The sequence below is a fragment of the Andrographis paniculata genome, unplaced genomic scaffold, assembly GCF_009805555.1.
Source record: "Andrographis paniculata isolate CXL003 unplaced genomic scaffold, ASM980555v1 Contig70END, whole genome shotgun sequence".
In the NCBI taxonomy this organism is placed as follows: Eukaryota; Viridiplantae; Streptophyta; class Magnoliopsida; order Lamiales; family Acanthaceae; genus Andrographis; species Andrographis paniculata.
The window spans coordinates 804,187-928,158 of NW_026137607.1; the positions used below are offsets into that span (position 1 = coordinate 804,187).

The 123,972-nt window shown below is 30.7% G+C and overlaps 13 protein-coding genes and 2 non-coding genes across 29 annotated transcripts; 7 read left to right on the forward strand and 8 right to left on the reverse strand.

Moving 5' to 3' along the window:
- Positions 1 to 6,739: 6,739 nt before the first annotated feature.
- LOC127264544 (protein NTM1-like 9) lies at positions 6,740 to 9,134 on the reverse strand. 4 transcript variants are annotated; one of them, XM_051294132.1, is made up of 6 exons: positions 8,953 to 9,132; positions 8,787 to 8,842; positions 7,807 to 7,982; positions 7,479 to 7,705; positions 7,292 to 7,399; positions 6,740 to 7,214 (listed from the first exon to the last, which is right to left on the reverse strand). In XM_051294132.1, the coding sequence occupies exons 3-6, from the start codon at positions 7,955 to 7,957 to the stop codon at positions 7,038 to 7,040; spliced, it is 663 nt and encodes a 220-aa protein (XP_051150089.1). In that variant the 5' UTR covers positions 7,958 to 7,982; positions 8,787 to 8,842; positions 8,953 to 9,132; the 3' UTR covers positions 6,740 to 7,037. The 4 variants fall into 4 exon arrangements, with proteins under 4 accessions (XP_051150089.1, XP_051150088.1, XP_051150091.1 ...); XM_051294131.1 differs by having other exon boundaries at positions 8,787 to 9,131; XM_051294134.1 differs by having other exon boundaries at positions 6,962 to 7,198; positions 8,787 to 9,134.
- A 5,994-nt stretch (positions 9,135 to 15,128) lies between these two features.
- LOC127264285 (methyltransferase-like protein 2) lies at positions 15,129 to 18,930 on the forward strand. 3 transcript variants are annotated; one of them, XM_051293731.1, is made up of 10 exons: positions 15,129 to 15,271; positions 15,365 to 15,474; positions 15,560 to 15,782; positions 16,069 to 16,196; positions 16,685 to 16,718; positions 16,947 to 17,022; positions 17,124 to 17,301; positions 17,453 to 17,542; positions 18,442 to 18,535; positions 18,625 to 18,930. In XM_051293731.1, exons 1-10 carry the CDS (start codon positions 15,199 to 15,201, stop codon positions 18,768 to 18,770), a joined length of 1,152 nt encoding a protein of 383 aa, XP_051149688.1. In that variant the 5' UTR covers positions 15,129 to 15,198; the 3' UTR covers positions 18,771 to 18,930. The 3 variants fall into 3 exon arrangements, with proteins under 3 accessions (XP_051149688.1, XP_051149686.1, XP_051149687.1); XM_051293729.1 differs by having other exon boundaries at positions 15,129 to 15,474; XM_051293730.1 differs by having other exon boundaries at positions 15,129 to 15,474; positions 16,072 to 16,196.
- A 988-nt stretch (positions 18,931 to 19,918) lies between these two features.
- On the forward strand, positions 19,919 to 19,990 carry TRNAD-GUC (transfer RNA aspartic acid (anticodon GUC)). Its single transcript has one exon. It is a non-coding gene; the product is annotated as a tRNA-Asp (tRNA).
- Positions 19,991 to 25,415: 5,425 nt separating this feature from the next.
- Positions 25,416 to 27,965, forward strand: LOC127264290 (protein BRASSINAZOLE-RESISTANT 1-like). 2 transcript variants are annotated; one of them, XM_051293742.1, is made up of 3 exons: positions 25,416 to 25,577; positions 25,658 to 25,938; positions 27,009 to 27,965. In XM_051293742.1, the coding sequence occupies exons 2-3, from the start codon at positions 25,687 to 25,689 to the stop codon at positions 27,669 to 27,671; spliced, it is 915 nt and encodes a 304-aa protein (XP_051149699.1). In that variant the 5' UTR covers positions 25,416 to 25,577; positions 25,658 to 25,686; the 3' UTR covers positions 27,672 to 27,965. The 2 variants fall into 2 exon arrangements, with proteins under 2 accessions (XP_051149699.1, XP_051149700.1); XM_051293743.1 differs by having other exon boundaries at positions 25,676 to 25,938.
- Positions 27,966 to 41,363: 13,398 nt separating this feature from the next.
- Positions 41,364 to 45,732, forward strand: LOC127264406 (hydroquinone glucosyltransferase-like). The gene is made up of 2 exons (XM_051293915.1): positions 41,364 to 42,028; positions 44,747 to 45,732. The coding sequence occupies exons 1-2, from the start codon at positions 41,457 to 41,459 to the stop codon at positions 45,603 to 45,605; spliced, it is 1,431 nt and encodes a 476-aa protein (XP_051149872.1). The 5' UTR covers positions 41,364 to 41,456; the 3' UTR covers positions 45,606 to 45,732.
- Positions 45,733 to 47,927: 2,195 nt separating this feature from the next.
- LOC127264405 (J domain-containing protein required for chloroplast accumulation response 1-like) lies at positions 47,928 to 51,355 on the reverse strand. 2 transcript variants are annotated; one of them, XM_051293914.1, is made up of 9 exons: positions 50,564 to 51,355; positions 49,764 to 50,485; positions 49,408 to 49,682; positions 49,206 to 49,314; positions 49,000 to 49,067; positions 48,730 to 48,795; positions 48,549 to 48,626; positions 48,252 to 48,428; positions 47,928 to 48,167 (listed from the first exon to the last, which is right to left on the reverse strand). In XM_051293914.1, exons 1-9 carry the CDS (start codon positions 50,980 to 50,982, stop codon positions 48,129 to 48,131), a joined length of 1,953 nt encoding a protein of 650 aa, XP_051149871.1. In that variant the 5' UTR covers positions 50,983 to 51,355; the 3' UTR covers positions 47,928 to 48,128. The 2 variants fall into 2 exon arrangements, with proteins under 2 accessions (XP_051149871.1, XP_051149870.1); XM_051293913.1 differs by having other exon boundaries at positions 49,408 to 49,691; positions 50,564 to 51,354.
- A 1,093-nt stretch (positions 51,356 to 52,448) lies between these two features.
- Positions 52,449 to 55,034, forward strand: LOC127264545 (APO protein 4, mitochondrial). 2 transcript variants are annotated; one of them, XM_051294136.1, is made up of 3 exons: positions 52,449 to 52,815; positions 53,690 to 54,428; positions 54,769 to 55,034. In XM_051294136.1, the coding sequence occupies exons 1-2, from the start codon at positions 52,547 to 52,549 to the stop codon at positions 54,402 to 54,404; spliced, it is 984 nt and encodes a 327-aa protein (XP_051150093.1). In that variant the 5' UTR covers positions 52,449 to 52,546; the 3' UTR covers positions 54,405 to 54,428; positions 54,769 to 55,034. The 2 variants fall into 2 exon arrangements, with proteins under 2 accessions (XP_051150093.1, XP_051150092.1); XM_051294135.1 differs by lacking the exon at positions 54,769 to 55,034 and having other exon boundaries at positions 53,690 to 54,522.
- Positions 55,035 to 57,341: 2,307 nt separating this feature from the next.
- On the reverse strand, positions 57,342 to 59,729 carry LOC127264517 (arabinosyltransferase RRA3). Its single transcript, XM_051294086.1, has 2 exons — positions 59,279 to 59,729; positions 57,342 to 58,762 (listed from the first exon to the last, which is right to left on the reverse strand). The coding sequence occupies exons 1-2, from the start codon at positions 59,453 to 59,455 to the stop codon at positions 57,641 to 57,643; spliced, it is 1,299 nt and encodes a 432-aa protein (XP_051150043.1). The 5' UTR covers positions 59,456 to 59,729; the 3' UTR covers positions 57,342 to 57,640.
- Positions 59,730 to 72,590: 12,861 nt separating this feature from the next.
- On the reverse strand, positions 72,591 to 76,868 carry LOC127264540 (probable protein phosphatase 2C 55). 6 transcript variants are annotated; one of them, XM_051294124.1, is made up of 7 exons: positions 76,677 to 76,851; positions 75,820 to 76,225; positions 75,380 to 75,681; positions 74,942 to 75,266; positions 74,639 to 74,788; positions 73,606 to 73,896; positions 72,591 to 72,916 (listed from the first exon to the last, which is right to left on the reverse strand). In XM_051294124.1, the coding sequence occupies exons 2-7, from the start codon at positions 76,129 to 76,131 to the stop codon at positions 72,887 to 72,889; spliced, it is 1,410 nt and encodes a 469-aa protein (XP_051150081.1). In that variant the 5' UTR covers positions 76,132 to 76,225; positions 76,677 to 76,851; the 3' UTR covers positions 72,591 to 72,886. The 6 variants fall into 6 exon arrangements, with proteins under 6 accessions (XP_051150081.1, XP_051150079.1, XP_051150078.1 ...); XM_051294122.1 differs by adding an exon at positions 76,521 to 76,596 and having other exon boundaries at positions 75,380 to 76,225; XM_051294121.1 differs by having other exon boundaries at positions 75,380 to 76,225; positions 76,677 to 76,850.
- A 32-nt stretch (positions 76,869 to 76,900) lies between these two features.
- TRNAE-UUC (transfer RNA glutamic acid (anticodon UUC)) lies at positions 76,901 to 76,972 on the reverse strand. The gene has a single exon. It is a non-coding gene; the product is annotated as a tRNA-Glu (tRNA).
- Positions 76,973 to 79,825: 2,853 nt separating this feature from the next.
- Positions 79,826 to 84,649, reverse strand: LOC127264438 (putative DEAD-box ATP-dependent RNA helicase 29). Its single transcript, XM_051293975.1, has 11 exons — positions 84,067 to 84,649; positions 82,414 to 83,575; positions 82,275 to 82,332; positions 82,089 to 82,193; positions 81,780 to 81,825; positions 81,352 to 81,425; positions 81,183 to 81,235; positions 80,825 to 80,906; positions 80,698 to 80,754; positions 80,433 to 80,568; positions 79,826 to 80,263 (listed from the first exon to the last, which is right to left on the reverse strand). The coding sequence occupies exons 1-11, from the start codon at positions 84,440 to 84,442 to the stop codon at positions 80,046 to 80,048; spliced, it is 2,367 nt and encodes a 788-aa protein (XP_051149932.1). The 5' UTR covers positions 84,443 to 84,649; the 3' UTR covers positions 79,826 to 80,045.
- Positions 84,650 to 86,309: 1,660 nt separating this feature from the next.
- On the reverse strand, positions 86,310 to 90,168 carry LOC127264488 (receptor-like protein EIX2). Its single transcript, XM_051294038.1, has one exon. The coding sequence runs from the start codon at positions 89,084 to 89,086 to the stop codon at positions 86,408 to 86,410; it is 2,679 nt and encodes an 892-aa protein (XP_051149995.1). The 5' UTR covers positions 89,087 to 90,168; the 3' UTR covers positions 86,310 to 86,407.
- A 159-nt stretch (positions 90,169 to 90,327) lies between these two features.
- On the reverse strand, positions 90,328 to 94,374 carry LOC127264489 (uncharacterized). 2 transcript variants are annotated; one of them, XM_051294039.1, is made up of 10 exons: positions 94,261 to 94,374; positions 94,083 to 94,154; positions 93,939 to 94,013; positions 92,907 to 92,990; positions 92,381 to 92,452; positions 91,801 to 91,870; positions 91,626 to 91,717; positions 91,419 to 91,460; positions 91,237 to 91,317; positions 90,328 to 90,534 (listed from the first exon to the last, which is right to left on the reverse strand). In XM_051294039.1, exons 1-10 carry the CDS (start codon positions 94,285 to 94,287, stop codon positions 90,463 to 90,465), a joined length of 687 nt encoding a protein of 228 aa, XP_051149996.1. In that variant the 5' UTR covers positions 94,288 to 94,374; the 3' UTR covers positions 90,328 to 90,462. The 2 variants fall into 2 exon arrangements, with proteins under 2 accessions (XP_051149996.1, XP_051149997.1); XM_051294040.1 differs by lacking the exon at positions 92,381 to 92,452.
- Positions 94,375 to 95,511: 1,137 nt separating this feature from the next.
- Positions 95,512 to 97,616, forward strand: LOC127264534 (uncharacterized). The gene is made up of 4 exons (XM_051294110.1): positions 95,512 to 95,664; positions 95,743 to 95,861; positions 96,135 to 96,247; positions 97,191 to 97,616. The coding sequence occupies exons 1-4, from the start codon at positions 95,607 to 95,609 to the stop codon at positions 97,333 to 97,335; spliced, it is 435 nt and encodes a 144-aa protein (XP_051150067.1). The 5' UTR covers positions 95,512 to 95,606; the 3' UTR covers positions 97,336 to 97,616.
- A 16,296-nt stretch (positions 97,617 to 113,912) lies between these two features.
- LOC127264450 (auxilin-like protein 1) lies at positions 113,913 to 120,502 on the forward strand. Its single transcript, XM_051293989.1, has 7 exons — positions 113,913 to 114,405; positions 114,891 to 118,173; positions 118,243 to 118,332; positions 118,451 to 118,516; positions 118,885 to 118,974; positions 119,148 to 119,324; positions 120,184 to 120,502. The coding sequence occupies exons 1-7, from the start codon at positions 114,059 to 114,061 to the stop codon at positions 120,217 to 120,219; spliced, it is 4,089 nt and encodes a 1,362-aa protein (XP_051149946.1). The 5' UTR covers positions 113,913 to 114,058; the 3' UTR covers positions 120,220 to 120,502.
- Positions 120,503 to 123,972: the final 3,470 nt, after the last annotated feature.

The window sequence follows — 123,972 nt, forward strand, 5'->3', positions numbered from 1 at the left end:
GGAGTATTAAATATATAGATTAACACGATATATATATAATATTTATATTTTATTTCTTATATTATCAAAATAATTTGTATATCTAATATAAAAAATACATTTATATTAAACCAATTAATAATAATAATAATACTCCCTCCGTCCCACATATTATGTCCACGTTGTCGTTTCTGTCCGTCCCACGTACCATGTCACTTTTTTTTTTGAGAAATGATTATACATTTTAATCTCATTTTAAACTTTTTTTAATTTTATTTTTTTAAAATTTTAATTAAACTAATTAGTTATCTTAATCTTAATTTATAATTATTTATATTATAGAATAATTATTTTTATTAATATATTTTTAATTATTTATTAATTATACTCTTTTTAAAATACCGTGTCTGCTGGACACAGTACATTGAACGGAGGGAGTAATAAAGAAGCCTTACCCGAGAAAGGACACGGATTGTGATGGGGCATGGAGCACCGTCGAAATGAGAGACGGCGATTCTCAGCCGTTGGATCATTTCGGCGCAATAAGATTAGATTATAGCAGGCATGTTCATGTTAATGTTCGTATTCATGTTGATGCAGCATGTGCAATCATAGCAGCGTTGAGTGAGTTTGCTCTTTTGGATATTTCTAGTATTGTAGTATAAACCAACTCCACAATGACAAAATTCTCCAATAATTTAATTTAATTAATATTTTAAAAAAAATATATAGTATTGTTTGATTAATTTTAAATTAATTAATTAATTATTCTAGTAGAAATATCTGTTGTTAGAATTTATAGAAAACTTATGAAATTGTACTATTACAAAAATAAGAGTACAAAAATATATACACTAGTGGGATTGGGACTAAGTATTATGCAACAAAATAAGAATATCGTGATTTTTACTGTTTCAATCTTTCAATTTGGAAACATAATCTGCATATTCTCGAGATGTGAGATCAATATTTACAAGGGGAGATGGAGATATAGATAGCCAGATATCAACGGTGACAATTCACCATAACTTCCTATCAATTAGAAATTTTTTCATAGATTGCATCAGAGATCATAATTATAGCCGGACAAGATAGTAGTAACAGGGGAATGAACTTCTATACGCTCCAAACAAAAACAAAAAACAAAATATGCGAATCACGAAATCAATATTCAAATCAAGAAAGCAGATCGAATAATCCAATCGGTAACAATCGAAAAATGAAATCAACTCCGATAACAAAATCAACCACACCACGATGTAGAGAATCAAAACAGGAGACGGTGGCCGGAGGTGGCTGCACGCACGGCCGGAAGGGCGGCGGCGAAAAAGCCCTTCCGCCACGATTCACGTCGGTAGCACGTGAGGGCGGCACACGTGGTTGGCCGTTGGCGGCTATATTTGGAAGGCTGACCGGAGACAACGAGGCGGTCACAACAGTGGCGGCGGTGTCGACCGGAGCGCGACAAATGACGGCTAACAGTGGCGGCGGCACTACAAAAAAATAGTATATTTGTAACGGAATTCTGTCTGCAAAGTTCATGTAGCTAACGTAATTTCATCCCTAATTATGTTTCTAATGTCATTAGTAACGAAAAAATGGATTTAGGGACGAAAAAATCTTGTTACAAAAATAATATTTCCTTGTAGTGCAGCGACTAAGGTTTCATATTTTTAAAATTGGACTTTGATATCATATTAGATGATGTATATGATTGTATCACATAAAAACTTAAGTTGTTAGGAATATACATCATTTATTTGTTTTTATCTACAAATGAGAGTCAACTAACACGCCTCTCACGGGCAAGGGAATAAATATCACTAAATGAAACTTGCCCATTGAGAACAACAAATGAGAAATGGTGAGACTTGAATTCATACAATGTTAGAATTTGTGAAAAAATTATGAAATTGTATTATTACGAAAATAAGAGTACAAAAATATATATACTAGTGGACTCGAGGCTAAACTAAAATAAATAATACTCCATCCGTCTCAATATAATAGTCTTGTTTACCATTTTTGTCCGTCCCAAAACAATAGTCTAATTTCCATAAATTATCATATCACTATAAAACTGCCCTTACTTTTTTATTATTATTACACAATTGTCACTATTTTTTACACTAATACACTCACAAGGGCAAAAGAATCTTTTACCCGTACTTTTTATCTATTACCAATATAATATCAGTATTTCTTAAATCTCGTGTCAAACAGAACCCAAACTATAGTTTTGGTAAAAAGAAATCTCTATAGCTAATATCTATTTTTTAAAAAACATATATATTTCTAAATTTCATTATATTGGGTAATACAGTATTTTACAATTTTGTGGAGTAGCAGACTGTGTATTTGCATGGGCCACTGGATTTCCATATATTTTGAGGTTCACATTAATCCTCATATTATCTATGTTTTGTTTGCATCTTTTATTTTGAAATTTTAATTTTGATTTAAATAATTTTTTAATTTAATATTTTATAAAAAATAATAATATATTTTTATTAAAAACAGTGCAAATAAATAATACTATCTCCGTCCCACATACCGTGTCTGCTACACTGTACATACGGTATTTTAAGAGGGGTGTAATTAGTAGATAATTAAGAATGTATTAGTGAAAATAATTATCCTATAATATAAATAATTATAAATTAAGATTAAAATAACTAATTAGTTTAATTAAAATTTTAAAAAAATAAAATTAAAAAGTTTAAAATGAGATTAAAGTGTGTAATCATTTTTCAAAAAAGGAAAGTGACATGATATATTGGACGGATAAAAACGACAACGTGAACATGGTACGTAGGACGAAGGGAGTAATATTTTTTATTTGAAACATAAACTAAACACATGTTTTTACTATTAAAAAAATAATAATACTCTCTCCATCTTTCGTTTCGTATTTATATTGCCATTTTAGTTGGCCTTTTTTTTGGGATCTAAGACTAAATTTTTTATTTTGCCATTTTAGTATCCAAATAAAAAATTTCTATTTTTTTTTTATATAAAAGTAATTCTCAATTAAATATCAAAATATCCCTATTTTTTATTTTTTGTTGCATTATTTTCAAATGTAAAATAGATATTATATAATTTTATTACATTAATATATATATATATATAATACTAATTTACCTCGAAAGTCAAACAAAAAATCTATTAATTGATGGAGATAGTACATTTTAACAACATTTTAAATTTTAAATTTTAAATTTTAATTTTAATTAGAGTAATAATTTATCTTAATCATAATATGTAATTATTTATACTTCATCCGTCCTTTAACAATCTATCCATTTTTTTCATTTTGGTTCGTTTCATAACAAAATATCAATTTGATTTTTTTAATAATTGTACTACCTACCTAACATTACAGGTACCATTCCAATTTACAATATATTACACAAATGTCATTACATTTACATCATACAGTACTAATAGGATTAATTTAGTCTATTTACTTTTATTTATATTTTATTCCAATATAATACTAATATTTCTAAAACTTCGTATGAAAAGCAAATAAATATATAAATATAGGAAATAGGGAGCATGATATTACAATTACTTTTACCAATATATTCCTCTTAAAATTTCATGCATATATATATTGGTGCACATTATACGATACACGTAATTGAAGAAGTAATTCTCCCTCCGTCTCGTATATGATAAATTTTTTAATATTCAAACATTTTAATTAGAAATACGGTTATTTAAGTTGTTTAGATTGATAAGTTATTAATAATAAATTATGATATTATTTTATTATTTTTTATATGAGTATTATTATTAATATTTTAAATATTATATTATAATAAAATATATACAATATGAAAATTATTTTATTAATAATAAAATTTTATATCATACAAATAAATAAATACATATACTATTATTTTTTTATAATTAATTTAAAATTAATTTTATAAAAGACGTGAAATTTTAAATACAAAAAAATATTTATTTATTAGAGAGAGATAATATAAATGAATAGATTTTGAATAGATGTAAAAGGTTTGAAATTTAATTTAATTAATTTATATTTATTAAATATATTAAAAATAAATAAATTTATTAAAGGTCAGTGACGGAGGAGAGATTATATTATTAATACACATATTAGTTAATAATACTCCTTCCATTTCATATACCGCATCTGCTACACTGTAGACACGGTAGTTTAAGAGGGGTGTAATTAGTAGATAATTAAGAATATATTACTGAAAATAATTATAAATTAAGATTAAAATAACTAATTAGTTTAATTAAAATTTAAAAAAATTAAAAAGTTTAAAATGAGATTAAAGTATGTAATTATTTTCAAAAAAGAAAGTGACATGGAATGCGGGACGGACAGAAACGGCAACGTGGACATGGTATGTGAGACGGACAGAAACGGCAACGTGGACATAGTATATGGAACGGAGGGAATGATATTTTGATATTTATAGTATAAAATACTCCATTCGTCCCGGTCAAAATTATTCATTTTCTTAAAGACATGATATTTTAGGTAGTGTAGATTATTAACTTATTAACAATAAGTTATAATATTATTTTATTATTTTTTATATGAGTAACGTTGTTAATATTTTAAATATTTTTAGCATTATATATCAATAAAATATATACAATATTGATATCATTTTGTAGAAAATTAAATTTTATATAATACAAAAAAATATATATTTATTTATTTATAATTAACTTAAAACTAATTTTATTAAAAATAAGGAGTTTTTAATATACATAAAAATATTTATTTATTTAAGACATAGATAGACATCAAGGGATTTTGAGTGGATCCTACGTGAAACGTTGGAAATTTTATTTAATTGATTTATATTTATTGAATATGTTTAAGATGAATAAATTTACTAAAAATAAAGAATGACTATCTTTTATGGGACGGATAAAAAAAAAAAAGAGTCCCGGCAAAGGGAGTAATATTCTTCTCATCTAATTTTATTCACACATTTTCTTTATTTTTTGTCATAAACTAATATTTTCGTTACTTTTCAATAAGAAAAATATATTATTTTTTTTTATTATAAAAAACCAAAAATGCATTCGTATAAAATATGTCCCGAAAATGATAAGAATATGATTTAATAATGGAGAAAAAAATATTTATAATAATGTATTTGTAATTTAAATAAAAAAATATGTATATTTTATTATTAGTGTAGTAAGTTAAAAGTAGTGTAATGACATTTTTGTCCTTACTTTTTTGTTTTTGTGTAAAAGTAATGATGTGATGCAAATTAAGAGTATTTATGAAAAAAAGTAGGATATTTAATGAAATGTTAACTTTGTAATTGGACGTCCCAAAATAAAAATATGTAAACATTGTAAGTTGACGGAGGGAGTATAATTTTGAATTTAAAATTACAATCAAACAAATCCTATATAAACACAAATATACAAAGATAAAATTATTATTATTTTAAATCAAAAAAAATCAGATGGAGTGCTTATTTTATACTCTTTTCGTCTAAAAATTATAGTTTGGATTGTGTTTGACACGGAATTTAAGAAATGTTGATATTATATTGGTAGTGAGTAAAAAATACGGGTAAAGATTTTTTTGCCCTTGTGAGTGTATTAGTGTAAAAAGTAGTGACAATTGTGTAATAATAATGAAAAAGTAATATAGTTTTATAGTCATATAGTTATTTATGAAAATGAGACTTATTTTGAGAATGATGAAATAATATATTAAAATTTGTTTTTACCAAAATAGTATACCTCGTTAAGTACTTACACAATTCAGAATGCGTTTGGTTAGCATTTGGATTTTAAATTAGAAGTTTAATTAAACGTAATTTATTTAATTAATAATATTTGATTAATAATAAATACATAATTAAAAAATTAAAATATGTTAAAAATATTTTAAAAGTTATATTTCAATACAATATATACACTATATATATTATGTAGAGAACAATATTTTGTATAATATAAATAAATATAAAACTATTTATTTAAAATTAAAATATATTTATTTTACAAAAAATTGAGAATTTGGAAGATTATATATATATAAATATCTATTTATTAAACAAAAAAGATAAAAATAAACAAAATTAAATAAATTAGTAAGTAATTAAGAAGTGTATTAGTAAAAATAATTATAAATTAAAATGATTAAATAATTTAATTAAAATAAAAAAATTATAATTATAAAAATATAATTAAAGTATATAATTATATTTTAAAAAAACAAATTACGTAGAAAAAAAGGAGAAATATTTTATAAATATATATATATATATATATAAATAATATCAACCAAAATTGAAACAACAACAAAAACACACCCTAAATATTTATTATTCACACAATGCATTTTACCCATTTATTTATTTAGATATGGATGGGTACATAAATATGTATATACTTATAACAAAGATAGGGAGAGATGAAATTTAAAGTCCAACTACCAGAATATGAATAGGCAGGCAGCAGAATTGAACAATAAATGAGCCCACTCAATGAATCATACTAACTACTATTCTATTCTATGCTCATTTCACACACATAGATAATAATAAGCTTACACTTCACCGCACTACCCACTACCACTACTTTGTGTTGAAAAAATTGGCCACCCCACCCCCCCGCCCCACCTACCCTTCATTTAATTCTCTCTCTCGCTCTACATATCTATACATATATATATATATATGTTTTGTGTTGCCTACCGCATTCATTTCATCACACCCAAATATTCATGACGCATTCATACATATACATATATATATTATATATATATACACATAATACATGTAATGCAGGCAGATCAAGAATGATACAAACACTTAACACATATGCAAATAATATATTCAAGAAAATAAATAAAATTTGTAACAATATATATATATATATATATATTTCTAACCTCAAGACTTGTTGATCCTCAGCGCCATGAACATGAATGACAATACTGGGGATTGCATCCTCGTCGTCGTCGTCGTCATTGTCGTCGCCATGTTAAAATTCTTGTCGATGTAATAAAATTAGCAGGCTGCACGACAACCGTGTCATTTCGACAATCCTAACGTGCCGAAAGTGTATCCCGAACTTGTTCTGTTCTCGTCTTCTTCGATTCCCAACTCCAACGCTAATGCGTAAAAGAATTCGTCCGATAAGTCACTAGGACAGTTCGATTGATCTTCTAGATCATTCAATTCGATAAAGTTCCCTGTCCTGATGCATTCCTGTTAGTCCATTCTCTCCATATAAATAATTCCATGCGTAAAATCGAATCGAACAAATATACAGCTCGAAAGTTCACCTGAGTTGCACTTGCAGATTCTTCGCCATTCTCCATTGTCGAATCTGAAGCAATTTTATCGAATTCGTTGTCAATGCAGGGGAAGACTCTGCACAGCATTCTTGAGATCTACAGATTAGGCTTCAACGTAAATAAAAGATACGAGTGTCGATACATATGCTGTAAATGTGTTCGTTCGACTAAGTACCTGTGGCATAGCTTCAACGTGGAATCCATTTTGAGTTATGCTGTACTCTTGCATAAGCCAACCGGTTCTTTTTCCGGGAGGGTGTTTGCCTTCAAAGAAGTCGAGAGTTATTCGCCAACCAGTTATTGTAGAGCTCGAATAAATCTTACAAGCTTCGTCTCTAGCTCGCCAGAATCCATAGTCGGATTCCCTTTCGACATTCTTTCGAACAAGGTACCACATGCCTCCTGCAAGAACACCATTTGTTTTCATTTTTAGCAAGATTTTCGACATCGAAGAATGCTATAAAGCCTTTTGATTCGAAATGGCGAAAGACATAATGATGAACCTGGCAAATTGGAAGGTGGACAGAGGTAAGGGTTCGAATCCGTAAGCACGTCCCTGGGGAGACGGGATCCGGGGATGTATCCATCCAGTAATGCGATGATTTGCTGGTCAGTCCAGTACAAACCAATTTCGTAATTCGCCGGAGGACACATGGATTCCGGAGTTGATGATGCAAGCCTAAACACACGAAACCAAACTTGGATCATTAAGAATGAAATTACGGGAACTTTTATACTGATTGAGGACTAATGCATATTAGTGTTGGATGTATGGATAATAGAACAAGTTATATGATGAATCAAATTTACAATTTCAAACTACTGAAAGCTAGCTCAGATTGGTCATTTGTGTCGTGGTTTTAAAGGAAGAACTTCATTACTCGAGTGAGTGTGTGTTCATGTCCATGTGACCTAGTTTCTGTGATAGAATAAGCTACGTGATGAATCAAATTTAAAATTTCGAACGACAGAAGGTTGATCAGATTGGTAATATGACTTTAAAAGAAGAACGCCATAACTGAGAATCGATTATCAATTCTCGAGCGAGTGTGTATCCATCTGTGTTTATGAGATAGTGAGTGTGTAGATTGTAGAACCGAATAGAATTTGTTGAATGATGTATCAAATTAAACTTTCCAACACCCGAAAGCTTGATCAGATTGGTACCATCAACCATGGTTATAAAGGCAAAACACCATTACTCAGGAATCGATTCTCAATTAATCCATAGAGAAATTTGCAGAACAAAAGTAACCAAAAAAAAATCGATGAACGAGAGCATGTAAATGGTAATCAATTGAATTCTCAACCGAAACCGAAGTGAAAACATTCCAGATCAAAGCGTAACGTCAGCAGTTTTATACGCAGAAATTGAGAAACCAAAAACCACAAAAACAAGCTAACAACAATTCCACAACACCAATTTAAAATTATCCAAACGAAACAACCGATTTTCATTCAAAAAGCAAAATCAAATCCAAACCTCTACCGAAGCAGTAATCCTCAGCTTCCTCCCCCTTCAAGCCTCACCGCCTTTCCCTGCTCCAAAAACAATTCAGCAATCGAATATATATATATATATACATATATAGGGCATGCAAGTTTTGCTAGAGTGATCGGCGGTGACATTCCCCGCGGATCACAGTTACCGGATCACGCTGGCTGCACTGGCCAAAGTCCACAACACTAATAGACCGACTGACTGACGCTCAGGATTGCAGAGGAAGGTATGACGTGGCGTGATCCTAACGGTCGGATCAAAGCCAAGTTGGGGTGAGAGTGGTAGTGGAGTCAGGCATGGATGGATGGATGGTTCTAGAATGAATCTTATTATTAGAGTATGCTCCTCGGAACCAAAATTCGTTTTGATATGCTCTCCCAACACGCCAATGGCGGGACCTTACGCTACTATGACGCAAGGGAGGCAATCCAGTGCTGACGTCATCCCTATTCATAGTTAACAGTACTTCCTTTATAAACTATCCATTTCTCAAAATAACAAAACACTTGATATTGACACATGAATTATTGAAAAAAATGGGGATAATTTTGTAAATAATGTGTGAAGCTTGTTGTTAAAAATGTAAATAAAACTATTATTTTGATACAGACGAAAATAACAAAATGAGACTATTGTTTTATAACTAAGAGTATATAATAACTATTTTTCATCACAAATAATGTTTTTTTCATTATATTTTAATTACTCTTTATCTATAACTTTTTAGGTTAAGACAAATTCAGCATGTTTACTGAACAATTATTAATAAACAATTTTTTATAAATATTATTAAAAAATATTAAATATATACACTAATATAATATATATTACTCATTCATAAAAAAATTAATCATTCAATACAAAATATTAATTTTTATATTATCAACACAATTTTTCGTATCACAATAAAAAAAAATTGACTGAACAGATCTATTATATTTTAATGTTTATGTCAACCTATAATTTTAGTCTGATAAAGTATATATATGTGTATATATAAATAAACTGAGATAAAAAACTTTATTTTATTATAAATATATATATTCTCTCAATTCACTTTGAATATATCCATTTTTGTCATTTTAATCAAATTACGAGAAATTCATACAGGTTAACTTGAGTGATAACCAAATTTTGTCATTATTGCAATTTGCATACAATTTCACAGGGAATTTTATTCGAAAGTTAATGAGTAGGATTTTATAGGAAAATGATCGGATATAGAAATTGTATGGTTGTAGATCCTGAGTAGTTATCACAATTATTTATACTTTCTTTACTGGTGAGTTTCCGGGTTGAACACAAGGATTTTAAGTCATGAATTTCAAAGATAAAAATCTTGAAGAAAGCGACGAAAAATGCAAGAAAGGATCCGCTTGCGGCGGGTCCGAAATTTAACTATTGAAAACGGTAAATAACACAATAAAGATAAGGTGAGCGGAAACGAGCGAAGCGAGAGGTGGAGTGCCAGTGGTAACCAGATGATCGGGACATGAGCGAAAATAGGGACCAGATGATCGGGGTATGGATGAATCGCGGTTACCAGAGGATTGGGGCATGAGTGAGCGGCATATTATATATATATATATATGTATATGAGCGAATTAGAGTGAATGAGAGGTGCTGTGTCTGATCTGTGCGTTACTAAATGGATAGATTTTCCTGGATGAAGTGAGCGAATGATGTAAGTGTGTTATCAGAAGAATATATGTATATTATGGAAATGATAGAAGAAAGGTGTTGTAATCATATAAACTAAATTGTAAAGAACTCATCACACTGGCATTTTGGCATGGGGGATTTACAACAAGACTTCAATGACACCCAGAATTAAGACATTATAAGAAATAAACCATACTGTCACTAGGAATTTCTGCGACCTAATAGACCCCGTCTATATCCCATTAATTTTCCCAATTTCTGCCTCATTAGTGGCTTTACCCTCTGATGTTACTACTATTTAATCAAAATTGAATTTTAGCACAGTAGTTAAGCAGGTCGACAAGGCTCCCGCGTACTTAGCTACATTGAACTACCTTGAAACCGCTTTTGGCGCATAACAAGGCTTAGATAATCAATTCTTCTCTCGCTCTATACCAGTGAAATGAAATTCTCTAAACTTGATTTATATAAGTGTGGAAAATTGTGAAAGAATTTAATTTGAAGAAGTGAATGATATTTCTTTATATACTACGAAAGCGTGAAAGATTATAACTACAAAGCTGTAAATGAAAGCAGTAATCTAATCTAAGAGAGCAGTAAAGACGTGACCAAGGGAGAGGGGAGACCCCTACTCCCTTGGCCATTCCTGTGGAGAACTCCCTTACAGGGTTGGAGCTCTCTGAAACAGGAAGACGACGAATGCTAAAAGTATGCAGAAATCACCAAAAATTCCATTATTTTACATAAAGATATCTGGCCCTATTTATAACAGGTGTAAAGAAACGGTTGCAAGTAGTTGTTAGGCAGTTCCAACCGCTGGGCAGTTAGGCGGTTGCTGGTAGTTATTCTGTTGAAACAGTTGCTGGCCATAACTTCCAGGGTGCCCGCTTCGCTTGCGTTGAAGGTTAAGGGCACAGATCTTCCTCGCTTGCTGGAGAGCTGGAGGGCATCACCGCAGCTCGGCTCGCTTGTGCTGGCTGGAATTGGAAGGGCTGAAACGCTGTAGTTGAAGTACTTAGTTGAAATCTGGTGATAGTCTGCAGCGGTGGGTATCTGGATTGTCGCTTGCAAGTGGGAGAGACTATCGTTTGCGGGCTATCAAGGTGGCCGCTTGCCTCTCATGCTTTAGTATTTTCAAAATGTGTTCTGGGCGCTTGTGAGCGAAGGCAGCTGTTGCTTGCGGCGTCTGCCTTAGCTTTTCTGATTCCAGATTACCGCTTAAGAGGGCAAAAATCGTTAATAATCTCAACAACGAACTCTGGATCATGCCTAGTGATATAAATCAATATTGTATGCCGATTACGAATTATTTTGATGGTTCTTATGCATAAATTCTAGTAATACACATTTTTGTCAAGTTAAGAATATGTTCATATTTGGAGTTATCATTGAGTATTTTTGGAAGGAAAAACCATCTTGATTCTCGTAGAACACAAAGAACCAATACTTTTATTGTTGAAAAAACAGTTGAAACAATTCATTAGCTTTTTTGAACAAAGTGCAAAAGGATTTGAAGAATAAGCTCTCTTACACGGTCAACTTTCACTTGCTATCGTATTCCTAGACAAAAAATTGTGTCATTTTTAATAAACACATGTACAAATTATATTTTAACTTGGATTAAAATGGATCATATTATCTAAATTGGTCATTTGATTCTCTTTTTGGGTTGATTTGTTTTCAAATTTGATTTTCGATGACATCTTTAATCTGAAGAGATTTGGTCTTCGGTTTGACTTTGCCGGACTTTGGAGGGTTTTGGTCTCCATGCGGACGATATGATCGTCGGCTTTGGATTTGATATCCTCTTTGGACGATCCGAGGCTTTGATCTTTGGTTTGGCTTTGCCGCGTTTTGGAGAGTGTTGGTCTCCGTGTAGGCGATTTGATCATCGGCTTTAGATTTGATGTCTTCTTTAGACGATTCGAAATTTTGATCTTTGATTTGACTTTGCCGCTTTTTGGAGAGCTTTGGTCTCCGTGTAGGCGATTTGCTCATCGGCTTTGGATATGATGTCTTCTTTAGACGATTCGAGACTTTGATCTTTGCTTTGACTTTGCCGCTTTTGGAGGACTTTAGTCTCTGTGTGAGCGATTTGATCATCAGCTTTGGATTTGATATTCTTTTTGGAAGATCCGAGGCTTTGATCTTTGATTTGGCTTTGCCGCCTTTTGAAGAGCTTTGGTCTCCACGTGGGCGATTCGATCGTCGGCTTTAGATTTGATGTCTTCTTTAGACGATCTGCGACTTGGATCTTTGATTTGATTTTGCTACCTTTCGGAGGGCTTTGGTCTCCATGTGGGCGATTTGATCGTCGACTTTGGATTTGATGCCTTCTTTGAATGATCCGCGGCTTTGATCTTTGATTTGGCTTTGGGTTTGCCACACTTTGGAGAGCTTTGGTCTCCGTGTGAGCGATTTGATCGTCGGCTTTGGATTAAATGTCCTCTTTAGACGATCCGTGTTTTTTATCTTTGATTTGGCTTTGCCGCATTTTGGAGGGCTTTAGTCTCCGTACGAGCGATTTGATCCTCAACATTGGATTTGATGTCTTTTTTGGACAATTCGAGGTTTTGATATTTGATTTGGCTTTGCTTTGGTCTTTGTGTGGGCGATTCGATCGTCGGCTTTGGATTTGATGTCTTCTTTAGACGATCTGCGGCTTTGATATTTGATTTGGCTTTGCCGACTTTTGGAGGACTTTGGTCTCCGTGTGGGCGATTCGATCGTCGGCTTTGGATTTGATGTCTTCTTTAGACGATCCATGGCTTTGATATTTGATTTGGCTTTGCCGCTTTCGGAGGGCTTTGGTTTCCCTGTGGGTGATTTGATCGTCGGCTTTGGATTTGATGTCTTATTTGGACGATCTGAGGCCTTGATCTTTGATGAGGTGGATTTGGTGCTACTTAACACTTTTGGCGGCGTGTCCCTTTGACTTTTAGATCGAAGAGGGTCAGGTTGATGCTTTTGACGAAGAACGCAACGAACACCTTGAAACTTTGGGATGAACTTGGGAAAATCTTCCTTGGCTTTGACAGATCCTTCAACGGCTTTCGGAACTTTGATCCTCCCTCCGGCTTGAGCATACGGCGAAAAGCATTAACTTCATCGATTCATCAACCAATATTGGATCACTTGTCCAAATCAGTGACTTTCGACAAAGAAAGCTTCGAAGGACACGAAGAACAATACAGAGAGAGTCTAGAGACTTACCATTTTTCTTGAATCCTCGGACAAATCTTTTTATCTGCCGATTTATTCAATGCTGAAATCAGACCTGCTATTAATGTGGGTATCTTCGTTTCCAGAATGGGGTCTGCAGCTCAAATAAAAGCCATGAAACAAGTAGCTGGTAAATTAAAATTGGAACTGGCGCAATTTGCAGAATTAGAAGCCTTTGCACAATTTGCTTCAGATCTTGATAAAGCTACTCAGAATCAATTGGCAAGAGGTCAACAATTACGTGAATTGCTTAAACAATCCCAATCAGCTCTTCTTACGGTAGAAGATCAGATAGTAACTATTTATACCGGAACAAACGGTTATCTTGATTCATTAGAAATTGAACAGGTAAGGGAATTTCTTGTTGAATTACGTACTTACGTAAAAAGTACTAAACCTGGGTTCCAAGAAATCATAATTTCTACTACAAGATTTACTGATGTAACTTCGATGTGTCAAATGAACCGGCCATGGCTCTAATTTATAGGGAATGTGTGGCCTCGGCTTCCTTTTTGAATGGTGCCACGTGACGCGTTCTGATTGGTCAATAGAAATATTTTATAATATTTCATTTTCCATCCGATGTTGTTATCCATTCTTCAGTCTTTTTTTCTCGCCAAAATCTTTTTATCATTGTCTTTTTTAAGAAGATATTAATTATAATACTTCATTTATTGACAAAATTTATTTATTTTGCTGCCAAATTTATTATGACTCTATTTATGCACGCAATATTTGCATTAATAATTTATATTTATTGTACAAAAATTAACATATGTGCATAATTAAATTATATATTTATTTTATTAAAATTTTATCTTCTTTCAAAATATATAATATTTAATTTATTTTAGACATTTAATTTTTTAATATCTACGGTATTTATTATTATTATTAAAAATAAAACAATAATTTTAATATGTGCCTTTAAAAAATACTTTTCAATTTAAAAGCTATTTCTTTGGACAAAAGCCAAATGCAAACAGACAAAATATTTTGTTTGAAAGTGAAAGCCAAAAGTTTATATCAAAAGCCAATGGCAACATAACATAATTAATTTAATTAAGAGTAAAAAGTTATTGATTATAATATCTAAAATATGATTAGCTTATTGATGTTGAGAAATTTTGTAGATATTATACTCCCTCCGTTAATTCTTTAATATTCTATTGGATATTTACACGTATTTTTAAATAATTAAGATTTTTGTTATAAAATTACAAATTTATTTTTGATTTTGTGTATAAAAAGAAAAATAGTAAATAAAATAAGGGCAATAATAAATTATATATATAAAAATAAAAATAAAAATAATTACTAGATATTATAAATAGAAAAATAGGAGGTTAGTTTGTAGACGGACAAATATCTTTTTCAGATTAAATCTCCTTTAATATATTTAGACCTTGAGGGCCTAAAACTAATATCCCAAACCAGGCCCAATTAGAGTGCTCAGTCCATAGACCCAATTTTCTTATATGTGATACTTCAGAGCCTGGCGGCGGCGGAAATGGCCGGCGGCGAATCGGACCGTCGGCTGTCGGACTTCACGGAAACAGGGATTTACCACTTCGACGACGCAGGTGCCTTCTTCGTAGACTCTGTTCGGGTGCTGAACCGATTTTACACCAGGTTTAGGGTTTCTCCTTCCGCTTACTACTCCCGCTTCTTTCCAGCCGCCGACAACGGCAATAATCCTCCACGGAAACGAAAACGTGGTGGGAAAGAGATTAATACGCCTCAGAATCTCAATTCGAGGGAGAAAATTGCCGAACAACGTCATCAGGTAAGGGTGTTTTGCAATTTCCTCTGAATTTACGAAATTTTTTTTTTTTCTGTAGTTTTACTTTTGTATCTCTGGTTGGATGAAGGAGGCGAGACGAGTATTGTTGAAGGCGCATGAGGCGTTCCTTGGCGCTGGTCAGCTGTTGCAAGTTTTGCCGCATTTGAGGAACGATACAGAGGAACGCAATGGAGAATCCTTTCCGCGGAAGAATGAGATTAATTTTGTCGAATTGGGAAGCGTCTGGCAAGCTCCATTTTATGAGATTTCTTTCAAGGATGAAGACGGTAACAGATCAGCTGAAACTGCAGGTAACTTTATCTTTGATGAACACGAACTATTACTGTTTGATTCCGCCATTGACGATGACTTACATAATCATGTCCTGTTTTGAAATCAATCGATGAATGTGTGATGAACAGCCAGGCTTTCGATTACATGAATATATCAATTGTTTGTGTGCTCATAAATGTATTGCTAATTATCAGAAATGCTTGTATTGTCTTTGAGATTTTGCTAAATTGGAATATATCCGAGAATCAAATAGGATTATGTTATGTTAGAATATAATTTGAATATGAACTTCATTTGGTGAAGCAGGTGATGAATCGCGAAGAGTGGCGCGAGTGTTCGGTAACTTTGTTGCTAATGAGGGTAGTGATGATATCGAAGCTGAATTCTTGGGCCACGAATACATCCTACCGAAGGAAAGCTGTTTCTACATGGTATCTTTGAGATATTTTAAATATTTCGTTTTAGATTTAATAGATTTATATTTAGATTTGGTCTTATCTATTAGGTTATTTAGATATAGGCCCTTGTTTTGACGGTCAAATAATACAAATTTTCAATTTTCAAAACAATTTTAACATGATATCATAGCCATGTACCCGTATTGGGTATTGATTTTGTTTGGATTCTCGAGATTATATATGTCTCACATTGGAAAAAATGTGAAAAATCCCTTGGCTGATAAAAGTGATGGCCACTTCATCTATGACCAATTAATTTTAGTTTGGAAGCCCTGATCTTTTCTTGAGTATCGAATTAGATTTAGTTTGAGTGATAATCGTTTATATGGTTGCTAAAATGGACTTTTGTTGTGTGCTTATTATGTTCGGTGTTCGAGTTTTGTATCTCATTCAAATGTAGCTTGGCATCATATTTTACAATCTAATATTCCGAATGCTTTGTTTATCTTTTCACGAGGAAGTCCGATCTCAGACAGATTCACAACCTGATTCCCGGTATGCATCTTCGATAGCATTCGCCATTTATATGAATTCAAGAAAAAGGATACAGAATCAAAATGAAACAACCCTCTCTATGTTCAAACAATTATCGATTACTTCGAATTTTTTGATGTGTAGTTTTAATTACCTTTGCCTAATCTACGGTGTTGATACATGTAACCTACCCGATATTACGGGCTTCGTCACAAATTAGACTAACGATTCGCCGTTGATCTCTGGCAGCTGAATCCGACAATGGCTTCAATCTTATAGTGATCGATCCGCCTTGGGAGAACAGCAGTGCGCATCAGAAACAAATGTACGTTTCCTTTGCTTATTATCTGTTTATTGTTCCATATGTTAATTCAAATTGTGGCGTATTTATCGATTGCAATGTGTTCTTGCTGGATGCAACTACAGATACCAAACATTGCCTAATCGGTACTTCCTATCACTTCCTATAAAGCAACTTACCCATACCGATGGAGCTCTGATCGTTTTATGGGTAACGAATCGGGAGAAGCTACGTAGCTTCGTAGAAAATGAGTTATTTCCGAAGTGGGGCGTCGAACGCATCGCGACTTTTTACTGGCTAAAGGTATCTATTGTATCTTCCCCACGAGTTCGTTTGGTTTTGATTTAAATAGTATTTTTTATTGGGAACGTGTGAATTGAATAGTGTTGATTTTGATTTGGGGTTAAAACCAAACAAACAAACTTTTCGAAAATTTCGTGAATTTCAATGACAGGTGAAGCCCCATGGCTCGATGATCAGCGAGCTGGATCTCTTTCATCACAAGCCGTACGAATGTCTTTTGCTCGGTTTTAGCCGTGGGAAGGTAAGGGCCCAAGCCATTCCATACCGTCTATTATTACAACTGTGTGTCATTACATTTGGTTAAAGTTGTTAACGAGCTGAGCGAGCTCGAATATCGATTGTTCAAGCTCGAACTTGTTAACGGTATAGGTCCGGTTCGTTAACAATTCGAACCAAAATAGTGGTTCGAACCCGGTTTGAATTTTATACGTATTCTATATATTTTTTAATATACAAATGAAATATATTTAAGGTGTGTTTGTTTGAGGTTTGGATTTTGAGTTGACATTTGAATAATAAAATTTTGAATTGGAATAATTGTATGATGTGATATAAATAGGTGTTGATATGATGTTTTGAATGTAAAATTGATTTTAGTATAATATAAAAAATGAAAAATAAATGTTTGATTTGATGTTTTTGGGAGGAGAAAATTTGATGAATAGTGAATTTTTTGCAAAATCCCTCAAACAAACACACTCTTAATTTTATTCATAATTTTTATAATAAAATATTCAATTTTAATAATAAATATAAAATTTGATATTAAAAATTATATATATTATAGTAATATATAAATAATACTACTTCGGTCCGGCTCTAAGGTCTCATTTATTTGTTGCTTGTTAATATTTGAATATTAATTATTATATGAAAACATAGTACCAAGAGCAAAAATAAATAAAAGTGTCTTGTAATACTATTATAATTACATTTATGAAAAAAAAAATTATATAAATATAAAGATATTTTTAATGCTAACTATAATGACGCAATTGAGCTACTCGCGAGCCGAGCTTGAACTTGAGCTCGTTTATAAAAAAGAAATTTGAGCTTGGCTCGCAAGCTGTTCGATTTGTTTAACAGTTCTACATTTGGTGCATGAAACCAAGTTTGATCAAGATCATTCGATCGATGCAGGAAATGAACTCTGAGATGGGAGTCGACCGGATACCGGATAACCAGGTGGTCGTCAGCATCCCTGGCTCATATTCGCGAAAGCCACCTATCGGAGGTAATCTTGTCCAAGCGAATCGGGCTATTATGCTGCTGTTTGTGTCGTTTATCTGATAAATTTGTCGTTTCTTCTTGACATTCCGGCAGAGGTGCTGCTCGACTACTATGTGCCGGAGCTCCGGCGGGGGCGCCGCGTCGAGCTTTTTGGGAGGGAGATGATGGGTGGGTGGACATCCTGGGGTAATGAACCTCTACATTTTCAAGATTCAATATACTTTGTTAGGAAAACATGAGGAGGTACACAAACACTTTCTTCACCCCGTTATTTTATTTTTATCTATACAATTCTCTGTAAATATATATATATTTTTATATTATTAACATAATTTTATGTCTAAGAATTAAAAATTTCACAATAATAAAAAGAAAATCGTGTAATGCATCTTTAGAACAATGATAGGGTTTGTTCACTTTAACATATTTTTTTTTACTGAAATTATTCTTCATAAATATTATCAAATATATATATATATATATTAACAAAATATAATATACTTTATTTACTTACAAAAGTGAACAATTCGTAAAATATTACTCTCTTTGTCTCACTTACAATGTCCACATTGCCGTTTCTGTCTGTTTCACGTCCCATGTCACTTTCTTTATTTTAAAAATATTGTATAATCTTATTTTAAATTTTAATTTTTTTTTAATTTTAATTAAATTAATTACTTCTCTTAACCTTAATTTATAATTATTTATATTATAAGATAATTATTTTCACTAATACATTCTTAATTATCTACTAATTATATTTATCATAAATTTCCGTGTTTACAGTGAGATAATTAATCCTAAATTTTTGTGTTTACAATGACTCACACATCCAATATGGGACAGATGGAGTAGTATTTTTGATACTATCGATACAATTTTTTATATTTAATATAAAATAAATATATTTATCTAAAAACACAAAGTGAACAAACTTTAATGTTTTTTTTTACAGGATGCTCCTTCAACTAAAATACATACAAAATAGCAAGGGTGTGTTTTTTTTTTTTTTTTGAAAAATAATTCTATATATTTTTCCAAAAAAAAAATCAATATTCATACACTTATTATCTTTATATTACTTATACAATTTTCTATACATTTCACATAATTTTTTATTTTTTATTTCAAACCAAAACACAAAATAAACAAACCCTAAAAATGTGTACTTTTTGCCAAAATAAACACACATATTTTTCTCAAAAAATTAATATATATTATTTTTATATTACATACATAATTCTTTATAATTTAAATAAAAAAAATATCCATTCACCCAATTTCACAAAATAAACACAGGTAACTCTTCCCGTTACAGTAATAAACATACAAAAAAAAGATATTTTATAACATTATTATTGTTATTATTAAAAAAGTAAACAACAAGGTCGTTGTAGTATAGTGGTGAGTATTCCCGCCTGTCACGCGGGTGACCCGGGTTCGATCCCCGGCAACGGCGATTTTTTTTTGTTATTATTATTTTGGTTGACGTGGCGAGATCCAATTGGTTAATTTCGTTTGATTCCATGGGTGACGTGGCGAGATGCAATTGGCCGCTTGAAGAACTGTCAATAATGGAGGAGACATTTAGTGGTCCACAAAGGAGACAAGAAATTTTGTCGTGAAACTCGTTGTGCCGCAGCCAACAGCGCTGTCTTTGGCTCTCTTTAATCCCACATTATTATTATAATATTAATTATTATTTTTTATTTTTTGGAATCATTACATCCGAGTGATTATTTTAATTTTAGATGTCTCAATATATCTAGACTTTTTTTATTTATACACTATAAAAATTGTACCGCGCAACAAAATTGGAATTGGTTGAAAATTAGCAATAGGACGATAATCAAGTACTCCCTCCGTCTCAAAATTATAGCATGAATTGGGTTTGACACGAGATTTAAGAAATATTAATATTATATTGATAGTGGATAAAAATATGAGTAAAAAACTTTTTTGTTCTTGTGAGTATATTAGTGTAAAAAGTAGTAAAAATTGTGTAATAATAATGAAAAAGTAAAGATAATTTTATAGTGATATGATTATTTATGAAAATAAGACTATTGTTTTTGGACAGACAAAAATGATAAACAAGACTATTGTATTAGGACGGAGTGAGTAATTTTATTTTATTTTTTTAACAATTTAGAATAATTAATAACTAATTCCTATCAAATCTAGTGTACATATATTTGATAGTAAAAAAAGATGAGATGAAAAAACGAAATATGAAAAATAAAAATACAATAATAGAAATAAGGCTAAATTATACAAAATCTACACGTAATTTTACGAAATTGCGCCCAAATTCTCAATACTTTTAAAACTGCGTCGAATTTCTTCGTGTTTTCATAAACTCTGCGTCCAACCTCTCGAAGGTCTTTATTTAACGGTATTTGACCTAAATGGGCCCAAACTGCGAATAAATTCTCAATTTCTAAACCCCTAAAACTACAAATATATTTATATTTTGCCAAAAATAAATAAGTAAATACATTTTTAAAACCTAAGAAAAATAATTATTTTTTACTATATATATACTATTTTTTTAGGCTAAATATGTATATAAAAATGAATGTATTTGTAATTTTAGGGATTTAGAAATTGAGACTCTAAACTTTATTCGCAATTTGGGCGCATTTAGATCAAATACAAATACAGTTAAATAAGGACCATTGAAGGGGTTAGACGCCAAAGTTTATGAAACCACGAGGATATTTGACGCAGTTTTAGAAGTATAGAGGATTTGACGCAATTTTATGAAATCACATGTAAATTTTGTGCAATTTAGCCTAAAAAGTAATATAATCAATGTCTTTTGAATCGGCATATATTTCTAATCAACTAACAATAAAAATGGATGCAACGCTTACAAAAAAAAAAGTTATTTTATTTCCTAATTTAATTATACCTTAAATTTCGTTCTCGGTTATGTTAGAGTGTGTTAAAGTTGATAAATAAAAATTTTTTATTTCTCTTTCGTAATGAGATAAATGAATATAATTAAGTATGTTTTTTTTTTACTATTTTATTTATATGATTTTTTAAAATTACATTATTTTAATTTTACAAAATTCACATGTAATTTATTATTCAAATATTTAATTTTTATTTTTTATAATAAAATTTAATCTTACAAGATATCGCATCTAATTTATCATTTAAACAAAAAAGTTACAAAAATTACATTCAAACACCGAATAAAATATAATATATTCAGACATCCTTAAATCTTATTCTAACAATAATATTTGTTTCGATTCTATTCCAAAACGGTTGTTTTTAATAATTAGGGCGTTCGAGTTGTCTTTAGGGAGTCGATCTCATTTATTTATTCTTTTTAAAATAAATGAGTAACAATAAATCGATAGTTCGACGATTGCCGCAAGATCCTAGAGAACCCCATCAAGGCTCTACTTTCTTGCGGCAACACCATCATAACCCTAAATGTCATTGCCAAGAGCCTAAATGGAAAGATTTCTAAAGGATCGAATCTCATAAAATTGCCAACTGTCATCGATCCATCCACACATTACTCTACAAAAAAATAATATATTTGTAACGGAATTCCGTCCCTAAAGTTCACGTAGCTAGCTTAATTTTATTTCCTAATTCCGTCTCTAATGTCATTAGTAATGGAAAAAGTAGATTTAGAGACAAAAAAGTTTTGTTACAAAAATAATTTTTTCTTGTAGTGTTAGCTTCATATGCTTAAATAATATTCCATCCGTTTCAGCTATCATATTTATTTTATCATAAACACTGAAATTTAGAAGAGATATAATTAGTAAAAATAATTATCATATAATAAAAATAATTATAAATTAAGATAACTTTTCATCCTCTTGAGAACCAATAGGGAGTCTCGGAACCACTTCTCATTTGGGAAGAAAACATCACTCGTATAAATCATTGTCCACATAATACCACAAGAATTCGTTTAAATAAGTAATAAAATACTACTCTATCTCTTTCAGACATAGTGCAATATTTGTTTTTGGCACGAAAATTTAAGTGGATAGTATTAAATATGATAATTTGAAAATTAAGTGATGCGATGATAGAAAATTGTATATTTATTTGATGAGATAAAATGTATGGTATATATTTAATTATTATATCTTCTCAAAATATTGCACGATGTTTGAAACAAACAAATAAATAAATATTGTGAGTGTTTGGGACAAAAAAAATATAATTTCTTAATTTAGTACTATCTCCGTCCCTGAACTATAGTTTTGACACATGATTTAAGGAATATTTTATATTATATTGGTAGTAGGTAAAAAGTATGAATAAAAGAATTTTTTATCCTTGTTTGTGAGTGTATTAGTGTAAAAAAATAGTGGCAATTGTGTAATAATAATGAAAAAGTAATGATAGTTTTACAGTGATATGATTATATATAGAAATTAGACTATTGTTTTGAGACGGACAAAAATGATAAACAGGACTATTGTATTGGGACGAAAGGAATATAAAAATTCAAAAGACCCATTTAGTTTGGTACGAAAAAAGTATAAGACTAATCAAAATAAAAAAAAATAAATTATTTATTAGTGGACGAAAGCAATATACATCTGCATTTAAAAAAAAAAAAAAAAACCCTTGCTCACCTTACTACCTACACAATTATTTCATTATTAAATTAATTACATAAATCCAGATAAAGTATCGATTTTATTAAAATTATACTGTAATAATAATTAGTTGATATACTACTGCGTATTTAAAATAAAATACACCACTTTATGGATGCAAAGTTCAGGAGCACCACAAAACACATTGGGCATAAAGCGAAGGGAGTCCCTGGAGCAGAGATCCAGCAACAGCCATGTGGGCTAAGCGAAAGCGATCAATGATTTGTTAATTATTCTATTTAGGTATATTCTCTTGCCTTTAATTTTATCATTTTAAAATATTATACTAGTATTTAATAATCACTTTAATATAAAAATATTTAAATATAAAATGAAGAAGAACCTTTTAATACTAAATATTATAAATTAAAATAAAATTTTAATACAATATTCCACTTGTTACTCAATATTATTCATTTTTTTAGGTTGTTATAAATAAAATTGAATATGCAGCATATTCTTCTTTATTTTATTTTAAAATAAAGAAGAATTTCATTATATTAAAAAAGTGAATAATTGCTTTTTTTATTATTTTTTTATAAGCACACAATAAAATGATCGATGAAATATTATAGAAATAAATAATGCTACAAAATTATAAAAATATGTCAAATAAACATGCTCTAAAATAATACTCTATCTATATTATCTTACTTTCTTTTATTACACACTTTAATTTTATTTAAAAAAATTTATTTTATAATTTATTTATTTTTAATTAAATTAATTAGTTATTTTAATCTTAATATGTAATTATTTATATTATAAAATAATTATCTTCACTAATACAATTTTTAATTATTTTTACTAAATTTTTATATCTAAAGTAACTTAAACATACAATGTGGGACAGAAAGAGTATCATTATACCCCTACAAATTTCTACTTTTTTATTTTATTTTATTTTTTAAATTTTAGATATCTCATCATCATTCAAACTTCATATTTTTTATTTTTCATTTTTTTTTTATCATAGAAATATCATACTCTCTCCTTCGTCAACAAACTAATATCTTATTTTTTTTATTTGGGACGTCCAATAATTATTGTCTTTTTTTTTCTTAAAAAAAACACAAATTTTACTTTTTCACCTTTAATTTATTTATCACTTTTAAGCTCTACCTTACCAGATAAATTTGTCAATTCATACCAAAAAATATACTTTAGTACAATTATAAATGGACGTAGAGAGTATTAAATTATTATTTAGAGCAAAATTCAAACTTAAAAAAATCCAAATATATATATCTATTATTATCACATATATTAATTTATTTTTATTACAAATATCGTACTCATCCTATCATTAGAAAATACACTTGCTTTTTTATATGTCTGTAAAAAAAAATAGATACAGTTTTTTTTAGAAAAAAAAATTATATTACTTTTTATCATTTTAATTATTTTTAAATATAAAAAATTAAAAATATACATCACAATAAATTTGTGCCCAAACCAAATAAATTTATTTTTTACATAAAGGATAAATATTATAGTATATGGGTATATAACAAATAGAGTTTGTACTTATGATTCAAATTGAAATCAATATTTTTAATAAAAATATATTATTTTTTTACAAAACATTATATCAAAATACTATTTAAACAAAATTTAAATAAATACTCAATTTCAATTTAATTTTGAATCACAATCAAATTTGTAGTTTTTATTTTATTTTTTTAATTTTTTATGACGTGGGAACTCGCAGCCGCTGCCCGAAAGTGTGCACTGGGTAAACCCCCGGCCGAACCTAATACCCAGCAAATTAGGCCCAACAGGCAAGACACACTAGGGTGTTGCAGCCCACCATTACCCCCACCGGTCCGCCCCTGCCGTTGTATGATGGAATGATGATTTTCTATCCGTATTTTTTGCACGGCGAAGACTTAAAGCAATATTTTTGAAAATATAAAGAGCGTTATGCAACTTTTTTAAAATAAAATAGAAATTTAGATTGAATTTTAAAATCATATAATAACGGTTTTTAAGGTATAAAAGAATTTTATGAAATTTTAAAAATAAAAAAAATTGAGGTTGAGTTTCAAAATATAGTTTTACCTATAAAATTTAATATATAATAAAAGAACACGCACAAAATTTAAAGCCCGGGAAACATCACACACCATTACAGGCCCATTTTATTATATAATATTCACAAAAACAAAACCAGCTCGGCTTATTGAATGCGCGGATGTGGCTGGCGCACTGGTCCAGGACCTCTAACAGACTGATCCGCACCCGGTGCAGAAACTGAACCTGAAACTGAAACACAGCAGCAGGGCCATGGGAGAGAAAGGAAGGTGAAAGTAAAACAACAACTATTGGAGCCTCGGACCTCAAGAAGGATCGTAACCAATACAAATACAAATTCAAAATTGCAATAAGCGCTGCTGTCACTCAGTACTACTACTGCAATTCTCCATTTTTAATTCCTCTCCACAGATCCGACCAATATATATATATATATATATATATTACAGTTTTTTCTCTGCACAAAGGTGAGTAAACAATGTGGGAACCTGGCGGCAGCGGCGGAGGAGACGGCGGCGGAGCGGCGCGCCGGAAGCCGTCCTGGAGAGAGAGAGAGAACAACAGGAGGAGAGAGAGGCGGAGACGAGCCATTGCAGCTAAGATTTACTCCGGCCTGCGAGCTCAGGGCAATTACAATTTGCCTAAACATTGCGACAACAACGAAGTCCTCAAAGCCGTCTGCGCCGAGGCCGGCTGGGTCGTCGACTCCGACGGCACTACTTATCGCAAGGTTCGTCCATTTTCGCGCTTGCTTAATTCTGTGAACTATGTTTCTCGACCTCAATTGATTCCGTCGATTGGATCTTCGTGCTCAGTTTGCTTCAATTGTGTTTGTGTGGATCTGGATTTGAGCTCTCGATGTGCTATTTATGAGCTGATTTAGGTTTGGAGACGATTGATTCCGTGTTTGATTTGGGAATTAGGGTTTTAGCTTTCTGCAGTTTCTGCCCTAATTTCTTCTCCATTATTTGCCCTAATTCCTGAGACAAGTATCAAATCCATAAGATAAACAGCACACTAGGTATCTTAATTCTTTCCATTTTTGAAAATTTTGAGGTGAAAATAGACTGTGAATGTGATATTTCGATTGAAGAACCCTGATAATATATCCCAATCCGGCTCCAAGTGTCTCATTTACTCTTTGTATATTGATATTTGAATATTAATTATTATATAAAAAACGTATAATTTCATCAGTGTTTTATAATAATAATAAAAGAACATTTGTATAAAAAAGTATACAAATGCAAGAAAATTTTTATTGTTAAATACAATGAAGCAAAAGGTAAATGTGACTCTTAGAGGCGGACGGATGAAGTACTACTTTCGCTCATATAAAGAGTACCATTTGCCTTTTGCGTCATTGTATTTAACATATAAAATATTTTTATATTTGTATAATTTACTACAAAAATATCATTCTATTTGTATTATAAGAGACTAATAGAAGTATTTTTGATATAACATACTCTCTACGTGCAAAATAACCCATTGTATTCTTCCTATGCGACGGAGGTAGTAATATTTTTCCGCTTAGTGGAAGTATGTAAGAGTTTTTGACATTTTTGCCATTTGATTTTATATATAAAGTATCTGTATGTGTAATGGTACGTTTGTAATTCAAGTAAGATTAAAGATATTTTGGTATTAATGTATCGTTAATTTTTCTAAAATAAGAAATAGATAGTTCGAAGTAGAACAAACAAAAATGGTAAAAAATGTCTTGGGACTGGAAGTACATATGTAATGCCTAATTGATGTTTGATCATTTGCTTGAGTTCTTGTTGCAAATCGTTGTAGGGATGCAAGCCAATGCCAATGGAGATAGTCGGGACATCGACGAATATTTCGACGAACATTTCAACAAACATTTCGACGAACATTACCCCGGGATCGTCGCGAAATCCTAGCCCTCCATCATCCTACTTCGCCACCCCGATCCAATCGAACCACCCGAGCCCGTCCCGTCCCGATAACCCCAATCAATTGCCGCCAAACCCATTCGCATTCCTCCTTAACTCAATCCCGCCTCTCCGAATATCGAACAGCGCCCCCGTCACCCCGCCGCTCTCGTCCCCGACGAGACTCCCCCAACAGCCCTTCTTGAACATCCCTTTCTTTGCTGCCTCCTCCGCCCCTGCAAGCCCGACTCGTTTGCGACGCTTTAATCCCATCCCGATCCCCGAATGCGACGAGTCAGATGCGTCCACTGTCGATTCGAGAAGGTGGATTAGCTTCCAAACGTACGGGAATGCGGGAGCTAATACCGTCCCGACTTCCCCGACGTTCAATCTTGTGAAGCCAGGCCCTCAAGTGGGTTCGGGTAAGGTCGACGTTAAGGGGAAGGGGGCGGAGATCGATTTTGAGAAAATGGCGGTGAAGGCATGGGAAGGGGAGAGGATCCACGAGGTCGGGGTGGATGATCTCGAGCTCACACTAGGTAACGGGAATACCCGCGTTTAGATTATTTTTTGGATCGTATATCGAATCGAATCTCGATTATTCTTGCATATGTTGTTAGCTGTCTGGAGATTGTGTTTGTGTTGGAATTCTTGGTTTGTTTTGTTGTCTAAATTCGCAGCATGAATCTGTCTCTTGTCCGTTTAGAATTGTTTGGGGAAATTGTTATTGTTGAGAACTTGAAGAATTGCATTTAATTTGTAGATAGACATTTTTCTTGAGGTTTCTGGAAAGTGTTGTGTTGTTATTATACATTAGTTTTTATTTGATGCTACACTATTGTTTTTTCTTTTCTTGGATGATGGTTGTTGATGATATTGCCATATGATGAGTGGTTGGAGTTGAATTATTTCAAAGGCCCCCACAGGGTGGGTGGTTGAGTGGTGGGTTCTTTTATGTTGTAATAATGCGGGGTGGGCTTTTTTATTTTTATTTTTATTTTTATAATTCTATTTATCATAATATAATACTCCATTCGTCAATTTTTAAAGGAGTGTTGCCGTGTAATAAATTAAAAAATAATAATATTTTATTGGTCAGTGAAATGTGTCAGAGATTTTGATTTAAGTAAAAGTTAACAGATATTTTGGTATTAGTATATGATTGTTTTTTCTAAAATAGGACAAAAATACTTTAAAATATGACATACAAAAATGGTAAAAAAATATTTTGAATTGAGACGAAAAAAAGTATGATTTTAGCATAATAAACAAATTATACCTCATAGTATAATATGTAAACCACATAACACATGCTTCTATTTAATAAAATATATGTTATTTGTCAGTGTGATGAAATGATAATTGTCTCAAATTAGTGTGATAATTTGGTTAAATTAATATGATGTTAACTTGATTAAGTGGCCTAACTGCCCGTCGTTATTCCGCAAAAGTATGAATACAATATACTATGTGTTGATGTAATTTTTCAACAAAAATAAAGTAAAATTCAAAGATATAGAAAATATCCTTAAACTTAATTAATTAGTGCCTGAGATTAGGAATCTCTAAACACCGTACGGTACAGAAAATAAACTGGAAAATAAAAGACTGAAATTTAAAGTGGTGATCCCCAAATCTGACTTTGCTTTGTTGAAGTTGATTGAAGATGCCTTTTCTGACGGATTTGAATCCTTTAAATAGCCTTTCAGAGAAAACGGTTTGAACCGTCGTCTGGTCGGTTACAGCAACCGCTGTCAACCGACCACCAATTTCTCCTCTATTGACACGTATTACAACTTCCTTCAACCGTTCCCACCAGTCACAGAACTCAGACCTGCCTCTTACCCGACCTGCCTGTCCACTGCCAAATTTCTTTTGCCCGACTTCGTCCTTCGCCCGACCTGCTTCTTCGCCCGACCTCACTTGGGCCGACCTCCGCATCAGCCGCCCTCCGTCTTTGACCGAAGACCTCCGCGTCTGTCCGTACCTCTTCCTTGCCCGACCTTCCTCTTGACAGACCTCCGCGTCTGCCCGACTTCGCCTTCCATCCGATCTACGGTTTACCCGACTTGGGTACACCTTTTTTTTAGACTCCGCCCGACCTGAATACAGCCCGAATTGCTGATCACGGACAACCATCTCTTGGTAGTACCTGAGTCTGGATTTGGATCAATTCTTGAGATCTTACCTTTCTTCCTTTTCCCGACCTTTATTCTGCCCGACCTCCAGACCTTTTGGCTTTCATTCAGACCCTACCCAGAATCCTACTGCCACTTACTATTATTATTATTTTTTGTGCTTAACAATAAGTCTCCTCCTCAAGACTCCTAAACATCACTTTCAGTGATGTTTTAGGAGTTTGCAGGTCAGCATCCGAGGCTACGTCAGCCTCAGATCCGACCTCCATCTTCTGAGGCTACGTTGGACCCGACCTCCATTTATCGCGGACTGGTGGTGGTCTGCACATTGATTGATTTTGCACTACCATCTCTTCAGCATCTCCCCCCTGACGGAAGTCATGATTATTTTCTGTAAAAAAGGATTCTAACCTTCTTGCCGTGGATGCTAAACTGGCCAGATCTTGAAAGTCGTGGGCTGTCAGGGCCTCGCGAAGTCTGGTATGCATGTTCCTGACCACCAAATTGGTCATTTCGCTTTCATTGATCATCGTAGGACATCGTCCCTTCATCAATCGCATCCTCTCTATGAATTGGTAGCCGGTCTCTTCCGGCATCTGCGTGATCTCCAGAAGGTCTATCAGTGAGACTGTCGGCAGAGGATTAAAGAACCTTGCATGAAAATCTGCCTCTAAATCTTCCCAAGTTTGCAACTGTCCAGGCGGCAGACTGGCATACCAAGAAAAAGCTGTTCTTGTGAGCGACAACCCAAACAATTGTAACTTGTGAAACGGATTGTTGCCTACTTCTCCCAATTGAGCCGTGAAGCGACCCACATGCTCAATGGTAGAGGCTCCGTCTTCTCCCGAAAAAGAATAGAAGTCTGGTGGCCTATAATTTCTCGGGAGAGGATGATCGTTAATGATCCTTTCTGGAAATGGCCTCTGGTAAACCGGCCTGTTCACCGTTTGCGGATTCATTCCGAAATGCACCCGCAGAACTTGAGCAATATCCTCCGGATCTACTCTGGGTGGAATATGGTCGATCACTGGAATGTGATCGTGAGTCTGACCTCCCAATCTTTCTTCTCTGGAGAAGGCTGGTTCGGCTGGGATGGGATTATGAGTCTGTCCCTCCAACCTTTCTTCTCTAGAGAAGGCTGGTTCGGTTGGAATGGGATTATGAGTCTGTCCTCCTAATCTCTCATTCGGCTGGGTATTATCAACCCTCGGTCCCAAAGGAACATTATCTGGGAAAGTTAGAGGAATCTTCCCCATATCTGTTCGGTTGAAAGTTGTGACGCTTGGAAACGTACTGTCAACGTACGTTGGCCCTGCAAACGTTGATCCTGGAAAAATCGCCTGAAAACGAGCAGGTGACACGGCTGGAAGCATGTTTGGATACAGGGTGAATCTGGAGAATGCCTGATCCACCATGTTCTGTATTAGATTTTGTTGTTCACGCAACATGTTCGTTTGTTGCTCACGCAACATGTTCTGCATAACCAAAGTTTGCTGGTTGTTCATTTGTTGAACATAAGACAACCAATCGGTAGGTGGTGGGGGAATCTCCCCTGGATTTGGCATGACTGGTGGTGAAACATTTTCTCCCACCGGTGCTGATGATATTTGAGGTTGTGTGCCTACCATATTGATTTTTCTGATGATTCGGCCAGACCTCAATTGTATGACATTTTGTGTTGATGTAGGATCAGCAATCTTGCCTTTCTCCCACTGTGGTCGCCAATTTGTTGATGTAATTTTTCAACAAAAATAAAGTAAAATTCAAAGATATAGAAAATATCCTTAAACTTGATTAATTAATGCCTGAGATTAGGAATCTCTAAACACTGTACGGTACAGAAAATAAACTGGAAAATAAAAGACTGAAATTTAAAGTGGTGATCCCCAAATCTGACTTTGCTTTGTTGAAGTTGATTGAAGATGCCTTTTCTGACGGATTTGAATCCTTTAAATAGCCTTTCAGAGAAAACGGTTTGAACCGCCGTCTGGTCGGTTACAGCAACCGCTGTCAACCGACCACCAATTTCTCCTCTATTGACACGTATTACAACTTCCTTCAACCGTTCCCACCAGTCACAGAACTCAGACCTGCCTCTTACCCGACCTGCCTGTCCACTGCCAAATTTCTTTTGCCCGACTTCGTCCTTCGCCCGACCTGCTTCTTCGCCCGACCTCACTTGGGCCGACCTCCGCATCAGCCGCCCTCCGTCTTTGACCGAAGACCTCCGCGTCTGTCCGTACCTCTTCCTTGCCCGACCTTCCTCTTGACAGACCTCCGCGTCTGCCCGACTTCGCCTTCCATCCGATCTACGGTTTACCCGACTTGGGTACACCTTTTTTTTAGACTCCGCCCGACCTGAATACAGCCCGAACTGCTGATCACGGACAACCATCTCTTGGTAGTACCTGAGTCTGGATTTGGATCAATTCTTGAGATCTTACCTTTCTTCCTTTTCCCGACCTTTATTCTGCCCGACCTCCAGACCTTTTGGCTTTCATTCAGACCCTACCCAGAATCCTACTGCCACTTACTATTATTATTATTTTTTGTGCTTAACACTATGAATTAAGGATATATACAAAAAAAAGTACATATGACATTTATTATTTTTTATTTTAATATAAAATATTTATACATGCTGCTAGGGTAAATTTGATCAAATTAGCATATTAATTTGAAATAATTAATATTTTATTAAAAGGAAAATAATATATATTGTGTTATATAAAAACATATTATATATGAGTTATATATTGAATTATGCTGTATAATTTGCTTATTATGTTGACATCCCAGTATATTCTTATTGTTTCGAGTTGAATTGTTAACAAGTCGGTTCGAGCATAGAGATAAATGAGCCGAATCGAACTTGAAAATTATTTTTTCTATAAATGAGCCATGCTCGAGCTCGGCTAACAGGTAGCTCAATTGAGCTAGTTGGTGATAATATTTATATTCCCTCCATCCTACACCAAATGAGCAATTTGGAGTTTTATAGTATATTAAGAAATAATATTCCCTTTGTCCTCCATTTTTCTTTTATAGTATTAAAAACACTTAATAATATTTTATTAATTTACTAATATCTTTAGTTTTGTCATTTGTTAATTATAAATTTAGAAGTTGGGCTAAAAATTTTAATAATAAAGATAAAATTAATATTTAATATTATATAAATAAATATTCATTTAATTTTAAAATTAAATTTTATGTAATATATAATAAAAATTTGATGTTTGATTTGAAAATCTATGGCTGAAAAATTAATTAAAAATGAGATTTGATATTAATTTTTTTTTCTTTGTTAAAAAATAAAAAAAATATAACTTATTTATAATACAAAATTATGGACTTATTTTTAATTTCGGTGTTTGACGTAAAATATTATATTCTAATACCGGGTATACAATTCAGTTAGAGATGGTTTGAGATAGTATACTAAAAATATCGAAATATATTGTATACCGTACCAACTTTTTAAATTTATGAAAAAAAGATATCAAGATTGTATCGAATAATCAATATATACAAAAAATACCAATTTTTTTTAATTATCTATATATATTGAAAATATTTTATTGTATATCGTTATCATACAAAAAAAAGTCATATTGTATCGAAATTTTGAAATTTTTCGGGTTTCTTTTATACGAGTATACATGTTACCGTAATTCAGTATTTTTTATTCGCAAATTCGGTATACCAAAATATTTGTACGTTACGGTAAAATATTTTAGCAAAAATTTTGTACCGTACGTATGCGGTGTTGTATTAAATTTGGTATGTCATAACGAACTATTTCTAACAACCAAATTCAAAAAAATTTATGTATTGTTTATATAATTTTTTATCGTATAAATTACATTTAAATTATTAAAATTATTATTATTTATCTAAATGCATGTATTGATTTATAATAAATACAATTATTATTATTATTTTTAAATAATATCAGTAAATAAAAAATTCAATATTTAAAAATTAAAATAAAAAATATTTTAACTTTTAATTTAATATTTTATCAAATAACAAATATTTAATATAACACTTTATTATATTCATTAATCAAACTAATTAACTACATAACACAATATTTCTTAAATTGCGTGTCCAAAACAAACTGGACTAATTTCACAAAATGGAGGGAGTATATTTTATTTTAGTGGAAGTGTGTGAGAGACTTTGATATTGTTGTCCTTTGACTTTAGGTATAAAACAATTATATGTGTAATGATATGTTTATAATTTAAATAAAAATTATGAATATTTTTGGTATTAATATATGATTGCTTTGACTGAAATAGGAAATAAATACTTTAAGTTGAGATGGGGGGTATTATTTATATATTAATATAATATATAACTTTTTAGAGCAAAATTTATACTCCCTCCGTCCCTTAACAATCTATCAATTTTTCTATTTTGGTCCGTCTCATAACAAAGTATTTATTTCATTTTTTTAATTAATTGTAATATCTACCTAACATTACAAATACCCTTCTAATTTACAATATATTACACAAATATCATTACATTTATATCATATAATACTAATAGGGTTAATTTAGTCCTTTTACTTTTATTTCTACTTTATTCCAATATAATACTAATATTTTTAAAATTTCATGCAAAAAAACAAATGAATATATAGATATGGGACGGAGGAAGTACTATTTATTAATAAAAATTGAATATTTTATTATAATAAGTTATGCATAAAATTAAATATATTTAATTTATATATTAAAATATCTACAATATATGTATAAAATTCAAGTCAAACTCGAACTCGAGCTATACGAGCTGAGCATGAGTCATTATTTTGGCTCAAATTCTTAACAAGCCGAATCGAGTATCTACCGTTAACAAGTTCAAGTTAAGCTCAAACAACTGATACTCGAGCTCGTTCACTCGACTCGTTTCACACATATAGTCCAAATCCAAAGTATTCTTTTAAATTTTTGTTGAAAAGTAAAAAATAATAATATTTTATTGATCAATGAAAATATATACAATGATTTTGTCATTTTTACTTTTTTACTCTATATATAAATTAATTGTATATATAACGATATTTTATAATTATATAAAAGTAAAAAAATATTTTAATATTAATATGTAATTATTTTTACTGTATAATAAGAAATTAATACTAGATAAAAATGGTGAAAAAAAAAATGATTCCAATTGAAACATATAAAATATAATTATACTCCACAGTACATGTACAAAATCTTAATAATTTAATACAAATAAAATATTATTTTTTCCTCCCACTAAACTTATAAATATTTTTTTTTTTTGTAATTTACAAAAAAATGTACGTAAACATGACAGAAGACAGAGTAATATATTTTATATTACCGGACACATTTCATTATACTTAATATAAAAAATATTTCAAATAAAAAATATAAAACAAACACACACGTATCAAACAAATAAAGAGTTAGTTTAGTTTGTTTTGTACTTTAATACTAGTTTAATGTAAGTATTTTATAAAGAACAATACAATATTTCTTTTACATAGAATTATAAAAATTACTTTCTCCATCTATCAAATTATATAATTCTTTATTATTATTATTATTATTATTATTATTATTATTATTAGTTTATTTGTAATAATTTTTTTATTTATCTGTAATTTTATTATACAAAGTTCAAATGCATAATAAAAGATTTTTCATCTGTTAGTTAAATCAAACTCTCACTGGTCGTCTGTCAAATTTAATTCGTCTAGTGTAATTTATTTTCTCGTACTTTCTGATTTGTCCAAAACGAACTCGATGATAGCGGTAGTAATAATAATCAAAGACAACTAAAAGCATCTTAATTGGGTTATCCATATGCAAATTTTTAAAGGTGGTAGAAGAAGTTTGCAAATAGACTATTATTATATTAATATTTGCAAGTGAAAATTGGGTTATTATTATTATTATTATTATTATTATTATTATTATTATTATTATTATATAAATATAAAAAATATTTCATCTGTCTGCTAAATTTATTTATTTATTTTTTTAGTTTGTCCACTAAATTTATTTCATTACTAATTTTGGCAAAATCAACAAATCAATATTTAATTATTACCCTTCATTTAACACTTATTTATAACAAATATCACTAACTTTATTACATTTTCTCTTTATTTACTTTACTTTTTAATTAAATATTTAAAAATATCCTCAACTACCTATCACCTTTTAATAAAATATTCATTTTTCTTAATTCTCGTGTCGAGCTCAAATGGGCTAATTTTAATGAACAGAAAAAGTAATATATATTTTATTTATTGTGTAATTTTATTTTGTTAAATTTATATATATAGTAGAAAATATATTCCAAATTTGATTTTTAATCATAAACACAACAAATTTGATAGTATTTAATTAAAAGTACACACACCCCTAATTTTAAAAATGAAAAAGATAAAAATTTCTTTTAATAATTTTAACTGAATAATATAAATAAATAAATAACCAATAAATTCTCATTTTATAATTTTTTTGTAAAAAAAAATAAAAATAGAATTCAATCCAATAATTTATTAAATAAATAATTGATAAACTATTTATTAAAAAAAAATATTATTTAAGGTATTTTATTATTTTTATTAATATAAAATTTGCATAATTATTCGTATGTTTATAATTTAAATATGCTTTTAATAAAATTTCGTTGTTCTCAATTACCGCATGTCAGCATCACTTGGAGCAATCAAAACTGAAATCCAATTCGTCCGATCTAAAGTTAAATAAATAAAATTCAAACCACCAATTCCGGAAACCCTCTCGTCCCTCTTTTCGCCAAACCATCACTTAATTCATTTCTTTATCTTAAAATATGATCGATTGTTATCGAATTGTCATGTGAAAAAATATGAGAGTATCTCCTAAATTTCTTTTTCCAATTTCCATGGATAATATGAATCCCTTTGTAGCCACGAAACCACTTATTTAAAATCGCTTTCTAGGAACATTTTAGGCACTGAAAAATCTCGATACGAACGACCTTTTTTTGGTGATCTGTGTAACTGCTTCCAATTATACAAAAGTAGAGTTCGAGGCACCGATGTATATAGACATAATAAACTAAGACTTCAATTCTTGTCTACTAGATTGCAATCTCCGGCACCTAATTTTCACTATACAGTGAACACACTGGGTTTGTTTCTTTAGTATTTTGTTTTGTTTTGATTTTTTTTTTGTTTTGCTTTACGTGAGATATAGAGAATTGTGTCGATAATATAAAAATTAATATTATATGTTGAATGTTGATTTTTGTGAAAGAATAAAATATATATTAAAAAGCGTCTCATTAAAAAAAAAAAAAAAAGAAAATCAAAAGAACACGCCCAAAGGTTTGCTTAATTTTATGTTTGAATTTGATTTAACTATTATTTCAATGTAATATTTTGTTTAAAATAAAGTTATGCATTTTATTTTTATTTTTAAAAAAAATGTATGAATTTTATAATAAAAAATAATTTGTATTCCAAGACAAACAAACGGAAACAAATATATCAAAATAGATTTTCAATTTTTTAATAATAATAATAATAATAATAGATATAGTATGATGTGAATCAAAGAATATGTGGTTGATAAATTACAAAGTGTTATAAAATGTAAATGTGGAACCAATAATAATAATAATATATTGAAATGATAGATACATTATAATGTAAATCAAAGAATATATGGTCGATGAATTTAATTTAATTTAATTTTTTTTTATGACGTGAAAATTAGCGACTGCTACTCGAAAGTGCGCACTGGGTAAACCTCCGATCGAACCTAATACTATGTAAACCAGGCTCAACGAATAAATGACACTAAACGAACCATGTGTGGCAGGTGACCTCATCCGTGGTTTGAACCCATAAAATTTCAGTTGCATTGAATTTGTTTTCATTCAAATCAATTCTACTCCATAATAATAATAATAATAATAATAATAATAATGGTCAATTTTGGGTGATGGGTTTGGATGTAGTTTCCATATTCATGATAATGTTTTGTTTTATTTATTTATTTTTTTTAAAATAAAATTAAATAAGACATATATAGTTTTATTTTCTTTAAAAAAAAATAAAATTCCCTATTATTTACTTGTAATTCGAAAATTGTATTTATCTTCTTTATAATTTTAAAATTGAATGACATTTCATCGAATTTTTAAACATTGTACAAGAATATTTTTAGAAAATTTTATACAATATTTTAAAAAATACAAGAAGTCTCATACAATTTTTAGAAATTAATTTTATGAAATATTTTCTAAAATATGAGGGAGTCTTGTGAATTACTAACTTATAGAAATATGGTGCCGATTTTTTAAATCAAGTGTGAATTATAAATAATTTTACCTTAAAAACATAAAATTGATGAGGTAATTGAATGCTTTTAATATTATTTAAATTAAAGTAAATAGTTTATTGATATATGTTCCCTCCTTCAAATCCAAATAAATCATTATGAGTTTTGCAGTAAATTAATATATACTAATATATTTTATTAATCAGTAAAAACATATAAAATAATTTTGATATTTTTGCTATTTATATTAATTTATGAATTAATTTAATTACACGTATAATAATATACTTGTAATTTATGTAAAATTTAAAAAGTATTTTTGATATTAATGTGTAATTATTTTTACGCTAATAAAAAATAGATATTTTTGAATAAAATAGACAAATATAGTAAAATGGGTAAGTGTATTTTAAAAGATTTTTTTTTTCTTTTATAAATTTGATACAATTTTTTTTTGAAAAATATGAATTGATTTAATTTTATTTGAATTTGTTTCTTTCTATTTACATTTAAAAGCTAAATAAATAGATATTTGTCATTTTTATCCATCACTCGCTGACATTAAGTGTGCCGGTATCGTGTTTAGCAAAATATAGTCGTATCTGGTCTAGATTAAATACCACATCGAATCTGTTACATTATATTTTTTCTTGTTAATTTTAATGATAAAATAAAAAATAATTAAAATTATTTATAATGAAATCAAAATTAATAAATTCTCAATTTTAAAACTAAAACTAATTATTTTTTGTTTTAATAAGACTGTCTTTTGATTATTTTTCAATTTATTTTAAGTATATAATATTATAAATAAATATCAATTTAATAAATCTCATCCAACTAAACTTCCAACCACAGATCCAATAAGTAGCCAACTGTACCTAATTGTTTGATATTTCTAATATCATTTTTTATTTAATGTTTCAATTTTTACATTTCTTACCAATCTAAGCATATTATATATTTTTATTATTTTAAATACAATTTATAAAATTATTTTCATAAAAATTTAGCAAATTACCTGAATAAGAATGTTTTTATAAAAAAATAATAAAAAATAAATATTTAATGCTATATGTTTTTAATATAAAACTTAATATTTTAATTCTTTGTTAAATTTTTACGTAAAACTTTTTAACTAAAATATGTGCCCACACATTTGAAGATAATAATTAAAACATTTTAATTAATAGCAAACAAATCATACACGCAGGGGCGGATGTATGGGGGCGGGGGGCAACGGGGCTCTCCAGTCTCCTGCCTCCGGCCTCCGGCCTCCCACCCCATCTTCTTTTAATTTTTAATTTTTTGTAATGTATAATATTAAAAATATAATAAATTAATTAAAAAATTGTTAAAAATTGATAAAATATTTATGTAAAAAAAAATTTTAATTTAAATTTTGAATACTAAAAAAATTTATATCATAATAATTATTTAATACTATAAAAATAAATATGAATAAAAAAATAATAAATAATAATTCAAAAAAAAATTCAAAAAATTCTCAATCAAATACACATGAGATGATATTTTTAAAAGCTATTTTTTTAGTAAATGTTTTTACTATTTATCAAGTTCATATAATACAAAATTCATCTCGTAAGATGCAATTGTCACTATAGATTGATATTTTGCAAGATTTTCGAAATATGATAACTCCATTGATAAAATTATTGGATAACAAATAGATTATGATAAATTTGAAAAATTAGCCCCCCCCTCTCATCCCGGTCTGATTCCGCCTCTGTATACACGCATGTTATTTTTTTTAAGATTTAAAGGTTTCATCTTTTGTAATTTCAAATTAAATTAATATTATTTATTTTACAAAATATTACATCAAAATATATAAATAAAAATTTAAAAATACTCAAATTAATTTTAAATCACAATCAACAAATAATATTCAATTATAATTATAATTATAATATTATTTAATATAATATAAAAATAGATATTTGAATTTCTATTTTGAAAAAAAATAAAATTATTTTTGTAATATTACTATAAAATAAAGATGCGTTTATTTTTGGGTTTCATTTTCATTTCTTACTAATGATATTTTTTTTTTTCATAACAAAATTATTTATAATTTACTATTATTCACCGTGATTTAAAAATTATAGAAGATCCCATTATATTTTTAGAAACTATTATGATTAATAATTTTGTACAATATTTTTTAAAATACGAAAATATTTATATAATTAGTGAATTATAAGATATAATGATGCAAAATTTTCAAATCAGTAGACTATAGCCTATAATAACTTTCTTAAAAAATATTGTATATACTTCATTTGTTCGTATAGAAAGCCAAAAAAATACACATCGTCATTTTTATTCATTCAAATACAAAATATATATATATATATATTTACTAAATGTGATCATACTACAAGGTTATAATTATCCTTAAAAAATTATATTTATTTATATCAATATTATTAAAATATGTAAAAAAAGTTTACATATAAAAAATACCACAAATTATAATTTAAGTACTCCCTCCGTCCCAAAAGTATAGTCTTATTATATTTGACATGAAATTTAAAAAATATTGATATAATATTGATAGTTGGTAAAAAATAATAATAAACCCTTGTCAGTATATTAGTGTAAAAAATAGTGATAATTGTGTAATAATAATAAAAAAGTAAGAATAATGTTACAGTGATATGGTTATTTATGGAAATGAGACTATTGTTTTGGAACGAAACAAATAGTAAACAAGACTCTTATATTGGAACGGAGGGATTATTATTTTTAACTTTTACACACACAAATGTAAAACTATTAAGTGAATATAGTAAATAATTTTTTATTTCATAAAATATTAAATTATCATTTAAATAAAAAATTAAAAAAAAAAGAAGAAAAAAACCTAAGAGCAGCAACTTGGGTTTCCTCTACAGCCGATTATAAATATAAAATTATTATTGAATTTCTCTCCATATAAATCCAACAGCAATTCTCTCTCTCCCTTTTTTTCAATCTTAAAATAATTTAAATTATATTTATATTTATATTTTTGTCCTATATAAATTTTTATTATTAAAAAATAATATATATTAATATAATTTTATTTAAATTAAATTTTAAACATGAATTATATTGATATATATATATGTTTTTTTGTTGATGCAAAGGAAAAATATTATGATATAGAAAAAAAAAGTAAAAATGGAATATAATGTAGAAAATGTTCAAAAAGTATTTATGGGTGCGTCTACCGTAAGATTTTGGTTTTGGATTTTGGTTTTGAATAATAAAATTTTAAATTGAAATAGTTGTTTGATATAATATAAATATGTATTAATGTGATGTTTTGAATGTAAAATTTAATTTTAGTATAAAAATCGGATGTTGAATTAGACATGTGATGAATGTATTATATATGTAACATAAAAAATATTCTCTCAGTCCCAAAGATTATAATATCTTCATTTATAAAAGATTTTAAAAAATAAATTAAAGTAATAATTATGAATAATTTAAAAAAATAGAAATAATATTTTTTATAAAATGGGGACTCATTTACTAAATAAAAAAAGTATAACAATTATTTTGGGAAAGACGAAAATAAAAAAACACTCAATTCTTTTGGATAAAGGGAGTAATATTTTATGTTGAAATAGTAACATTTTATAAATGAATAAAATATAAATATTATATATATATAATTTAATAATATTGGGTGAACGAATTCGAACTATTCTAATTATATTAATAATAGTATAATTTAATAATTATAAATCTAAATAAATATATCTACAATCCATCGTCTATAAATTACCAACCTTATTAATCAGGCATGTATTCCCCAGCACGCAGTAAACCACCGCGCACGACGGCGGCCGGCGGCGGCGGCGGAAGAAAATGAAACCACATCTAGTGTTCCTGCCGACCTCCGGCATGGGTCACATCATTCCTCTCTTCCAGCTGGCGAAGAAGCTCGTCCTCCGCCACGGCTGCCACGTCACCTTCCTCGTGATTACCACGGAGGCTTCCGCCGCTCAGGAGAACTTTTTCCGGACGCCGGCGGCGAACGTACCTGGCCTCGCCGTCGTCAACCTCCCGCCGGCCGACGTCTCTGAAATTCTCACCGGCGACATGAGGCTCGTCACTCAAATATCTGTAATCGCGCGGGAATCGCTGAAACCGTTGAAATCGATTCTGACGGAGCTCGGAGAAATCGCCGGCGTAATCATCGATATATTCGCGACTGACGCCATTGACGTCTGCCGGGAAATGTCGATTCCGGTGTACTCGTTTTTCACGGCGTCGGCAGTTCTGCTCGCCTTCACGCTGTGTATCCCGACGCTCGACGGCGAAGTCGCCGGCGAATACGTCGACCTTCCGGCGCCGATCGAGATTCCGGGATGCCGGCCGATGAGGACGGTCGATCTTCTCGATCAGGTCAGAGATCGGAAAAACGCTGAATATGAATGGTATGGTTAAATAGCATTATTTACTTATTTATTCAAAATTTACATTTATTTATAAGAATTATGTCATCCGTTAAATTTATTTTTATTTTTCTTTTTAATTCGTACATTAAATTTACTCGATTATTAATTTTAACAAAGGCAACAAATTAATACTATTTTCGTTTGCTTTTTACATTTATTTTTTACATAATTGTATTTAATATTGAAAATATTATTTGTATAATTTTTTTTGTAAATATCATTATATTAGTATTATAAGATACTAATAAAAATAATTTTATCATTTTTCCTTAATTTCTACTCCTTCTATCCCAACTCAGAATATCATTTTTATCATTTTAGTCTATTTCACTCGGTATCTCTTTCCTATTTTAGTAAAAGTAATCATACACCACTACGAAAATACTCTTACTTTTTACTTAAATTACAAATATATTATTACACATAAAATTACTTTTGATATACAATTACTTTTGACATAAAATCAAATGACAAAAATGTTAAAACGTCTTACACATTTGCACTAACTAATAAATACTATTATTTCTAAATCTACTCCAAAACTCCAAAAGACCCGTTTGGACCGGGACGGAGGAAGTACTATATTTTGATATAATAATTAATATTAAAAAATCAATATACAAAAATAAATATTTTTGATATAAATATATTCTTTTCGTTGTCCGAATCAAATATATCTATTTTTTCATTTTCATTTATCCAAATTAAAAATATTCATTTACTTTTAGTAAATATATTTTTCAATTAAATATCAATATATCTCTTATTTTATTGTTCTTATTTATTATTATTATTTTTTTATCTCCCTAATGACAAAAGTAAAATAAATTTATACTACTTTATTACATTATATGTCTATAAAAAAATAATCAAATTCCAAAATTACAATTTCAGCACAAGACTGAATGTATAAAAACTCATTATCATAATTTATACTCTATCCGTCTCATATTTATATATCCATTTATGTTTTTACATTGAAATAAAGTAGAAATAAAGGTAAAAGTACTAAATTAACCCTATTAATATTGTATAATATAAAGGTAATGCCATTCGTGTAATATATTATAAATTGTAAGGGTATTTATAATGTTAGATAGATAATACAATTATTAAAAAAAATGAATATTTTGTTATGAAACGAACCAGAATAAAAAAATAAATAAATTGTTAAGAGAGAGCGGGAGTATTAATTAGATGATATAATTTTATAAATTTAAGTTGTAGCTATCTCCATTGAGTGCTGAATTTAAATATTCAACATTTAATCCATGCGGATGTATAAAATAGTAAATTGGGTGCATAAGTCGTAGTTGAGGTGAAAAAAAAAGAAATTGTGATGTGGAGATGGTATAGAAACTGTTGATAAGTTTCTTTGATGATAAGTTTCTTCCTCGGATTCTTTCAAATTTTATAATGTATTAAAAAAATATTATTTCTTCCGTCCTAGAAGAATGGTCTTATTTTTTTTATTTTCGTCTGTTCTAAAATAATTTTTATATTTTTTTATTTAGTAATTATGATTTTTACTTTATAATTAAATTATTTCTACTTTTTCACGACTACACATAATTATTATTCTTAACATTTTTTTAAAAAATCATTCAAAAAGTAAGAGTAATTTACTATTTTACATTATACTTTATACCGATTTTTAATTAAATATTATTATTCTTTAATTGTAGTGTCAACTCCCAATAAGACATCTCTTCTGAGACAGATGAATTAATATTTTATTAAATAGTAAAAATATGGATAGTAATTTGGGCCGGCCTGATCTGATTCTAAATCGTGCTGGACAGCACGGTCCAATTTGCAATTGGGCCCGGAAAGGCCGGGCTGTGCCGGGTGCTTTTTTATTTCTAAGTCTTTTTATTTCTAAGTTTTTTTATTTTTTTTAATTATTATTATTTTTTATTTTGAATCAATTTAGAACAGACTTCATCCGTTCCCGTACAATAGTTATGTTTACCATTTTTGTCTGTCCTAAAACAATAGTCTTATTTTCATAAATAATCATATTCCTATAAAACTACTTTTACTTTTTCATTATTATTACACAATTGCCACTATTTTTTACACTAATACACTCACAATGACAAAAAAATCTTTTACTCGTATTTTTTACCCATTATCAATATAATATCAATATTCCTTAATATTCCTTAAATTTCGTATCAAACACAACCCATTCTAAAACTGGGACAAAAGGAATAATATATTTTAATAATAAAAGTAAAAAATTGAACTCAGAACCAAACATCTACAAAATCTAAAACCTTTATCATAAAGTTATATTGTAATTTTTATTATATTTCAAAAATTAATATGTATATATAAGTTTATTAAAATTTCAATATTAATTTTACAATCAGAACGGGTTAGGCACGGTCTGACCTTTGTGACCCCGAACACGGTCCGAAAATTTTTATGCCTATTTTTTGAGGATCAAGAACAATTTTTTGTGCTGTACTTGAATCGAACTTTCGGAGCAGTCGTTAGTTTTGCCAACCCTAAGTAAAAATATGTAAAAATTGGATATTTTTGTTCTCACTTTTTGTATAAACTTTTTGTAGGTGTAATATTATATTTTAATTTAAATAAAAATTAAAAATATTATTTTATACAATTTGATATGATATTTAAAAAAAGAAATTAAATAGCATTAAAAGATTCCAAAATTGTTGTTGTCTCAAGGTACCTTCACCATTCGCGGCGGTTATCGGAAGCTTCTGGAATCTTCTTGAATGTTTGGGAAGATCTCGATTCCGATCGGATTAAAGCACTGAACGAAAACCCGTTCTTCAGGAACCTTCCGGTGCCGCCGGTTTATCCGGTCGGACCGGTGATAAAAGACGGCGAAGATCTCTCCGGAAAGGACGCCGGAATTATAGCCTGGCTGGATTCTCAGCCGCCGGAATCGGTTTTGTTCGTCTGCCTCGGCAGCGGCGGAGCTTTATCGAGCAAGCAATTGATCGAATTGGCATGGGGACTGGAATTGAGCCGGCAGCGGTTCGTTCTGGTGGCGCGCCGGCCGACGGACGGCGTCGCCTCCGCCGCGTACTTCACCGTCGGCGGGGAGGACGGCGGCGATCCGTCGTCGTATCTGCCGGCCGGATTTGTCGACAGGACTGAAGGAAGAGGACTGGTGGTGCCGTCGTGGTCGCCGCAGATGGCGATTCTCCGGCACGGTTCCACCGGAGCGTTTCTGTCGCACTGCGGATGGAATTCGACGCTGGAGAGCTTAGTTCACGGCGTTCCGATGGTTGCGTGGCCGCTTTATGCGGAGCAGAGGATGAACGCCACCATGCTGGTGGAGGAGGCCGGAGTGGCGGCGAGGGTTTCGGCGGCGTCGGCGGCGGTGGGGGGAGAAGTGGTGGGAAGGGAGGAGATTGCGAGAGTGGTGAAGGCGGTGATAGAAGGAGAGGAAGGGAAGGCTATGAGGCGGAGAGCTCAGGAATTGAAAGAAACCGCCAGGGCGGCGGCGGAGGACGGCGGCGCGTCGGATCGGTGGCTCGCCGGCGTTTTGGGTTTTTGTGTGGAAGATAATAAGTGAACGTGGAATAGTAGAAGTCATCGAGTAGCGATACCCCACTTGTTTTGTTCTAGTCGAATTTGTTTGTGATTTTTTTAATTTTATAAAATTGTATTTTTATCAATTTTTATAATTTTAATTTCGATTACTACTCTCACGTGTTTGTTTGGAGGTTTTTCTTAAAATTTGTTCTATTCATCCCTCCCACATAATTTGTCCATATATTCTGTTTTCGTCCGTCCCACATAATTTGTCCTTTTTAAAAAAAAAAATTAATTATACACTTTAATCATATTTTAAAATTTAAAATTTAAATTTTTTTAATCTTAATTAAACTATATATTTATCTTAATCTTAATCTATAATTATTTTTACTGAATAATTTTTACTAATATATTTTTTAATTACTTACTAATTATACTTTATCTTAATTTTCGTGTCTACAGTAATACACCCATAATTTTTTATCAAAACCAAATTAAATCAAATATTTATTATTTTTATTTTTATATTATATTAAAAATTAATGTTTATATTTAAAATATTATATTAATGTCTATTTATATAATTATTCCAATTCAAAATATTTTACTATTTAAATTCAAAATTGAAACTCTAATCAAACGTACTCTTCGTGTATCCAAATTTATGTTTTCCTTTTTTAAAAGAAATTATAATTTTTTATTATAAAAAATATTTTTATTTTTTTAATAAAATTCTTGTTCAGTTAAATAAATATATGTTTTAACTATTTGTTTAGTGCATAATCTGACTCCTTTCTTGTTCAGTCAAATAAAATTACGAAGGTTTGGATTGGGATTTGAATAGTTGTATGAAGTGATATAAATAAAAATTGATATGATATTTTGAATGTAAAATTGATATGATATTTTGAATGTAAAATTGATTTTTAGTATAATATAAAAAATAAAAAATAAATGTTTGATTTGATATTTTTGGAGGAAAAATTTTGTGGAAATAGTAGAAATCCCATAAAATCCCTCAAACAAACACACCCTTAGTGGACTCTATCTTAAAATAGTACTCTAAGTAATTTTTTCGCTGAAATGGTCCTCACGTTGGTCTACCATTGTTGAGGTGGCGTTGATGCAACTGATATATCTGTGCCATGTAGATGCCACATCGAAGGAATATTTTACCGAAAAAAATTTAGTCTATTTAAATATTCTAAAAATTATAATTTAAGTCATATATGAGACTAAAAAGATAGTTTACTACAAAATTTTGTTAATTAAAAAAACATTCATGTGTCACTAGCGCGCATGTACGTGACGATGACACGTCAGTCACGTCAGCAACAGTGGGCCAGCGTGGCGAGTCCGGCATCGAATGACCATTTTAACGGAAAAAATTTATTTACATAACTATTTTTAAATATGGTGCATTTAAAGTTCTAAAATGATAAATGAGATTTTATATTTTGTTTTATATTTTTTCTTTTGTTGTTTTATATTTTTGTGTATTTGAATTTTGATCAAGCCTTGGCTAAATCAATTCGGAGGTTTTTCTAAGTCAGCCGAAAACTCAAGTTTTTAGACTCATACGGCCCTAATCACATTCGCCATCCAAAAACCAATTTCTCCGTAGAACAAATACAACTATCTTTTTAAGGAAAAGAAAAGAACCCAGCCTGTGTCGATAGATGTTATTTTAGTCATTGCAGGAGCTTTTTAGCAAAGATTCAATATAAGCATGTTTTAGATAAACACTTTTGGAGTCGCAGAGTTTTAAAAAAAAAAATTAAAATAGTAAAGAATCACTATATAGCATGATATTTTGTGAGTTGAAATATTCGGGGGTAAAAATAAGTACGATCCGAAAGCTCAATCCAAACACAACATTAAAAAAATCATGTTTGGACCTCTAAAATCAAACTCGATAATTTTTGAGCCTTGCTTAACCCGGTACACTAATGGATCGAGCTATGTCCGGGCTCATAAAATTCTGGCCGTGCATAGCCCGACAAGATTTTTCAAATTAATATTTAATTTTTAATAAATTTATATATATATATATTTAATGTTTGAAATAAAGCCGAAAAATCATACCATGATTTAATGGTAAAAGTTTTAGACGAGATACTTTTTTAAAAATTAATGAAAAATATCAAAATTTTCAAAAATATCTGCACAAGGCAGAACCTTACCTGGCCATAGAGGTAGGTGGTTTCATCTTAGAAGTGTCTTCTTCTTCCCCCGAGAGTGCCCTGAAAGAAAATGTCGATACACACGACTCATGAATTACTAGGAAAATTCATACATATATATATGTTTTTGACAGGGAAGTTCACAGGATCAAACATGGATGCTTTTAACCAGAGGGTAAAAAAACAGCATATCTACACTGCACTGTAAAATGTTATTATGATCAGTAAAGATGTAACCAAATAAACACACAACAAACTGTAATTACAGCATGCTATGCAAACCAGGCAAAGAATTTAAAATTTACTGACAGTAATTTCTGATAAAACAAAGGAGCATGCAATGGAATGGTCAGCTCTTTTGGGAATTTCCATGGCTTTCAAAGTGAAGCCAGAGTGTTGAAATGGTCCCAAGCCTCCTGCGTGTAAAACAAGACAGATGTATTGTGTTCATATTACGTATCTTTTTTTTGTTACTTTTCGATTGAACATTATTAAGGTACCTGAAGAATGTCGAAAATCTTTTCAGCAGTATATTTGTGGTGAGAATCGGCGCTGCTCTGCTGCAGCTTGTCGGGATGCAGGCGCAGTAAAGCTTTCTGATATGCTCTCTTCACTGAATTTGGTTCGATCAGTTCAACGAGAGGTATTGGATTCCATCCGCTTCCGGGCCATAGAACCTGTTGGAAGTGAAGAATTAATGGCAAGACATTCTTTTGTTGGTTTTTTTTTTTACTTGAAAAATTTTTGTAGATAAATTCCAAGTGAACTGGAAATTGGAAGATCGAAGACAGTCTTACATATTGTAGAGTCGACAGCAGTGAACGGATGTTTCCTGTCTTCCCCAGTGACCATTGTTCAATTTTAGCATCTATAGCCTGTCGAATAGTCTTAAGAAATTAAGAATTCTACAAATATCGTGAACTAAGGCAAATACCATAGTTATAATATATATCTTGACAGCAAGTTTGAATCTCTTACATTGATGGTGTCCAAACCTTCACTACCCTGTGTGGCTTCTTCAATATCACCGGACAATTGCGCAACCTGTGGAACCAAAGGTTATTTCCATTATAAGAGATGTCGTTGCATTCGTGACTTATGTATTCGTTAAATGTGTGTAATAAGCAATAAAATTAGTGTGCAACAGCATAGAACACATTGTCACATCTAGGCCAATCCTTATGTTAGAATAATATAAGGTTACGGTTCAATTCAGCATTGTAAATGAAAAATCAAGAAGCTGGATACCCTGAAGTTGTCTTCCAAAGATTCATATGAATTATCAACTGAAGTTGTTGAGTACCGGAGAATTGATTCTGGAAGAGAAAGAATGAAATTTATCAAATGTACTTCAAAGATGATCGATCCCCTCAGAAATAACACGATGTTGAAGCAAATGCATCAATTACAGGCTGAAAGTAATTCTCTTGGTTTATTGAAAAAAAAATGGTAACCTAATGAAGATGCTGCACTTGGATTATTAGAAAGATTGTCACTTTCATCGGTCGTGATCTTCTTTTCTTCACTACTCCGCATTTCATCCTTTTCTAGACAATCATCCGCCTGAAATATCACATAAAAGTAAAATCACCATGAATGAATTTGCAACTTTAAGATATATGGTTCATCTGATCAAATTCAATCAACCAAATTCACCTTTTCTGTATTCAAACAAACATTCTCTTTCTGATCAGTGCCTGTAGCTTTCCATCTATGGCTTCCACTACCGACATGAACATCGCCTTTCCTCTTCCAATTAGGTTCTTGGTTGAAAAACTCAACAAACCCCTTTACCTTTTCTGCAGCCACTCTTTTACCAGGGCCGGCTTCTGGATTAGCATTGCTGTCCTCATGGATTTCAATGCTTTCGATCTTGTTTGAACTCTTACTGCTCTCTGGTTGATCTTTACATGGAGTTGTAATCTTGTTGTCTTCCATTTCTAATAATTTTCAGTAAATTTAAGCTGATCTTCATTTTGTAACTATAAACACATGATCTAAATACACCTTACCTTGTTGCTCGGCCTCAGCAATGAGCAACGAACGAAGAGTTGGCATCACTTCAGACTCGAGAGATTCATCCTTTAGAGAGACTTCTCTTACAAACTTCTCCATAATTCGGATTTCAGCGCGCGACATCCGTCTTTTTGGTTTTATACTTCCTATAGCTCCGCTAGTAACAACTTCTGCACCTAAAGGTTCTTTCTCCTCATCTTTGCTTCCTGAATCTATCTTCTCAGATTCCATTTTTGCATTTACAGGCTCCTTATGTGCAGAAAAATCTTCCATTCTGGTAATGGATGGTCTGCTTTCTGCCCTCTCGTTAAAGCTTGCACACCTTTCAATTCTATCCTTGGATTTTCTTGAACTATTTCTACCCATAAGATTCATCATTGGAATTGCTCTGCCTGAAGCCCATTTATAGATGGAGAAACCATCGAAGCTTTTCCTGTTCTTGTTTGAATTTGGGGAAACTTCCTTTTCATCAGATGTGGCAGTATTTGGTGAATCTTCAAATCTGAAACAAGCCTCACGAGGCAAGGTGCTTTGACGATAAAGACGAGCTTCATTTTTTACCTCATCCTGGCTTCGAACTACTTGGCTTGAAAATCTCGATAAAGTAGTTGAAGAACGCGGACTGATCAGTGCATTTGTAGAGATATTTATCTTGTATGAGCTCTGATTCAAGGAAGCGAAAGGAGGAAGCTCGACTTTGTTCAATTTGGCAGGAAGACTGAAGACAAAATCAAAAGTAATAATTACGAACTGTGCAATGATTTCGATGGCAATGAAAATGGAGATTTAGGAGTACCTGAAGTGTGCAGGGAGTGAAGAAGTACCAAATTGCTCCGATTTAGGCTTGGTAGGGCTTACAAACGTCGAATTAGGGCTCGTACCGAAGAGATTATTCCGATCACGATCGCGATTCCTCGGCGAAGCATAAGATTCGTCTCCTCCAAATATGTCGTCGAAGAAATTGCTGCCGGTGTTTCTCCTTCTCGGCGTCGTTTCCTCTCCAAACACCGGCGTCGACGCTCTGTCCTCCTCGTCCTCCACCTCCACCTCGCCTATCGCCGTTTCAAGGAAACCGCTTCTCCCACGCAATTCCTGCATCGAAAACCGCCGCGGTGGACCACCGAAAACATCGTTGTAATCCATGTCCTCTGACTTTCTTAGCAACGTCTTCGCCGAATTGTAGGGGAAACCTCGAGGAGCGTGTTCCACCTCCATTCTCGACTTCCAAATCAATTTTGCATACACGTTCTGATCCTCAATTCAACAAATCACATATGAATACATACATAAATCCTCCGATTGAATCGCTCAAAACCAAGCAAAAACACTACAAATTGCTTCTCCAATCTCCAAACAACATCAATCCTTCAAAAACCACGTTACTCCATCTCCACTACAACGCGTGCTTCAGATTTCCACGGTCTTCAGAAGATTAGAAACCTACAGGATGCAGATTTCTTGCCTTTCAATGTTCCTGCATGAAAACCTCAGAAATGAATTACAGAAGGAATTAGAGGAAGACGACAGCTAAAAGCGTGTTTCAGTCTAAGAAAGTAAACACGACTATTTCTTAGAATCCAATATAGTCGCATTTTATAGATCAATTGGCGCCACAAGATATATTATATATAAGAAATAAATAAATCAAAATATCCATATAAGACAGTCAACTTATTTAGCAGAAAATATTTATTGGTTCAAATAATTGCAATTTTTGTATAATGGTTAACAGTGAGGACCACTTGGTGCAATGTGTGGAGGAAATTAATAATTTTTTTATTCGTTAATTACACGTCATATAAAGACCTTGTTTTGTTATCCAATTTTCGGATTTCTTTGAAAGAGATTTATTTATTTTTTTTAAATTTCCATAATAAAGCTTGAGATTTAGTTCATGTTTGTTGATAAGATGGGGCCTATATATGAACTATTCGGTATAATTATTATTTCATATTTTGACATTATTCAAAAAGTCTTTTATTATTAATTCTAATTTGAATGTTTGGATTTTGAGCTAGAGATTTGAATAGTAAAAATTTTGAATTTGAATAATTGTATGATGTGATATAAATATGTATTGATGTGATGTTTTGAATGTAAAATTAATTTTTAGTATAACACAAAAAAATAAAAAATAAATATTTGATTTGATGTTTTTAGAAGAAAAAATGAAATAAATAGCGGTATCAATCCAAAATATCTTAGACAATTACCCACTCTGTCCAATAAAATACTATTATTTATTAATTTATTATAAAATCTAAAACATAATTTAGAATAGAATCGAGGGAGCATAAAAAATAAAGATAAATAAATTAAATAAACTCTTAAAATTACTCAGGGAGTATATATATAGATATATATGTATATATATAATATATTTTGTCCAGAATCAATCTATTAATTTTGTTATTTTAATTTGTTTGAAATCAATTTATGCGTTTTATTGTTTAACAATTGTGGTCTTCACAATTAAAATATATACATATATTATATATCTTCACATTTTTGCAATAATGTTATAACTTATTTTAATTCGCTTAAGGCTATAATTGTCCATTTACCTATTTATTGCACTCAAAGCCCAATTCATAGGCCCAATTATCTGATTAAGATCATAAATTGTGGCCCAAACTAGAAATCCATAATAATAACATAATTACGCATACAAACGTTTTTGGGGTTTGAAAACGCGCTTTTGGTAAAGAAACCCTGCAGTTCAGTTCTCTGCGGTGAGGCGTCACGCAGAAAGGGTGGAAGATTTGAGTCGGTCTCGAGCATGGGCGTGAGAAATCCCTTGCGATGGGAGAGCAGGTTCGTGATTCTCGAAGGCATGAATTATGGAATCAGATTTCTCAGTTCAAAACCGAATCCGGCGCTGGATTTGAGGAAGCTCAGGCCGTTGATTCTGCGGCGGATTGAGGAGCGGTGCAAGGATTATCCCGTCAAAGGTATGGTTTCCGTCGCTCGCGATGTTCTCCAGGCACGAGCGAGCTTATACGACGGCGTATCAACTCTCATCCGCCACATTCCTGTCTGGTCTTGCAAGTAATCGAACCGATTTTCCCTTTTCGCTTTTAGAAATTGGAATGATTTTTAGCTCGAGTACTGATAAATATGCTCGCTCCTATTAGAAATTGTAGTTACTGTTTTTTTTTTTTTTTTTTTTTTTTTTTTTTTTTTTTTTTTTTCTGATCATGTGCATTTTTCTGTGATTCAATACATTTTTTAGTACAATCAGTTACCTTGTAGAAAACAACTTTTGCTGAATTGTTGGTAGTTTTTGTTGATTGCATTTCCATGAAAATTAGACAAGTGATCCTCGTTCCTACCGAAAATTTGTTGTTGTTGCTGTTGCTGTTGCTGTTGTTGATGATGTTCATTGTTCTGCAACTGATATCATATGCAAATACTATTAAGTATTTACCTTGTGGAGATCAACTTTTGCTGATTATTTTGTAGTTTTTGTTGTTGGTGTTGGTGTTGTTTATGGTCGTGTGCATTGTTCTTTGATTGAAGTCGTATTCACGTACAAATTCTTACCTTGTGAGGAACAACATTTTCTGAATTTGTTGTACTTTTTTGTTAATTGCATTTCCCTGAGAATCCTATAAAAAATCTGTTGTTACAGTTGCTGTTCTTTTTGGCCACCATATGCATCATTCTGTGCTTGAGATCATATTCAAATACAAGTATAACACTTTATGGAGATCAACTTCTCCTGAAGTTTTTCCTACTTTCCGATTGATTTCCAAGAAAATTCAACAAGTGAAAATTAGTTTATATGAAATAAATTGTTCCATTGTTAACTCCAGCTTTGTTTGATTCAATGCTAATCGACTTATCAACACTTCTAGTTACTATTCCGGGATCAAATCTATTTCATAACACTAAACTTTCTTCGATTGTGTTTCGATTACAGATTCTGCTCAGAAGTCTACATAGGAGAAGTGGGCCATCAAATCAAAACCTGCCATGGCTACCGGCGCCACAAGAAGAACAGCGTCCACACCTGGACAAAGGGAGGCGTAAACGACGTAATAGTCCCGGTCGAAACTTTCCACTTGACGAAAATGTTCCAGGACGTAATCAAACACCGCGAGAGATTTGATCACGATCGAATACCCGCCGTAGTCGAGCTATGTCTGCAGGCCGGGGCGGATTCGAACGATCCATACGTAATAACCACCAATGCTTCCTCCGATGCCGCGGCGACGTCAGCGGACGAGCTGAGATTGTTAGCGACCCGAACTCTTCGGGCGTGGGAGGCGGTGCGGTCGGGGGTGCAGCGGCTGCTGTGCGCGTACCCAGCAAGGGTGTGCCGGAACTGCTCGGAAGTTCACGTCGGGCCATCGGGGCACGACGCCCGGATGTGTGGGGTGTTTAAGTTCGAGGGGTGGCGTGGGAAGCATTCCTGGCAGAAGGCGGGGGTTGACGACTTGGTTCCAAGGAAGATTGTGTGGTTCCGGCGGCGGCAGGACCCGCCGGTGCTGGTGGACGCCGGCCGGGAGTTTTACGGCCACGCGCCGGCGGTGGTGGATTTGTGTAGTAAGGGTGGTGCAATGGTGCCTAAGAAGTATACTGTGTTGATGAAAGTGGATGGCTTGACTGCTCCTGCTCCTGTTGATTCAAGTTAGTGATGGTTCTTGCAGGGAAATTTGGTGAGATCATTATTGGCTTTACTCTTTTAATTATATATATATATATATATTACAATTTCACAAATTACATCATTCTCTAAGGTTTTCATTTACTTTTTTTTTTTTTTTTTTTTGCGTATTATATTTGATTATTAATTATTATATCAAAACATAAACACAAATTTAAAAAAATAAAAAATTGCAAGAAAAATGATATTTGTTAAAAAAAAAAATTATACAAGTATAAAGATATTTTTCATATTAAGTACAATGACACAAAAGCTAAATGTGACCATGAGAGGCGGACGGAGGGAGTATAGTTTTTTTATATAATGCGGAAACCATGACGACTATTTTTCAGGTGCTCTTTGGGTAAATTTCCGGCCGAACTTAATAGCTTGCAAATTAGGTTTTGCAAACTAAGTTCGACAAGGCAAGTAACGCGTTCACGAGTCTATCTCCGCATCACCAGGTCATTCTTTATCATAGGACAATTTGATATTATTGTTACTAGTAAAATTGTTATAGTTATTTGTTATAGTCCCTCAATCCTATTTTAAGGTTTATGTATTTTTTTCGTTTGTAATATCTATCAATTATATTACAAATTATAGTATTATAATTTTTGTATTTTATTTATAGTTATACTCCCTCTGTTCTATCAGAATTGAACCCTTATTCAAGGTGACGATATTTAATCAATTAATAATAATTAGTTATGATTATTATATTATTTTTTTATAATTAATAATTAACATAAATTAATTTTATAAAAAATAGTGTAGTTTTAAATATAGATAAAAATATTTTTGTTTTAGAAGAGAGGTAGAAATAAAGGGGTTTTGAGTGGGTCCATGTTGTATGTTATGTAGTTAATTAATTTGATTTCTATTTGTTAAATATATTTTGATTTAATAATTTTTATCAAAAATAAAAATGTGTCAATGGTTACGGATAGACAAAAATAAAAATAATGTCAATTATGGTGGGACGAGATAATATTATTTTTTAGTAAGAATGTAATATCTTTATACAATATTACTAATTACTACTAAAAAAATTAAATAAATGACTTGATTATCATATTGATTTAAATCAATTAGTATTATATTGATAGCATATAAATTATCAAAATGTAGTACAAATTAAAAATTATTAATTAAAACTTTTTTATTTCTATCACTCTCATCAATAAATAAATATTTTTATCTATATTTAAAACTTCTTATTTTTAATAAAATAGTTTTTAAGTTAATTATAAATAAATAAATAAATTTTTTTATTTATTTGTATTTACATAAAATTTTATTCTCTACAAAATGATATCCATATTGTATATATTTTATTGATATATAATGCTAAAAATATTTAAAATGCCAACAATACTATTCATATAAAAATAATAAAATAATATCATAATTTATTATTAATAACTTACTAATTAACACTACCTAAAATACCGTGTACTTAAGCAAAAGAGTCATCTTGACCGGGAGGGAGGGAGTATTATACAAGAACAACAATAATATTTAAGAAATGTTGCCTAAAAATATTATTCTCTTTAAACCTAATATACTATTCAAGTATTTATTTTCTACTTAAAAATGATAATAATTCAGTAGAGCCCTAAAACAATCTACAATTTTAGAAACATCCCATATACAAATAAACACAGCCCCTAACCCCCAAGGCATGGCACGTTCTTGTGTTGTAATTTCATTTTTGTCCTACCTAATGTAGCACTATTACTACTAGTTTCTATTTATATATATATATATATATATATATATATGCGCGCTTTGTTGTTTCAAACCGAAATTAACATGATTCTAATAAAAATATACTACTTCCTCCGTCCACGAACTAACGTCATAATTTCCTATTTGGAACGTCCAACAACTATTATTCTATTTCATTTTTTAAACACAAATTTTACATTTTTACCCTTAATTCATTTATTACTTTAATCTCTATCATACACTTTAGGGTAAATTTGTCCATTCATAACAAAAAAGACAATCACCTAAAAAATCGTACAAATTTGTATATTTTTTTATAAAATATCTCATCACAATATTATATACAAAAATTCAAATCATTATTCAATTTCAAATTACAACCAAACAAATATATACATTAGGTGCAATTATTTTTATGTGTTTAGGATGTATTTAGAGTTTTTTGAACAGTAATTTGAAGGTATTGTTTTTATATGCAAATATAACACTCCTTTAGTCTAGCAACAAAATATACATATTCCTATTTTGAATAGTCTAATTAGAAAGTAACTATTTTATCAAATATTTCATTTTTCTCACAAATTATTTTATTTTACCGTCACATCATTATTTTTTAACAAAAACAAATTTGTTTTTATACCATTTTTAACTATCATTACAATTAAAATAATATTATTTTTAAAATTCGGCTAAAAAATAAAAATAAAAAAAATAAGATCAAGCTCTTAACTTTTCTTTTTTTTTTTAATGCCAAACATATTTGTAAGAAGCAAATTTGTTCTTTTGTGATTTCAAACTAAAATAAGCTTATTCATTCTGCACAATTTTTAACTTTTTAAAAATGAGATCAAACTCCTAATTTTATTTATTTTGTTTTTTTTAAAAAAAAAAAATACCTTAACATATTTATATATTCTACGTCATTTTCAATAATAATATATTATTTTTCCTAAAACAAATATCACATCAAAATTATATTTAAACAGAAACTCAAACAAAACAAATACCTCATTTCAAATAAATTTAAAGCAATGACTACATAAAACGAGAGAGTGATAGATCCACAAGATATCTTGCAATGAATAAACATGCCAAAAACTCCCTACACCAACAAATTCAAGATCTAAATTATACATACATACATACATATATATATATATAGAGAGAGAGAGAGAGAGAGATGATGAATCAATAATAGTAACAAAAGGTTCAATCAAATAAAGCTACATATAACATACATAATCAATCCACAACAAAAAATAAACAAGGAATGTAGCAAAAAAAAAGCATCACACATAATATATAGTTTCACAAAGTAACAAGACACACATTTCTAACAAGATGATGATATTGATGATCATAAATCATGTACTATGTCAAAGAAAATTTCCCAAAACTAAATGTAGTAAAAGAAAAAAACACAAAAAGCAAGAAACTTTGCACATACCTCAACACAATTCCATTTCGATTCCGACTTCGATTTCGAATTCCCGTCTACTCCGACCCGTCCGGGAACGGGTCGAGCGCGTCCTGCTTCCCATTCACATAGAACTCGACTACAGCTTTCATTCTCGGAAACTTGTCCGGATGATAATTCAGATGAACGATAACCGGCTTAACCTTCTTCAAGTTGGCGTCTTTCCTCACAGTCTTGAAAAGAACCTTACTGTTCATAAATAGGTAGAAATCCATCGTTCGTTTCGATGCGTGAAGCCCGACGTAACCCGGATGCGACGGGAAGAAAAGCTCTTCGTTAAATACAGCTTGATCCCAAGCTTTCTCCTCTCGAGAAAGCCTCCCGGCGATTCGATCCAAAAGCTCAATGGACGGGACGGTAGGTCGAATGTAGAAGAATCCGGAATTATAGACCCAAATCCTCATCGTGTGGGCGTATCGGGCCCAACCCATCGCGGGCTCGTCGAAAACGTCGTTGTACCCGTACGCCGTCATATTGTTATGGCCATCCGACATCGATTCGACGTCGGAATCTCGGTACAAGTGGTTAAACGGGTTCTGCAAGAAGACTATATCGACGTCGGAGAGGAGTACGCCGTAGCCCAGCTGGAGAAACTCCCTCAAGATTCGGAATTTCAGGCCGGAGACGACATGGTTTCCGCCCGATCTTCCGATTCGATCGACGGCGTCGTTCCGATCCCGTTGGTAGTACGGGACGTTGTTCGACTTGCAGAGATCGACAATCGCGTCGTCCAACGCCACCACGAGATAATTCCGAATTCCGACACGTTTGATGTTGGTGAACCACACTTCGAGCATCTCCTTCACGTTGGAATTCGCGAGTGCGACGATTAGCTCGTTGCCAACTGCGATTTCAGATAAGATTTTCGCGAGTCTCGGGTTCACGGATTCGTCGGGAGCGACGGCTGGATTCGTCCGTAAACCCTTGACGGTACCGAACGGCCCGGCCTTTTGAGGCTTACTCAAAACCGAGAATTGCTCCCGAGCAATGTCTTTACCCTGCTCGGCTAACCTTAGCTTTTCATTCAACTCCGTCACCTGCCTTTTCAATTCGACGTTCTTATCTGATAACTTCATAATATCGGATTTCAATCGATTCACTTTCTCAGTCGACTCGCAGGAATCCGAACCCGAATCAACCTATGCACCAAATCCATTAAATCATCAAGTAGTATACTAACAAAAGTTTAATCCTATGTATGCTTCTAACCCCCAAAATGCATATAAAATCGAAAAAACAAGTGATCGAAAATAGCATAAATGTCGACAATGGAGATTTATTGGTAACAGTTTATCATCATCTCCATAGACAATATATATATGTGAAGAACTACATTGCATATTGCAGGATAATCAAATGGTAGCATATTAAGCAACAATCAAGTAGATTAATTGTATTAGATTTAGATCCATCTAAGGTTAACAATAAGCTAAAAAATGTCAACAGCACGAAGTAGATATGAAAATTTTCGCTAGTGTAGAAAAACCGCATACGAAGTTTTTTCAAGTAACAGTTGATTCAAATTCAACGCAATGATCGCATCGGGAAACTGGATATGAACAGAAAATTGAACGGAATCTACGAAAAAAGTCGACGTAAACCCTAGCGCAAGCGATTGAAGCTTAGTTGATAGGAAAAACGAACAAAATCGTCACCTTAAGATTGGTATTCGCCAGGGGACGAATTTGAGCGGCCGGATTTGATGAGAAGAATCCGTGGGGGAACAGGAAAGCGAAAACGCATCCCATGGCTATACCGATCCCAATCGCCGCCACGATTCGTGATCCGCGGACTGACGACGGGTTGGACTTGTCTCTCCGCCCCACCGCCATTGTCGATTACCTCGAATTCTCCCCAGAAACAAGCGAAAAAAGCAAAAAAACACAAAAAAATCAAATTACCATCAACAGTAGAGCAAACAATCGCCTCTAAACCCTAACTATTGCGTATTCTTCTTCTCCGGTGACTTCAACTCTCCATTTCCGGGGATTTACCATGGAAGTGTGTGGGAAGGTTTTACTTTGTCTGTGCTAAAGAACGAAGACTCTCGAGTTGAAAAGAAGTAGGGCAGCCTATAATTAGAATCGGAAATGGGAAAATGGGAAATTATCGGATGCTACACGGAAGCTTACTGTATTTATATTTCCTACATTTTTAACTCCATTCGTTTTAATATTATAAAATATTTATTTTATTATAAAATGTCACTCCTCTGTTACACCGAAAACACTTTATTTAAAATATAAATATTTAATTAGTTAATAACAATTAGTTATTATTATTTTTTATATAATTAATAATTTTAAAATAAAATTAATATATATAATTAAAAAAATTAAAAATATATATTTAAATATTTAAAAATTATATAGCAATTAAAATATATATATAATATTAATATTATTTTATAGAGAATAAATTTTTTTATAATATAAGTAAATAAAAAAATGTATATTTTTTATTTGTAATTAACATAAATCTGATATGTAGTTTTAAATATAGGTAAAAATATTTATTTTTTTGAGGAGAGAGATAGAAATAAAGGGGTTTTGAGTGAATCTTACATCATTCATGATGTGTAGTTAATTAAGTTTGATTTATATTTGTTAAATATGTTTTGATTTAATAATTTTATCAAAAATAAAAATGTGTCGATTGTTACAAGACAAATAAAAATAAAAATAGTGTCAATTGTGGTGGGACGGAGTAAGTATTTTCTTCTTCTTCGTATTAATTTTGGAATATTAATTATTATATCAAATACAAATTTAAAAAATTACAAAAAAAAAAAAAATACTTACATTAGTATTTTATAATACTAATAGGATGACATTGTACTAAAAAATTATACAAATATAAAAATATTTTTAATATTAAAATAGAATTAAACAAAGTAAACATGATTGGTCGAAGCGGACGGAGGAAGTATGATACTCTCATCTTTGAGTTTAAATATATTTAGATTTAATTTTTTATATAAAATTAAAAAATTATACTAATATTTTAATTAAAGTCAAAAATTAAAAATAATATAAATATATTTTTATTTTTATACTTTTTTAAAAAAAATAATAATACAATACTCCCTCCGTTCTAAACAAGGTGCAACATTTGCTTTTGTCACGCCGTTTTTAGGTGGGTAGTATTAAGTAAGATAATTTAGAAATTAGATGATGTGATGGAGAGAGAAATATATATATTTTATTATTTTATTTGGATAATGTGAAGAAATATGTAGGGTAGTGATTAAGTATAATTAATTATTTCTTATTTTGGAAATATTTTATGGTGTTTGAGACATACCAAAAAAGAAATATTGCAGGGTGTTTGGAACGGATGGAGTACTTACTAGAAAAAATAATTACAAATAAAAATATTTACATTTTCTGAGTCGACGGGTAGAATATAAAAAATAAAATAAAAATTTTAATTATTTTTTCTTTTCATGTTTATTTTTTTTATTTCGGTCTTTTTTTTGCCTTTTTTAAAATAATTATACATTTAATCACATTTTTATAATTTTATAATATTAATTAAATTATTTTATTGTTTTATTTTTAATATATAATTATTTGTATTACATAATAACTATATTAATTATTTATTAAGGGTGTGTTTGTTTGTGGTTGGAATTTGGAGTTGAGATTTAAATATTACAAATTTTAAATTGTAGTAATAGTTGTATGATGTAAATGTATTGAATGTAAATTTAATTTTTAGTATAATATAAAAATGATAAATAAAAATAGATATTTGATTTGATATTTTTAGGTGAAATTTTTTTAAAAAAGAATAAAACTTTAAAAAAATCTCCCAAACAAACACACCCTTAAATATACTTCTTCTAATTTGCTTTTATAGTAAAATAGATAATTTGTATAAAATGTAAGAGTATTTTATTTCTAAAAATAAATAAATTTTTGTATAATATACATTATTTAAAATAAAAATTAAAAATACATCAAAATTAAAAAGGTAAATAAACAATCTTTACTATATTTTTAAGATATTATCACCATTCGTTATAATTATATTAGATTTATTTATTTATATCACTATCATAAATTAGTTTTATAGAAATTAAAAAGGTAAATAAACAATATTTACATAATTTCTTCGTATTTTTTTTTTATTTTCGTTCGTCCCACATAATTTGTCATTTTTTTTAGAATATAATTATACACTTTAATCATATATTAAATTTTTATAATTTTTAAATTTTAATTAAACTATTTAGTTATTTTAATCTTAATCTATAATTATTTTTATTATAGAATAATCATTTTTACTAATACATTTCTTAATTATTTACTAATTATACTTACCTAAATTATAGCTTAAACAATAATGCGTCCATATCCGTCTCATAACAAAGTATCTATTTTTCCATTTTAGTCAAAGTATCAATTTCTTTTTTTAGTAACTGTACTGGGTACTTAACGTTACAAATACCCTTACAATTTACAATATATTACACAAATATCATTACATTTATATCACACATACTAATAAGGTCATTTTAATTATTTCTACTTTATTCCTACTACATCATAATATAATACTAATATTTCTAAAATTGTGTGCAAAAAGCAGATGAATATATTTGTTATTTACTATTTGTATATATTCAATGTTTAAATAGGTTGTTGATTTAAACTTGTGTTTATATTTTATTTTGATGTTACAACAATCCAAATCCAATTTTGTAATTGTGTCTAATTTGAAACTTTCTAAAATTTTGTAAATTTTGAGTTATAATTGTTTCTCTTTTATTATTATAGATGTAATATACTATAAAATAAAAAATAAGCATAAAATTTTATATATATATAGACATATTTGGAGTATTTTATATATAATATATATATATGCTTTGTTTTCTTAATATATTTGTTCTTTTTTATAAAATATTACATAATTCTTTAAATACAAATTAAAAATAACCTTTGTTGGATTAAAGTATGTTAGAAAATAAATTATTTTAAAATTATATTTGAGGGTGGAATGAAACATACGATAGCTCGTCAAACTCTGTCGCCAGCGGGTACTGTCCATAAAAAATATTTAAACTTTATGTAAATTTAATACTACTTTATTAATTTATATTTTTTTATTATTTAATTTAGCAATTTCTCGAAACAAGTTGTCATATTTTTCAGCGTCGGAATTATGCCTAAGTCAACTCTGACGTGGAATATTAGAAAAAAATATAGTCCATTCGTCCTATCGAAATATTGTTATTTTTTAATTTCGTCCATCCCAAAATAAGGTTACTATTTTCTAATTTAATATCTGTACTACTTACCTAACATAATAAATACCCTTCCAACTTATAATATATTACACAAATGTCATTACTTTTATATTACACTATACTAATAGGGGGATTTTTGTATTTTTTACTACAATCCAATGTAATACTAATATTAAAAAATTTACGTACAAAAAACAAACGTCACTCTTTCATCGGGACGGAGTGAGTATTTTCTCTATCTATTAGAATTAGTTCACTTCTCATTTGATCACCTCTCTCAAAACGAAACTTTATCCCCATATTCTCACATACATAGTGTATATATATACACATAAGTGTGTATATATATACAATATGTGTATGGAACAGTGGGACAGAATTTTATCTGGAACACACGATCCCGTCCGAGTTCACTTAGATTCGACGGAAATTTTTTTAAAAAATAATTATTTTATTAAAAATAATGATAAAAGTAAAAATAGTAATTGAAAGTATTTTTGAAAATTTATTAAAAATTAAAATAAATGAATATAGAATATAACAAAATAGTGGTATTGATAATAATTAAATATTAATTTTTTCGAATTTTTCAAAATTAATAATTAAATAATTTAACGGATAAATTAAAAATAAAAGTAGAAATAAATTAAGCGTACGGATAAATTAATTATTTAATAATTACAAATAAATAAATAGTCAATGTGATTCCGTCCGCCCTAAAGCTACTACCGAATGCATTGACTAATGAAATGAGAGAGAAATTAAAATTAATTAGACGTAAATGCAGCATAATTAATTAAGAGTGCATTAATTTAATCGTACGGCTGCCTTTTTCTATATTTGGGTAAAATTAATTGTAATTGTTTGCAATTTGGTATTTTATTTATTTATTTATTAATTATTATGAATATTAGTTATTTATTTTGCACTAACAATTAGTATATTAGTGTGTGTTTGTTTGTGTGTTTATGGGATTTTGGATTTGAATTTAAATAATTATTTAATATAATATAAAGATATTTTGATATGATATTTTTATGTAGAATTAATTTTAAATGTAATAATTTAAAAAAAAAAAAATAGATGTGATGTGTGTTTTTTGTAATTTGAATTGAGAATATTAGAATTTTATATTTAAATAATATTTTATTTGATATTTTAAAATAAAAAATATATTTTTTTTTTAAAGAGAAGGAAAAAATCTAAAGAAGACACTTATTATATATATATATATATATTAAAAATCTAATAAAAATTCACAAGCTAACAAACTTTTAAAACATGTTCATTAGGGTTTGTATAGTTATGATTTTAAATTGATTTGAAAAGAAATATTAATATAAGTTTTTATTAAAACAATACTTTTGATTGATATTTTTGTAAAAATAAATATCATATTTTATTAAAAAAAATTATATAATATTTTAATTTAAATTTGAAATTATACAAGAACAAATCCCGCTTGTAATCATAAAATATATAATAAATATATCAATAAAAGTACATAATACATCATTCTCCATAAGACTAGGGCTGACAATGGGTCGGGTCCAATTGAACCGAGATCCGACCCGAATACAGATGGTTGGACCTGAAATATGAACTGAACCCGATTGTACTCGGATTTGACCATACTCGAATCCTGCCCGAATAATACACGATAAGACCCGACGGACCCGACAGACTTGAATTTTTTTAAAAAGTTTTAAAATTTAACTTAAAGTTGGATCCGAACCCAAACCCGACATATATTAAAATTTATATATTTTATTCAAAAATATTATAATAAAATAATAAATAAATAAATAAATAAAACTAAAAATATATTTTTAATATAATTTATATTATTAAAAAATATTTTTTCATATATATAATTAATATATTAGTAATATATTAATCGGGTTCGGGTCGGATCGGATCTCAGGTTCGCAATACCCGAGACCCGACCTGGACTTGATAAAGGTACACAATACCTGAGTCAGACCCGGACCCGATGCTCGTATAATTGGACCCGATCCCATTGCCATCCCTACGTAAGAATAATATTTTTGTAATTTTATTTACCTAAATAATAATAATAATAATAATAATAATAAATCGTAAATTCTAAACAAACCCAGCCCAGTCTTGAGTATTGAAGAAGACGTGGGGTTATTTTTATTATTGCCACTTTTGAATTCCCATTACACCCAAGCATCATTTTGTCAACTCATTTCAAAATAAATAAAATCCACATCAATTACAAAACTAATTTCTAAATTTTATATTTTTTCAGGTTAGACAAAATGAGTGCCCAACTTTATGCAATTTTACCAAACCTTTGTCTGAGCTTGTTTGTATTATTTAATTTCAATCTAATTTTCTTTTACCATTCAATATGATTTTTAATAAAAATATATCATTAATTTTTTAATAAAATATTATTGGTTTGTTCCACCACAAATTTTCTTTTGATATGTGTTGGGATATGAAGTCTGATTATATCCTAAAATCTAGGGATATGATTTGAATATTATATTTTAGATTTTATAGATATGATTTGGATATTATTGTCAAAGGCTTAGGCTATAAATATCCATATATTTTCACTTTAACATGTGCCTGCGTACTTGATAGTAAAATTCCTGGCTTGGCAGCGCCCCCAGACGTAGATCATCGTGATCGAACTGGGTTACCAATTCTTTTGTCTTTATTGTCTCGTTTTGATTTTCTGGAATTTCCGTAACAAGTGGTATCAGAGCCATATCCCATTGATTGAAAATGTCCTCGTATAAATTTGATCTGGAGAAGTTTAATGGGTCGAATGACTTCACGCTCTGGAAGGTCAAGATGAGGGCACTTCTGGTTCAACAAGGATGTGCGGCTGCGTTGGAGGGAGAAGACAAGTTTCCTAAAGACACGAAGGAGGAGGTAAATAAGGAGATTTTGGCAAGGGCTCATTCCGCGATCTTGCTGTCAGTTACTGATGAGGTGTTACGGGAGGTTGTAGATCAGACAACGGCTTTTGGGTTATGGAATAAACTGTGTGAGAAGTACCAAAACAACTCCCTCACGAACAGGCTATATCAGAAGCAACGTCTTTACACCCTCCGGATGTCCGAAAGTACTCAGGTAAAGGATCATCTTGATACCTTTAACCGTATCATTCTTGATCTTCAAGGAGTTGAGGTTAAAGTAGATGATGAAGACCAAGCCCTAATTTTATTGTGTTCACTACCTGGTTCATATGAGAATTTTGTAGATACTATGCTATATGGTAGAACTACAATTTCTGTTAATGATGTGAAAGATGCCCTTATGTCCAAAGAATTGAAAAGAAAGGTTTCTCTGGAAGAGGGTTCTGGTTCAGGTCTGTTTGCAGGTAGGGGAAGACCACATGAGAGGGGTAACGGGAATGGGAGGTCGCGTTCAAAATCAAAATCCTCTAGCAAAGTTAAGTGTTATCTTTGCAAGGAGAAAGGGCACGTTAAAAGGGATTGTCCACAAAAGAAGGGAAATACAAAAGTTGATTCTAGTAACAGTGGCAGCAGTGCTGCTGTGGTACAAGACAATTCTGATGATGGGGACTTTGGTGAAGTTCTGACAGCGTGTAGTGCTAGTACTGCTGACTCCTGGATTATGGATACCGGTGCTTCTCACCATATGACGTTCTCTCGTGATCTACTCACTTCTTTTAAGGAGTGGAATGGAACGGTGAAGTTAGGTGATGATGGGGTTCTAGCCATAAAAGGGAGCGGGGTAGTGCAGATAAAATTGCATGACGGTACTGTCAGGAAATTTGACTGTTGGTATGTTCCTGAACTCAGAAAGAATTTGATTTCTCTTGGCACCTTAGCCAAGAATGGTTTAAAATATCATAGTGAAGGTGAGTGGGTGAAAGTCCTGAAAGGTGCGCTGGTAATGATGAAGGGAAAACTGCAGCATGGAATTTATTTTCTACAGGGCAGTTCAGTGATGGGAACGGCGGCGGTATCTCAGTCCTTGGATAAACACGATGACAGGACAAATTTGTGGCACCGGCGATTAGGTCACATGAGTGAGCTAGGGTTGTCTGTGTTGAGCAAGCAGGGTTTATTTGGTGGAGATGTGATAGGTAAAATTCAATTCTGTGAGGCTTGTGTCAAAGGGAAGCAACGCAGGGTGAGGTTTAGTACCGGTCATCACACTTCAAAACAAATTCTGGAGTATGTTCATTCAGATCTATGGGGTCCCTCTCCGGTGAAATCGCAGGGCGGGTGTTCTTACTTTGTCACTTTCATAGATGATTATTCGAGAAAGGTCTGGTTGTACTTTCTAAAAACTAAAGATGAGGTGTTTGGGAAGTTCAAGGAGTGGAAGACCATGGTTGAAAAACGGACGGGTAAACAGGTCAAGACTCTAAGAACTGATAATGGGTTGGAGTTCTGCAACGCTCCATTTGATGATTTCTGCAAGAAAGAAGGTATAGTGAGGCACCGCACTGTACGACACACACCACAGCAAAATGGAGTTGCAGAGCGAATGAATCAAACCCTCATGGCGCGTGCTAGGTGTATGCGCATATTTGCTGGCTTGTCTAAGCAATTCTGGGCTGAAGCAGTAAACACTGCTAGCTATCTGGTTAATAGATCTCCATCAACTGCAATTGACTTAAAGACTCCTCAAGAGGTATGGTCCGGTAAACCCTCTGATTACTCTAATCTAAGAATATTTGGATGCCCTGCATACGCTCATGTGAATGATGGTAAGCTGGAGCCGAGGGCGGTAAAATGCATATTTCTAGGGTATGCAACAGGAGTAAAAGGTTATCGACTGTGGTGTACAGAAGGTAAAAATCCTGGTAAATTTCTTATTAGCAGAGATGTAACCTTTGATGAATCTGCTATGCTTGATCAGAGTAGAGGTTGTGAAAGTATTGCAGGTACAAAAGATTGTGGTGCTAACCAGAGGGTGGAGTTTGAGACTCCTGACAGAGTTGTGTTAGAGGAAAAGCAGCAGGATAATACTATTGATCAATCCGATCAACCAGATCAGTCAAAACCTCAAGGGAAACCGGTTGAGGGGGAAGCTGATGACGCTGGTACTGGGGTTGAAGATTCCATAGCAGCAAGAAAGGGAAAGAGAAATATTCAGAAACCAGCTAGGTTTGCAGGATGTGTCAATACGTGTGACATGGATTCTGTTGCTTATGCACTAGCGGTTGGTGATGATCTTGGCTCTGATGAGCCAAAGACATATAAAGAAGCTGTGGCGAGTAAAGATGCAGAAACCTGGATTATGGCAATGAATGAAGAGATGCAGTCTCTTGAAAAGAACAAGACTTGGGATCTTGTTGCACTACCAAAAGGGGTGAAGCCAGTGGGATGCAAGTGGGTCTTTAAAAGAAAGGAGGGAATTCCTGGTGTTGAACCTGCTAGGTTCAAGGCGAGACTGGTGGCAAAAGGGTTTTCACAGAAGGAAGGAATCGATTACCATGAAGTCTTTTCTCCTGTGGTGAAACACAAAACCATTCGGGTTCTTTTGGCAATGGTGGGTGCTTTTGATCTGGAGCTGGAGCAGCTTGATGTAAAAACAGCATTCCTTCATGGTAACCTAGAAGAACAGATTTACATGTCTCAACCGGAGGGGTTCTACAGTTCTAAAGGGGACCAGGTATGCTTGTTAAAGAAATCTCTGTATGGCTTGAAGCAGTCTCCGAGGCAATGGTACAAGAGATTTGACTCATTCATGGTGTCTAATGGTTATACTCGTAATCAGTTTGATAACTGTGTTTACTCGAAGAAAGTTTCTACTGATTCCTTTGTGTATCTGCTGTTGTATGTGGATGATATGTTAATTGCAGCTAAAAATATGGCTGTAATTAATGACTTGAAGGCTCTACTAAAGGGTGAGTTTGAGATGAAGGATTTGGGTGCGGCAAAGAAAATACTTGGTATGGAGATCTGGCGTGATAGAGAAGCAAGACGGTTATGGGTTTCTCAAGAAAAGTATATTGAGAAAGTTTTGCAAGCATTCTCTGTTGAGCAGTCCAAACCGGTAAGTACCCCTTTGGCGGCACACTTTAAACTTGATCGAAGCACTATACCGGCTACAGATGAAGAGGTTAGTTACATGAAGACGGTTCCATATTCAAGTGCAGTTGGAAGTCTTATGTATGCGATGGTATGTACGAGACCGGATCTCGCTTATGCGGTTAGTGTGGTGAGCAGGTTTATGGCTAATCCGGGTAAAGCTCACTGGGGAGCTGTAAAGTGGATCTTGCGATATTTTAAAGGAGCGTCTGATATTTGTCTGGTATATGATGATAAAGGCCATGGTGATGGTCTTGTTGGCTATGCAGACTCTGATTACGGGGGTGACTTGGTGAAACGAAGATCACTAACTTGTTTTATCTTCACTTTGTTTGGATGTGCAGTCAGTTGGAAGTCTACTTTACAACCTACGGTTGCATTGTCGACGACTGAGGCGGAATACATGTCAATGACTGAAGGTATTAAGGAGGGTATCTGGTTACATGGTCTGGTGCAGAGTTTGGGTCTGAAGGTGGAGAAACCGGTGTTATTCTGTGATAGTCAAAGTGCTTTGAGTTTGGCTAAAAATCCAGTGTATCATGAGAGAACCAAACATATTGATGTAAGGTTGAATTTTATCCGTGATGTTCTGGAGGAAGACAAGTTTTCTATTCAGAAAATAGCTACAGAGCACAATCCAGCTGATATGTTGACAAAGGCGCTACCGACGGAGAAGTTTGAGCACTGCTTGAACTTGGTGAATATTCGTAGGAGGTAAAGCCCTCTCGGGGCATCTGGCAGGAAGGAGACGACTGAGAGATACTGACAAACCTTTGGCGGTTGGAGAAACTCCAAGTCAAGGTGGAGATTGTTGAAACGTGACTTGGATTTAGCGGTCTACCCAACCCTAAACCAAAGCGAAAGGGCTGTTTCAATTGGCAGGGTTCCTTTTGGGCTTATCCTAATTAATAACAAATAGGCTTAAGGTTTAGGGTGTTTTGGGGTGCTTATAAATAGACAACTATGGTTCTTAGTCGGATGACACATTGTAAATCTCTGAATCAGTATAATAAAATCTCTCCGGTTCCTGCCCGTGGACGTAGGTTGACACACCGTCACCGAACCACGTAAAACCTCTGTGTTCTTTATTTGCTTTCTTTCTCGTTTTTCTCATAACAAGTGGTATCAGAGCCTAGTTCGTTGATAGGGTGGATTGAGAGGAATCGGACGTTGGATCGTCGTGGGAATCCCTTGTGACCTGCGGAGGTGCCTTGTGTCGAAAGTCTCCTGGCGGTGTTGGGTCGGTCCCGACTGGTAGGTCAGGCAGCGAGTCCCTTTGTGATAGGCGGTGCAAGGTTGGCAGGGAAGGATAAGGGTTTCGGAAAACGCAGCGGAGGAGATATCCGATGTGCTCTCATATCAAATGAACCTTGGTTTGTTTGTGGGAGTCAAGATGGGTGATCGTAGTGTTGTCAAGGTATTCGATGGTATGAACTTCGATTTCTGAAATATGCAGATAGAAGATTACATGTATGGTAAAGATCTAGATGCGGTATTGAAGGAGAAATTCGAAGACATGGATGAAGCCAAATACAAGAAGATCGACAAGAAGACGATGAGTGCGGTTCGACTAACCCTTTGGGAGAATGTCTCGACTGAATTTAGATTTGAGGCAAAAAGAAAGGGTGAAGATCAAGAATGGTCAAAGTTGAAGCCGAAGAATAAGGACAATGAAGATGCAAGTCAGGTGGTATATTGGAACTGCAAGGGGCACTTGAAACGACAGTGTAGGGCGCCGGAGAAGGATCAGGGTTCAGCAAACGCAACGGAGGAGATATCCGATGCGTTGATTCTGAGTGTCAGCAGTCCAATGGAGTCATGGATTTTGGTCGAGCATCATTCCACTCATGCAGTGATTCGAGAATCATGGAATCCTATACCACAGGTAATTTTGGTGTTGTCTATCTTGGAGATGATGAGACACTGAAAATTGTAGGTAAAAGAATGATTCGAATCAGAACACCGAATGGTGGGGAGTGGAAATTGGATGAGGTATGTTGAAGTAGAAGATGAAATCAGTCTTCAAGTGGGAGATTGTTGGGATATGAAGTCTGATTATATCCTAAAATCTAGGGATATGATTTGAATATTATATTTTAGATTTTATAGATATGATTTGGATATTATTGTCAAAGGCTTAGGCTATAAATATCCATATATTTTCACTTTAACATGTGCCTGCGTACTTGATAGTAAAATTCCTGGCTTGGCAGCGCCCCCAGACGTAGATCATCGTGATCGAACTGGGTTACCAATTCTTTTGTCTTTATTGTCTCGTTTTGATTTTCTGGAATTTCCGTAACAATATGATTTTCAATATATATTATATTATCGACACGATTTCTTATATTACAAGTTACAAAAAAAATTCAAATCAAAACACTAAAGAAAAAAACTCTATATTAAAACTCTAATTAAATTAAAATCCAAATAATAATAATAATAATAATAAAAAACACAAACTAAACAAACACAACTTTTAAAATTTATAAAACAAACACACCCTTTTTAATTTATATGTACTTAAGTAGTTGTTTATTTATGATCATGTTTGGTGTAAAATGTTGTAATAAAAAAATTATACTCCCTCCGTCCCATGTAATATGGGTGCATTACCATAGACACGATAATTTAGGTAAAATATAATTAGTAAGTAAAGAAGTATATTAGTAAAAATAATTAAATATTAAGATTAAGATAAGTAAATAGATTAATTAAAAATTAAGAAAATTATAAAATTTAAAATTTAAAATGCGATTAAAGTGCATAATTATATTTCTAAAAAAAAAAAGACAAGTTATGTGAGACAGACGAAAATAGAAAATAGAAACAAATTATGTGAAACGGAGGGAGTATTGTGTTAATTATTCTCTCCGACCATGATCTATGTACCCATAAGTGGCAATGGATATATTAACTATTAAAAATATAAAACAAAAATTTAATACAATATTTTTTAAATAAGAAATAATTCCTATTCACGATATGTCAAAAATGTTTAATACTATATTTTTTATTTTTTTATTTTTTGATGACCTGAGAACCAACGATGTTTAATACTATAATTTACCTTTTGCAAAAATAGTTTTCAAAACATAACAAACCAAATGTTTAGACATCTAATTAAAAAGATAATATTGTTTATAAACCACATACTCCTTGTTATTTAAAATTACATGAGACTTACTCAACCTCTTTTCAAAGAGATTTTATGAGGTTTGATAGTGAATTAAAAAACAACATTATTTTATTAATTAATAAAAAATTGTAATAACTTATGATTTTTTTGGCCATTGACTTGTTGCATAAAATAATTATGTGAAAATCTTTATAGTTTTAATAAAAATTTAAAATATTATGATATTCATATATAATTATTTTTTAAAAAAAAATACGGAGGAAAATAGTAAAGAAAAAATATTCTGAATTAGAATGAAAAAATACTGTACAAAATTTCTTTAAAATTGCATAAAATTCTTTTGTATTTTTATAAACATTGCAGAGGATTCTCTTATAAAAATTGTGTAATATTTTTTTAAAACATGAAAAATAAAAAATAAAAAAATTGCAGAATTTTAAATTATAAATGAGTTTTAAATAATTTTGTCATCTAATAAATGTACCAAGATGGAATTCTACTCGGGGCAATCCACGCCCTTCATCCCGCGGGTCCCAACCCGCAAATCAACGGACCTGATTTATTGACCGAAAGGTAAAAAGGGTTGATGAGGAATCCGATACCTCAACTGGACGACTACACAAAATTCAGACAGCAACAACACCTGTACGAGGTTCTCTCACTATTTCTATGGCTTCTCTCACTGTGTGTGTGTAATAATACGTCTCTATATATATACATACAAACAAGAAGATTGAAAAAATAAACACATTTTAAAAAAACAAAAACCTTCGAAAATCCACGTGGCAAATCCAACCGTTGTAACAATTATGTATCTTCTCTAGTTTGAGCTTCTCGCCGATAGGTTCTCCTGCACAAGTCCGGCCTTAAAACATTACCAATGTATTTCAATTTAAATATATATTAAAAAAAAAGAAGCCTACATATAAATTTTATTGAATAATTCATTAGATCATTTTGTCAGATTAGGAGCTTCTGTACATATTTTTCGCTAACACGGAGATAGATATGCAACAAAAAAACATGTCCTCCATCCGTCATGCAAATGTATTCTCATTTGATCGGACACAAATTTTAATAAAAGATGGGACACAAATTTTAATAAAAGTCAGTAATAATTGTTATTTATTTCTTTTATAATAAAAAAAATACAAAAATATAATGATGTTTTACTTAAAAAAGAAACAAAAATATTTTTTTTATGACAATCCAAAAAAAATGAGCAAGAATTTGAATGCTTTGAATTTGAATGCTTTGAATGACGGACAGAGTAATATATTAGTACATTCTAATTCGATATAGAAATTTTTAAAAAATATATTATATTGAAAAGGTGATAAAAAATTAGTTAGAGGTTTTTTTTTTTAAATTTTAATTAGTAATTAAAGAAAATGTAATAAATAGTTAAATGTTCTTCTTTATTTTGTCAAAATTAAAATAAGGTAAATTTGAAGAATTACAATAAAAAATGAAAATAAATTTGATGGACAGACATAATATATATATATATATATATATGGATAGAGAGAGGGTACTTACATTGTGATCACATGTAATGTAAGAAACTACGACAGTGATGTCGTCAAGTTTACCGCCGTAGTAACGGAAGCCGGCTTCTTGTGCTGCCGTAGAGAACGGAGTCTGCCGGTCCTTGTCCTGAGCTCGTTGTCGTGCCAAGGCTGCAATTTTCTGCGCCGTTACCTGAGGGCCCAAGCCTGCTCGCATGCCATGTACCACAACGGCCGCGATTTCATTGTTATACAAGTTGTCGAAAAGCCCATCAGTCCCGGCAATTATAACATCTCCCGGAGCAACAGGTACTTTGAACACCTGCGCTGGATAGTTAATCGAAAATAAACCTTGCAAAAGGAAGCGTCAAAATATATAGAAACAAACATGTGATTTATGTAAACATAATACAAATAAAACTAACAACACATAAAACAGTTTCACGCAACATATGTTACTGTTGATTTAAAAATTATATTCATACATTACATTTACAAATATGAACTAACAACACATATTTTTAAAAAAAAACAATATATATGTTGTTTTCTAGCCTTATATGTGCTTGTTGTGACCGATTAGAATTAGTGATCGAATAACAAACAAAAACGTAAAGAAGACACAGATTTAGTAAAGAGGACGACAATATTACATATTATAGATTTTATATCTCTAAATCTATTTAAATAAACTAAGAGAATACATAAGACGGACTCAATCTAATACCAACTCAAAAGCCCAATGTTGCATACCATGGGCCAGCGTCGGGCCAGGGGCCACTCCGCGCCCCCAGACCCAGGCAAGGGGGATCCCCCTTGACACCCCGAGTCACTGACCGGACAGCAAGACGAGACCTCTGTAAAAACTTAGAGAAGTGACAAACTAAATTCAAGACATATCAACAATGTTTAAGGCAATTCCGCCCTATTCAAGATCAAGTCAAGAAATGATTCGAGAAAACACTAGTCTTGCCAATGAGTTGAACAAGAAATAATCATCGATTTTAAAATTTACTTAACAAAAGGCGTAAAGGCAAATCGATAGAAATGAAGAGTAAACCAACCTGTCCAGAGCTAGGCAAATCGCCAGCATCCCCGTTTGCCAACTGGTAAGTAAAATTGAAATCGTGCTGCTGAACAGGGGATTTGAAAACCGTACATCCATCTCTAACTACCATGAATCCGCTGTCGCCTAAATTAATGGCATGGAGACCCTATGCCGTTTGAGAAATATCGATCGTCAATGCAAAGTTATCAGTACAGATATGGTTTATAAACAAGTTCTTTTTTTTCCTTTTTTTTATCAATGATCGAGCATCTCCTAAGAAGTAAATTACGGTGATTCGAATTGGATAGTAAGTATATACCTGATTAGTGAGAACAATGATACAAGCTGTTGACGACCCTTTAGCTTTTGTGCTAGAATAGGCTTTCTCGAGGACCCGGGCTGGGTCGATAGAGCCCCTAGGTTCTTCCCGAATTGCATTAGCAGAATTAGACATGAGCTCGCGAGCATACTGCCCGGCATCAATGCCTAAATCAGCCCATCCGCCGACACCATCAGCTACCCCAATGGCTTGTTCATCTGTGCAAATGAAATGAGCATCCTCTCCGCCAGTTTCTTCTTTATCCGGATGAGGCAGGTAACACGATGCTGAATTTAATTTCAGAGTCCTGTCGATTGGAACATTCCTACAACCAATGACAAATTAAAATCACCAAGTTATGATAATATAGGAATTATTTCAAGTTACTGTTTTAATGTGACATTCTAGTTTACTTCAACAAAATTAAATGATACATACAGCTCAGGGGGATCAGAACTTGAATGCAGCTCCTCTTTCATCGAATCCATGGATACTTCTGGTGCAGTGCCGGTAGATGAACACGCACGTGACGAGATATGTAAACACTCAAACCCGACACCCAGAAATGAATTTCTGTTGCCTTTCGTCTTTGCAAGACTAACTGTGAAGTAGCCACAGTGCAAGAAGTTATTTAACTTCTCTTTATTACTCAAACTCATGGTGGCTTTTCGATAGTTTTCAAAGCAATTTCGGCTACAACAATTGGAAGTCTGATTCGAACAGAGGCCAGGCTGGGAGGGCTTCCAAGTCAAATTACGAATACCACAGTTAGCGAGAGTTGATCGAGACCCACAAACGGCCATGGGAACCTTACACGAGCTAACTCTCGAAATTGGACTAGCTTCTGACATCAAACAATCAGTATGATATCCACTCACCTGAAATGGAGTCCTTGGGGAAGATGATATAGAAAAGGCACGAGAAACTGGGCAACGAGCCGAAAGATTCCCCGATTGATTGTGTAAGTGCAAACTTGCTTGAGCAGCAGCAACAGCACTGGTCCGAACAAACAAATCCAAATCAGTAGATGTTCCCAAGGGTAAGAAATGTAGCAGCCTCAAATGGCCAATCGAAAACTTCCCCTGGCCAATCAATGCATCTAAATGATCTTGGATCCAAATTTCCTTCCCATATCTCCAAAAACCTCTCGGAATTGTTCCACGGAGTTTTGATAAATAATACGACGGCATTTCGTTCGAGCAATGCAGACCTGATACGCTTACGCAGCAGAAAACACCTCTACTCCCAATCCAACATTTCACCACTACTCATCCAAGACAGAATCTGTATTCAAAGGACAGATAATAATCAGAAAATCCAAACACTAATCGAGGCATTATGCAATTATAGCCAAAGTTTTAATAAAATCAATGAAATAAGTCCATTCTCATACCAAAAAGGAATCAAATAATCAAATCGTTCGAGAAAAACGTAGTGAAATCCAGCAAGTTTCCGCCATTGTTCACCGCATAACAACAACATATCTTACCGCCAATCCAAAAAACAAATAGAAGCAAATATATCACGCAAAAACGAACACGAGAAACACAAACGAACAGCTAAAAAAGGAAAGCACAACCGTCAGCTCCTATCATCGAGGAACTACAGAGCAATCCCTACAGAATCCGTAAAATCCGCTAACAACGCTCCTAAAGCTAAACAAAAGTAAGATATCAATCACAGAACTATCGATCGATCTGCACATTCGTCAAAGGCAAATTGAAAACTGTAGTACCTTCTCGGATGGGATTCGATGAATCGGCAAAGTCCAGAAGCCTCCAGAAGCAAATTCCCTCCAACAAACAAACCCTAATTAGCAGCTGACTAATTTGGGAATTAAAAAATTACTCAACTTTTGCCCAACGGCTACAAATATTTAGTGCCTTCGAGGAGAAGATTTCTGACCGCCGATTTGCTTCCCAACCAACGGCTCAGATTGATCGGAAAAAGAATAAAAAATTCCGTTGCCGGGAATCGAACCCGGGTCTCCTGGGTGAAAGCCAGATATCCTAACCGCTGGACGACAACGGATCGTTGCATATCTTAACCAAAATTAATTTATATAATTATTATAATTTATTATTTTTACATTTTCAAGAAACTTTATCCGGTAAGAAAATTCATTTTTCTTTTTATAATAAAAAAAACTAATCAGTAATATGGATATTTGATTTGGGTATTACTTCGGTCAGGTATTTTATATATTTTCAAAAGAATTGATAATTATTAATAATATTTAAAAAATTATATATTTTATCAACGTGAAAAATCTTTAAAACTTCAAAACTCAAAATGTTTTAAGCAATAGTAATATTTTAATATTAAAATAATATATATTTTTGAAAATTTATTTAAAAAAAATTATAAAAAAGATTGACCTGAGAAGTGAAAAATAAAAATAATAAAATTATAAATAAAATTATTTATTATAAATAAATTATATATAAGTTTAATATGTAGTGAAAAAAAAAAAAAAAAAACTTGCATAATTATAGCAGATGAAAGAAAGTATTATACAATTTTCTATTTCTTTGTTTAAAATATATATATTATTTTTGTTTTGATAAGTTGCATAATACCTGCAAGATCTTATAATTTATTTGTTGCGTAAAATTTTCTGTTAAATTAAAAATATACACAAAATACCATTTAATTTAAAATTGATGTTTAACTGTAAATATGTATCTAATTATGTAGTCTTAATATTAAAAAAAAAAACAGAAAAAAAGTAAAATATTTTAAAGTTTTTAAATTTTAAGTGAAACGAATCCCAAAAATAGTTTTTAAAAATGTAATATATACACAATAACATAATACTCAATTAGTTCTAATTTATCTTTTTGAATTTTCGTCTGTCTCGTACAAAAGTATTAATTTTTAAATTAGCTAAATTGCACAATAAGTTTTATGAAATTGCGTCAAATCCTCTATACTTTTAAAACTGTGTCAAACTTTATCGTGGTTTCATAAATTCAACGTCTAACCCTTCGGCGGTCATTATTTAACAGTATTTGACCTAAATACATTCAAACTGCAAATAAAATTTAATATCTCAATTTCTAAACCCTTAAAATTAGAAATATATTGATTTTTCTTATATTTAGCCTAAATAGTAAAAATAAATTGCACAATACCTGTAGTAAATTAAAAAGGCTAAATTGCATTATTTGACGCAATTTCATGAAACAACAGATATTGTGCGATTTAGCTTTTTAAATTTAATAAAAGTAATAATGCATTAATATCAAACTATCATTAATTTTTACTTAAATTATAAATATATCATTGTACATACAATTATTTTATACATAAAAAAAAGTCAAATGACAAAAATGTCAAAATATCTTGTACACTTCCATTAACTAATAAAATAATACTTCCTCCGTCCCAACTTTTACAAACTACCAATATAATATCAATATTCCTTAAATCTTGTGCCCAACCCAATTAAGACTATATTTATGGGACAGAGATAGTAATATTTTTTAATCTACTACAAAATCCTAAAGTAGATTCTAAATGGATGAAGGGAGAATATATTTTTTACTCACATACAAAAAATCAATAATTTAATAAAAATATTATTTTTTATATCATCAATAATTTTTCATAATATAAAAATTAAACTCATCTATAAAAACACACTCCTTATTTGAATAAAATAAATAAATAAATAATTGACCAATATTTTATTTTATAATTTTTATTTTTCATTTTTCGTAACATTTGGTAGCAATTCGTACAAAAAGATTATTAAATAACTGGTTAATAAATTATTTAATTATTTATTTTATTCTAAAATTACTTCAAATATTTTATTTATTTATTTATTTATTTTATCAAATTTAAATAATTAAGTGTTTGCTTAAAATAAAAAAAGATATTAAGGAGAAATATTATAATTTATTGTCGTGACACATATGTTTTATGTGTCATTTAATGCCATGCGTCAATGTTTTCTATAGACACAAAATCATATACTCCATTTGTTTTTTTATATAGTTTCAGAAATATTAGTATTATATTAAGATATAATAGGATCATATTAGTATATGTGATATAAAAGTAATGGCATTTGTGTAATATATTGTTAGTTGTAAGGGTATTTGTAATGTTAGGTAGATAGTACAGTTACTAAAAAAAAATTGATACTTTGTTATGGTACGGACTAAAATAGAAAAATGAACACTTTTTATTGGACGAAAGGAGTTTGTTAAGGAATCGTTGTATGAAATATATCTATAAATTGGCTTTGATTCCATAAATAAAAGAATATATGTTTTACTCTTCTGTCTGTCTCTCTCTCCCTCTCTGTCTCTATATCTTACTATCTCTCTCTTTCAAATTCAAACACACAAACATAGAAATATATATATATATATATAATATATTTTATCATAAAATTCTGTCTTAACCATACTTTATTATATATATATATATATTTATATTAAGTTATAAATTTTATAACATTTATCATTTTTATTTTTATTAACTTCTACTAAACTGATGTTGTGTTCTCTATTCTTTTGGGGTTTAACAAGGATCTTTAATTTTTCTTTACTTTGAAAAAAAAAAAAAAAATGTAATAAAATTTTTAATTTTATTTTTTTTAAATCATTTTAAAAATTAATTTACTAAAAATATCATATAACTATTTATTTATATGAAATCAGATAATTATTTAAATTTAATTTTTCATTATTCAAAAACTAAACACCTTAAGTGCAAAAAAAATTTTGTAAAAGAAACGAGCCCTTATTTTTCCGTGTATTTAATTACCCACTTTTTCCAACAATCATGTATTTATTAATAAATAAAATTAATATTTTACTTGGGAATAAAATTAGAAATATTTAATTTATGCATTAAAATATATATGAAATAGGCAAAAAAATTTCAAACTTTTCGACCTGCGCTCCAACTTAAATTTGACCCTAACGAGCTGAGCTATTTTCTTCTTTATAACAAGTAAAAAACACGAATTTTCTATCTTGTAATTAAATAACGTAACCGAGAATATGCAAAAACAATTTTCTCCACTGATTTTCTAGAATGATCGATCGGATTGTATTAAACAACAAAAATGTTCCCCAGTATTGTATTTTCACTTTCTTCCACTGCTCTTCTTCTTATCGGACTTCTTTTTCCCTCTGCGCTGCTGCGGTTTGCTCTTGAGATATGAAACTCTGTCCGCCTTCTGTAGTCGATTTTTTGCAACTTTCTCGACATCTCTAATTTCCGAACGGACATGAGCATTTGGAATCGAACTATGTGGTTTCCTCCCTTTGAATCTCCGGTTATCCCCACCAAATGCAGGACGACCTTTCAACAAAAATGTCGCCAAGATAAAATAGAGATTCTCAATATAATTCTTCAAACTAAATAGAGAGCTTTTCATATCTACGATCTTTTTTATTTCTTCGAAAACGAAATCCCTCTAAAGATGTCATAGGAAAAGACTAGAGCAAATGAAGGCATATAAAAATCTCACCTGAAGAACTACCAGCTCCCTCGGCGCTGTCGCCGCCGGTGCCTCTCAGAGATACATTCTTGTGTGTCCGTTGTTTCCACTTCTTGTATATTCCGGACTTCTTTGTTTTCACTTTCGCGCCACTTTCTGTTTTTATCTGTGAACCGGAAATTAACATAAAAATTCGTTAACCCAATCAACCACATATCAAATCAGTCAGAAGACGTGGGGAGGAGAGGAAAAAAAAAAAAAAAAATCATTCATATGTAGTGTCCAAATATAATACCTTCCCGCTGGCTGTCACTCGATCTCCATTGTTCAGCTTCACGTACTTTTTGCTTCTCTGTGACAAATACAAGACATTAAAATTTGAAATATGGTCGCGGCTCGTATTGTATTGCATTGATATGCACCTTATCCCAGTGATACAAAGACTTCTGCTTATGCAATCCTCCGGAGTCATCGGCATTTAGATCAAGAACAGCATTGTCTAACCTGTGCATTAGCTACCAAATGTCAATTATCCGTCCCGATATAAACAGATTCTCCGTCATCAATTCTACAACATAAATGAATCCTTTTCCTGTAAATTAAACTCAAAGATCCTTTTATAAGATAATTAATACTATGAGCCATATATAATATCGCACAAGAAAATTTAGATCTATTGCAAGGCTAAAGGACACCCACGCAGTATATTCGTGATGCTGGAATGAAAAAATGTGGATGCTATATGAAATAAAATATTCTAATATCGATCACCATCCATACCTATTTGATTCAAGGCCTGGTCCAGCTCGAACAGAAAGCCCTGCTTCAAAGTGCTGAGACATAGTTTCCAAATTGTATTAAATTGTATACAACGCCAATTAATAAATAGTGGCAAAAATGCAGAATATACACCCCAATTAAAAATAAATAAATAAATAAAGCAACTCACCTGATTTGTTGGCACACAACTAATGAAATACTCATCATCTTTGAAGCTCTGCGACTTCCTTTTGGTTCCCGAAACTGTCAGCACAATTTGGTAACATTATAATAACTAGCTAAAACTTATAATCTAAATGCTTATAGCATATTGCATCACAATCCAATTGATCATCATCTCCTAAGATAATCACATAACGTTGAAAGGCAGATAAAGTTGATAGTTCCATCTAATCTCATTCAGGAGTCTACGGAAAGTTAGTTATAGGGAATCAACACAAACACCTTAATGGTATCTTCTATTCATCCCAAACATTACTATTTCTCGAACCCTTTCGTACTATTACTAATTGCATCTAATTCATGCTTATATGCCATTTCCTTGTTTCCTATCCAATTCATAGCACATCATTTTTACATATGCCACATTCCAAGTACCTTGCTTCTGCTTGTTACTCGAAGAAATTTGTTCTGGTTCTTTTTCCTGGAACAATGAAAATTCTTCATTAGTAAAATGACGAGAAGCAAACATCAAGAAAAAGGAACTATTCTGTGATTCAATGCACCCACATCTGTGATCTGCATGGTGGCTAATGCAAGATGTGTTCGATAAGACCACAAATTTGTGAAAATATCATAAAAATTGTTAAGAATCACATCGAACAGAAGTATCATTCCATTTTAGAGGAGACAATAATCTGTACTCCACCAATTCTCAACTAAAAAGAAAATGATTGAACAAATTACCTTTGCATCATGATCTTTCGAATGCTTTTCAAGAACTTTATTGATCACCCCTTCATGAATGGCTCTTTTCATCTTCATTATATCAACCCACTGGCTAGAAGCACCCTGAAATTTCATCTTATCATCAAATTTGAATCAATAATGACACAAAATTCAGTAAGGGTTAAACTATACAAGCTGATTTACCTGTTTGTTTTTCGATTTTGCAGCCTCACCTTCAGCTTCCAAGATGGTTTGCTTTGGCCTATAAAAGATAGTTGTGTAAAATCATTAGTTACCTGCGTACTCTTTGAAAACTGTTCTTCAAAGTGGAATCGGTACTCACCTAAATACTTTCAGGCGTTCAGAAAAGGCTAAAGCTGTTAACTCATCACCACCCAGGACATTTTTAAACATTGGATGTAGACCTTCACGAGGCAAGTTCTTTACTCTTTTAATAGATTCTCTAGATGGCTTCGCTTTCGTATTTGTGTACAAGCTGAATGCCCTGGTAGAAGGCTTCAGTAATGCATCTAGTTCACTAGACGAATCCATTATCTCACGAGCTCTGTCTGAATACAGATCAATAGCTCTCTGAGGGAAACGTCCATAAACAGTTTCCCCATTCGCCACAGCTTGATCAATTTTAGTCAAAACACCATCCATATCTCTAAGAACCTCTTCTTCTGATGGAGCAGGTCGAACGGGTTTCGAGAGAAAGAGATGGAGATCTAACAAGTAAGCCATGTCTTCGGATGTAACAAAAGAAAATGCCGTACCAGTCCGACCAGCCCTAGCAGCTCGCCCCACACGGTGGACAAAAAGTTTTGGTTTAGGTGGGAAATCAAAATTGACGACATTGTCCAGCAAAGGTATATCAATTCCCCGTGCAGCCACATCTGTCACTATCAACAGCATAGTCTTTCTGGACCTAAATTTTGATATATGGATTTTTCGGGCATCTTGATCCATATCACCGTAGCAAACAGATGCCACTATACCATCTTCTCTGAAGAGTGTATTAAGAAATTCCACATGATACTTGGTCGAAACAAAAATTAATGTTTGATGATCGGCGCTTATGTGCTCCCTAATCAAATACAGAAGCGCCGCATATTTTTCCTCCTGCCTTAAAGTGAAAAACGTAAGCTTCAGGTCCGGGCTAATTTTCGTCTCCAAATCAAGCCTTACTAGCTGCGGATCCCTTAGACCAGCCTTGGCAAACTCGGCAAGGGCACTCGGTAGAGTTGCACTAAAGAGCAATGTCTGCCTATTCTCCCCCAGCTGACCAAGAATTTTATGTAATTGTTCGGCAAATCCCATGCTAAAAAGGCAATCGGCTTCATCAAAAACAACATATTCTACCGTACGCAATGACATGTCATCAACCTCTTCCAGATGATGCATAAGCCTGCCAGGCGTAGCTATTATGCAATCAGGATTCTGTGCCAATTCTTCGAACTGGCTTTCCATACTATCACCACCAACCAATAAACTAGCACGAAGGTCTACAAATACAAGAAAATAATTCAACAGTCAGTAATACTCGGTGTACTAAAAATTTCCATTTGGACACAACAAAACCAAATTTTAGATATAATATCTTTTCGAAGAATTCCTATCAAAATTTAACTCAAAATCCGATTTTTTTTTTAAAACTTACCCAAAACTTAACGGAATTTATTTATTTTTCTAGAAAGAAATATCTAAAATTTCATTAAATACATCCCAACTAATTTCCATGATTTCTTTAAAATCGAAGGCTAAATTTTCTGTAAATTTACATGTCCAAAATCAACTCCGATACTGAAATTTGATACCTTGGTAATACCTAATGTCAATAACGTGGAGGATTCAGTTATTTAGAAGCTAATAAAGCAACCAAACACAAATGCCCAAGAACTTCTATCCTCATTCTGATAATCCACACATCATAAGCCATAATCAAACCCAACACTTCCAAAAACAATGCTTCTGTAAGATTTTAAACAGTATTTACCTGTAAAGCGACCGAGTTCCTTGGTAAACTTGAAAGTCTGGAGGGCTAAATCACGCGTGGGAGATAGAATCAGAGCCCTAACTCCAGCCTGCGGAACATGATGCTGGAGTCTCTGAAGCATTGGGATCAGAAACGCCGCCGTTTTGCCGGAGCCGGTGCGGGCCATGGCAACGACGTCGTATCCAGATAGAATTAATGGCATCGTCTTCCGCTGGATCGGCGTCGGCACTCTGTACCCCTTCTTCTTGACACCACTGTACACATTAGCGCTCAAACCAAGCGACTCGAAGCCGCCGGACTTGGATTTCTTTGCTTGCTTCTGTTTTTTCTTGAGATCCGTTTTCGAAGCTGCTACAATGGCCCCGCCTTTCGCCATTGCCGCCGAACCGCTTGCAGAATAAATCGTGTCCTTTGTATAGGTTCTAGGGAGAAGGAAGACGAAGACGGCGGCAGAAAAAGGTAAGAGGGAGATGAAGATGTAGACGAAGACGGCGGCGCTCAGGAAGACGATGACGACAATTACTTTGAAGAGATACGGCGGGGCAGACGCTCGAGGGATTAGGGTTTTACTTTTTATTTTTAAATTTAATTAGTATATTGTATATTTATTTAGGAGAAATAGGGTGTGTTTGTTGTGGATATGATTTTTGAATTTGAATTTTTAAATTTGTAAAATTTTGAATTTGAATAATTATTTTATATGATATTATTTAAAATATATTAAAATTAAAGAGTTTGTTTTTATTTTTTTTTAGACTAAATATAAATATTAAAAAATTAATATATTTTTATTTTAGAGATTTAAAAATTAAAATTATAAAATTTATTCAAATTTTAGCCATTATATCTAGTAGAGTTTAGTAAAACCCCTAACTTGTTTCGAATCCGACCGGATCTAAAATTCAAAATCCACAACCCGTCTTGAACTAATTTTTTTAGACCCTTCCCATTAAGATCATGTCTGGAGCTAACTTGTTCCATTTGACATTCTTATCTAAGAGAGTTTGACGCCAATTTTAAAAATACGATAGATTTTGTGCAAAAATATATGTGAATTCTGTGAACAAACTAAAATAATAAGTGGACTCAATTACCAGACTAAAAAACAATTTTTTCTATAATCCAAAATATGATTAATAAATAATATAATTATAAGACTAATTATCTTGCAAACCAGTATGGCAGGTAACCCCACGCTCACAAATCAAACTCTTTTACTAGCAATCCCTTAATGGACGACAAATCATTTATTCTTGATAATGCGATTATTACATCGGATTAAACAAAGAAACCGCACCCTATGAGTAATAATAGTGAAATTTGTATTTTAATTAAATTACAGTCAAGAAAATGGATTCACTTTCACTGTGTTTATGTTTGAATAGAGGCTTTGTTTTTTTTTTTTTTTTTTTTTTTTTTTTAAAGAAAAAGATTACTTCAATTATTTTTTTAATATTTGTTTTCAATAAAAATATATCAATTTTCATACATAATATAGGTTTAATCACTTAAAGAATATTATTTTTTAATAATAATTTTTCATAAATATTATTTAAAAAATACAAAATTTGTTTATAAAAAAAAAAAATTCAACACAAATTTTAATATATATATATATATATTATTTTCTCCAAAAAAATCATTTCTTATACTTTACATATAAATATCAAATAACTAAACAAATAAATCCACGATATACGCACCTTAATACAATATATTCTCTCCGTCGCTCAAATCTATTTTCACTTTTTTTTTAATTGTCATCCAAATTTATTTTCGTTTTTTTAGTAAATACCACTTTTCTTTTTTAAAAAAAGTAAAATTTTTTATTCTTACATATTTTTCTTAAAACTCGTGTCCGGTCAAATGAGCACACAATTGGACGACGGAGGAAGTATATAATACTCCCTTCGTCTCATATCTATCTATCTCGTTTGCTTTTTGGACGAAATTTTAAAAATATTAGTATGATATTAAAGATGTAATAAAAATAAAGGTAAAATGACTAAAATGCCTTAAGATAAAAATTTGTTATAGTGATATATTTGTAATATAGTGTAAATTTAAGAGTAATTTTAGTAGTATATAGATATCAGAATTACTTAAACAAAAAAATAGATATTTTGTTTTGAGACAAATTAAAATAAAAAAAATAAAAAAGATAATGGGAGTATATACTTTATTCACTTAAAAAAAATAAAAAAAATAAAAAAAATTAATCTTATCCAAGATATTATTATTATTATTTATTTTATTTTTTTTCAGCAATGATCGTCTCAACTACTTTACAACATCAAACTCAAATCCAAACCTTGAAAGCAACATACTCTATACGCACATCTCACTTACCTGAAATTCTTCGCCTCATTAATGCCGCGTAAACCAAGGTTTTGCTACCCATCTCTTCCATAAAACGAAAGTATGCTTGTCTAAAACTCTTTTTCAAGACCAAGAATCCAACAAAACCCCAAAATCCGATGACAAAACCCCCAATGACAAATGCATACAACCATATTTTATCCTCTAAATCGATCTTTCCCGATGATGCATCATTTTCATCGTTTGATCCTTTCGGTGCTTCGTCGCCAAGACATCTCTTTGGCAACGGAGCACCGCAGAGTCGAGAATTGCCATCATAAATAGACGGGTCTTCAAGAGTTTGCAATTGCTTTCCGATAGGAATTGGTCCCGACAAATTATTGTTGGACAAGTTCAGGTAGCTCAGAAAATATAGGTTCGACAAACTATTGGGAATTTTTCCAAACAAATGGTTGTTCGAAAGATCAAGAGACTCCAAATACTTCAGATCCCCAATATTTTCCGGAATTCCTTTATCCAAGTGATTATACGAAAGATTAAGACCCCGCAAATCGACAAGATCCATCAACTCCGGAGGGATTTCCCCAACAAGATTGTTGCGCGAAAGATCCATATTAACCACATCAAATAAGCTTCCCCATCTATACTCCATCACCATTCCTTTCAACACTTGGCGTAAACTATCTTGATCCCAATAAAATTGGCCAAGTACATTCTTCTTTATCATGGCGGAGAAGTTCCCAAAGCAACGCGGGATGTATCCATTCAACTTATTGTTCCCGAGGTCTAGAACTTGAAGCCGAGAAGCTCGACAAAGCGTGCGAGGAATCGCACCATGAAACATATTGTCCCTTAATCGAAGAATTTCTATATCCGACATGTTATCTCCAATCCATTCCGGTATGCTACCGGACAACATATTTTCTCCTACATCCAACATTTTTAAACCGGTACAGTTCTGTAAAGTCGGGGGAATCCATCCTGAAAAGCTGTTGTTGCTCAATAGAAGCCACGACAAATCATAAGCCTCTCCAATGGATTCAGGAATGTTGCCCGAAAGCTTATTGGACGACAGTGCAAGAAAACTTAAACCCGGAAAGTTTTTCCAACAATCCGGCAAATTACCGGATATAAGATTCCTCGAGAGATCTATGAAGGTCAAAGCTCTCATCGCACAAAAAGAATCAGGTAACGAACCATTAATGGAGTTTCGCGCCAATATTAGAATGCCTAAAAGAGGTACGTTATTACCAATGTTCCTCGGAATGTGATCGATCATGTTGCCCGCAAGATCTAATGACGTCAATCCTGAAGGAAGCTTCTGGATTGCGCCATGTATGTGGTTATCGTAGAGGTCCAACTTTTGAAGATTCATGGCGCCGAGCCATTTTGGAAGAGTTCCCGAAATGCTACAATTTGCTAAATTCAACTCAATCAATGTAGTCTGAGTTTGAAGCCATGGTGGAAATGGACCTCCAATGTAGCAAGATCTCATAAGAAGAATCTTCAATCCAAAAGAAGGCATCCAACTCGATCCAACTGTAAAATTAATCGAGTTGGAGGTTAAGTCGAGGTGTTCCAATTTCGAGAGCTTGGCAAAATGAGCCTCAGAAATCGTTCCATTGAACGAGTTATACGAAAGATCAATCCACTCGAGTTTTGATAGTTGTCCTAGAAACACAGGAATCTCCCCGCTTAATTGATTACTATTTATATCCAATCTTCTCAATGCCTTCAAATTTCGAAAGGATGATGGAATTGAACCAACTAACATGTTAACGAAAACAATCAATACTTCTAAGCCTGATAAGTTCCCAATAGATTCAGGAATCGGACCGGTAATAAGCATATTAGTAAGTTCGAGATACATCAATTGTTTGATTTTGTCGAACTCGTTAGGTAAATCACCACTAAAGCCGTTGAAACCCAAACTTAGTGTCCTCAAGTTTTGACCCCAACATCCAGAAATGTTCTTGAAAGCTCCCGAGATCTCTCCATAAAAGAAATTATCGAAAAGATCTAACGACTCCAAGTGACATTTATCAGACATGAGTTCGGAGATCCAATTTGATGAACAATTAATAGCATTGCTCCCAAGGTTGAGATCTACAAGGTTTTTCAATCTAGGAAAATGGGTGGGAGAAAAATTGTAGTGATTGTTCGAAAGATCAAGAAACCTTAATGAAGTTATATTATGAAGAAAGCAAGGAACTTCTCCATCAAATGAGTTATAACTAAGATCCAAGACTCGGACACGCGAAAGGATTGTCGAATTTTGGCAGGCATGGGATAGATGACTATTGTTAAGTCCACTACTAGACATACGAAACTTTAATAAAGAAGGGAGCGCAGCGAGTACCTCAACTAAGTCATTATTTCGACTAAGACCAACCCCGCCCAAATCAAGAAGCTCCAATGATGTAAGATTGGAAACCCATGTGATATCATTCGATACAAGGTTGTTATAACCATGGAGATCAAGTTTGACGACGTGTCCTGAAGTCTCATTGCAGGTAACACCTTCCCATGTGCAACAATCTGCGTTACTCCATGAAGACAAACTATTTGAAGGATCGACAAAACTCGCTTTCAACTTGAGGAGAGCAACACAATTAAAAGATGTATTTTTGGCAACACACCCTAACTCCAAAACAAGTAATATCATTAAAAGGAGAAGAAAATTTTCAGATATCTTCATCATATGGCCACACAAACAGAAATGGAATGCAAAAAATATGTTTATGACGAAAGTAGATGCAGCTGCAGATGATCATGAACAAAGAAAGATTCACCGTTATTTATTATAGTTTTTTGGCTACCAATAATTCATCTATAGTGGAACAAATTAAAGTGATTGGAACACAAATAAAGCTCACCTTCAATAAACAAATGCACCAAAGCACTTTGTGCTAATGGAAGATAAAGTTCAAAGTTTCACTTGCTTTTATTTAATAAATGATTTGTTTCACGACAATCATTGATTGATTAGTGAGAACATTGAGAAATATATACTTTCTTCATACAACTTTCAAGAAGTCCGCAATTTTTGGTGGGAAATTCTACAGTACCCAATAAAATTCATTTTAGCGTGTAGGAGACACCGTGCCAATTTTAGTGTACTGCAGAAAACAATGTCAGTATACTAAAACTGATGTCAACTGAGCATGATTTATGGAATGACCACACACAAGGAGTCATCCATATATACGATGTTTAGACACACTATACACTACTCAGCATATTTATATCCATACTTGCTTTCAAAAAGTAGTACATCCTAATACTTACTCATTTCAATTCAGCTTCTTGTACCACAAAGAACCAAGAAAGTAAAACTAGGAACGCTAAAGAGGTTACTATCATTATAATGCCATCTAAGGTTTTTCAGTGGCCGTCTACACCATCACGTAAAAGTAGTTACGTGTATTTAATCTGAGCAATAAGTATGGCGAAAAGTGTTGCATGATGAATGAAAGTGTTTATAAATGTCTTGGAGTTTGAAAAAAAGTAGAATAAAAAGTAAGTATTTGATATGTTTTTTTGAAAAATATAGGCTCTATTTCATACACTTTTGAAAGTTTTGACAATATTTATCATTTCCAAGTTTTTCAAAAAATATCGCATCAAATTCTTATTTTCTCTCACAAAATCACAACACACCCCAAACTTCTTAACTATTTCCAAAAATCTCGAAATTTCCTAAACTCCAAATAGTATGATGAAAAATAACAAAAGTGATTTTTGAAAAATTTACTAATTTATCACAGTAAAAAGGTAAGAACACCTTAGCAACATCCGTCATCCTACACAAAACTAAATGGTTCCCAAGTTCAATTCTATATTAGATATAATTGGATTCTCGAATTGTGGATTAGAAAGCTTCAATAAGCAAAAGCTGTCAATAGAATTCAATCACATTCTATTTCTTAAGACATCCATCTATCGTATATAATTTGCATTAAAACCATATCTTTAATTAGCTTACACAATAATTAAAACGACAATATCAATATACTCTTAATTTAGTCCATGTAAGTAAGAGGCTCAAATCTTAAAATGTCAAGAAGTTGTTCGATCTTACAGAACACCTTCGATTAATCTTCTTGTCAAGGCCATGGGTAGTCCCATTACACTGTCAGTTCCTCCTACCTGTCAAATCATTCAAATCATCGTCTCAATATCAGCTGCAACATTAAACAACTACTATAACTTTCTACGAGATTGTTCATCTTGAATTATCCTAAAACAATTATGTTAATTCGAGAACTCTTATTTCTTGCACTATATTGAAATAAGCAATTTTATAGTTCCTTTAAACCATATTCAAGTTCTAGGGTATCGAGCAACTTTAGAGACCTGCTTTAAGATCTGGTTATCAAGAAATCCCAAAACCATGAAATCAAAACCTATTGTACATTTAATATATTATACCAAAAATAAAAATAAAAAAATCATTCAAAAAAAAATACACCAAATACTATAGTTCAAACTTCAAATTTTTACTGTTCTCAATCTCCAAACTCAAACCAAAATCCAAATCTCAAAGAAACAAACTCTTATCGGTGGATTTTATAAAAGGAATTTGGACCTCATTGATACAAGTAGTCTTAATCCATCATCTTAAACCCCATTCAAATTATTGGAATATAGGGTATCACAATTTTATTACTTGCCATATTGGCTATTAGTTCCGGATACAAATGTTGATTCAATTGAAAATCATCTATCGCATGAAATGGTAAGCATATGCTAATTGCCTAGAAAGAAATTAGATCTAATGCGCTTAAATTGTGATTGTTAGGATAGATTATAAATTGTTATGAAGGTAAGTCGGAATGTCGGATAACTAACCACTTCTTTGACATACGGCAAAATAAGAGGATGTTCGATAATGAGTCCTCCAGCTACTTTGAGCACAATTCCTTCTTCTAGCTGGAGACACAGATTACGGCACCATATGAATCTTTTTTTTCTTTTTTTATTCCCGTAAACAAAGAAAGGTGTGTAAATTAAAGCGTCAAAAAATTACATACCATGTTATCTATTATCTTGTCAGGTATATCATGGAAATAAATCTGCAAAAATCATGACAGAGTGTTAATAGGATAGGCGTGAAGGGAAAGAAAAGTAAAAGATGTGAATAGATAGATAACATAGTGGATGAAAAAGGATGACATTGAAAACATCTAACTCGACCACTTTCCAGTAAAAAAAGTAAAATTAATTATTTTTATATGTACCTCGACTTTGTCCCAATCCCCCTTCCTCAATCCAGTGCTAAGATTAGTGACAACAACAGAAGTCACAGTCGCTGCATGTCCACCTGAATAGCCTGAAACATGGATATGTAAGGTCTTTAGAATGAGAAAATGAGAACAAAGAGAAAGGATCGAAGATAGAGATACACTACTAAACCTTTCATGAATTCACGTGCCTCTTCTTTGCTCGAAGGCTTTTCCCTTATTGCGCCTTCATACACCACCACCTCCACATCAATTTTATTTAGTGTGAGATAATATTAAGCATGCAATTTAAAAGAATGAAACGGATAACAATTATCTAAAATATCAACCGGCGATGATAGTAAATATATATTAGATAGTTACATTTTTTGTAATCTAGAGAGTGAGATAAATGCTGATCAAGTGAAAATATATGAAACGGTGCAGATGGTCAAGAAAATATACATGAAATGAAAAATCACACAAGACAACACCATATTAGATACATTATATTATCCTAACAAGGTACCATTTTCTTCTCAAAGTGTGGATATAAAAAAACTAAAATCCAATGGTTATCGTAAATGGTTTCAAAGTTTCAAAGTTTCAAAGTTTGCACAAGGAATCATAATGGTTTATCATAAGCTACATGGACAAGTTGAAAAATTGAAGGCAAATGGTGCCCTCATTCAAAATAATTTACGTTAAAGAAGGAATGTCTATAAATCATGTTTCAGAAAATGGGTAAACAAGCCAAGGAAAGTAGCTTATACTTGGTCGCTAGTGATCAGCAAGGTAGGTCCTTCATCCCCTTTTGTTGTAAGTTTTGTTTGGGCATTTTCTACCTAATGCAAATTATAGTTCATGTGAGAGTGACACTTATAATAGGAAACCACATGAATCAAAAGAGACGAGCATTGGCCACAATTCAGTATAAAATACAAAAATACCGCAGAGCCCAAAACAGCCAAAAGCCATCATTATCCTAAAAGATATCAAATTCAAATTCAATAAATTATGGTTTCCTATGGCTGAGGGAAATACGGAAGAAAAATAAAGGAAATCATAACACAGTATGCGAGTACTTATGAATGTACAAAGGATTGTAGCTACAGACTGTTTATATTTATTGGCATCTACTATTCGACAGAATATATATGCACATACAGATTCTTCAACAACAAATGTAGAAAGAGATTTCGAGCATATTTCAGCAATTATTTAGGCTAAATGACAGACAGAAATCTATGGCATAGTTAGTGTATTGAAGCACATAAGTAGAAGGGAAATGGAGCATACGGTATCAGCTGCTATCACAACTGTAGGTTTGGCATCATTCTCCTGGTGTTTCTGATTCTGGAGCCGTTCTATTAAGGCATCTGCCTGAGACAGCAATGAATAACACGATTTTAAAATTTTGATGTAACTAGGCAATCAAGCAAACAGATAAAATGAAACCATTTCCAGACCATAAAGTAGCAAATAAACTTTCAATAATTTAGAGCACCCTATGGTGATCTATATATCAGGTTGTGTCTTTTTGTGTGTGTGTGTACTTTCGATCTTGTGTTGCAATTTGTACTATGAAAATACTTTTCATCCCTAAATCTAATTCCACGTTTATTTTCATTCAAAACATTATGTAAAAAACCTATTTTTCATTTGAAACTTCTATTAAATATGCACTATCAAAAACCTATTCTCATTCAAAATATCGTATAAGAAACTATAATTTCATTTAAAACATCACATAAAACAACTAATTTCAATTCAAAACATTGTATGTGAGACATATTTTCCATTGAAACATAAAATCCAACACTATTTTCATTTTAGACATTAACATGCAAAACCTGTTTTCAATTAAAAAAGTTTCACATCTAAAACAACTCAGATCGAAAACATCCCAAAGACCTTAACAACACAATGACTTCCTGTACAGTGTCTAAAGGCTCATGCAATGCAACTCGACCTCTTACTTCCAGATAACCACAAACTCTTCCAGCATTCTTCCTACTCTCATACTACTAAACCCACCTCTCGATGATTATTCCATTCTTAGCATCACCCCAAATTCACCACTGTCATAACAATAATAATCCCTCTCTTCCCAAATGAATTCCTTCCTAAGCCTTTCACTCTACCTCGGCACTACAATAGCATCAACTATCATGGGCTCAAGACTTCTCTGCCTCCAAAAATCTATGGCTTCCAAAATCCAAAGCAGCAGAGTAGTCCGTAAAGGCCGTTCGATGAAACTACCTATCCCTTGGAAAAAAAAAAAAAAGAAAAGAAACATGTACAAACACACACTAAATCATAACCGAATACCTTAGCCTCCCCGAGAGCCATAACCAAATCTTCAGGCTTCTCCTTCCGAATGGCCTTTTCATCAATATCTGCAGACTGTGCGCAACAGTAAAAACGAAAATTCACCCTGAATTGAAAAACTCGATAGCATACAATCACACTTACCATAGTCGTGAATTCATAGCCCATGTCGGCTACAATCTTTCTGCGAGCAACAGATGACGATCCTAAGATTATCTGCAACACAAACGGGGTTGCATTTCTTCAGTTCAGTGAAGAGGCGATGAAATCGGGAGGAAAGCAGCAGAAGAAGCGTTGAATGTAGGCAGATTGATACACAGACCTTGAATTGCTGTGGAGCAGATTCCATTTTAACTCTGGAAGATTTCAAGATTAGCAGAAGGCCAAAGATTTTGGAGGCGAAGACGGAACGAATCTTTCTACGAATGAATTTATACTTCCGCAAAGGCCCTCAACCTGAATATTCGCTCTCCTTTTTGGTTATTGGGCTCCATATTGTTGATTGGGCCCATTTGATGGCCCATTTATATCAATTAATATTTTTGAGCCCATTCAATATATATATGAGTTAGACATTATATTATTAATTTATAAATTAATAAAACATATTTTCTTTTTGTCCAGAAAATTTATATAAATTTAGTTAGTCATGGAAATTTTATTAATTGGATAAATAAATAATAAAAATAAAAAATTTATGAAAATTTTATTGAGAAATTAATAAAAAAAAGTGCCGGGGTAAATATATGATAAAATTATTATATTATTTATTAAATTTAAATATTAAATTATGAATAAATAAATATGTGTAATATATTAATTTCTTAAGTAAATTTATAATATTTCTTTATGTTTTTAGTAAAAATGCATAAAACATTATATATTTTATTTATTACGTTTAAATTTTTTTGCGTTAATTAAAATTTGCACGAAACATTCTCTTGTCCAAAATTGTTTTTATATTTGATTCTAAATAAATATCTATATATTTTATACAAATAAAAAAACATACAAAATATTTTAAATAAATTTTTTTAATAAAATAAATAAATAATTAATTCTACATTAACAAAATTAAAATTCACATAATAAATAAAAAATATAAAATTTGGTGCATTTTTATTAAAACTTATGTAATTTACCATAATCTTTTTTTAACAAATATATTGAAAATTTTCGCAAAGCAAACCCTAGAAATTTATCTTGAATATAATATATAAGTACCCAGATAACTTGACAGGAACAAGCAACAACGGAAAACATTCAGCGACACCCGGGAGTCCGACACCCTCCGCCACACGCCATCAAATAATTACTGTGACAAAAGATAATACTGTATCTCGTCAGGATCTGAACTCCTGGAACCTCCCCAACACGAATTCAAAAATCTATGGGCAACTGGACATGCCCATTCCAGACAAAGAAAACCACCCCCGAAAAAGTCCACAGAAATTTATCTAATCTGAGCATTAAAAATTTTGATAATATTATTATATTATTAAATCCCATCAACAGATAAGATCAAGACACACTGCATTATTACACAGCCCCACGTACCAAATTTACATTCGAAGATAAACATCATCGATCATATATATATATATATATATATGTATATACTGATCTGATTTAAGAATCTCTGCAAATATTAATTCTTCGATATCAATAATGGGTTCTCTTATGGCTGGTTGGGATTCTCCTGCTTCCAAGTCTAACCCTAATGAAGGTAAGAAATTAATATTTGATAATAATCTTAATTTAATTTAATTTTTTGTCTTTAATTATTATAATTTATAATTTGCAGCTGAGTTAAGGAGGAATAAGTCACTGACGAGAGACGAAATCGAAGCGTTTTGGAAGTTGAAGAAGCTGAAAGAGGAAGAACACTTGAAGGATATTTCTCTTCTGTCTCCTCGCACACAGGTATTAGCAGTAACTAGGGTTTCTTCTTTAGGAGGGCCTGGGAGCAGGGATCCCGTGGCTGTGTGCTGTCTGTCATACGCCGTCTGGAGTTCTTGCTCCGGGATCTCCTGAGAAGTGGGTAGTGACATAATCTGGGAGGGGCTGGGAGCACGGATCCGGAGTAGATCGGAGTTATCCAGTCGGCGGTGTTTATGCTGTCTGGACTCCTTGCTCCTGGACCTCACAGAAGGATTACATATATATGGTTTTGACATGTATGTATATTTGGTGCAGAAAATTATATTCGAAGAGGCTGTGAAGAGGACAGCTCAACCGGGAATTGAGAAGGAGCTTCTAGAAGCTGACACTGAGACAAGTCTCGAGAAATTAATACTCAAAAATGGCTGGTAAGTAAGGCTGTGTTTGTTTGGAGTTTTGAATTTGGATTAATGAATAATTAAAAAAATTAAATTTGAATAATTATTTTATTTAATATAAATAATATCGATGCTATGTTTTTAGACGAAAAATAAATTTTTAATATAATATAAAAAAATGTAAATATTTGATTTAATATTTTAGAGAAAAAAATGAGATAAAATCAAATACTCTCTCCGTCCCATGTAATATGGGTATATTACCTAAATCCAATAATTTAGGTAGAGTATAATTAGTAAGTAATTAAGAAGTGTATTAGTAAAAATAATTATTATTTAGTAAAAATAATTATAAATTAAGATTAAGATAAGTAAATAGTTAAAATTAAAAAATTATAAAATTTAAAATTTAAAATATAATTAAAGTGTATAATTATATTTCCAAAAATAAGAAAAATAAGTTATATGAGACGGACTAAAATAGAAAATATGGACAAATTATGTGGGACATAGGGAGTATAATTCAGCTACAAAGTATATATATTTCTATTATGGGATGTCCAATTACAAAGTAACTATTTTATTAAATATTTTATTTTTTTTCACAAATATCCTTACTTTTATATCACATAATTATTTTTATACCAAAAAACAAGAGCAAAAATGTCATTATATTACTTTTACTTACCAATTATAATTAAAATACTATTATTTTTTAATCTCCGCGCATCACAATATTATTTTTATACAAAAAAAAATAAGAACAAAAATGTCATTATACTATTTTTATTTATCTATTATAATTAAAATATTATTATTTCTTAATCTCTGCTCCAAAAGTAAATGTATATTTTATCCGTGTACAATATAAAAGTAAATGTATACTTTATCCGTGTACAACATAAGATTTACGAGTTAATTAATTACTAATTTTGTTTTTTTTATTACAAATCTGTACGTGTTGTTGGTGCAGGTGGATCAGCAGCACGTCGGCGTTTCTGAACGAGCCGCCGGTGATTGCGCCGGAAGGAACCGCGAACAAGTACACGGCGCAGTTCCACGTGGCGCAGCCGCCGTCGCCGGCTCCGGGTCGCGGCGGCGCTGGAATCAACGCGTGAGATGGAGACGGCGTCGTTTTGGTAGCTGGTGATGTGTCGCACGTGTGGAGTGTGGTATAGTGTCGGTGTCGTATAATGTACGTATTGGGATCGTATAGTATTATAATTAATGTGTTAATTGTTTGGGGTTTTTTGGATTCGACTACGAGTATGTATTTTTCGGAACTTCTGTGGTCTTCCTCCTCGTGTGCTTCGACTTCTGTCAGCGTGGCCTGTTGTGAGACGACGTCGTTTTCAGGAATGTAATTGAAGCTGAAATAGGAATGTTACGACTCCGTATACATTTTTTTTTTTTCTTTCGGAAGAAATTATATTTCCTGTCCACAACTTATTTATCTAAAAGAAATATAATTAGTAAATAATTAAAAATATATTAGTAAAAATAATTATTATTTAATAAAAATAATTTTAAATTAAAATTAAAATAATTATTTAGTATAATAAAAATTTAATAAATTTAAATTAAAAATTTTAAATTTTGAATTTTTTATAATATTTTTTTGAAAAAAAGATAGACAGAATAAGAGACACATACAAAAGTGGAAAAATGAGCATGGTAAGTGGAACGGACGGAGTAACATTTTGTTTGGATACAATTTAAAATAGGTAAACAGAAATAATATAACGTTATAAAAAAATTATTGGAAATTAAAAAAATTATGATACATAGATAGAGAAAAGTGTAAAAAACTTAATTACTACTCCATCTATCCGCCAAATTTATTCTCACTTTCTTTTTTAGTCCTTCTATTAAATTTATTTCAATACTAATTCTGGCTAAGTCAACAAATCAACATTTAATTATTATCTTTCATTCAATACTTATTTACAACAAATATCACTAGCTTTATTAACATTATCTCTTTATTTATTTTATTTTTTAACTAAATTTCCAAAAATACCCTAAACTACTTATCACTTTTTCAATAAAATATTTATTTTTTTAATTTTTGTGTCCTGTTCAAATAAACTAATTTTAATGAACGGATGGAGTATTATTTATTAAAATATAAATAGTAAAATTATGAAAGAAAAATTACATTGTGCATAAATAAATTTGAAATTTTAAATAATTTCACCGTAACTTTAAGAGATGGGAGAGTATACATATTTTTTTCTTTCATTTGGATTTGGGCTTCAAATTGTATATTTTTAATGGCCCTGAGCCCAATTAAGTAGAAAACCCCAATCCAGAGAATTTTAAAGAAATGTGTGATCATATTCTTTTTTTTAATTCTATATGATATTCTTTTAAGAAAAAAAAATAGATTAAGAGATAATTATATTTTATTAATTAATAAAATTTATAAGGTGATTTTGATATTTTTGTTTTTAAATGTACAAAATAAAATGATTTTTGTAAAAGTTGAAAGTAATTTGTTATTTATATATAAATCATTTTATAATATAAAAACAAAATATAGTACAATTGAGTAGAAGAAATAAATAAAAAATATATATATTTTCTATTGGAACCGAGAAAATATTTATTTTCAAATTTTTAATTATTTTTTTCAGATTTTTTAGGTGTGATCTATTAATAATTTTTTTAGTCCTACATCCTTCTAAAAGACACAAATATATTTATAAATACCTAAAACTCTTTATTTTTATAATTAATAATTATGTATAAATTTATATATTGTATTCTTTTTTTATAAAAAAAAAAAAAACAAACAAACTTATTATTTTGAGTAATTTATTCAATTATTTTACTATACCATCTTTATATTTTCTATAAAAATATAATTTTTCTACGATAATTTTTTTTGATTTTTTTTTTATTGTTTTCTTCAGACTCCGGTGTTACTTTACGAAACCTATAGTCGTTTTACTTATGAAACTATACGTGAGTGTTGAAACATCATTTGCCGGATCTACTTATGCATGAAGATGACATCCTTAACTTAGCTAGTCATAATAATAAAGAGCAACCCGTTTATTATTATTTTACTTAACCGTTATTAAAATGACAATCTTCATGTGACCCGTAATTAAAATGACAATCTTCATGTCACATGACCGTTGTCAATGGCAATGCTCACCATGCCCATCAAGTTGCATATAATTAGTGATGTTATAAAAAAAAATTATTTTTATATTTAATATGTTGTCAAACTCATTATATTTCTTGCATCAAAATGTAAAAAATACAAAAAGATAATCGTAAAAAATCCAAGAAAATTATAAAATTGAGGATGATGGTACTAAAAAAAAAAATATCATTGTGGAATATTTGTTACACTAATTGGTCAATGAAAAGTCAATTTGTAGAACAATTACAAGAGTGATAAATCTTTATGCATAATGTCCGAAGTGACGGGATTATACTATTTGATACCTTTAATTTGGCCTACACTAGAGATCAAAAAGTTTTATTCCTCATAAAAGAACCTCAAGAACTACCTAATTACAAGAAAAGATTGTGATGTTTGAGAATTTGGTTCAAATGTCTTATTAAAATGCCCAAAATTTGAACCACACATGAAGTATTTTGAGACTAAGGTCAACTTAATAGTGTGAAATAATTTTTTTCAAATAAGAGAAAATGCCTAACTAACAATGACGAAGCCAAGAAAAATAAAATCTCAAGTTCACTAAAAATTTAATGCGAAAAATAAGGAATATAACAAATTTGTACAAAAAGTGCACATACAAAAGAATAAAAGAAAAGACTAATAGAAATAATACGAACATAGTCATTTGTGAGATCCTTCGCATTAGTAACACATATGAGTGTTCATCAACACGGGGCAACTGCCACATCATCACCAATAAAATTTACTTCGTCTCGAAAATTCTTATTGAAAGGAGAACACTCCATATAAGAAATCAAACATACTTTAAAAATTTCCAAAATTAAAACGTGATTCTCAAACTAATGAGTCATAAGGTCCCAACTCTAAGATATATGTTACATATTCCGAACATCCACAAAGACTTAGTTTCTCCCTCATTACTATCTAGTCTTGATATTAAACTATTTTTAAATATGATATCGACTAAATATGTAAAATTTCTTAAATATATATTATCAAATCAATGAATTTTTTAAATTGAATATACTAGCAAAACACTAAAATGTAAATATAATAAAGACAATTTTTTCTTATTTACTTTATTCATATAATTTATATGATACTCCCTCCGTCCCGTGAAATTAGTCAATCTTTCTACTATAAGAAAAAATCATTTTTGTAACAAAATTTTTTTTGTCTCTAAATCTACTTTTTCCATTACTAATGACATTAGAGACGGAATTAGGAATGAAATTACGTTAGCTACGTGAACTTTTGGAACGGAATTCCGTTACAAATATATTATTTTTTTGTAGTGTTCCTCTTTTGTCTGTCCCACGAAATTAGTTACAGTTCATAATATAGTAATAATTAATAAATACTAATTACAATTACAAATTTAACTATATTTTATTCACTTATTAATACATCTAACTTTTATTGTTTGTTTTATTGTAAATTTAAAAGTAGGGCTAAAATTTTGAATAATAAAAATGAATAAATATTTAATATATCTAAATAAATGTTTATGTGATATCTAAAATTTTTAATTAATTTTTTAATATAATAAAAAAATATTTGATTTGATATTTTTCGAAAGAAAATTAGTTAATAATGAGATTTGATTTAAATTTTGATTTTTATATTTCATTAAAAAAATTCAGTTATCACTATTATTAAGAATAAAAAATATCTTGCTCAAATAATGCATGAAAAAATACTAAAATGTCAAAATTATTGTATAACGTAAATTTTTATATGATATGATACCGTACCAAATATTTTTAGTACAACAATTGCATATACTTTAGCATTGTTGGTATAATATATACCGAAAATATCAATACAGTTTGATATTTTAGTATTTGATATATCTGTCTTTATCAATAATTTAGTATATTGACACTAAAATAATTAATTTTCTAATATATTCTTAAAATTGTAAAATTATTTTTTATTTTTATACTTCAGCGTAAAATATTATATTATGATACCATACATGTAATTCGATTAGAAATGACTCGATACTGTATTCAGATAATACTGAACTATATAGTATACCACACCAATTTTTTTGGTATATTAAAAAAATATCGGTACAATACTAAAAACAATTCGGTATACTGAAATTTGACATTTTCGGTATTTTTTAGTATGGTATGTATTATTTCTGTAATTCAGTATTTTTTCATCTATAAATTTGGTATACCAAATTATTGGTACAATATCTCATTACGATAAAATAACATACTAAAAATTTATGGTACGATATATAAAATATGCATTATAAATTTTAGTATGTAATATCGAACTATCTCTGCCAACAATCAAATTCGAAAAATTTGATGTTTTGTTTATATTAAAAAATTTAGTATTACGGCTGTTATTTTTATATTTAAATTATTACAATTAATTTTTTTATTTAATTGCATAATTTACAATCAATATAATAATATTTTTTAAAAATAAAACAATTCAATAAATAAAACATTAAATTTAAATAAAATAAAATAAAATAAAATAAATATTTCAACTTTTATTTCAATATTTCATCAAATAAAAATAGTTAATATAACATTTTATTACATATATTGCATTAACTAATTACATTAATTAACTATATAAACCAAATTTTCTTAAATTCCGCTAAAAAAAAAAACGCGACTAATTTCGCGATACGAAGGGAATACTATATTGGGATATATATATATAATTGGCACAATAAGATTAATATATTTAAATTTACTAAAGAAAAATAGAGTTCAATGATGAATATTAATGTGAAATTTGTATTGAAACTAAATTAAAAAAAATAATAATTATTTATAAATATTAAAATAAAAACACTATGACTCAAAAATTAATTCATAAACTAATGTGTGTGATTTAAAAATCATCTAAATTATTATCTAAATTAAAAGAGAAAAAAGTATTTCATCGCATTTAACAAGTTTACATAATATTATTATCTCTATTTGTTAAGAACTTCAAGAACAAATTTGAGAATAAATTTGATGTTCAAATCAAAGCAATAGAAGTGAAGAATATATAGTTGATTTTGAAAATTTTTGTGTCCAAATGCATAATTGATCAAACAATGGCTTTGTATTCGTCGCAGTCAAATGGTATTGCAAACTACGAAAACCTAACATTGAAGAATGTAATAAATGTCATAATTATAAGTTCAAGATCACCTCAAAACATGTTGGGTTGAAGCTGTGTTGATGGTGAATTATATTTTAAACAATTTTTTTATATAAAAGTGTAACTCTCTATCACTTGTAAAAAGACAATTAGTCTTCTTATATATACTAAAGTGTGGGGTTGTTTAGCTAAGATCGACGTGCCTTTACCCATGAAGGTTGTTATCAGTTTGAAAATGATTGATTTTATATTCATACACTATGCACTTAATAGTAATATGTATCATTTTTTCATTTACAAGTTAGAAATTTTCAACATAAGTGAAGTACTACAATGAAGTTGAAGAATACTATATATTTTCTTAATTATTTTTCTTTGTAAGAATAATGGAGATATTTTTGAAAATTCTCATAAGAGAATGCGAAAAGATACTATTGGTTCTAACGTTACTTAAGAAAAATTAAGATATAGTCAAATGGCCAAAGCGTTCAATATCTTTAATTCGAATTTCATCACTTATATATTGATGATAAACCAAAAAGAATGAAGAAAATATTTTTGGGATTAGATATTGAGTACCAAAATAATAATAATAATAATAATAATAATAATAATGAAGAAATATATTTCATCATACAAAATTATATTAAGATTTTGACTGATCTTTCCAAGAATTATAAGTCCTTATATAGCCAGCGAATTTTAAAGAAAAAACAAAATTAGTTTTTAAGGCCTTTATATATATATATACATATAAAGTTTAACTTTTGTTTATATATGTGGTCTCTCATATCTAGGATTACTTTAATTAGGGTCTTATCGCAACTACTTCATTACACAATTCTGGAATTCAACATCTAGATAGTGAAAATATGTTTTTGAATTATGACTTGAAAAAAATAAATATATACATGAAATTTTTATAGTACTTAACAAGAAAACATGATGCAGAAAATAAAAAAATTCTTTATATAGTTTCAAACAAGCACTGAAGTTAAAATACTTTATTTTCTTAAAAGTGTAATAAATATGTGTAGTACAAAAATATTCTAATAATTTATGCTAGTCTACCTATATGTAGATGATATATGGATCATGAGTAGTAATTAATAACTCAGATAAATAAATATATATATGAAATAAACTTCAAAATGAAAGACTTGAGTTCAGCTAATGTGATTAGTAAGATAAAAAATAGTAAAACACTATAAGATAATTGTATAACATAGTCTCACCATGTAACAAAAGTGTTAAAAATTAATTGCTTATGAAACTCCTCTAAAAAAAAAAAAAAAAAATCACTTAACTTTTAAAAAAAATATATGCAAGGATCATAAGAAGTATTATATTCTTAACAAACTATATTTACCATGATCTTGCATATTCAGTTAATAAATTGAATAGACACATTAGTAATTATAGTAATGATCATTAAATTGCTATTGTAAATATTTTAAGATACCTAAGTATTTTTAAGGTGAGGAGTATGGTTTTCGCAATATTTTTTAGTGCTTGAGGATTATTTCGAGGTCGATTGGATATTGAACATAGTGATTCATTTTTTACAAACATATTGATAATATGAATAGATGTTGTATCATATAAATTGTCATAGAAGATTGAAATTCACATTGGTCACTTTGGATAAATGAATAGGAAATGAAAATAGCTTCGATGATTTTTACGGAAGATTTCATTTTGGAAAAATCATATTGTTACAAATATGGTACACTGTAATAACCAATTTTTGTTTGAAAAAGTGCAAACTGTAAATATTTATCACCAACTTAATATCGTGCAAAAATTGATCTGGAGTGGGGTTGTCTCTTTAGACTATGTAAGGTCTAATAATAATCTAATAGATTTGCTAAGGAAATGTTTGAACCGTGATCAATTTATAAACTGGTTGAAGAAATGAGATTGAAATCAACATTTAAATAAATGATTTAAGATTCTATGAACTAGGTTTAATAGGAACTAAAACTACATAAATTTGCATTGAAACACTTGGAATATGCAATTTTTACCATTCATCAAGTAGAAAATGACAAACAAATATCGATAAACTTGATGTGGTGTAAGCTAAACCTGTGGGATTTTAATGACTCTTAATTGTTCAATTGTAAATTATAATAGGATACTCCCAAAAGGTCACATCAGTTGTGTTTGGTTAAGTTTTGCATTTTGGTTTTAATTTTTTGTAAGGATTTTGAAGTTAGTTTTTTGTAATTGTGTTTAGTTGACACTGTAAATTTATAATGATTATGTTATAAAATTTTATTATTTTATTGATGAAATTGAAGTAGTAATACAGAGTTATTAATTGATGAAGTATTCAATATTATCAAATTGAATTTGTAATATTAGTTAAAATAAAAGTTTGTTGCGATGATTTAATAAATCATTTAATATTATTAAATTAAATTGGTAATATTAATTGAAATAAAATTTTAATTTGATGGATAAATAAGACAATATCATTTTTAATTTTATAAGAAAAAAATTTCACTATTTTATATATAAATAGAACATATGTGTCAATTGTACAAACACAAATGAATTGTTCAATTAAAAAAGGTCTATTGTCTAATCCAATCGGAATGAGAAAGTTAAAGACTCTACTGTCGACGGCGCACATGAATTGGGGACGTTCGTTCCCCCTAACCCTCCTTCCTCGCCAGAAAATGTACATCATCGCTTAACAGCAACCTAACGACACTATTTCTATGGTCATTGTTTTGTGCCAGTAACAAACGCACAAACCCCCAACGCTTAGTGTAGATCCTATCTAAATTCAAAAAGATGAAATCCACCTTATTGTGCTACCACGGGTGTAGACCCGATTTGACAACCAATTGGACCGGTGACAAATACCAGCAATAGAGAAATGTTAATCCGACCGTAAAACACTGATTTAATACTAAAAGAAAAAATTATATATATATATATATATATATGGGTAAACTTAGTCCTACTCCTACAACCTAATTCTATCACGGAAGAACTTGCCGCGTTGTTCAATATTAGAGTAGAAGCGTACCTTTGCAAGTCAAGGATTGAAAATCTGACACCAACCCCCCAGAAATTCCACTGGATGAGACACATGTGCTCTCGATTTCTGTCATTCCAATGACGACAATGAGAGATGTGTGAAGAAAACTTGATAGAACAAGTAAGGAGTTGTCAAGGGGGTTCTCTAGCTGTCTGCTATTTTACCTTTACTCTAAGACATGTACATCACTTGAATATGATTTTCATACATCAATGACAAACGACAAGATAGGCAGGAGTAGACAGTATGTCGAGCATGAGCAAGTTATAGGTATGATTTTTTAAAATTTTTAATTTTATAATAAACACACAGTATAAATTTATTAAAATTCACGAACCAAACACAATTCAAGACAAATGTGAAGAGAGTTATGTCAATGAAACACTTTTGAAGCAAATGTGTTTTTAAATTAGAAAAAAAAAACCTGCAAAATTGGAGAGCTACTAATTTAATAACAATTTCGGTATGCAATATGATTAAAAGAATTGATTAATAAAAAATTATTAGTGTTCTTGTATATACAATGACATTTAAATAGACAACTTCAAAACCACAAACTACTATGCCTTATGCAATAACATTACTTTGAGAAAATTATCTTGTTGCATTTCATTTGTTAGAACTATTATCATTAATGTGATTGTATAAAATCTTATTTCGAATAAAACTCTATTTAAAATCATATTATTTTTAAAAAATTAACATGTTAAAGTTTAGGGTTTGTTCATTTTGCATTTTTGATGATACGATTCTCCATAAATATCAACAAATAATACAATATATATTAATATAATATATATTTTATTTACTTACAAATTTTCATACTTAATACATAAAAAACATATCCATAACAAAGACAAAGTGAACATTGTCTACAAAAACATTTATTTTTTTTCTTAAAATTGAAATTATGATAAATGTAAAATATCTAACTATTAATATATGAAATGATGACCGACAACTAGCCAACAGTCTAATGACAATGGCCAATAAGTGATTAGTCAACATGGTGTTGATTTGATAGGATCAACATATTTCATATGGATGACTTATATATATATCTCAACATATGTTATACTATAAGATAGCATACGATGAATTATAATATAATATTTTGTATTACAATTATGTTAAAATATGTATAAATATATGATAGTCACTCCTATAACATATGTTAATTCAGTTAAATTAGTATCATGTTGACTTGACTAGATCAGCCGCTAATCCATATCATGTCAAATCAATTGAGATTTTCTCTAAACAACAATATATTTCAAAATACGATTATTCAACAATTGTACTTGAATACTGTATAAATACAAACTCTACATATATACACACCCACATGCAATATGCAATCATTGTCTACACTTGCATTTGTGTGCGATTAGAGGCGAGTAACTACTCAAGACCCCTAATTAATAAAAAACCAATATTTTAAAGAAATATTATCCATTATGATTATTAAATTTTAAAATTAAATTTTAACTTTTAGTTTATATAAATTTTTTTTATAATTATCCAATTTAATTTTAAAATTAAATTTTAAACTCTAATCATTTTTTTTTTTATCTCTTTCTTTCTAATGACACCTTACTTTGTCTTTCCAAATTTAATCTTTGTTTACTTTTTTTTACTGGCATTACACCCACCAACTCATACCAAACCCGCCTCACATTCTCTTTTATCTTTTTTATCCTCCTCAGTTCTTCTCTTTTTTCGAACTTCCAAGCATACCATCTTTTATCTTTTTTTTTACTCAAATTGATATTGTCCAGACCGTCACATTCAACATCTTGTCCAATCGATGTCAATAAGTGATATTATTTTGAAAATATATTTTAATCATGTGTTTATAAGGGCCCATAATTTATTTTCGCTCAAAGCTCCAAAAAAAAGTCTAAGACGATCCTACAGAAATGAAGCATAGAATCGAAGCTGGAGCTGGTGTCGTGACCGTTGCCTTGATATGGCTTTGGGCCTTCCAGAATGAGCCACGAGCCTTGAGCTTGGCTTGGGCCCGGTCCGAAAAAACATAATTTTCTAAAAATAAAATTGATTTGATTGAGTTGATTGCAAACAATAGATCGCAATTGAATTGGATTGTCCTAAAGTACGTGAATAGGATTGCTATTGCTTAATTAGTGAGTTAAATATTATTCATTTTATCTCACATAATTTGTCCATATTTTTTATTTTTATCTATTCCACATAACTTGTTCTTTCTTTTTTTTGGAAATATAATTATACACTTTAATCGCATTTTAATTTTTCTAAATTTTATAATCTTAATTAAACTATTTAGTTATTTTAATCTTAATTTATAATTATTTTTAATATACAATAATTATTTTTACTAATACACTTCTTAATTACTTACTAATCATACTTTACATAAATTCTCGTGTACAGTAATACGCCCAAATTACATGGGACGGATGGAGTATTTAATTACTAAGGGTGTGTTTGCTTGTGGGCTTGGGTTTTTGAATTTGGATTTTTGTATAGTAAAAAACTGAATTTGATAGTTGTTTGATGTGATATTTAGAATGTAAAATAAATTTATAGTATAAGATTAAAAAAAAAAGTAATTGATTAGTTTGATATTTTTAAAGAGAATTCTTTTTTTGAATAGTAAAAACCTTTCGAAACACTACAAAATAATACAACCTAAATTTAAATCAAAGCTTTTCAAATAAATCATAAAAAACACACTAAGGGTGTTATTGTTTGGGGATTGAATTTTAAATACACAATTTATTTATTTTTTTCACAAAAATATCAAATTAAACACCTATTTTTTATTATTTATATTATACTAAAAATTAATTTTACATTCAAAATATCATATTAACACATATTTATATCACATCATACAACTATTCAAATTTAAACTTTTTATTATTCAAATATCAAATTTAAAATTGAAACCTTCGTACAAACACCCAATATTTTTGGGGTGGGAGGGTTTATTCTCCGCGCGATCGAAAAGTAATAATATGGGAGGGCAGAATTGGAAATTCACGAGAGATAAATGGCGGCGATGATGACCAGTCGGACAGCAGTCTTACACTAGCACTGTTCAGTAGTGCAAAAAATCCTAAAATAAAACAAAATTCATAATAATAATTGCAGGCCCCACAGATAAATTGAAATTCAAACATATATGGGTCACATGAAGGAAATTGAGGTGACGTCTAAATCTACACATTTTTAAATATTCTTTTCGAAGGGTGTCTTTGTTTGGGGATTGTATTAGATTTTCACTATTCATTCTATTTTTTTCACCCAAAATATCAGATTAAATATTTATTTTTTCATTTTTTATATTATACTAAAAATCAATTTTACATTCAAAATATCACATCAACACCTATTTATATCACATTATACAACTATTTAAATTCAAAATTTTTATTATTCAGATCCCTTCAAAATCCAAACCCCCAAACAAACACACCCTTCGTTTATCAAATTATAAAAGAAATGAGCACAGTCTTCTTGAATAAAGGTTTGATCGAAAGTTTGAATATTGGGTTTATTTGAATAATAAAAATTTCGAATTAAAATAATTATATAATATAATAAAAATAATTATTGATTTAATATTTTAAATAAAAATTATTTTTTAGTTAATACTTATAAAAAATAAAAAAATAAAAATTTAATTTAATATTTTTTTAAGCTTCTTTAATAGATAATAATAATGGTACAATAAAACACACCCAAAATATATTGACTCTAGATTCGATTCTAAAGATTGGTAATTATGCATATTTTTTAAAATTATGATATTATTTATAATAATACTCTATTTATTTTTGCATATTGATCTTTGAATATTAATTATTATATCAAAATATATTATAAATCAAGGGAAAATAATAAAAATATTTCTACTAGTGTTTTATAATACTAATATAATGATATTTGTACAAAAAATTATATATATATATAAAGATATTTTTAATGTTAAATACAATGATGCAAATAGTTAATGAATACATTGTTATTAGACAGATGAATTTTTTTTTTTAAAAAAAATATATATATATATATAATCCACCAACAATTATATTTTAAATAAAACATCTCGGATACTCAATTTTTTGAATTATTAATTTATTTAAAAAAAGAAAAAAAAACTTCAAAATTTCATAAAGTTAAACTTGTATCCAAGTCGAACTGAGTTGGATCATAATCAATTAATATGGGTGTGTTTGGATACCTATTTAAATCACATTTGGTATTACATTTTCAATTTCTATTGTTCTTCTTTTCTTTTCTTTTTTTTAATTACAGTAGGGGATAGTTATGGTGATAATTTTTCACATCTAACGCACGTTATATATATAAATAACACACATTAGTAATACACACAATACGTATAATAAAGGTATGTATTTTTTCTTAATAATAACAAGTGTGATGTAAAAAATATATCATGTGCTAAAATCAACTGTTGTGTGTGCTGTACGGGACTTTAGCATGTACTGTTAATTCATGTGTTGTATTTGTATTATATTAACATATATAATGTGTTGTCTGTAGTGATATTGTGTGTTGTCTGTAATAATATTGTATCTTGTTGAGACTACAACATGTATATTTTGTTCATGTGTTGTATTTGTATTATATTAAAATATACACTGTGTTGTTTGTAGTAATATTATGTGTTATCTAATAGCACACGATGTGTTATTCAGCACAATGCTGAAATTCAGCATTGTAATCGTCGTCTTTACGGTAACATATGAAATTAATCTATGGCTTTGCTCTTTTTGTTTTTTTTCTTTCTCGCACATTTTCTTAAAAAAATTAATATACTACATATATTCATTATTTTTATATATTTTTTTACAATTCTCTACCTCATATAAAAACTTTATTTTCCAACAATCTCACAAAACACACTATATTTATCTCACTATTTTAATTCATCTAATTAATATATGTATATATTTTTAATAATTGTATATTTCATATTCCTTCCGTCTCATATACCGTGTCTCATACATTGTAGACACGATATTTTAGGAATGGTGTAATTAGTAGATAACTAAGAATGTATTAGTGAAAATAATTATCCTATAATATAAATAATTATAAATTAAGATTAAGATAACTAATTAGTTTAATTAAAATAAAAAAAATAAATTAAAAAGTTTAAAATGAGATTAAAGTGTGTAATTTATTTTCCAAATAAGGAAAGTGACGTGGAATGTGGAACGGACAGAAGTGGCAACGTGGACATATTATGTTGGACGGAGGAAATATAATTTTAAAAATTTCTTATAATTTCCATATTATTACAAAATATTATCATTATTATTTAATTTATTTATTTTTTATAGGTAAATTTTAACTATTCATATATATTACTATGTACAAATCATCACATGTAATATATAAAAATAATATACATTTTTATTATACACAATACATATTGTTTGTAATAAAGATATATATTATTTATTCATAGTTACAAATATATTGTATAAGAGTATATCGCATTCTAAAATTAACTGTAATATATTATATAAGTAAATAATATATATTTTTACTTGTATTTATATTATATTAAAAGACATCTTATTATTATTGCTCAATTGACAATTAATTTACAATTAAAAGCGGGGCAAGTCAACTCTCACATAGTTTGCATATATTTTGCATACATATGAATTTATATTTTCTTCTCTCCTAATTTCAAATGAAAATGAAAATGATGTCATGTATGATTTGTCATAAAAATACATTTTATGAGATCGCTTGGAGAATTTCTCCAAAATTTTACTATTCATTCAAATTTTTTTCTTCAAAAATATCAAATCAAATATTTAATTTTATTTTTTTATATTATACTAAAAATTAATTTTACATTCAAAACATCACATCGAACACTTATTTATATCACATCGTATAACTATTACAATTCAAAAGTTTTACCGTATATTCAAATCTCAATTCAAAATCCAAACCCTCGAAATCCAAACCCTTAAAATATTATTTAAGTTTGTTTGCCCAATTTTTTCTCCAATACAAGTTCCAATATATATATATATATATATTAATATTATTTTCTTACAAAAAATACGCTCGTCCTATGTAATATGGGTGTATTACTGTAGACACGAGAATTTAGGTAAAGTATAATTAATAAGTAATTAAGAAGTGTATTAGTAAAAATAATTATAGATTAATATTAAGATAAGTAAATAGTTTAATTAAAATTAAAAAAATTATAAAATTTAAAATTTAAAATTTAAAATTTTAAAATGCGATTAAAATACATAATTATATTTCTAAAAATAGAAAGGACAAATCATGTGAAACTGACGAAAATAGAAATAAGGACAAATTATATGGGATTGAGAGAGTAATATTTAACATCAAATTTTATCTTTTATATTACTACATAATCTTTTATATCTCACATAAAATAATTGTTTAAATCAAAACACTAAACAAACAAACAAACCTGACTCAACAATCCATTTCAAATTGAAATCAAACAATATTTTGAAATAATTTTGGATTCGATTGTAACTTTTGAGATGTTAATAATTATGGATTATACCTATTTACAATTAAACAATATTACAAAAAATATCATTAAAAAAATAAATGAATTTAATGATAAGTAGTTTTATTTTATTTTTTTATTATACTACTACCTACAAAATTTTAATTCTACTAAAATTCATATAAAAAACAAATAATTATATTTGTGTTGAACGAAAAGAATATACACCATCTGTCTCATATCAAGTGGATCCATTTGATGTTTTCTGTAAGAAATTTTGATATTTTTGTTATTTGAGGTTTTGTGTAAGAAAGTTTGACATTTTTGTCATTTGAGGTTGTGTAAGAAAGTTTGACATTTTTGCCATTTGAGATTTTGTGTAAGAAATTTTGACATTTTTGCCATTTGAGTTTTTGTATAAAGTAACTGTATTTGTAATTGTAATTTAAGTAAAAGTTAAAAGTATTTTGGTATTAGTATAAGATTACTTTTTCTAAAATAAGAAAGAGATAACGAGACAAATGAAATTGATAAAAATAATACTTTGAATTGAGAATGAGACAATAATATTTTAGTGTGTAAGGATTTTGTATATTTTTGTCATATAACTTTATATAAAGTAATTATACATATAATATTTGTAATTTAAATAAAAATTAAAAATATTTTGATACCGTATAATTATTTTTTAAGAAAATAAAATAAAAAATAAACAATTTGAGGTAGAACAACCCAAAATAGTAACAAAAAAATATTTTGAATTGCAGAGTAAGTATATTATAATCTAAATATATTAATTAAATACCATCTTATTTCAACAATGTACATTATAAAATATTACGGTAATAGTAGTTTATTTATTTACTTTTATTTTTAAAATAATATTACCATTATTTAATTCTTATAATTATTAATAAAATTATATTATTTTTTATAATAAATATTATGTAAGGATATTAATTGAATCAAAATTTAAATAAAAAGCTCAAAATTTAAATCAAAACTATTTATTTTTTATTTTTATAATCTTACGAAATACTTCCTCTATCCCGGACAGAGTATCTCATCTATCTTAGATATGAGAATTTAGAAACGTATAATTATTAAATAATTAAAAATATATCAGTAAAAATAATTATTATTTAATAAAAATAATTTAAATTAAGATTAAAATAACAAATTAATATAATTAAAATAAAAAAGTATAAATTTAAAATTTAAAAGGGGATTAAAATGTATAATATATACTCCTTCTGTCCTAGTCCTAAAACTATAGTCTGGATTGTATTTGGCACAAGATTGAAAGAATATTAATATTATATTGGTAATGAGTAAAAAATACCGGTAAAAGAATTTTTTTGCCTTTGTAAGTGTATCAGTGTAAAAAGTAGTGGTAATTGTGTAATAATAATTAAAGAGTAAGAATAATTTTACAGTGATATGATTATTTATGAAAATAAGACTATTGTTTTATGACGAACAAAAATAATAAATAAAATTATTATATTAAAATGAAGAGAGTATTTTTCTTAAAAAAAATGATAAAATAAGTGAAAGACGAAAATGAAAAGATGAAAACATAAATGAGATAAGTGAGACGAGAGAAAGAGTATTTTACAAATAATTCAAAATTTTTACACAAACAAAACTGACCTGGCAAAATATTCAAAATTTTTACACAAACAAAACTGACCTGGCAAAATATTATTGGTTCCGGTTCATTAGACCGCATAAATGAATCTCAAGCAGATGGGCCCCACGCTCCTTACCCGGTAATTGTTAAACATTTATTATTATTATTATTTTATTATTAAATAATTATTGTCCCTCCCTCGTTCTGTCTGCTTCTGCAGAGCGCTTTCTCTGCAGACAAGAGACCTCATCGAAGAAGAGGAACAAGAGAAGAAGATCGAACCATTAATTTACTAGGAAAACCCTAGCTACCTCCCCAACTCCGGCGCCATTTCTGCTGCCCCCCTTTCCATGGAGTCTCTGTCGCGCCAGCGCCACGGGAGGAAGCATTCCTCCGCCGGAAACGCCCTTTCTTCCGCTTCCTCTCCGTCACTCTCCATGAATGATCCCTACGAAGATGTGTCGTTGTCCAATGGAGGGAAGAGTAAGTTCGCCTTTCATGAGTACGCCGAGATTTTCTCTGCCTCCTCGTCCATTCCGGTGCTGGATCTTTCGAGCCTGGATGAGCGGGTCGGTTCGAGAGAGGTCCAGAGCTCCAGGCTCGATTATTCCAACATTTTCGGCGGAGTGAGGAACGATGAAGTCGCTGTGCCTTACGAGGAGTTGCTCACTGGTGCTGCGAAGAAAATCAAAATGCAGTGAGTTTTTTTTTTTTTTTTTTTTTTTCTACTCCTAATTTGCTTGCATAGAAATTTATTTTTCATCTAGTTTTTTGAGATTTAGTAAGTTTTAGTGGAGAATTTGGGAATTTATGGATGAAACTGTTCGAAGAATTCAGTTGCGCATTGCTCTTACTGCTTGGCGCTGCTGTCAATTTGTATGTTTAGGTCCTGTGTTTTCAACAACAGTCAACAAACTATTGTTTAATCCTGATGTTGACGTTGTGCTCTTAGAGAATCGACTTATTTTGTTTCTACTATACAACACCTGGTTTTGCACCTTTTCTTAAAATTTGTTTGGGGCAAGAAATGATTATTGTTTGTATGGCTGCATTCTGTCATCTGACAGATCTAAGGTGAGGTTATACTTATTTTAGAGTACCTACTTCTCTTCTAGATTATGCAATCTTCTATATCAGAAGTATACATTGCTATATAATTTTCTAAAATGATTTCTGTTATAGGGTTCCATCCAAACCGTGTCCAGAATCAGGTTCCTTTCGCCCTTCAGGAAAGACAAAAAGGTCTTCTGGCGAGGCAATTGATCAATCCAGTGATGGTTTTAAGCAGCAACTTAACATGTCATTCAACAAGGTCAGTCCAAGAGAGAGCGATGAACCAAATGGGAAAACACATGTAGCACAATTCAATGATGTTCCTGGTTTCACTTGCTTTGTGGATGGAACACCTCAGCCAGAGAAGAAAGAAGTGCAAGGGCCTGTATCTCCTCTGAAACGTGAAGTTAGTCGCACCTGGAGTTTCAGTGTTGGTGCTGGTGATGGATTAACTTGCGAGAAACCACACATACTTGATAAGTCAGGCAATGTAAATGAAATCAACCTCAAGTCATGCAATGCAGAGGTGCTGTCACCTTCAAGTCATCCATGCAATCCTTTTGGTGAAAGTGATCCGAAGGGATCAAGATTTCAAGGTTTTGATTCTAGAGATGGTTCTAAAAGCAATGCTGGTGGATATTCACTGCCTATGATTGATGAGGAGCTAGATGAAACTTCAGTTGCTGCTGTTTCTGCGGCTGCCCTGAAGAAAGCTGTAGAGCAGGCTCAGGAAAGTATAAGAATTGCAAGAATGATAATGGAAAGGAAAAAGGAGAATCTACAAGGTGCTTCTAAGCCTAGGTTGAAAGGTCATTTGAAAGTCAAGGACAAGAATAAAAATGGGATTGAGAATGAGGTTGATGCATCAATCGAAAAAAATACATTGGAAACATTTGAAGGATTAGACAACTCCACTATAGTAACTGGGATTAATGGAAAGTTTATTCCATCCTTCAAGGACACTGGGAAATTTCTTGATACTGGAAAGGCTGAAGTGGAAAGGGTAAGTGCAAAAGTTGAAGAAGCAAAAGAACTAGGAGCATCTTCAGAGATGGGTAAGACATTTTCTACGTTGTGCGATCAGAGTGGAACATTTTGTAATGCTGAAAAGTTTGCATTGGAGACAGTTGAGACAGCTGGAGCATGTCGAGGGGAAAACAATATTGTTGGATTAGCTGCCAATGGGGAAAGTAGAGTAGAAGCATTGGAAACTGAGAAAGTAGACAACCATGATAAAGTAATGTGCTCCACTGATAAACGGCGGTCTCACCTTGAGGATGTGGAGAATGCTACAGGAAAGTTTGAGCAGCTAGCCATTCATCAATCAGAAGGGGGTGAAGCTGTTACTGAACTGACCGCAAGACCTTTGAGTCCTTCAAAAAGTGTACAAGAAACAGGGAAGACTGCAGAGGATTCCTTGCTACAACTTAAGGGAACTGTAGACGATATAACAAGAGCTGAAGATATAATTGACTCATCAGGAGTTCTTGATTCTTCTCAAAGCATGCAACATCGGGAGAAGAATGAGCTTGAAACATCTGAAAGTTTGTGTATTGTGCAAGAGGAAGGACTAACAGAGGAGAGAGATGATTTGGTTGATAGTAAAGCGGAGCATGAAAAGAAAGTTTTAGGTCACAAGGAAATGATTTTTGGAAAACACTTGACAGCGCAATCTGTGTTTAATAATTTGCTGAAGGGATTCCGTAGCATGGCTGAGGAAAACATGCTGAGGCTGGAAGACATGGAGAGTAATTCTGAAACTTGCCCTGAGTTGAAGGGAAATGAGCAACACGGGAAAACAAATATTGAAGAAGAGTGGTTGGGGAGTGAGCAGCAAGATGGAAGAATTGTAAATGTCGATCATGAGCCAGAAATAAAAGGCAAGATATGGAACTCTGAACATGATCTAGATGGAAGGAAATCTCCCAGAGACTGTGAGCAGTCTGAAACTGTTGATAAACAAGTGGAGCCTTCTAAATCGGAAGTGGCTGAGACCATTCAAGTGCAAGTAAATAATTTTGCTGAAGTTGTCTGCGATGCAGAAAGAAAAATTGACGACATTCATGGAGAACCAGGACAAAGTGAAGATCTTGAGGATAAATTTAATCTTACGGGTACTGCTGAAAACGATATTGGTGAAGCTGTTAGTACCTGTGATATTGATTTTGGTCCCACAAGTTGTGACAATCGTAGTAATGATAGTAGTGACATCACTGGTGATGTTCAAGAACCTTGTGATGTCGATTCAAATGATAAAGTAAAAGAATGTTGCGTAGCAGTTAGAGATTGCAAGGAGAGTGTGAGCTCGATCAGAGTAACTAATGCATTGTCATCAGATGAGGACAGCAAGACAGGAAACTTATTTCACCGGGAGGCTCATGAAGTGCCCGGAACAGATAGCTTGCGTAGATGTGCATCTGAAGAGAACTTCATTGGAAGCAAATTAAGCACTGCCTTTGAAGGATTCTCTTCGGATAGCAGCACTGAAAATTCGGATTTAATTTATGCAGATCACGTAGGAAAACTGCCCAGACCTTCAGACATGTTCACAGTGGCTTCAAAGGTTAAGAATGGTAGTCAAGAGGCCGAGTTTGATGACACAATTAGAAAGCCAGGATTGGAACAAAGCTCAGATAGCACCAACCAAAATATACCTACATCCATTCTTGAAGGCACAAACGAGGCATCGGCTCCTGAAAATCAAGAATTTGCAGAAAATGCTGATGAAAATACCTCAAAGAAGGAAGTTAAACACAGCTTTGATATAATTTCTGATGGAAGAGAAAATGTGGAGGAACAAAGGCAGCACCTGTATTCGAAATGGAAAATTGAAGATGCATATTCTCCACCTATTGTTGAATCCGAAGAAATTGAAATGGAAGCCAAAAGAGAGGTTGAAAAAGATCAAGATGTGGAAAAGGAGAGTCACAGTGAATGTTCCACCACACGGCAAAAAGATACCAGAGCAACATGGCAGAAGGTCGAGGAAAATGATCGCCAACAAAGAATTGAAGCCATCAAGAAGGGAAGAGAGAGGGAAAAGGATAGAAAAGCTGTTGAAAGAGCAATACGAGAAGCCCGCGAAAGAGCATTTGCTGAAGCCCGGGAAAAGGCAGAAAGAGCAGCAGCTGAGGCCAGGCAAAGAGCTATGGCAGAGGCACAGGAAAAGCTCGAGAAGCCATCCATCCTGTCTAAACAATCTTCTGATAAGCTGTCCACCACTGAAGCCAAAATCAGGGCCGAGCGTGCTGCTGTAGAACGAGCAACTGCAGAGGCTCGTGAACGTGCACTAGAGAAAGTAAGGTCTCAGAAAACTTACACAGAGGCAAGAACACAGGCTGAGAGATATTCTACCGAAAGGCTTTCCAGCTCTTCCCGGGATAAAGGACTGAAGCACAGTTTTTCATCTTCAGTGAGTATCAACTGTCCATTTTTCTAGTGATTTTTGTGCCGGAATAATGATCTAACGACTTGCATGTAGGATCTGGAGAAATTTTATGAAACTACAAGCGAATCTGCTCAAAGGCGTAAAGCAAGGTTAGAAAGACACCAGAGGATAATGGAGCGAGCGGTAATGACAAAATAGCTTTCGTATATCTTCCACACACATTTTCATAGTATGTTTGAAAATAGCTCGAGCTTGAGCTGGAATGTAATTTATCTTTTCCGATTTCCTTCAATACTGTCAGGCAAAGGCCCTTGCAGAGAAGAATAAGCGAGACCTCCTTGCCCAGAAAGAGCAGGCAGAGAAGAATGTAAGATTTCCACTTAATCGAAAATTTTAACAATATACTGATATTATATGATAATACTCCCTCCGTCCCATGTAATATGGGTGTATTACTGTAGACATGAGAATTTAGGTAAAGTATAATCAGTTAGTTATCAAGAAGTATATTAGTAAAAATAATTATAGATTAAGATTAAAATAAGTAAATAGTTTAATTAAAATTAAGAAGATTATAAAATTTAAAATTTAAAATGCGATTAAAGTACATAATTATATTTCCAAAAATAGAAAGGACAAGTTATGGAACGGACGAAAATAGAAAATAGAGACAAATTATGTGGGACGGAGGGAGAAATATCTTTCTGTCTGACGAATGCCATTGTTTAATCACAGCGACTAGCTGAAACTCTCGATGCTGAAATCAAGAGATGGGCAACAGGAAAGGAGGGAAACTTGCGCGCTCTACTCTCGACTTTGCAATACGTATGCTTAGCTCCTTTGCTTATCTGTCTATGATCTAAACATTTTTGTGTTCGCCGTGCACTAGTTTTCAATCTGCTTAGCACTTGGCTTAAATTTCAATGAGTCTAATACGAGCCAAGAAAAGGTGTAGTATCCAATGAAACTCATGTGTTACGACTCCTTTTCATTTTCAGATTCTTGGGCCAGACAGCGGCTGGCAGCCTACTTCCCTAACAGAGATCATAACAACTGCTGCAGTTAAAAAAGCTTACAGGAAGGCGACTCTTTGTGTTCACCCCGACAAGTTGCAGCAAAGAGGAGCTACCATTCAGCAAAAATACATATGTGAAAAGGTTTTTGATCTTCTCAAGGTATGTCGGCTATTACCCTCGAAACAAAAGCTTTATTACATAGGATTCTTAAGGCAGTTTCTGTTAATTATTTGACTTGATAAACAACTAGGGCGCGCATCTATTGGCTATAGGAAGCACCTAACAAAACAAGCTGCCAATCATAAACCATATACAGCAGTTTGGCTACTGTTAGAAAGCTAAACCAATATATTTAGCTTGGTTTTTATAGCTCCTCAAATATAACTTGACAGTACATAGTTTAAGTTAATACTACCTCCGTCCGTCTCTAAAGGTCTAATTAATTTTTTGCGTATTACAATTTATTATATCAAAACGTAGTACAAATTAAAAAAAATTGCAAAAGTATTTCTATTAGTATATTATAATACTAATAGAAGGACATTTGTAAAAAAAAAAATTATACAATTATAAGGATATTTTTAATGTTAAGTATAATGACGCAAAAGTTAACTGTGATCTCTAGAGGCAGACGGAGGAAGTATAATATAAGTACAACATATTAACTGACAACATATGATAATAAACCACACAGTACATGTCAACATTAATCTCAACACATTGTATAAATGCAATGTATTGAGTGACGGGACATGTTACATGTTAGCACAACACTTTAAGTTAACGTAATATAAATACAACGTATTAAATAAATAATAAGTCTACATAACACTTATTTTTCAATGGCAATCATGTGTGGTGTATCATTACAATGCGCTGATTGAGGCTAATCAACATGTTAAATAGTCCCCGCTATTGCCGTAACCGGTCCCATTGCTGTTTATAGATATTTTGTATATGCATCATTTCTTGATTGGCAATGCATATGAATCGAACTCTGATGATTTATCAACTTCAGGCTGCATGGAACCGATTCAACTCAGAGGAAAACTGAATAGCAGCGGTACGCCAAGTAATGCCGGTCCGTCGACAACGGCTGTTTTCGGAGGTACATCTTTTATTTAATTTAACCTTATCCTCCTTGTGTTGGTAAGAAAATTACTACATTTGCTGTTACCTAAAGGATGCTTGCATGGAAATAATTTATCCAATGGTGCCTTGTAATTTGACCAAAAAAAAAAAAAAGAGAAGAAACTGTGGGATATATTCAGGTCCAGTGTTAGTCAAATAGCTATTATTCTTTAGGTTTTAAGATATATATAAAATTTGCAATTTTTGTCATGCATAGGGTCCCTAGAATATTAAGGGTATGTTTTTTAAGCAAAAGTTTTTCAAATTTTACTATTTGGATTATGTTTCTCGAAAAGAATATATTTTTCTTTCTTACTAAATATTCTATCAAATATTATTTTCTTACTAAATTCAAATCAATTTTTTTTTTTTCAAAGTAAACACACCATAAGGATTATAGAACATAATATTTTCTATTTAAAAAACAAAATATATTCTTCTACAGTCATAAGGATAGAATTGCAACGTAGGATTTCTGCTATTTCACAGTAACTGTGAAAATGTTTGAAAATTATTGCATAACGTTACAAGTTTAGCAAACATTACAAATAAGATACTCTCCGCAGGCTCGTTCTTTGACCTTTATTAGGCCGGGGCAAAATTAGAATATTGGGCCCTTAAATATATTTTTTATATAATAATAATAATAATAACATAATATATATATTTTAATATAAATGTATTAATAAAATATTTTTTTATATATTAAAGATCAAAATATAAATATAAAATTAATGTGACATATTTAGTATAACAGAAAAAATTTAAAAAAAAAATATTTGATTTAATATTTTTTATAAAATATTTTTATAAACAGTCAAAAGTCTTTAAAAGAAAATTTTTAAACAAAAATATTTATTAAGGGTTTGTTTCTTTTGATTAGTTTAGGGAAAAACTTGGTTTGAATTTGATATTAAAATAATGTTTGATGAAATATTTGTGAGAGAGAAACGCATAGTCTTAATAGTAAAAATTAGAAAGTTTAGATTAAATAAACAAATTCAATGTTTATATAATACACAAATTTTTAAAACTACTAAAAAATATAATAAAATATACAAATTTAAATATATAAATATATAAATAAAAATAATAAGAACACAAAAATATTACTCTATCATATCTTTTTAATTTTACATAATTCACAAAAAATATAAAATCATACCATTAAATAAACACACTAAAACATACAAAAAAATAATTTAAAAAATTATTTATTTAAAAAATAATTATAAAATAAATTTTTTACTTAAATTTTATTTTATACCTTCTAAAAAAATAATAATAATAATAATATATATTAATATATAGAATATATATATATTATTGGGGCCCCTTATGGGCTTCTAGAGGTAATGGGCCCTGGCAAGGGCCCCTATGGCCCTGGCCCAGGGCCGGGCCTGTCCCTCCGTCCCACATATTTTGGGCTTATTACTATAAATACGAATTTAGATAAAATATAATTAGTAGATAATTAAGAAGTGTATCAGTAAAAATAATTATTATTTAGTAAAAATAATTATAGATTATGATTAAAATAACTAAATAGTTTAATTAAAATTATAAAATTATAAAATTTAAAATTAAAATGTGATTAAAATGCATAATTATATTTACAAAAATAGAAATGACAACTTCAACCCATATTCTGTTTTTCACTTTAAAATAAATATTTCATACGTAAATATTAATTTATTTCAAATAGGCTAAATTATAGTAATATTTTTTGTATTTTAATAAAAATACATAAAACTAATATTTTATTTTTTTGCGTAAAATTTTTTGTATTAAAATAAACTTGGCACAAAATATTATTTTCATTTGAAATTGATGTTTATCATAAATACAGTCTTATGCTTAGTTTTACATTAATAAATTAAATGAAATATTAATATTTATTTCCAATATTAATATTAAAAAAATAGAAGTATTTATATGTTGTATTGCCTTTATTAATATTAACATAATTTATGTAAAATATATCTTATATTGTATTGTCTTTTACTATATTATTATTTTATGCGTATGTTGTCAGTTATATATATTGTATTTATATTATATTAATATAATCAATGTATTATTTATTTTTCTATATCCTAAATTTTATGTATTAGTACATATTTTAGAGATAAATTGGGAAAAATTGCAAAAAATAAATTTCTCCACATATATTTATTATTAACTTTGTCTTTTATTTATTTTGATGATAAAATATATTTTACATATTTGTAAAAGTCGTTATTTTTATGGTTTAGTCGCCTGTGGAATGGTCATTATATGAATATGAACATTACGCGCGATCAAAAGACAAAAATTATAATTTTTGCAAACGTGTAGATATTTTTGCTAGCGAGATAATAAAGGAAATAAATGATATATTACCTTTATACTTTCCGATTATCTTTAATAAGAAAATATAATTATTACCTAATTATTACTATTTTAAATGACCGATTACCTTTTAAAAAAAGAAGTAATTAAATATTATTTAAAATTTTAAATTTTAAATTTAATAGAAATTATCTATAAATATATGTTGATTTATTTTGAATAATTTCAATTTTAAAAAAAAGTAAACTATATGCTTCAATATAGTATTAAAATTTATATAGATTAATTTGTAAAAATTTAAATATAATACTATATAAAAAATATTATTAAAAAATAAAAAAATATAGAAATATGTATAAATAAATAAATAATTTATATATATTACTTCATCTGTAATCCAAATCTATTCTCACTTTTTTTTTCTTTTTTTTTTGTTATCCAAATTTATTCTCGTTTCATTTTTTAGCAAAAAAAATACCATTTTTCTTTACCAAAAAAAGTAAAAATTTTTATTTTTACATATTTTTCTTAAAACTCGTGTCCGGTCAAATGAACACACAATTAGATGACGGAGAGAATAATATATAATAAAAATGGATAAAAATAAATAAATTATTATAAATTTTATAGTAAAGATAATGTGTTGAAAATGATTAATAATTGGTATTAAATAAAGTAAATTGAATATTGAAATAAATGTAATTTGAATATTAAAATAGATATGACTTGAACGAGAGAGATAAAAGACATAATAAACTAATGACTTAGAACAGATGCTCTAAGAACCCTATACTAAAAAAAAAAAAAAAAAAAAAAGAGAACCTATACTATTGACATGTCATATTTTTTTATTTTTTAAATTTTTTTAAACGGAAGAGAACCGTTCTCTCTCAAGAAAATTATATAATTTTTTTTATTTTATTATTTGATATAAATATTATTATTATTATTGAAAAATTAATACTCCCTCCGTTCCGAAACTATATTCTTGGTTGTATTGGGCACGTGATTTAAAGAATATTGATATTATATATATAATGGGTAAAAAATATAGGTAAAAGATATTTTTGCCCTTGCGAGTGTACTAGTGTAAAAGGTAATGACAACTGTATAATAATAATGAAAGAGTAAGGGTTATTATATAGTGATATGATTATTTATGGAAATAAGACTATTGTTTTTGAACGGACAAAAATAGTAAACATGACTATTGTATTGAAACGGAGAGAGTAATATTTACTAAAAATATATACATAAAAAAACATATTAATTAAGAAAATTAAATATCACATTTTTTAAAACTAAACATAAAATATTATATATTTAAAAGTAATATAAAATAATT

What these genes read in the sequence shown, in the direction of transcription:
- LOC127264450 (XM_051293989.1), top strand. Translation starts at nt 114,059, where the DNA reads ATGGAGTCTCTGTCGCGCCAGCGCCACGGGAGGAAGCATTCCTCCGCC. An exon ending in AGCACAGTTTTTCATCTTCA is followed by an intron (nt 118,174 to 118,242) that starts GTGAGTATCAAC and finishes ACTTGCATGTAG; the next exon opens with GATCTGGAGAAATTTTATGA. An exon ending in AAGAGCAGGCAGAGAAGAAT is followed by an intron (nt 118,517 to 118,884) that starts GTAAGATTTCCA and finishes GTTTAATCACAG; the next exon opens with CGACTAGCTGAAACTCTCGA.
- LOC127264489 (XM_051294039.1), bottom strand. Translation starts at nt 94,287, where the DNA reads ATGGAATCTGCTCCACAGCAATTCAAG. An exon ending in TGGCTCTCGGGGAGGCTAAG is followed by an intron (nt 92,991 to 93,938) that starts GTATTCGGTTAT and finishes TTGCTGTCTCAG; the next exon opens with GCAGATGCCTTAATAGAACG. An exon ending in TTGTGATAGCAGCTGATACC is followed by an intron (nt 92,453 to 92,906) that starts GTATGCTCCATT and finishes AATTTGCATTAG; the next exon opens with GTAGAAAATGCCCAAACAAA.
- LOC127264517 (XM_051294086.1), bottom strand. Translation starts at nt 59,455, where the DNA reads ATGGCGGTGGGGCGGAGAGACAAGTCCAACCCGTCGTCAGTCCGCGGA. An exon ending in TGGCGAATACCAATCTTAAG is followed by an intron (nt 58,763 to 59,278) that starts GTGACGATTTTG and finishes TTTGGTGCATAG; the next exon opens with GTTGATTCGGGTTCGGATTC.
- LOC127264405 (XM_051293913.1), bottom strand. Translation starts at nt 50,982, where the DNA reads ATGGAGGTGGAACACGCTCCTCGAGGTTTCCCCTACAATTCGGCGAAG. An exon ending in AAGGTTTGGACACCATCAAT is followed by an intron (nt 48,627 to 48,729) that starts GTAAGAGATTCA and finishes ACTATTCGACAG; the next exon opens with GCTATAGATGCTAAAATTGA. An exon ending in TGCTGTCGACTCTACAATAT is followed by an intron (nt 48,429 to 48,548) that starts GTAAGACTGTCT and finishes CACTTCCAACAG; the next exon opens with GTTCTATGGCCCGGAAGCGG.
- LOC127264544 (XM_051294132.1), bottom strand. Translation starts at nt 7,957, where the DNA reads ATGTGTCCTCCGGCGAATTACGAAATTGGTTTGTACTGGACTGACCAG. An exon ending in TCCACCTTCCAATTTGCCAG is followed by an intron (nt 7,706 to 7,806) that starts GTTCATCATTAT and finishes GTGTTCTTGCAG; the next exon opens with GAGGCATGTGGTACCTTGTT. An exon ending in AATCTGCAAGTGCAACTCAG is followed by an intron (nt 7,215 to 7,291) that starts GTGAACTTTCGA and finishes ATGGACTAACAG; the next exon opens with GAATGCATCAGGACAGGGAA.
- LOC127264290 (XM_051293742.1), top strand. Translation starts at nt 25,687, where the DNA reads ATGTGGGAACCTGGCGGCAGCGGCGGAGGAGACGGCGGCGGAGCGGCG. An exon ending in ACGGCACTACTTATCGCAAG is followed by an intron (nt 25,939 to 27,008) that starts GTTCGTCCATTT and finishes AAATCGTTGTAG; the next exon opens with GGATGCAAGCCAATGCCAAT.
- LOC127264540 (XM_051294122.1), bottom strand. Translation starts at nt 76,131, where the DNA reads ATGCCGTCGTATTATTTATCAAAACTCCGTGGAACAATTCCGAGAGGT. An exon ending in TCATTGTTCTCACTAATCAG is followed by an intron (nt 74,789 to 74,941) that starts GTATATACTTAC and finishes CAAACGGCATAG; the next exon opens with GGTCTCCATGCCATTAATTT. An exon ending in ATTTGCCTAGCTCTGGACAG is followed by an intron (nt 73,897 to 74,638) that starts GTTGGTTTACTC and finishes TATCCAGCGCAG; the next exon opens with GTGTTCAAAGTACCTGTTGC.
- LOC127264406 (XM_051293915.1), top strand. Translation starts at nt 41,457, where the DNA reads ATGAAACCACATCTAGTGTTCCTGCCGACCTCCGGCATGGGTCACATC. An exon ending in AAAAACGCTGAATATGAATG is followed by an intron (nt 42,029 to 44,746) that starts GTATGGTTAAAT and finishes TGTTGTCTCAAG; the next exon opens with GTACCTTCACCATTCGCGGC.
- LOC127264534 (XM_051294110.1), top strand. Translation starts at nt 95,607, where the DNA reads ATGGGTTCTCTTATGGCTGGTTGGGATTCTCCTGCTTCCAAGTCTAAC. An exon ending in TTCTGTCTCCTCGCACACAG is followed by an intron (nt 95,862 to 96,134) that starts GTATTAGCAGTA and finishes TATTTGGTGCAG; the next exon opens with AAAATTATATTCGAAGAGGC. An exon ending in TTAATACTCAAAAATGGCTG is followed by an intron (nt 96,248 to 97,190) that starts GTAAGTAAGGCT and finishes TTGTTGGTGCAG; the next exon opens with GTGGATCAGCAGCACGTCGG.
- LOC127264285 (XM_051293729.1), top strand. Translation starts at nt 15,199, where the DNA reads ATGGCCGGCGGCGAATCGGACCGTCGGCTGTCGGACTTCACGGAAACA. An exon ending in AGGAAAGCTGTTTCTACATG is followed by an intron (nt 16,197 to 16,684) that starts GTATCTTTGAGA and finishes TTCACGAGGAAG; the next exon opens with TCCGATCTCAGACAGATTCA. An exon ending in AGTGCGCATCAGAAACAAAT is followed by an intron (nt 17,023 to 17,123) that starts GTACGTTTCCTT and finishes ATGCAACTACAG; the next exon opens with ATACCAAACATTGCCTAATC.
- LOC127264488 (XM_051294038.1), bottom strand. Translation starts at nt 89,086, where the DNA reads ATGATGAAGATATCTGAAAATTTTCTTCTCCTTTTAATGATATTACTT.
- LOC127264438 (XM_051293975.1), bottom strand. Translation starts at nt 84,442, where the DNA reads ATGGCGAAAGGCGGGGCCATTGTAGCAGCTTCGAAAACGGATCTCAAG. An exon ending in CCAGGCCTTGAATCAAATAG is followed by an intron (nt 80,907 to 81,182) that starts GTATGGATGGTG and finishes GCTAATGCACAG; the next exon opens with GTTAGACAATGCTGTTCTTG. An exon ending in GAGTGACAGCCAGCGGGAAG is followed by an intron (nt 80,569 to 80,697) that starts GTATTATATTTG and finishes TCCGGTTCACAG; the next exon opens with ATAAAAACAGAAAGTGGCGC.
- LOC127264545 (XM_051294136.1), top strand. Translation starts at nt 52,547, where the DNA reads ATGGGCGTGAGAAATCCCTTGCGATGGGAGAGCAGGTTCGTGATTCTC. An exon ending in ATTCCTGTCTGGTCTTGCAA is followed by an intron (nt 52,816 to 53,689) that starts GTAATCGAACCG and finishes TTTCGATTACAG; the next exon opens with ATTCTGCTCAGAAGTCTACA.